At 34.8% G+C, this 124184-nt stretch overlaps 10 protein-coding genes across 14 annotated transcripts; 4 read left to right on the top strand and 6 right to left on the bottom strand.

Moving 5' to 3' along the window:
- Positions 1–14552: 14552 nt before the first annotated feature.
- LOC131930871 (uncharacterized) lies at positions 14553–16383 on the top strand. 2 transcript variants are annotated; one of them, XM_059287535.1, is made up of 3 exons: positions 14553–14654; positions 14761–15277; positions 15693–16383. In XM_059287535.1, the coding sequence occupies exons 1-3, from the start codon at positions 14581–14583 to the stop codon at positions 15900–15902; spliced, it is 801 nt and encodes a 266-aa protein (XP_059143518.1). In that variant the 5' UTR covers positions 14553–14580; the 3' UTR covers positions 15903–16383. The 2 variants fall into 2 exon arrangements, with proteins under 2 accessions (XP_059143518.1, XP_059143517.1); XM_059287534.1 differs by having other exon boundaries at positions 14573–15277.
- Positions 16384–16648: 265 nt separating this feature from the next.
- LOC131930870 (uncharacterized) lies at positions 16649–25694 on the bottom strand. Its single transcript, XM_059287533.1, has 14 exons — positions 25584–25694; positions 24801–24949; positions 23343–23583; positions 22622–22794; positions 22049–22199; positions 21806–21936; positions 21169–21337; positions 20772–20978; positions 20312–20429; positions 19735–19859; positions 19202–19309; positions 18440–18658; positions 17840–18004; positions 16649–17308 (listed from the first exon to the last, which is right to left on the bottom strand). Exons 2-14 carry the CDS (start codon positions 24929–24931, stop codon positions 17003–17005), a joined length of 2244 nt encoding a protein of 747 aa, XP_059143516.1. The 5' UTR covers positions 24932–24949; positions 25584–25694; the 3' UTR covers positions 16649–17002.
- Positions 25695–25738: 44 nt separating this feature from the next.
- Positions 25739–28816, top strand: LOC131930877 (N-glycosylase/DNA lyase). Its single transcript, XM_059287542.1, has 6 exons — positions 25739–25842; positions 26274–26862; positions 27250–27477; positions 27942–28086; positions 28490–28539; positions 28658–28816. Exons 1-6 carry the CDS (start codon positions 25757–25759, stop codon positions 28808–28810), a joined length of 1251 nt encoding a protein of 416 aa, XP_059143525.1. The 5' UTR covers positions 25739–25756; the 3' UTR covers positions 28811–28816.
- LOC131930876 (tubulin alpha-1 chain) lies at positions 28816–34047 on the bottom strand. The gene is made up of 7 exons (XM_059287541.1): positions 33862–34047; positions 33373–33592; positions 32562–32710; positions 31689–31841; positions 31264–31434; positions 30650–31006; positions 28816–29650 (listed from the first exon to the last, which is right to left on the bottom strand). The coding sequence occupies exons 1-7, from the start codon at positions 33862–33864 to the stop codon at positions 29384–29386; spliced, it is 1320 nt and encodes a 439-aa protein (XP_059143524.1). The 5' UTR covers positions 33865–34047; the 3' UTR covers positions 28816–29383.
- A 63-nt stretch (positions 34048–34110) lies between these two features.
- On the top strand, positions 34111–58810 carry LOC131930874 (rab GTPase-activating protein 1). 2 transcript variants are annotated; one of them, XM_059287539.1, is made up of 25 exons: positions 34111–34231; positions 35662–35733; positions 35934–36273; positions 36749–36953; positions 38963–38980; positions 40532–40715; positions 40957–41213; positions 42646–42712; positions 43713–43815; positions 45392–45558; positions 46560–46716; positions 47034–47281; positions 47456–47569; positions 48022–48096; positions 48520–48645; positions 48786–48929; positions 49159–49200; positions 49539–49667; positions 49979–50071; positions 50961–51071; positions 51698–51802; positions 53385–53468; positions 53708–53779; positions 54179–54295; positions 54620–58810. In XM_059287539.1, the coding sequence occupies exons 3-25, from the start codon at positions 35982–35984 to the stop codon at positions 54809–54811; spliced, it is 3102 nt and encodes a 1033-aa protein (XP_059143522.1). In that variant the 5' UTR covers positions 34111–34231; positions 35662–35733; positions 35934–35981; the 3' UTR covers positions 54812–58810. The 2 variants fall into 2 exon arrangements, with proteins under 2 accessions (XP_059143522.1, XP_059143523.1); XM_059287540.1 differs by lacking the exon at positions 38963–38980 and having other exon boundaries at positions 34120–34231.
- Positions 58811–59833: 1023 nt separating this feature from the next.
- On the bottom strand, positions 59834–74217 carry LOC131930873 (DNA (cytosine-5)-methyltransferase PliMCI). 2 transcript variants are annotated; one of them, XM_059287537.1, is made up of 25 exons: positions 74048–74217; positions 73368–73596; positions 73129–73210; positions 72544–72678; positions 72241–72361; positions 71935–72044; positions 71096–71214; positions 70451–70695; positions 69747–69928; positions 69408–69579; positions 69000–69097; positions 68626–68827; positions 67676–67903; positions 66975–67226; positions 65966–66121; positions 65383–65561; positions 64644–64908; positions 64337–64460; positions 63774–63968; positions 63166–63569; positions 62640–62760; positions 61995–62190; positions 61373–61613; positions 61038–61154; positions 59834–60505 (listed from the first exon to the last, which is right to left on the bottom strand). In XM_059287537.1, exons 2-25 carry the CDS (start codon positions 73585–73587, stop codon positions 60296–60298), a joined length of 4374 nt encoding a protein of 1457 aa, XP_059143520.1. In that variant the 5' UTR covers positions 73588–73596; positions 74048–74217; the 3' UTR covers positions 59834–60295. The 2 variants fall into 2 exon arrangements, with proteins under 2 accessions (XP_059143520.1, XP_059143521.1); XM_059287538.1 differs by having other exon boundaries at positions 72241–72358.
- Positions 74033–80818, bottom strand: LOC131930869 (secreted protein C-like). Its single transcript, XM_059287531.1, has 4 exons — positions 80678–80818; positions 75130–75178; positions 74704–74811; positions 74033–74467 (listed from the first exon to the last, which is right to left on the bottom strand). Exons 1-4 carry the CDS (start codon positions 80740–80742, stop codon positions 74033–74035), a joined length of 657 nt encoding a protein of 218 aa, XP_059143514.1. The 5' UTR covers positions 80743–80818.
- Positions 80819–83072: 2254 nt separating this feature from the next.
- Positions 83073–92099, bottom strand: LOC131930880 (glycosyltransferase 25 family member). The gene is made up of 14 exons (XM_059287545.1): positions 91824–92099; positions 90486–90598; positions 90271–90386; positions 90087–90151; positions 89860–89935; positions 89355–89559; positions 88671–88790; positions 88050–88129; positions 87592–87698; positions 87220–87294; positions 87073–87130; positions 86333–86460; positions 85459–85662; positions 83073–84517 (listed from the first exon to the last, which is right to left on the bottom strand). The coding sequence occupies exons 1-14, from the start codon at positions 92087–92089 to the stop codon at positions 84268–84270; spliced, it is 1863 nt and encodes a 620-aa protein (XP_059143528.1). The 5' UTR covers positions 92090–92099; the 3' UTR covers positions 83073–84267.
- Positions 92100–92163: 64 nt separating this feature from the next.
- On the top strand, positions 92164–112559 carry LOC131930865 (hamartin). 2 transcript variants are annotated; one of them, XM_059287525.1, is made up of 25 exons: positions 92164–92275; positions 93478–93592; positions 93694–93797; positions 94211–94363; positions 94845–95007; positions 96584–96738; positions 96938–97011; positions 100328–100497; positions 101300–101491; positions 101720–101796; positions 102021–102199; positions 102978–103071; positions 103170–103284; positions 103652–103779; positions 103988–104228; positions 104806–105027; positions 105303–105446; positions 106255–106421; positions 106631–106761; positions 107020–107116; positions 107359–107454; positions 107714–107855; positions 108392–108480; positions 108843–108911; positions 109168–112559. In XM_059287525.1, the coding sequence occupies exons 2-25, from the start codon at positions 93487–93489 to the stop codon at positions 109675–109677; spliced, it is 3618 nt and encodes a 1205-aa protein (XP_059143508.1). In that variant the 5' UTR covers positions 92164–92275; positions 93478–93486; the 3' UTR covers positions 109678–112559. The 2 variants fall into 2 exon arrangements, with proteins under 2 accessions (XP_059143508.1, XP_059143507.1); XM_059287524.1 differs by having other exon boundaries at positions 92164–92321.
- An 823-nt stretch (positions 112560–113382) lies between these two features.
- Positions 113383–117814, bottom strand: LOC131930868 (small ribosomal subunit protein mS40). The gene is made up of 6 exons (XM_059287530.1): positions 117702–117814; positions 115067–115232; positions 114675–114769; positions 114320–114391; positions 114055–114181; positions 113383–113642 (listed from the first exon to the last, which is right to left on the bottom strand). The coding sequence occupies exons 1-6, from the start codon at positions 117789–117791 to the stop codon at positions 113584–113586; spliced, it is 609 nt and encodes a 202-aa protein (XP_059143513.1). The 5' UTR covers positions 117792–117814; the 3' UTR covers positions 113383–113583.
- Positions 117815–124184: the final 6370 nt, after the last annotated feature.

Raw genomic sequence — 124184 nt, 5'->3', positions numbered from 1 at the left:
CAAGTTTTTCAACCTTTCTCTATGGATCCACCGGGCGCCCCACGACACATGCACGGCCGACCAGGAGAGTCCTACCCCACCCTTGCGGGAGATGATCGACCTACACTCAAGGTTTGTTTTGTTTCTCGTGCAACGGGCACCTGTTGAACCCCACCCCACCCCACCGGCTCCCCATCAATGAGTCTATTTTTATTTTCTGACGCAACGCGCATCCGGATCGACATCCTTTCTTCTGAGATCGTAGCAAGGTCAGCTAGTGCTATAAATAACCTGCACGTGCCCTTGGAAATAAATACAATCCATAAGTCCAACCGACCCCTTTGTACTATATATTATATACACGATCCCTTGGAGAAAATATATGACTACGGTCTAACATTTACACTAGGTCCCCCAAAAAAACACATATGTATATACTACACATGTGATCTATTAGATAAGAGAGCAGTGCTGTACCTTGGCTTAGTGCTTTTTTGGTAACCTTTTAGCATACCTAATCATAGGGACCACACGTTTTATTTCAAAGAGCTACTGGTGGCTCATGGGCCGCAGGTCTCAGAACACTGGTCTATGACATGTAGGCCTACATTTTAAACTTTCTTATCATCTTGACCTGATGTTTTAACTGTAGGATCGCGGGTTTGTATGGTTGTTAAAATGGGATAAAATGTGTATGGATAAAATATGTGTGGATAAAAATGTATGGATAAAAATGTATGGATAAAATGTATGGAAAAAAATGTATGGAAAAAAATGTATGGGTAAAATATGTTTGGATACAAAATGTGTGGATAAAAATGTATCGATACAAATGTATAGAAAAAAATATATGGATAAAAATGTATAGAAATGTATGGATAAAAATGTATGGATACAAAATGTATGGAAATAAATGTATGGATAAAATATGTATTGAAAAAAATGTATGGATAAAAATGTATGCATATAAAATGTACGGAAAAAAAATGTATGCATTAGAGCTCTGGATGTTGAACTATGTAATTGATGTTAATCTGTATTGGTTTATGTAAACAGGAGCAGCTATTTCTGTGCGCATATTAAAAAGTTGGAACTGGAGCCAATTGATGTGAAACTAGTTATAATTCAGTGGTTTAGGAGATGTGGAGGTTTGATAAGAAATGGTTAAGTTGATGGTTAAGGTCAACGTGGGTCAACTGATGCACGGCTGAGGCTGAAACTGAAGTGCATGCAAAGACTTTAGCCTAGTATAAGGTGTGTTGGTCGTGAGAAAGAAAATTATCTTTCATTGTAGGATAGAAGGGGAAAAAATATTATATTGTAGATGAGAGGAAAACAAGTATCTTACATTGTAGATGAGTGATCGGTCGTTGTTTAGCTAAACACTCACTATTCTACGCGAACATCGTTAGGAAACTTCAGGTTTACAAAGCATCCGAGTTTCATAGCAGTATAAAAAAAATATTTTCTTCAAGTTGTTGTACCAGCGTTATTCCAAGATCGATAACTCCGCTTTTACGTAACCAGATGAAGCAATCAATATTAAGTGCTGCAGGAACGGTAACCGCTAAACTTTATGAGTGACCGCCCCTTATATTATGCCAAGATATATGGATATCATTTTTTAAAATAAATTACACGAGCCGGCCCGCGGCATAACATACGCCGCTATTTAGTTGTTTCTAATTTTCAATAATTCATAATTTGTGAATTCGACAGTACCAACGCTGACACTGAAAATATTTCTTTAAAACACTATAAGTAGCTCGTTAAGGACCATAACCCCCCCCCCCTTCCTTCCCTCCCCCCTCCTCCTCCCCCCCCTTCCTTCCCTCCCCCCTCCCCCCCCCCCCTCCTCCCCCCCCTCCTCCCCCCCCCCCTACGTTTAAAATCGTTGGCTCTGCTTGTAAACATTTAGAGTGAACACAGCTCACTAAAACCATGTAGGGGTGGGGAGGTAGGGAGAGCGTTTGCAGCTTGTTTTCTAACGGCTCGAAGAAGAGAATTATATATATAGATAGATAGATAGATAATATCCTGATATTCTGATTCGCGGTATTAAGATCGTTAACACCTACAGTCAAAGTTCAGCCAATCAAAAGAAGCGCTTTTAACTAAACGGGGTTATGGCATTGTATAAATAGTTAAAAAAAAAAAAAACAGCACCGTCACTGATTATGTAAAGCCCGTTAACTGTGTCAGGTGGAGGGGAGGGCTGCGACTTGGTTACAGATCAATGCCAAGACCAAAGATTCAGACACGTGACTGTAACACATGCGACACACGCTAGTGACTTCTAAAAAAAAGAACAAAGTGGCAGAGCGGGGCTGGGGTGGCCGGGAGAAATTCTTTAGTGCAGAGGTACGAGAAACGGTAGGGAGAATTGAGGTCAAGCTACAGGAGGCTGTTGGAATGATTTGGTAGCTGGGGAGTGACTTGACTTTGGTGTCTTTATTCTTTGTTACTAACTTTTAACATAGACACTAATTTCGATGTAAAATCTAATTGTAACAAAATTAATTTTAAAAATTTGATTTTTTTTAATTTAAAGGTAAATAAAAGATGAACCCAAAATGTTGGTTATAATAAGAATTACTCAAAACGAAGAATGCAAGATGATTATTTTGCAGGTTTCCCCCCACTCCCCCCACCCCCCAATCAGAGTTTAAACTGTCGTCTTAGTTTAAGGGCACTCTGAAACGAGCTGTAATGGTTGATAAGAATGCTCAGGCATGCTTTAGGCATGCACAATTATGCAGTTGATTGCTTTTTTAACGATGATTTTTTTAGGACTTTTAAATTTAAAATTATAAATACAGTGAAGTAAGGATAAGTGCTGGGCCTAAAGGCATACGCATTTAACGTGAGAATTAACCCTTTCAAACCGGAGTTTATGATGTTTTACATCTTGAGACATGCTTTAAATTACAGACGCCTAGAGATCTGTGGTCCATCCTGTTACAGCTGCTGACTTTAGTTATAGGCCTAACTGTAGATCCCAAGTTTTAATTTTGTGGGGGTTTTAATTGAGAAAGTGCTCTATTATTTTAAAACAGTCTATTATTTAAAAGAGGCGAGTTTACGCTTTGAGCATATTTTCAATACAAACAATAAAACCTGGTTTTATCCCATTTTAAACAGATAATTGTACTAATTTAAGACTCTGCACATACTGTAGGCTATTGCAGAACATAAAATAAATATGTTACCCTCCCCTAAAACCCCCATACAGGTATGTAACTAACATATTACCTCTCCCCTAAAATCCCCATACAGGCATGAAGCTTATTACCTCACCCCTAGTGTTACTACATGATTTGATTCCAACACTGTCCACAACAATCATCTCTACAATCATTTTATTTAAACAATCCCATTAAACAATTGATATGCTTTACTAAATTATAAGGCCTAAAAACGCGTGGGTCTGCTAACAAAATAGCAGGTTTATCTCATTCAATTCACGATGGGTCACTTACAAGGACTTCTGTCGCATGTTACATCAGAAACAATTCAATAGGCTGATATTGTATTGTAAGATAAAACACTTGAGCTAGGTAGATGTATTAACTTAATCGTTATGAACCCATCATAAAAAGCAGTTTTAAAAAAATAGAAAACAAGATTTTTATTTTAACAATAAGGCCTTGTTGTTGGTCCCCACATAAAAACAAAAAGATAAAAACTATCATTAGGCCTACTTTAGTGTTATTTAATATACGAACAGTCAATGTATTTTTATTGTTTTGAATTGAAAGTAACTATCAGATCAAAATAATATATCATAAGCCAACTGTCTTTCTTAATTAGGGCCTAACTATAATTTAATTTTTTAAAACAGGTCCCAATATTATATAACTGTACAACATATCGCCCAAAGTCATTGTTATGTAACCAAATTTTAATTTAATCGATTTAATTACTTTTTTTTACGTTTTCTGCTCAACGTCACTTTTTTTTTTAGAAAAGGCTTACTAATAAAATTTGAAAACACAGTGTTACAGATCTATCCTGTCACAGGCTATGATAGTTACAGGTTACTTACAAAATGCGTGCAGCTGCCGCCAGATGAACCTGTGTTATGAACACACAGACCTACAAAGCCTCAATAAGGTATCTGTAACAATCCCAAGATAGCCAAGTTTTTGCTGTTTCATAAGATCGTCTTTTATGGCCGCTGATTGTTACCCATGTTCACCTCCCTTCTCTGGCGACGTCATTGATCAAATAGGTCAGGACTTGGCTGAGAACGGGGTGAGGGGAGGGCGGGGCTTTGGTCGTTGACGGGTGGCGACGTGGGGTAGTGTACTAGTGGTTGGTACATTCCATTGGCTGCCGGCGGGTGTGCCGTAGTCCAACAGTCTGACTCGCAATGACACGTGACTTCTGTGCTCAGATATTCTAATCATTGTGTGTTGTTTTTTTTTCTCATTTTTATTTTATTTGGGAAGGAAAAGGAGATAATTAAGTATGAAGTAGAATGCAATCTTAAAGGTGAAGGTCAGGGCGTCGGATTACCGGAAGCTCAGCGTCTGTTGTGAACATATGCCTTTAATATTGGGGGAGGGGGGCGGGAAGCTGAGATGGAGACCACTCTGCTGAAGAATAAAGGGGAAGAGAGGGGGGGGGGGTACGTTTTGAAGACAATCTTTAGATTTTTTTCTCGGGGGGGGGGGGGTCATTTGAAATTTCCATGGGGGGGGGGGGGCTCTGATGGCTACCTGACTCACGTTAATAAAAGTAAATGTAGCTGGGTATAGTGCTGACCATGCTATCTCTTCATATACAGAGGTCACTGAAACAGGTTAACTCTACTTCACCTGCCTCATGGCTTAACAGGGTTCGAAAGCGTGTACTTTACTTACTTAAGCATAATAGGCCTATCTAAATAATATGTACCTATAATTAACTATTTTGAAGACACCAGAATTCGAATGGGTAAGACTGTATACGTTTTCTAAAAAGTTGGTTAACATTACATGTCCATCTTTGAGAGCTGCCTATTGCATCTAAGAGGGAAAAAAAGTAACTCGGTACATATGGACTTAGCCTGAGATTCTAGGGAAAGAAAATCTGACCTTAAATTAAATCAAGTAAGATTAAAGAAAAAAAATCTAAATTTAGTACTCTGATAGCGGGACAGTGTGTCAAGAACGACAACTCAGTCTTGATTCATGCAACTAAAATTACAGATTTTGTTTGCATTCGTTTGACGTCACTGCATGACAATCCTGTAACCTGAAATAAATCAATAGAACTCAGACAATTAGTCCAGTGTTCAAACTTACAATTGAAAGAGTAGATGAATTACAAAGTTGTTACACAAATTGACCAAATAGAAGAGACAGTAATAGATCTGTATTGCTGTTTTGTATTCGGCCTGTTTGTTATATTTGTTTACTCCGCGAAGAGTATAGGTCTGCGGAATGTAGACATATTTCATACTACCATGTAACCGAATCCCACGATATGTGTGTGGGGGGGGGGGGGGGGCGAGTGAGGGAGCAGATTGATTAGGGGTCCAAAATCGTCGCCAATTTTTTTTCTTGTTTAAATGTATTGATACTTTTTTTTTTAATCGTGGTGGGGGTCGAATGTCTTTCCATCCAAAAAAAAACAACAAAAAACAACTCTGTCATCGGCGAAATTTAAAAAAAAAAATATATTTTAATCCTAGATTGTTCGAGATGCCACAAGCAGAGAGTCTTTCCAGTGTTTCTTCCAGACTTTTTTCTCAGGGGAAGGGGAGGGGGGGCAATTGATATTTTCGGAGGGGGGATGGACTACATTTTCCGGGGGACGACGACGACTGGTAAAAGTATTTGTTTTCTGAATAAATTCCATCTCGTTCGGAGGGGGGGGGGGGGGGGGGGGGGGGAATGGGCGGTTGACTTTCTTCGGGAATGGGGGGGGGGGTCCTGGAGAGGATCACTAATGCGATTGCTCCCTTTGAGAGTTTACTGAGTTTACTGAGCACTGTTAAAACAAGAAAATTGAGTAGGGCATGTCACATGATAAAACGACCTATACAAAACAATATTGCAAGGCACTGTGCTAGGAGGGAGAAGACAAAGATGCCACTGGGTGGATGTCATCAATGATTGGACGGGGCTGGCCGTCTCAGAACTAATGTTTAATTAAGCTTTTATTTTTAGTCATACCAGCATTACCCCAAATACAGTTAAAAATGTACTTCTTAGTGCATTTTTCATGTGATTTTGTTTTTTATTTTATTTATTGTTTTTTTTCTTTGTGTGTGTGATTTGACACTGATTTGTAGATATGATAAAAGAAAATTGTGTGCGATTTATTTTCTACTTTTTAGTCATTCGTTCGAAATAAAGTTGATACGTCCAGTTGCTTGTGACCACTAAAATTTAGTTAACTGCCCCTAATTAGTTCGTAGTCCTCAAATTAGACAACCATGAACTGCATAGAATTCATCCTCAACGGCTCTCTGATCAAGCTATATCACTAATAAAAAAAAATTAATCTTGTTGTCTCCCCTTTCGTTGTTGAACTTAATAATTTTAAATTAAATTTTAATGAGTAATTGTCTATTTAATTATATTCTTTTTAAAAACTCGATATTTTTGCATTGTCATACAAAATCTACCACTGTGCCAAATTTCAGCTCAATCGAACAATGGGAAGTGGGTTAAATTTAATATTCCAAGATTTGCAGAGTCACACACATACTGAGCAAGCTAAATGAAAACTTTAAAAACCTTTAAAATGCCATTTTGGCGTCCATACTTTTCAAACGGTTCCCTCATAATTTCATAAATGAGAAAACTAAAAAATGCGCAACCGAAAACTGCACGAATAGAAACCCACCCCAACGCATTTGCTAAACTAAAATAGTAATAAAACAGATAGTATTAGTTACCTCACAAGTTAAAGATGAGGTAACTAATACTATCTGTTTTATTACTAATTACATTAACCTCACTGCAGCTACCATTTGTTTTTTTATTACAAGCTTTTATTTAACTCACTTCCTCGTCAGTCTGTCTGTCTAGACGGAAACGCAGGAGTGAAAATTCGGACAGTTCTACTTGACCGATACGATTCACAGTTGGCACGTGGGTCAAGACATGAAGACAATGCAATCTGAAACTAAATTTGACTTAATTGGATGCCTAATTAATTTTTTATGAATTAATTAAAATTTGGACCGAATTAGTAGGCATGTCTAGCCAACCACACCACACGCGTCATCACCTTCAATAGCTGCGCCATCACGTAATGGCTCCGTTCAAAAACCATTGCGCGCCTACTGAACGTGTTGTTCAGTAGGCGCGCAATGGTTTTTAGTCATGTAACTCTATTGTAAATAAAACATGTAAAGTACTGAAAAAAAATTCATAAAAAACGTTTTAATAACAAGCTTTTATGTAATGATGCACTAAAAAGTAGAAAATAAATTATAGACTACTATTTAAATAACTATAAAGAAAAGCGTGGGTGTCTTCCTTAACATTAGTAAAGGTATCCAATAGATACTAAAGTGACCCACGCTTTTCTTTATAGTTATTTAAATAGTAGTCTATAATTTATTTTCTACTTTTTAGTGCATCATTACATAAAAGCTTGTTATTAAAACTGTAATAGATTGAAATAATTGTGAGGTCAAGGGAACTCACTCTTCTGTATTAGTTATATTTATAATATTGTTATCTTGAGTGATGTCCCTGGTGTGCTTCCTCTCGTCCTCTCTGTGTGTTACCATCGTGATGTAGTTAGACCCATTAAATGTGTTATATACAACCACAGGCTTCTGTCGTCAATCTATTATAACTGGCGACGAAGGATAAACATCTACTAGAAAGAGCACCTACTTACGCAAAAAAAGAGGTTTGCTAGAGCTTATTAGCTAATTATTTCTAGAATTATGGCGCTGTATGGCCAAATAAAAGAATTTGATGCGAATGATGAAATCATTCAAGATTACCTAGAGAGGTTAAGCTTTTACCTAGAAGCTAACGACGTGACGATAGAAGCCAAAAAGAGAGCTGTTTTGTTAACAGTCATAGGGCCTCAACAATTTAGGCTACTAAAAGACTTATGCACACCAGCTAGTCTAACTACCAAGAGCTTTAACGAGCTGAGCAAATTGCTAACAGACCACCATGCGCCTACCCCATCAAAGTTTTTATGTAGAGCTAGATTTGACAGTAGGACTCGTCAACCAAACGAGTCAATATCAGAATATGTTGCTGCTTTACGTCATTTAAGTGAATTTTGTGAATTCGGAGACACGCTGTCTGACAGATTATGTGAAAAGTTTGTGACAGGTGTAAACAGCCCTGATATTCAAAGAAAGTTGCTGCTCGAGTCAGATCTAAAATTGGAAAAAGCAATACAACTTGCAAATTCATACCAGCAGTCATCAGATGCGGCGAAATCTCTTACGCCTTCAGGGATCCATGCAGTAAACAGCAGGTTAGTCAATAAACATCAACCCCAACAGAGCATTCCAACTTATGCTAAACACCCTGCTCGTTCAAATCCTAGATCTAAATCTAGTAATAATTATCAAAAATGTCATCGATGCAAAGGTCCCCATGCATCTCATCGGTGCAAGTTCAAGTCTGCAACTTGTTATAAGTGCGGTAAGCAAGGTCACATTGCCAAGGCCTGCTTTGCAAAGTCTTCGTCTGTTGCTAAATCTAGCCAGTCAAGACAGTACCGCAACCAAAAGCAGCACTATGTTAACTCTCACCAAGACTACCTAACCCAACCAATGAACCACTCTACCTGTGAAAATTCTCAAACTGATTCGCAGCCGGATTTCAGCCTGTTCTCTGTGAAATCAATGAGTCATGCTCCCATCAATGTACAAGTTAATATCAACGGTAAGAGCATCAGCTTCCAACTTGACACTGGAGCATCTCTAACAGTCATAACAAAGAAAGAGTTTGACGCTGTCACAGGAGGATCAGTGCCTCTACAGCCATGTCACCAGGGGCGTAGCGAGGGGGGGGCGGGGGGTGCGGATCGCACCGGGTGACACCATTTAGGGGGGTGACACCAAGGCAAAAAATAGCAAAATATATAGAGAAAAACTCGAGGGGGGGGTGCAAATCGAAAGTTTGAGGGGGTGGGTGGAAATCGAAAACTCGAGGGGGGGGGGTGCAAATCGAAAGTTTGAGGGGGGGGGGTGGAAATCGAAAGTTTGAGGGGGTGGGGGTGGAAATCGAAAGTTTGAGGGGGGGGTGCAAATCGAAAACTCGAGGGGGGTGTGCAAATCGAAAGTTTGGGGGGGGGGGGGGTGCAAATCGAAAATTTGAAAGTTTGTCCCTGGGAAGGGTCTCTATGCCTCTGGGGGGGTGACACCATTAAGTGCCGCACCGGGTGACACCCGACCTCGCTACGCCACTGCATGTCACAAGTGTCTAACAACATACACTGGTGACAATGTTCCGGTAATAGGAGAGTGTATGGTTCATGTAAGTTATAATGGTCAAAGTGTTAAACTTCCTCTTCTTGTGGTTGAAGGAAATGGACCGCCATTACTAGGTAGGAACTGGTTAAGTGATCTTAAGTTAAATTGGGAGAGTATTTGTTTATTGAAGAATGTAAAAGAATCTAGTCTTACTTCACTAGATAAAGTTATATCTGAAAATAAATGTGTTTTTGGTAACTCAGGTTTACTAAATGATAGAACAGTGAAGTTAAGCATTAAAGATACAAATCCAAGATACTGCAAAGCTAGAGTTCCACCTTATGCAATGAGGAATAAAATTGAAAATGAGCTAAGTAGATTGGAATCTAATGGCATTATAAAGAAGCTAGACTATTCCGATTGGGCGACACCCATTGTGCCAGTGTTAAAGAAGGATGGTTCTATAAGAATTTGTGGAGACTACAAAACTACACTGAATAAGCAAATAGAGCTAAATAGGTACCTTATACCTAACATTGAGGAAATTTCTTTGAATTTGGCAGGAGGAGACAAATTCACTGAATTAGACTTTAGTCATGCTTACACTCAACTAGAACTGCATCCAGATTCAAAAGTCTATACGACAATAAACACACATAAAGGACTCTACCAATATGAAAGACTATGTTTTGGCATATCATCTAGCCCTGGAATTTTCCAAGCTGTCATGGACAGTATTTTTAAGGACATTCCAAATGTTTGTGTGTACTTTGACAATGTGTACATAACTGGTAAGAATGACACTGAACATCTTAAAACACTTGATAAAGTATTGAAAATTGTTGGTGAAAAAGGTTTAAAGATAAACAAAGATAAATGTCAATTCATGCTGACAGAAATTAGTTTTCTTGGTTATATATTGAGCAAACAAGGCATCAGGCCTCAACCTGAGAAAACAAAAGCAATTAAAGAAGCACCCAAACCTGAAAATACCCAACAACTAAGAGCTTTTTTGGGCTTGATAAATTACTATGCAAAGTTCATAGGGAATCTGTCTGGTAAACTATCACCACTGTACAAGCTGCTACAGAAAAATGCAACTTGGCACTGGAGTAAACAACAAGAAGCTGCTTTTAACACAGCAAAAGAGGCTTTGTCTGCTGACACCTTACTAACTCACTATGACCCAGGGAAAAGACTTATATTAACATGTGATGCTTCACCAGATGGTGTAGGAGCAGTCTTGTCCCACATGGATAAGAAGGGTGACAGACCCATTGCTTTTGCCAGTAGATCTTTGAACCAGGCTGAGAAAAATTATTCTCAGTCAGATAGGGAAGGCTTAGGCATCATTTTTGGTGTTAAGAAATTTCATAAGTTTCTGTTTGGTAGGAAGTTCACCATCTTTACAGATCATAAACCATTGCTAGGTTTATTTGGAGAAAACAAAACCCTACCTGAGCATGCCTCACCAAGAATTCAAAGATGGGCTATCACACTAACTGCATACAATTATGAATTGAAATACAAACCTGGATCTGAGAATAGTGCAGATAGTCTTAGTAGATTACCTTTAAAAAACCAAAGCCTGAGCTATGTACCAGAAGATGTATTTGTTCTCTTCACTATCATGGATAACTCCAATATAAATGTGAATGATATTAAAAGAGAAACACAAAAAGATGAGTGCTTAATAAAAGTATATGAGTACTGTAAGAATGGTTGGCCTGAAGAGTCAGTGAATGAGGACTTAAAGCCATATAAAATAAGAAAAACAGAGTTAAGTCTAGAAGATGGATGTATACTATGGGGGTCAAGAGTAATTATCCCCAAAATGTTACAAAAAGAAGTTTTAAGAACTTTACATGATACTCATCTTGGTTCTTCCAAAATGAAGAGTCTAGCAAGATCATGGTTCTGGTGGCCACATATGGATGCTGATATTGAAAAATATGTAAAACTTTGTTCAAGCTGTGCACAACATTCAAATCAACCAGCTACAGCACCTTTGCAAAACTGGGACTGGCCAATCGAACCATGGAAACGTATACATATAGATTTCGCAGGACCTTTCATGAACAAAATGTTCTTAATTGTTATTGATTCACATTCTAAATGGTTAGAAGTTAAAATCATGAACACAATCACTGCAAATGATACCATTATAGAACTTAAGGAAATATTTTCAACTCATGGATTACCAGATCAAATTGTTTCAGATAATGGGCCTAGTTTCACAGCTCATGAGTTTAAACTGTTTTGTGTGGCAAATGGTATTGAGCATATAACCACATCCCCCTATCATCCTGCTGGGAATGGTTTGGCTGAAAGAGCGGTAGGCATATTCAAAACCGCTATGGTAAAAATGAATACCGGTAACAAGTTTTCTCTTAGAGAAAGAGTAAACAGGTTCTTAACCAAATACCGCACAACTCCTCATATAACAACAGGTGTTGCACCATGTGAATTGCTATGTGGTAGGAAAATTAAAACTCATCTTGACCTACTACATCCAACTGTTCAAAGGTCTGTTTCCCAACATCAACATACACAAAAAGTAAATCATGACAAATCATCCATTGAAAGAGAATTTGCAGTTAATGATAATGTGTATCTAAGAAATTATGGGAGAAGGGAAAAATGGATACCAGGTCAAATTGTTCAATGTACAGGACCTGTGTCTTATAAAGTAAAAACAAATGATGGACTTATTGTCCGTAGACATGCAGACCAGTTAAAAATAACTTGTGCAGATAATAAGTGTGAATCTATCAATCCCACCAAGTCTGATCAGTTCACACCAACTCAGTTTGTTCCACAACCAAGTTCTGTTGATATGAGTGAACCAAGTTGTCTGGAGTCAGAAAATGTAAATTCTGGAGTTAATGATTTAAATCCTAGACCTCCTGAGATAGAGAATCCAGATGGTCAGAATCTTGAGTCACCAAATCAGAAGCCACTGAGAAGGTCAAGCAGGACAATCAAAGTCCCAAATAAGTTAGACCTATGATTCTAAAGGTCAAAAGGACTTTGACATTATTGTTTTGTATTTTGATTATGTTGTAGCATATTGTGCATTGTTTGTAAGGATGTAATCTACCATAGTGTTCATGTTACAATATAATTAGTGATTTTAGGATACTATCAATTGTTCTATTGAGAGATGTGTTATTGTGTTCTAAGGGTAAAGGGATGTAATAGATTGAAATAATTGTGAGGTCAAGGGAACTCACTCTTCTGTATTAGTTATATTTATAATATTGTTATCTTGAGTGATGTCCCTGGTGTGCTTCCTCTCGTCCTCTCTGTGTGTTACCATCGTGATGTAGTTAGACCCATTAAATGTGTTATATACAACCACAGGCTTCTGTCGTCAATCTATTATAAAAACGTTTTTTATGAATTTTTTTACAAGCTTTTATTTAACTCACTTCCTCTGTCGTCAGTCGTCAGTCTAGATAGAAACGCAGGAGTGAAAATTCGGACAGTTCTACTTGACCGATACGATTCACAGTTGGCACGTGGGTCAAGACATGAAGACAATGCAATCTGAAACTAAATTTGACTTAATTGGATGCCTAATTAATTTTTTATTAATTAATTAAAATTTGGACCGAATTAGTAGGCATGTCTAGCCAACCACACCACACGCGTCATCACCTTCAATAGCTGCGCCATCACGTAATGGCTGCGTTCAAAAACATTGCGCGCCTACTGAACGTGATGTTCAGTAGGCGCGCAATGGTTTTTAGTCATGTAACTCTATTGTAAATAAAACATGTAAAGTACTGAAAAAAATAAACCGGGAGTGATCTCCCCAAAACTTTCTCGAATATTCTTATATAAAATAACAGGGGATGGGAACTCGGGCTATAGACATGATTTTTAATCCATTTTAAATACTTAAAGTTTTAAAAATAGAATAAAATCTCGTAGACAAATTAATTGCTCACCAAGTGAACGCGAAATAAAAAAGCGCATAATAGTGCGCAATATTATTATTACTTTTAAAATTTACATTAGTTTTTTGAGAAATCGGAAGTAGCGTAAAGTACTACTTCCAGTCAACGGAAATGACTCAAAATTTAATAGAAGGTAGAGAATTAGATCTTTTACTTACGTATGAAATTTCTTTTATCTATCTGAAATAGTACTCAAGTTATAGGCTTTTGAAAAATTCAAAGTAGGAAAAGTACCACTTCCGGTTATCGGAAATCGCTCAAAAGTTGATACGGATCTACGATTTTGATTAAATACTTATATATGAAATTTCATCAACCTAGCTGTAACGGTACTCAAGTTATCGTGTTTACACACGGACACACACACACACAGACACACACACAGACACACAGACATACGGACAAGATTGCAAAATTATGTTTTTCCGTATCAGTGAGATGTAAAACGTCGAGATTTGCAAAAATCTCGATTTTTTTTTTTTGCACGATTACAAGACTTTCTCTATACTTCGTATATACGAGAAAGTAAAAATTCATAAAAAACGTTTTAATAACAAGCTTTTATGTAACAATGCACTAAAAAGTAGAAAATAAATTATAGACTACTATTTAAATAACTATAAAGAAAAGCATGGGTGTCTTCCTTAACATTAGTAAAGGTATCCAATAGATACTAAAGTGACCCACGCTTTTCTTTATAGTTATTTAAATAGTAGTCTATAATTTATTTTCTACTTTTTAGTGCATTGTTACATAAAAGCTTGTTATTAAAACGTTTTTTATGAAATTTTTTTTATCTATTTGCTAAACTAACAGCTCTCTTTTGTTGAAGGAATGTAACTAGTGACGCTTTTAAAATAACTAGTATTGCCAGTAAGGCATATACAAAAATTATTTTAATTGTTGTGGTAAAGACATTATAACCTTCTTGGTTATGCTGCTATAATAGTATAATCAAGGAAGGCCCAAGGACCGGACTGTGCAATGAGGCGGTCGTATCAGCTGGCATCATAAATAGTAGTAGTTACGGCATAAACGTCCAAATTAAATATAACGAATGTTATTTTTTTATATTAAAAAAACGTTTTGTTTCTTTTCATCTAACACAGATTCGCATTAAGAAAATTTCAACACTGAATCAAATAATGCTTTTACAAAGCAAACATTTGAGAGCTGTAAAAACCTGGATATTTGACAAGTTTTATAAATATTTATCTGGCATTTTTTTAATACCAAAGTAAACAATAACAAATGGCTCAAGCAGACTTTGATAGCGGAACTGTGACTCTGCAAAATTGTATTTTTATGACGTTGGTCTTATCCTGGTATGATGAAATATTTTTTTGAAATAAAGATAGCTGGTCTACCCTTCATTCCAAGTCAAGGAACGATTTTGGTATCCATTTTACGCTTTATTAATATATTTTCCAGGCATTTTTCATGTGTGAGAAATCTGAACGTTTTCGCCTTTGCTAAGGAAACTGATGGTAAAAGTTCTGCTGAATGTTTTAGAAGATTGTCCAACTTAAACAAACAACACATAGGTTTAAAATGCTGTAAGTCTACCAACGTTCTCCCTTGCCATACTGATGTAGAATTTGTAGAACCGTACTGTTTAAATAATATTGACTGCTTGATTCCCTGGCAATTTTACTGGTATTCAACATCACCACGGGAGCACTTTGTGTCAGCAAAAAACTATTTCACGCATATTCACCATTCTCGTGATACAAATAATAAAGATATCGGTTCTACCCATACCTTGAAAACTCACACATCAACAAAAATGGATTTATCAGATTCTTCTTGTAAAAGTCTACCTGATCATTTGACCGTACATGCAGCCCATATAACTGAAGTTCATAATGTTCCAATGCAAGTTCTGATACGTCCAATCCCATCAATACTGGATGAGGAAAAAGTTGTCTCTTTAATGAAAACTATTGAGGTAATACTTTAATATAGTATATTAAATATATAAAAATCTTTTTATCCTATGCTCAACGATTATAAGAGTTTTAATTAATTTTTTAAAATACTTTTTTTTTTAGAATTTTTATTGTAATGATATCAATATAAACTAAACAGTTTAGCATATGCACTCATATTTGCTATGCCTATTACACCTAATGATTGTAACTTTTACTAGGCAAATGTTTTTTAGTGGCATAGGTAGGAGTGTGTTGGGGGCTGGGGGGGTGTTATGACCCCCACTAAGACAACAGTCTCATGTCAAGTTACAGCAATTTCTGATGGTGCACTAGTTTTGATAATTTTTTAAACACCCACCAAAGACAAAACACCACCTATGTCACTGCACAGCAATATCATGATGGTGTAAATTGCGAAATTGTTTTCTCTAGGACCCAGATACAAGAGACAATGTTCCACCAATTGACATCTTGTGGATCACTGGCAGAGAAGGGGGCGACTATTACTATTCTTTTGGTGGCTGTCACAGATATGAAGCATACAGAAGGTTAAAAAAAGAAACTGTTCCGTGTAAACTGTTTAGATCTACAGTGGACGATCTGCGTACCTACCTGGGTGCTTCAACACCTGATTTGTTATAGACTGAGTGATCCAGTGCATAATTTTTTTCACATGTTTTCTTACTCGGCATATTTCCATTATATTAAATTATCATGTCTATGACATAGCCTATTTATATTATTGTGATACATTTTCTTGTATTTGTTTTTTTTTAAAATTGTTTTTGAAGGATCCATTTACTTTTTATCTCACAGTTTGCAGAAAAGTTTTTTTTGGGTTAGGATTTGGTTAGAAAAATGATAGGCTTCTAGGACTATGAGATAGAGAGAATAATCCAGTCTTATGTTAATTTTCCTGAATTGCAGTTTCATTACTAAATGTAAACTTAACTCACCTATACATTTTCTTCTCCACATAAATTTGTTATATTAACTTATAGTTGCTCAAATATTTCATTAAAGTGTTAAACCAGAATCATTACAATGTTTTAGTTGTCAATTTTTTTTATTAATTTTAAAAATAAAATGAGTCTCTAGTGTGAATTACTTTCCATATACACAGTCTGTTTGTAAATGGGAAAATCTACATTTATTGTTTAGGAAAAAAAAACCTTTTTATACACTATTTAGTTTAATACATTCAGAGGTCCTTCACAATGTACAGAATAACAGAATATGAATTAAAGATTTCTTAAAAACTTGATATTACACAATGGAGAACAATAACGTAAGCACATGATGATAAATTCTCATTTCTGTGTATACGCTGTTGCTATTCCTGTTTGTTTTTGTCAACTATAGACTGTGTGGTGCCTCCCCACTCTCATGGGAAACTTGTTATTCCTGCTGGTATATGTCAACTATAGACTGTGTGGTGCCTCCCCACTCTCATGGGAAACTTGCTATTCCTGTTTGTTTTTGTCAACTATAGACTGTATGGTGTCTTCCCACTCTCATGGGAAACTTGCTATTCCTGTTTGTTTTTGTCAACTATAGACTGTGTGGTGCCTCCCCACTCTCATGGGAAACTTGCTATTCCTGTTTGTTTTTGTCAACTATAGACTGTATGGTGTCTTCCCACTCTCATGGGAAACTTGCTATTCCTGTTTGTTTTTGTCAACTATAGACTGTATGGTGTCTTCCCACTCTCATGGGAAACTTGCTATTCCTGTTTGTTTTTGTCAACTATAGACTGTGTGGTGCCTCCCCACTCTCATGGGAAACGACTCGTTCCACTCTGATATCCCAGCAGGGGCCGTGCTAGCCAGTGGGACGGTGTTGGGTGGGATTGGATAGTAGGCTTGGATGCTGGCCTGACAGGCCTTTTGGTGGGCCACTCTGTTACGAGCATCCATAATCCGTTCATTGGCCTCCGTCAGCATTTTAGTGTCAAGCGCAGCTTTGGCTACAGCTGTCTCTGTCTGGCGCATCAGTAGTCGATACTCCATAAAGTTTTTCACTGCGTCCCTCTGCTCTATTTCATTCATCTGAAATTGAATATTATCTTAAATTTGTATATCTCTTGTTTGAAATTTTAAAAATTCTATTAATTGTAAAACTATAACTTAGCACTTTAGCCTAAAATATTTTATTTAATGTGTTGGGTAAACCCTTCCCTTGCCATCAGCGGTTTTTAAAAACATAGTCATTTTATAAATTTTAATTACTACTTTTAAGTAAGAGTGATCTATAATTTAAGTTTTGTTTTGTTACTGAAATTTTAAACTAGGGTTGGTTTTTTAAAAAGCTATATTTTCCCCACTGTTTTCTCAGCATCAACTTGCACACCTAAACACAGAAGACACTTTTTCATACAACAATGTGACCTAGATTATACCCTCAATTCTCAACAAAAAATTTTTTTTTTAAAGAATAAAAAATCTGCATGGATTTTTTAGGACAGGAAAGAACAACCTACAGACGAATTTTAAATTATATCAACTTGCTCAAATTATTTAAATCATTTGCCTAGAACAAAAGCATTTAACATTGACATATGAGAGACCACCACAACCCACCTTAGCAGTCGTCACTTTGTTCCGTCTGTGTGTCCTTGTGTCTTCCCATTTTGCTTGCCTGTCATGTCTCAACAAAGCTTTAGACACAGAGGTGTGCTGGGAGTTAAAATCTAACATAAAAGAGTGGTTGGCCCTGAACAGCTTGTTGATGTCTGAACTCCTCACCTGAATACAATTAGAAAATGTTGAAATGAAAATAAAGAACAGTTTTTATCAAATTTGATGAATCTAATATCTTACAAAGTTACAAGACCACTTTGTTGACAATAACTTTGTAAAAAACTAAAATGATTACAGTAGTAAGAAATACTTCATTGAATAATGCAATATCAAAATCATGTTTTTGCTTGAATCAAATATCTTACAATGTTACAAGACCACTTTGACAATAACTTTGTAAAAAACTAAAATGATTACAGTAGTAAGAAATACTTCATTGAATAATGCAATATCAAAATCATGTTTTTGCATGATATTTTACCATTACATGGAAATTAAAAAAGTACACATACACTTCTTAGATTGTAAGCAATTGAGACAAAAACTATGGCTGTGTATTAAAATACCTGTATAACTTATCTCAGAGTCAATGCTTTTTACCTTGCGCTCCTGCTGCTTGTCCATAAAGTTCAGCCTCTGAAGCTCTTTCTTCTCCAACAGCTCTAGCAGCTGGGACTTCTCCAGCTCCCTGGCCTTTAGTATCTGAGCTCTCCTTTGGTCGTGGTACATGCTGATTCTGTCCTTGGCTCGTAGTCTTTCTTCTCGCAAGCCCAAAATATTTTCCATCCTTGCAGCAGCTCTTTCAGATTTTTCTCGCTCCTGTTTGGGAATAGCATGGATATTAAGAATATAAAATGTTCATTTAAAGAGTAAACAGTTTGAGTGTGGTCTTTGAGTAACCTTTGACCTTAAACCTATGTGTTGCTGTTTTAAAAAAGAAAATGTGCCCCAATTATCTTTCTATGTGATTTATTTAATTAATTTATTGTTTACTAAAAGTTGTTAAAATTTTTTATATGCCTGTTACAAAATAATTCATAAAAAGGTTCATTTAAAAAAAACTAAAACTTGAGCTAATCTGTAATCAATTTAAAAGTCATCCATTTATGACTACACAAGGGAAGGGGTGCAGTCTTAGGAAAGTGTACTCATCAACTGGGGAGAGGGAGTTCGGGTCTTTGCTGATGTCCACATGTTAAATTTAACATTAATAAATTTTTTGTGCTTGATAAAAAATGAAGTCACAATATTACATATTTGCAGACATCAAGAACAGTTGGGGAAAGGAGGTTAAGCTGGGGAGCAATTTAAGTTTTTAGTGGATGTCATAAGTGTATAGCTTTTTAAAACAATATTTCAAACCTTGTATGCTTTATGTACAGCTAGAAGATTGGAGAATCCCATAGTTCCTTGTGCTCTGTTGAAAAACCTTTGCTCATTGTTGGTGAAGGTATATGGGTCTGCTTTAGGCTAGGAAAAAAAATGTCCCAGTTTTTAAATAACATGTTTAAAACTAATTCATAATCTATTTAAAATTTGCTAGCTTGACAAATTATTGATGGCATTAAATATAAATTTTTGAACATGATTCTAGTAAGTGATTACAAAAAAACTAATAAATTGAAATGTTCAACTAGATTAACTCAAAGCTGTGTTTTTGCATTTTTATCTCCACTTGGTGCACTTGAAATAAATAAATAAATTTGGGGGGGGGGGGGGGACTAAATTTTTCAGGGGGGGGGGGCAGATACTGGTAAAAGTGTATAAATTATTAAGTTTCCATTTTCTATTTTTATATAAATTCCATTCAGTTTGGGGAATGGTAGATGTTCTTCAGGTGGAGGGGGGGGGAATGAAAGAGATTCAAAGCACTAAATTAACAAGTGAATAACAACCTTAGGTTTGAAGAGTTCTTTTGTCAACCTGTTTGTCTCTGCTTCTCTAACCATCTGCCCAGCTTCTTTCTTACTTAGGATCATCTCTGTGGTGGCATCCCCCACATACAACTTGGGTTTTTCACCTGAACATATAGTAAACATTATCATCCAAAGTTTTTGAATGAGAAATACACATTCAAATAATTTTTTTCATTGTGGTGGAAAATGTAACTTGCAAACCTGACTCATATTAGGGAAAGTAAAGTCAGTTGGGCAAAGAACTGACCACTCAATTAATCTACAAGTCGAGGTCACTGTAACTGGTTTACTCTACTTCATTTGCACTACACAACGAAAAGTATACAACACTTTTTATACTTGTCAATTAAAGAAGTAGAGCTTTAGACTTGATGATCAGTAAGATTTACTTTGCTCCAAGCCAGATGTTCTAGTGACCATGGGGTGAGCTGAGGCTGTCCAGGGTTTTGTCTTAACATTTTTAGAGTTATGACCCACATAATGAAAGTTCTATGGAGTAGCACAGAGGTTATACAGCAGTTTAAAAAGTGAATAAAATAAAGTGAAGGATCTTCACCTCTCAGTCTGAAGCCAGTTCTAGAGACCTCCATCTCTTCGTCATCTTCATCAGGTTCTGTAGACAGAATGGGGCCAAAAAATTGTTTGACGTCCTTGATTCTGGTTTTCTTTTGCTTCTGTTTGATCAAATTAATAACAAGAACAATTATTTTTTTCAAAACCAAATGCATAACAAAAATTGTTTTTATTTATTAGTACTGCAGATTTGTTTTATAAATAAATAATTGGCATTGTGTAATTTAAATTTACTAAATGTGTTAAAGTGGTTTAGATTAAAGGATTGTGAGACCAGCAAACATTTTCTTTACACTTTAGATACATGTTAGCTACGGAGAGGTTAAGTCAACTAGATAGTTCAGCAGCATTCATATAAGCCCCCCCCCCCCTTCATGATTCATTTTAATTTAACAAATTCATTAAAGAAAAACATTTTCTTTTTTAAATGAATTAAATTTTACCTCTTCTTTATCTTTTTCTCTTTTCATTTTTTTCTCTTTACGATGTGAGTAGTTAAGCCCCATGTCACCATGTTCAGCCATCATTGTCTCCATAGCACTGCTGTCTGCAAGAAGGTTTGACATGGTTCCATGCTCCAGCTTTGTCATGTTGATTTGGAAGTTACCATCCTCACACAGAGATGGCAATGATACCAACTGAGTTAATGCCTATAGGATATTTAATTATTTTGGCTGAGAAAACTATTAGGCTTTTACTTTAGTAAGTCAAACAGCATTAAATTAATAAGGTTTACTTCAGTTTTAAAAACTTAGTTAATGACTAGAGGCAGTGGCGTCACGAGGTCAGGTGGCACCCCCCCCCCCCGCGACACCTCTGACTAGAGGATAAAGCAATCACCTCAACAGGTACTATAGAGCCAGGCCTACGGTTCCTCATGTAAGTGTCATAATCCACAGCTTCACCAGCCAGAGTTGTCCTCACAGAGTCAATCAAAAATACTGGAGTACCAGGAGGTGGGATTACCTCCCTTGGCCTAACACCTTTTGGTTTATTTCTGATTGCTAGCCTGATTCACACAAATAATTGAAATATTTTTCAAATAAGCAAATCAATAAAATCATACATTATTCTGTCCCTTTAAAAAATCTCAAGAAAAATAGTAGATCTTATATTTATCTTCTAGTTTGAAAATAAGATTGTTCAGCTTATTTTTTCACAAAAAGATTATCTACTTTTTAAAAATTTTAAATACTACAATAAATACTGTTAGTAAAAAAAATAGGACATTACACAACTGTTGTTTATTTTTTTAAATTTAAATGAGGTCATATTGTGGTCAGATTATCTGGACCCTATTTGTAATCACATGAATAAATGTGCATGTTATTGTGATATAGACTAAACCTGATGGCAGATTTTTTTAAAAACTTTACCTGAGTTATACAGCACTCACATAAACATTATGCTCCCATGTGTTCTGAGAACTGATGGGAAAAGATGTTAAAGCCATGTACAATAAATGTGTGAGAGTTACCTTTTCTTCCTGATTAGAAATCCTCTAACAACTCTCTGGACAATGAGAACAGGGGAGTGTTTGGCCAGGATTGAGTTCACTTTAGCATTGACAGAGTGAAACAATGCCATCTCTTGAGAGTAGGTTGTTTTCTGATCACAAGGATTGTCAACATTGTTTCAAAATTATATAAACATGCATCAAATAGGTGTGAAGATAAACATTGAAAAATGGTGGCTATTTTTAATTTTTAGAAATTCTTACATGGCTGGATTGATGAGACACATTTATTCTGAATGGAGGACTGAGCATCTTGAACCTGCTACTGAACACAGCATCTTCAATGATTTCCTCGTCAGAGATGACATGTTTGTCCAGAGCTTTCAGTGTCAAGATGCTGTTGACAACATGATGTCTGGGGAGAAAAAAACATCATTATAGATATAAATTAATGGAGTTTTAAAAAAAAAAAAACATTATAAATTAATGGAATTTATACCTGTATTTAAAAACATCATTTTAAATTATGGGAATTTTACAATGTATTTAAAAAGATTCATTATAAAATAATGGAGTTTTTAAACTGTGGTGTTTGTTGATGTTTGAATGCAATTTAAGATTTTAATAATTAAAAAAAATGTTTAACTAAATTTAAGATCTATTATTCCTTTTATTTTGAAAATATATGCCAAAATTACAGCATAATGTAAGATTATTTCACTTAATGCATGCTAGATCAAACAATACTAATAACATTAAAACATTAAACTGGTACTTTTATTGGTTATTTAAAAACAATTAAAGACATTTTTTATTGAATGAATAATCATTGCATACCTGTAGTTCTTTTTTAGAGAAAGTGGAGTGTCATAGAGTGTCAAAATGGAGAGACAAGGAGAGGAGCTTAATATCTGGAGTGTCTCAAACTTTCCAATAGGGTTGTCATGGAGATATAGTGTATGTAACTTGAGTAGACGTCCCCAAAAATTAGGTCCAGGTATAGCATTGAGCTGGTTATTTGGTGAAATAATTAATATTTAATGAACAGACTAAACATTGTGCTTGTCAAAGCAATAAAATTTGGTGAAATAATTAATATTAATTTTATTATTTTAATTTTTTAAATTTTATTTCTTTTATTGTTTTAAAAGCCACAAAATAATCCACATTTTGTATAGGACTGTTAAGTAAAATTAATGATGTGAGGAATGACAAATTCCAAAATTTTACTTAGGTACTTTTTGTACTTAAAACTTAGGCAGTCTAGCAGACCTACTAACAACACACGGACTGTTAAACACATTGCTTAATTATCAGTTGAGATCAATTGTTTGATTAAATAATTTCAGGTAAATTTGCTTCAGCAAAAATATTGAATTATTTTGATTTAGAAAACACTAACCAGACACAGTTTACAGAAAAAACAAAAATCAATATAAATTTATTTAAGATTCATGCATAATGAGGACTCAAATATTTTATACAGTCCACAATAACTGTGAAAATAAAATAGTCAATAAATTGAACAATATATTTTCTAATTTTTGTACATGTTTACCTGATTTGAATGAAGATCTAGCTTGATAAGTTGTGTACAAGTCACTAGGGAGTCAAACTTGGTGAGATAGTTGTTAGCAAGCAAGCAAATGGTAAGGTTGTTACATGCTTGTATATCACCCAGGGTTCTAAGGTGTAGCCCATTTAAACAAACAATTCGGAATTTCCTGATATCTTTTTCATCACTATTCTGCTCAGAACAGTATGATACTAACACATTTTCTGTAGGATTTAGAAAAAACCTGGAGAAGGGAAATGAAATAAGTATTGTGTTCTTTACAAATTAGCTTATACAAACATGGAATCTTTTATTTTTAATGGAAAAAGGATGCATTTAAAAATTAAAACTTGTTTTTTTTTAAACAGTATACATGCTCACAATACATGTTTTATCAACATGCTGGCATGACTTAGCGTTTCTTTCTGGCATCTCCTCAGATATAAAGGACATTTCTTTTAAATAAACAGCACAAACTTAACCCACCCCTTTACGCTGAAGCAAAATGGCTGAAAGAAACCCTGCTTATATTTTAAAATCAGTATATCAAGCTCTATTTGGATGTAGAAATTATCTCCCTTGCAAGAAGTAGTTGTAATTACTTTTTAGTTAATTAAAAGTACTTTACAGAAATCACTAATATAAGAAAATATAGAAGTATACTATGATGTGACACAGTAGCGTAGCGAGGGGGGGCGGGGGGGGGGGGACACATATGTCCCCGGGCATAGAAAAGTTCGAGGGGGGGGGGTGCAAATCGAAAGTTTGAGGGGGGGGGGTGCAAATGAAAAGTTCGAGGGGGGGGGTGCAAATCGAAAATTTTCTCCCAAGGGGGCGCCAAATTGAAAGTATGTCCCCGGGCGCCGGGAAGGGTCGCTACGCCTCTGATGTGACATGTTGTGCATTCTGAAAAATATACAAATGTTTTATTTTAATTATAGCTCTTTGAGGTTGGTGTTTTCTGTTTATTTTTGGGGTGAATTGGTCATTGTTATGCCACTTTAAGGACAAGGAGTGATTTGATTTTTGTGACAAGATGCGACAGTTAACTCTTATTAAAAAGTTGAGGTAGGGACTAATATATAATAGTAATAAATACTTTAAATAGCTAATTGTTATATTATAGAAAAATCCCTCTAACATCATTAAGAATTGTGTATCAACATTTTATGCTCTATTTGGCCATTTGACTCTGATTTCAACCAGCTTTCCTTTTTGGATTTGCGTTCATAGTAACGTGTTTGTCCACCCAAGAACAATCTGCAAGGAAGCAATTGTTTTATTTTGGAGTTTACTCCCCTAGAAGGGTTGCGGTCCCTACATAACAGGCAATATCTGCCTGGGGGTCTCAATTAGGGACTTTTGGAGATAAAAATTGTAAACTCTGCTCTCTCTGATCAAATCTTTCATATTCTGTTCAAAACTTTATGAAAATAATGTTACTTCATTTATCATTCTTACCCTGATTCTTCAGCTTGTTTAATCACTTCTGCTTCTTTCTGCTTGTAAAACTTATTTAAAAGTTTATGATTATCTTGTGGCTTGATCTCTGCTAGTGGAGCTATTCTTGCCCATTCAGGAATACTTACCATTTTTTTATTTCTTAGATGCTAAATATTGTAAATAATAAACATTTTAAATATGGCATGACATAATAATTTATAAGGAAGCGGGTTCAGAAAAAAGAAATCTAAGTTTATAACTTACGATGTAATTATATGATCAAATATCATGTGAATGTGCTGAATAGGAGTTATGAGAATAGTACTACTTTCTCTCTAGACTAGATATACTCTATATATTATATATATATATATATATATATATATATATATATATATATATATATATATATATACTCTATATTTACTCTATATTCTAATTTCTATAATTTTAAAATGATTTACTATTTACTTTACCATAAGTGTTTATCTATCTATTTAAAATAATTTAGATATGTAATTATTGTAGTTAGACTATTTTAAAATTTTAATTTATTTAACTGATGCTAAATGTATTAATTAGTCCTAGAATATTTAATTATTTATTAATTTATATTAATTATTAATTAAATAATAGAATCAATGATATAATTATAAATTATAATAATAAATTATTAATATTTAGGGCCTATTATTTTATAGAACAGATGTAGTATCGGCATTGATATTTTGTTTACTGTCCAATTATTAAGACCTTAGCTGGAAATTGAAAGGAATACGATAATTTTAAAATTGTACATACTGGTTAAAGAATAAAACATTTTATATAGGCCTAGATTCTAGCTTTAGATTCTTGATCTAGCAGCTGGGACAGAAGCCATTTTAATAAACGTTCTCATAGCGACAAGGGGACATGAATCTTAATTTATTTACAATTATATTAAAGTTTACCTTCTTTTGGTGAGAGCTGACAAAATGGCAGCTTACGTTTGGAAACATTTTAACTGCAATAAGAATCAACTATGCTTGGATACAGTATTAAATTGTGGTCAATCCTTTAGGTATAAAATCAATGATACAGAATGCCATATTCATTTCTGACCAATAAGCATAATGTATATTGTATAATGAATAATGTAGGCCTAATGAAATTGCTAGAAATTATCTAAAAAATAAAAAAAAAAAGAAGTGAAATTGAAATAGGCCTACTTAGTACTACTTTTTAATTATTTTTTTTTGGCTTTTTAAAATTTAAAGTAAAGGCTTAAATAATAATAATCATGCAAAATAGGCAAAACTAAAGATTTATTTTGTTTTAAATCCATTGCCATAAAAGGTGTTTGAATCATGCATACAGTGATTATGTATTTGTATTGCTAGTATCGTATGAGTATTTCTTGGTTCTACTAGTTCTAGTAATTCAATACCAAACTAAATCTTGACCCTAATGTACTAATCCTAACCTGAGTTTATTTCAACTTGCATTTTACAGGTGGAAAAAGAATGATCAAGGTGAATGGTTAGGTGTAATGGCTGGCATGGTTTGGAGACTGAAGCAGGCAAATGATCAGATCTTATATCAAGTTTATGGACCATCAAATTCAAAACATAGTACAAGATCTGCACCTGTATCAAAACTAAACGACAATGCTGATAAAGATGAAATTAAACAAGAACATTTAGACTTTAAAAATGTTGATTCTTTGGTTTCAAAAGACACAAAAGTAACAGGTAAAAGAAGAAAAACACCATTAGTTGCTACTTCAACAAAAACATTTAAAAAGTTCAAGATTGAAGATGTGGTGAAAGTTGAAAATGAAGTAAAGTGTGATGAACATGAAGTACAGCTGTTGCAGGATTATTTCCAACTGGATGTGGATTTAGAAGAATTGTACCAGCACTGGTCTTTAAAAGATCCAAATTTCCAAAAGGTGGCTGCAGCATTCACTGGCATTCGTATACTTCGTCAAGACCCCACAGAAAACCTTCTTAGTTTTGTATGTTCCTCTAACAATCATATCTCTCGGATATCCAGTATGGTTGAAAAGCTCTGTCTACACTATGGAAACTTTATCTCTAAGGTATTCACTAGAAGAAAAAAATTGAGTAACTAAGTTACTGAAACCAATTTTGTTTTTACTATTCAAACACATTTCACATCCCAAATTATAATGGCCACAATGTAAAAATTACAAAAGTTAAGTTACTCTTTTTGGACCTGATGGTCATTAGTGAAGATGATTGAAATAGTCTACTTGTATCTGTGACCTCAGCATATCATGGGGAAGTGTAGTCAGTTTAATACCCAGCCACCTTTCCCCAACAAGTGTCAGTATTGTCAGGTGCCTCTTCGATAACTCAGGGATGTCTTATGCTACTTGAGTTCAGGATCCATTCACTACATGTTTGAGTTAGAAGTTGTGTTCTATATTGCCCCTTTCAATTTTTGCACCTAATTTTTGTTTAAGGTAGACAACATAGATTACTACACATTTCCAGAGTTTTCTTGTTTGTGTGGGGACGATGTAGAGGCAAAGCTCAGACAGTTAGGTTTTGGCTACAGAGCCAAATTTATAGCAAGCATCGCCAGGAACATCACACAAGAGAAACCTGCGCAGTGGTTGGAGTCACTCAGATGGAAAAGTTACAGTGAGGCTAAAGCAGAGCTCATGACATTGTTAGGGGTGGGAGCAAAGGTAAAAAAATGTAATGAATCTTATATTACATTTAAATTTAATATAACTAACAGAGACTTTTTAATTAATTAAGAAAAATATGAAACACTTATTTTCCATAAGCCTTTTTAAAACTTTAACTAAATATATTTCTTTTTTCTTAAACAAATTACAATCTCAATTGTATTTAAAATGTTTTTTGAAATTTTTTAATACAGGAATATTAATGTACCTGTAAATTCACAATGAAACATAACAGTACCATAACCTTTCTGAAAACCTAGAAAATCTGAAGGGGAAATTCAGAAGTGTAAAAACTAATTTCCAATGTAAAAAAAAAGCATCCCCCTCGGAAGGCATAGAAATTTAAAATTGTTTGAGGAAGTTTTTACCATACTTTGTAAAACTAGGAAAATTATTTCAGAATATTTGCCGTTGGTTTGCTTAAGTAAGTAAGAAATATAGAAATATTTCATCTCTTGCAGGTAGCTGACTGCGTCTGTCTGATGTCACTAGACAAGCCTGGGGCACTGCCTGTTGACACTCACGTATGGCAAATTACCAGGAAGAACTACATGGCTAAACTGCAGACAGCTAAATCTTTGACTGACAAATTGTATCGAGAAATAGGTAAAAAAAAAATCAATTTTTCTTGTATTATAAAGAGAAACTTCATTTAGTGAAGAAGACTCCTTTTACGGCCTGACTATAATCCATAACATGCATATTTGTGGTCAGTAGAGTATTTCAGCTGAACACCCTCAGCTAACCATTGAGATCACTAGAGCAGTGTGATGCCTTGAGTGTCTATTTTTAAATCCTGTTTCCCGAGGGCTTATGCTATTGTGAAAGTAACTCTCCTTGAGTTCTTATAACAGCCACATCAGTGAAGAGTTGTGTATCCACCTTATTTATTTTCCTAGAGAGACTTAAAAAAATGAATATCAGGTTGTGAGATACAATACTTCCAGAGATGCCTGCCCATTTTGTACATGTAACAATGACTACATGTTTCTACATAATTAACTTGCAGGTGACTTTTACAGAAGTTTATGGGGACCCTATGCTGGTTGGGCTCACTCTGTAAGTTATTTTTCCATCTTTCCTCTATTAGTTAGTTGAATGAAGCCTATTTGTTTGACAAGCAATATATTTGCTATGCACATGTACATAAACAAACTTTTTACCCTTTCAATTTTAGGTGCTCTTCACCGCTGATCTCAGGCACAATAAAGAAAAGAACACAGAAGAGCTACACACTTCGACAGAGCACTGCTTGAAACCAAACTCAAGGGGGAAAAATCGGTCGCCCAATCACTTTGTCAAACACACAAAAAATAAAAAAGTCTGTTAAAATTTACTGGCGCATAAAGTTTATTTGGTCTCTGGCTGAATGCAATTTGCTGTTACTTGGCTATGGGTACTGGCTAGAGGTAAATGGTTTGTACATGTTTACATACATTGCAAAGTGTGGTTGTGACAAAATTTAACTACTACAAGTTTGTGACAAATTTTAACTTCAAGTGGATCTTAACGTTAAACAGTAACTTGCTGTAAGTGTGGTCAAAAACTTTAACTAATTTTCTTTAAGTGAGCTTTTAAAAAAGACAAATACTGTTGGAAAAAGTTATAACAGGAGTTAATTACAAAAATAATTTGATACTGGATTAGATAACATACGTAGACTGTCACAGAAAGGTATTGTACATCAAAATTCAAACTGTTACAATCAAAAGCAACATAAGTTAATGATAGCACAAGGATGTAACTCATTCATCAGTTTTGGTTGTATCAGAAAGTAGCTACTTGCATCCAGTGGATAAATTCCAACTGAATGTATCAGCTTGAGGATGGCTGATGAAATATTAATGTCAGTATAACTTAATAATTTTGTTTGGTGGGCTGTATATAAATTCCAGGATTAGTTTTAACGTGTAGGCATTCCAACTTCATAATAATCCTTCTCCAAGGCAGCCAAATCAATACGGGCATCCATGAACTCTGACTCATCCATGCCCTCCCCTACATACCAGTGTACAAAAGCTCTCTTAGCGTACATGAGGTCAAACTTGTGATCTAGTATAGCCCAGGCCTCAGCTATGGCAGTTGAGTTGCTGAGCATTACGGCAGCTCTTAAAACAGCGGCGAGGTCCCCTCCAGGTACTGTTGTGGGTGGTTGGAAATTTATGGCAACCTGTGGAATACACAAACAATTATTTTTAGCTTTAATTGGATGGTGTGGTCAGGTAGTGTGGGTGGTTGGAAATTTATGGCAACCTGTGGAATAGTTTTTTGACAATTATTTTTAGTTTTAATTGGATGGTGTGGTCAGGTAGTGTGGGTGGTTGGAAATTTATGGCAACCTGTGGAATAGTTTTTTGACAATTATTTTTAGTTTTAATTGGATGGTGTGGTCAGGTAGTGTGGGTGGTTGGAAATTTATGGCAACCTGTGGAATAGTTTTTTAACAATTATTTTTAGTTTTAATTGGATGGTGTGGTCAGGTAGTGTGGGTGGTTGGAAATTTATAGCAACCTGTGGAATCGTTTTTTAACAATTAGTTTTAGCTTTAATTGGATGGTGTGGTCAGGTAGTGTGGGTGGTTGGAAATTTATGGCAACCTGTGGAATCGTTTTTTAACAATTATTTTTAGCTTTAATTGGATGGCATGGTCAGGTAGTGGGGCGCTCCAATGCTAACCCAAAAGTCTTGAGTTTGGATCTCAGACTCTTGTCTATACTAATCTGAATCTACCCAGCTGTGATGGGTATCTGACACACATTAGAGAAAGTGAAGGTAGTTGGGCATAGTGCTGACCACACCATCCCTTCATATGCAGAGGTCACAAAAAGTTGAACTCTTATGGCAAATACTTTTTTCGAGCAATCTTTTTTTTTTTTAAAAACAAATATACAAGGCTAAGGTGTGATGTCGTTTTAAGTGGCAGGGGTTCTGGCTTGTGAAGATGTGGGGTGATGGGGGGGGGGGGGGGCGAGAGTCGGCAGGTAAAAATCGGTTAATAAATGACACCTTAGCCAAAACTATTTGACAGAACAATATCTCAAATTGCAATGATTACCCTGCATTAAAATTTTAAACATTAAATATTGAAATATATTAACAACATTACAAACATGTTTTGCATTATGATGGTTTGCCTACATTAAGAAGTAGTAAACATTTCAAAACCTACCTTAAAACCTGTAGGGCACCAGTCCACAAACTTGATGGATCTTTTAGACTTAATGCTTGATATGGCAGTGTTGACATCCCCTGGTACAATATCTCCCCTGTACAGGATGGTACAGGCCATGTACAATCCATGAGTGGGATTGCACTTAACCATCTGATTGGCTGGCTCAAAGCACGCAGATGTCAATTGTCCAACGGTCAGTTGTTCGTGGTAAGCTTTTTCCGCAGAGATGAATGGAGCATAGGTGACTAGAGGAAAGTGAATTCTGGGATAGGGTACTAAATTTGTTTGCCATTCAGAGAGCGTCGTGTTTAGAGATCCTTCAAATCTTAGTGATGTTGTAATGCCACTAACAACCTACAAAGAAATTTAATGATTTAATTAAACTAAACATCTCTACCACAGTGTTAAGCTTTATTCATTAAAATATCCAGGTCTGATTAAATTTGTGTATTAAAAGCTATTTACATTATTTGACAGTAAACAGCACTAACATAATCAACTAGCACCGTAACAGATAACACAGAACCCTCTCCTGTAATTTCCCATTGATTATAAGCAGCATATAAAACTTGAACAGGTTTAAAAAAAAACAAGCACAATGATGTAAATACCTGAGCTATAAGTCTATTTAAATTTGTGTAGGTAGGTCTTTCAATGTCTAAACTACGTCTGCAAATGTCATAGCAAGCTTCGTTGTCAAATATAAAACAGCAGTCAGAAACTTCCAGCGAGGCGTGGGTGTTTAGGATAGCATTGTATGGTTCAACAACAGCAGTAGAGATCTATAAAACAGTACAAAGTTGTGAGGAACAAATTTAGTGCAATGAATATAGAATGACCTCTTTAACTGCCTGCATTATCCAGCTGGTGCAATACAATAAAGGATTAAACAATAGCCTGGTGGCAATTCTGAATATTAAGGACCAGTATGTTTTACTGGGAATTTTTTGAACTACCTCATTAATTATGTGTAAAATATATTTAATTAGTAGCTTTTATGGATACTTATAGATACAAAGATCAGACAACTACATACATTAGGAGCTGGGTAAATGGCAAACTCCATGATAGATTTTTTGTTGTAGTCACTTCTCATTCGAGACATGAGCAGGGAGCAGAATCCAGAGCCCGTCCCCCCACCAAAGCTGTGAAACAGGAAGAAGCCTTGGAGACCGGAACATTGTTCAGCCTGGAATAAAAGAAGTGACACAGAAGGTTAAAACCAGCAGGGATATGGGTTGGTGACATCTAGTAATGCTGGTGGTAACTATGGAGACCGGAACATTGTTCAGCCTGGAATAAAAGAAGTGACATACAAGGTTAAAAACCAGCAGGGATATGGGTTGGTGACATCTTGTAATGCTGGTGGTAACCATGGAGACCGGAACATTGTTCAGCCTGGAATAAAAGAAGTGTCACAGAAGGTTAACATTTCTACTGGTAGCCATTGTTTTTGTGAACAAAAGTAGCCAGAATGTCTATGTTATACAACCGTTACATTGAACAGAAAAAAACTATTTAAAGATAATAGCAGCTGACAATTAAGCTGTACATATCAGCACAATCATGTGCCATGTAGAAAAATAATTATTCCAAAACATTATTTTTGAATTATTAAACAATTGTACTTTTCATCAAACAGCACCTGTTTTAATACTTTTACAATTTTAATGAGCTTCTTTCCCCCCAAGTGCACTTTAATGGTTGGCGATTGGGAGGGGGGGGGTCATTTTCAGGCCTACCTATGGATAGCAGCATGTACTGAAATTTTCAATTATTATATTGCTTTTTACTAACAGGTAAGGGAATAAAACAATGCAGGGTAAAAAACGAGTGGGGAAAATGAGATGAGTAAAACAATAGATTATCATAATCTTATCCTATCAGATAAAAGAAAAGCAAATCATACATGTCTTCGTATTGTGTCAAGAGCAAGGTCCACCATCTCAGCACCTTTTGTGTAGAATCCCCTGGCGTAGTTGTTGGCAGCATCTTCTTTACCAGAGATCAGATTGCTGGGGTGAAACAATGTTCTATATACACCAGTCCTTATTTCATCTGTCCAAATGACAAGACAATAAAATACATAAGACAAGCATTTAACTTCAAATCAAAACAATAGCATCCACTCATTATAACAACTTGACTGTGTGGTTTTTTGCATGACTTTTCTAAAGACTGGACGGATTTGTTGTATTTTATATTATCTACAACTAAACATAATTTGGGAACAAAAGACAGAACAATTTAGTTGTTTTCTCTGTCCACTTAATAAAGAAAACAAACATGGCGTAGCAAGGTAATGCTCAACAAAAATGGTAGACACCATTTTAAACAATTTTCTTTACAACGTAAGCTCTTACTCCTCATAATGCCTCATTCACTCATGTTAACTCAATGACTGAGCTGTATGTTAGATAATGAGTTGAAGAACAGTGACTTACCTATACAGTATACACATTAGTTCAAAACTTTAAGAGTAACCTTTACACTACTACTTTACAGATATGGGACAGTGGGTTCAGATGGTACAGAGTATGCCTGCCAACTCCAAAGTCTCACATTTTAATCTGCTCTCGAGTTTCTAAGTCTGCCATACTATCCCTTCATATGCTGATGAACTCTACTTCATCTGCCAAATGGATTGTCAGGTCCAAAAGGGTAACTGTACTTACTTTAACCTTCAAAAATCAGCTCAAGAGTTTAAGGAGCAAACTGACCTATACAAGTTGGCTCCAAATCTACAAAAGTGGCCCTGGGTACATGCTTCCCTGCTCCTGTCTCCTCAAAGAATGTGCAGAAAGAGTCATCTGCATTTCTAGTGAGCTGATATGGCATGAAGCCAGAGGGGTCAATCCCATGCTCAAGACAGTACAGTTCCCAGCAGGCATTGCCTACCTGAACGCCAGCTTGTCCAATATGGACAGAAACTATTTCACGCTGAAAAGATACACAACACAGATCACTAAAGTGAAAAGTCAGCATGAATGATCCATTGGTTTAATTTTAAATCTCACAATAGACTTTATATGACAATAATCAATAATGTTGTGACAATAATATCAAATGTTTATTTATTGATTTTAAAATTTCAAGTAAAGAAGTTTTAAATTTATTTTAAAAATTTATTTTTATTCTAATCTTTATTCTTAAAATATTCTAGTAGATCTAGATCTAGTCTAGATTCTATGTTTTTTAAACAAACAAACCATTTTGTTAGCACCGACGGAAGAAACTTTGGTAATGGGTAATAAATAATTTGAAATGTTCCTTTTACCAACTATCTACCACGTCTTATGTCAACAAACTGCTAAGAAAAGTATTAAGATTTTAAACCATCATGCGCCATTTCACTTCCAGCTAAGTAGGTCGCTGGGGTTGCCCTACAAATTAGCATTTCCGCGAAGCGACTCGGAAATAACCTCGGTGACCTTACTCAAATATATTTTATATTGTGTTGACGTCACAATCGTAGACGCCACCTACTTCCATGTGAAATGAATGTTTTGGTCAGAGATACCGTTTCATGATTATCATTCATTATGATTAGAAAATATTTTTGGCACAAGTCGAATCAGTGTAACTATAATTTTAATCATTTTTGTAATTTTATACGTGTGCATTTAACTGATAGATCTACATTTTGCAGTTAGTTTCTTATGCATTCGTTTCACTGGCGAAGGGTTAAAAAAATAAAAATAAACCGGAATTAAAAATTGATTTTTAGTTTTAGGCCTTTTTTATTATTATTTTATTATTAAAAAAATATTAGTCTAGATCTAGTCTAGTCCTAGTCTAGATCTAGGCCTTAGTCATTTGTCGGACTTACATTTTTATTAGGCAATTTTTAAATATTTTTATATTAATTAGGCCTAGGCCTTGTATTAAGAAATTTAGTTAGATCTAGACATCTAGATTTAGATCTAGATTAGCCTTAGCAGCTTAGCTAGACTAGGCTTAAGAAGACAGCAGACAATCACAATTACATTACAGTCACGGATTACAGTTACTTCTCAAGATTTAGATACAGGACTTAGGGCCTAATTGTAGTAGTTGTTACACTAGCAGCACTAGCTAGACTATCACTCATTTTACAATTTTTAATTTAAATGAGGCTAAGTCTTAAGTGAAGTGAAAACAAATAGATCTTGTCTTACACTACAAGAAGACTACATGACGACAGACAACCATCAAGAGTACTACTAAAAAGCATAGACTTGAGTAGAGGTTTTAGGTCTAAGACAAACTTACAAAAAAAAAGGTGTCGGCCTAAATCATCTCAATTTTTTTCTAGCGTTTTAAATTATTTAATCATTTCATATTTCTTTTAGTTATGCACCTTGCATTTTACTATGATGATTATTTATTAATCATTTAAAGTGCATTGTAATCATGCTGAATAATTAACAGATATTTTGACAGTTTTTGCCTTTTTACACCTTCCTACTTTATTGTATGTTGTATATGGAATATGAAAGATGTATGCATTATATTGTAATGGTGAAAAAAATTTAGAGGTTTTAAAAATTTTGACACTTAACAGAGCCGGAAAATCTTGTCTGTCTGTGTGTTTGTATGTGTATGTAAACACGATCACCTGAGTACTGTTTCAGTTAGGTTGACACAATTTCATACAAGTATCTTAGTATTTTATTAAATAAAAATTAATTATAATTTGTAATCAGCATATTTAAATTTATCACAACAAAAAAGCTTAAGTTTCTGATCTCAGATATAGTTTGATAGACAAACAGGGTGAGAGATAGAAGTACGCACATGCACTTTTTTATATCAAAAAATTTAGGGGAGATCCCTTTTGCTTTATTTTGTTTTGCAACTTAATTTAGGATATCATATAGCTACCATTACTAGCCACACTATAATTCTTCTATATAATCATATAGATCTAATAAGTTTTTAAAGAAAGGATATCTTTGATGAGAAGTGATAGATGCAGAATGCCATTAGTAAAAATGTGTATTTTATTTATGGTATAATTTCATTTTCAGGATGTGATTGCACAAGAGTAGATAATAATGCCAAATGATTAATGTTAAACAATCGTATGAATTTGATTTGTGGTGAGTTGTTTTATTACTATCTTTTTAGCCAAACCACTAAACATACTTAACCTTAATATTCTCTACTTGCATAAGATAATATCCAAACTTCATCTCAATTTCCTAGTTTTTAATCAAATTTTAAACCTTTTCAATTGTTTATTGCCAGTTTGTTGCTGTGTTATTTTTGCTGTAATGTAGGTTATGTTGTTGGGTTTCAGATGTCTGCCTCATAAGAATTGGTGACCACCAAGAATGCCAAGGTCACCATGGATGATGCTGTAAGCCGTGATTCTGTGACCTCTTCTACCAGTGAAGAGTTTGTTGTGGTCAACGGGGAACCCAAACTGAAAGTTGCGGCAGATGTGAGCGACATCAGCGAAGAGATAGCCAGTGCCACAGCTACTGAAAGTAAAATGTATGATAGCTCGGACAATATTGACGAGCAGTGTGATCATGTGATTCCCAGCAGCCAGTCGGTCAATGTTTTGAATTCAGAATCCATCCTGGAGAATTATCCTGACACCCCTAATGAGGAGGATAAATCCGGTTCTGGCGCAGGTAAAGCTTGGCATTCTATTTTGTCTTTCAAATTTATGGAAATTTAAAATCCTGTTTGTTTTTAGTTAACACAGAAGTAGCTTAAATTATTATTGGATTACTTGCAGTAGAAAGAGGCTTGAGTAGACTTTGTAGTTGAAACTTTAGAAAAACTTTAACAGTTTTTTGCAATCTTAAGATTATCAAATTTTCTGCACACTGCAGAAAACTTTGAAGTTTTTAAATACATGTCTTTCTGATAAACTTTTTTTTTTTTTGCGATTTCAATCTTCTGTTACCTGATCTCCTTAATTATGAAATCAATTTACTTTTGACGACCATAAATCAAGTTGCCTATATAAATTTATTCACTTTATTATTGAGGTGGAATTAAATTTTTATTGTATTGTTTTGACCTTGAAGTAATTAAACTTCAAATGTATGGCTTTGACATTGAAGTCTAAAAGCAGATTGTTTTTGTTTTTGTCATGTACAGACCGGGCACGATCTACCTCCTTACCCACCATACCTATTGGTGACTGCACCATCTTCAATGGGGTCACCTACCTGGGGTGTGCAATGGTTAACGCCCCTCGGAGTGAGGGTGAAATATATCGCAACATGGCTGTCCTGAACCAGCACAGCCAGATGTCCATTCCTGTGGCGCTGTCAGTCCCCGCGACGTCAGAAGGCATAGTCAGGTGAGCTAGGACTAGCTTTTCCCCTTTTTAAGGTTGTCTGTTCAATTCTTCACAAACTTCACTTGACAAATCTGCCTTCACAAAATTCACTTGTGATTTGAAGAGGTTCACAATCTCCTTCAAAAAGTGCACATAACACAATTCCTTCAGAAATCTCACAGATCACTCATAAAATGCACTTCAGTGGCTTTATAAAATGCACTTCATATTTAGCCATTTACAGACGCAGTTCATACTTTTTAATATTTTAAAATGCACTTCCCCAACCCTTTACCTATTGATTCTATTCATAAGAAATCCTAAAACTTTGTAATTGTGCACTATACAAAATTGTTTAATTAATTAAATTTGACTCGACTGATTCTGCTGATTTAAGAAATGAGTGCTACAAGAACATAGTTGAAAGATAACGTAACTTAAGATTGTCTTAAGATTGATAGATTGTAGTATTATGGGAACCTAAAATAAAACTATATAGTGACATTGTAGCAGTTTTTGTTCTATATTAATTAAGTCAAACTTCAATTGGTTAGGAATTCAGTAAAAATGGATGGATTAGGAATTTTTTGGTAATCTTAAGTACCCTACCTAAAATGTTATAAAGCATGTGTTTGCATTAGTTTGCATGGGATGATTAGATGTTTGAAATGTTGGTATAAAATACTGTAGACCATAGAACTATATTTATCTGGTTTAAGTAACAACAAAATCTTTTGATATGTTGACATAAAACACTATAGAGCATAGACCTATTTGGTTTAAATAACAGCATTAGTTGTGTGTACCTGATCGCATTAATCTAGCTGTTGGTTAACACACCCTCCCACTCATAGCCTAGCTGTCACCCATCTACCTAGAGCATTTTATATATGTCATGTAATCCTCCTTCAACAAATGGATCATTTCATGGGGCCATTGTGTGTTTATTATAGTTCTAAATACCATTGTTTAAAACATTAATCTTCACTGTCATTGTTTAAATGTTGACAGAAATTTTTTCTTTAATCTGATGTAACCTGTCTTATATTGTTGGAATTTTTCTGAAACAGTTAAGAATTGTTGACTTGTTAGAAAAGTATTCCCTTTAACTTAAACTCATTCTGAGGAGATCTATATTCAACTTTGAGTTCTTACACCTTTTTTTGTTCAAGAAAACTATACATTACTTAGTACCACTGAGAGAATTGGTTGTGCTATCTACCAATGCTTAACTCATGAAACCCTGGATTTTGTTTGAATGTTACATGTGATGATTCTTTCTGGGTGTTTATTATGTGCAGTTGAATGTCATTGTTTTCATTATCTAGTTAAGTTAGACACATCTCGTACTCTTATCCTCACTATAATCATCGACTTTTTTTGCTTTATAGTTTTACAGTGATTATGATATGATGTTGTGTTCCTTAATTATATTAAAGAAATACAATTATTAGATACAAAATGTTCAATATAAACAACATATAATATAACTTAACAACAGTATGAATTTAATAAGTGGATAATATTCAGTGTGAAGAGGACTTAACTGGAGGCCTATGGCCTTATCACAGTTGTATTGGGCATCTACCTGAACCAATGTATTGGCTGTTTATTGCAGTACAAAACTGTTTAATAAAACTAGTATCAAGTCTTTAAAAACTTAATAACAGTGTGTTGTATATAAAAATTGAAATGGAAAAATGTACATCACTTAATAGCAAATAGGAACAAATGTGTGTCCTATGATGCTGCAGAAGTTAGAAACTAATATTTTGAAAATTGTGAATTCTATAAAATCAGTGAAAACAAACTTGCAAATAAAGGCCAAACAAACTGCTGAATGTCATAGTTTAAAAAAAATAAAATGAACACAATTGCTTTTGTGCATGTTATCAGTTTTTTAATATATCATTTATATTAATATCCAACTATATTCTATCCAATTCTTTAAAAACAGTAGCTAAAAGTCCATTCCCATTTTAATTCCATGTGTTTTTGTCTTTTTTTTCCTTTGATTTGTTCCGCAGCAGAAGTGGAGAGCTCGTGCGGTATGCATGACTTTTTTCTTTGTTTTTCTTCCCTTCACATGGTCCATTCTATTATGACAAACATTGATTCATTAGCTCCAATTTCTTATCTATTTAAATCCTGATCTAAAATGAATGAAAAATAAATAAATTTTTTTTAAAAACATTGATGTTGTCATGCATGATTGTAGGGCCATTTTTTGTTGTAGAGAATTTTGTTTAATAATTTGTTGTAGTGTTGAAGCTACAATCCTGTGTGATAATTACTTAATTTGCTTTGCCTCTAAAATTAACACCATGAGTTTGTGCTTGTTGATTCCATTGTTGTTTCCTGTTTATTGATTGAGTGAAATTTGCTTTATTTTAATAATTACTTTGCATTGATCAATTGAAATTTTTTTTTTTTAAACTAGTTTTTAACTCGTTTTCTATTAGTATCCTGTGTTGTGATTTAACATACAGAAAACTGAAGTTGAATTGCTGTGTTTATTCTTTGTTAACCATAAATTAAAAAGGCAGAATATTAAAGCTGTATTACCCCCCAGCTTTCTGTTGTTGTTTTTTTTATGAGATCCTTTCCAATCTCCTTCAAAAAAGGGAATCAGTTAGCCAATAATTTTGTGTTTAATGTAGCTGCCATACTAGCAACAGTCCTTGTTTTATTATTTGATTTTTTTATTTTGTGTTGTACAATTTGCATGTTACAGTTTCTGTAAAACACGATGTGGAAAAAAAAATTCAGGGTTTCATATATATAATTGGCGTTATTCCTATCATTAGGATAGATTTTTCCTAATTTAAATAATTTCCTAACCCACACAAAAAAAACTTAACAGCTTTGCATTGTCCCTTTCACAGATGACTGATTTTGGCTATTTGGATGTGCTTTACAGCTTCCATTATTCTTGTTGCTTTTCTGCTAGAAACTATTGTTTTTGATATTATGTGATCAAAGTGTGTATGTAACACATATTTTCTGGGGAAATTCTATTCTGCAGTGGTTATCAAAAAATGATTTGTGAACAAATAATTTTCCAGTTTGATTTGAAAATTAACTTTAAGAAGTGGGTAGATACCAGATCGCAAAATTTGACGCGTTTGTTTCAATGTTTATTTACTTCTTAGCTTAGTTAGACTAGTGGTAACTTAAACAGGAATTTTAAACATTCTATATTCTCATGTCAGTGCAGTTGAATGTATGGCATGTAAATAATTCAGTTAAGTGATTGTTTAGACCAGTATGTTATGTGTCTCAAGCTAGTGGCTTTTCAAACCTAAGGCTCATATTGCAACCAATTGATTACCACACAAGCATGTGGAGTCATCTTGTTTTTCTCATGCTCCAGACATTTTTCTATGAATGATATTTTTATGATTTTTTTTCTCAGGGTAGTTTAATCTTTAAGGCCAACATAATAATTGCATTAACCTTTTATTTAAAATGTCAATAAATGTACGGTGGATTTCAAGTGATTAGATATAACCAAACACATATGTTTTTAACATGCAAAGACTAAATAAACAACATTCACTGACATTTATCAATGGTTGCCATTTTTGTTTACATTCCAGACTATTAGAGCCAGCCACTAACTCTGAAATAGCAAATTTCCGCATCCACCGCATACTGTTTTGTGCCAGAGGACCAACAGAGACCCCTGAGCGCCAGTGCTTTGCTTTCACATGTAGTCATGGAGACAGTGCTGAAAATGCCATCTTCCAGTGTCATGTTTTTCGCTGTGATATTCCTGAAGCTGTGAGTGTATTGGGCTCATTTTATTTTATTTCTTAATCTTAATCCATTTGTGTGAATAAATACATAATGAATTATAACTAGCCTGAATAAGTTTTTACATTTATGTAGTAAAACAAACTTTAAATCAACTTTGGATTAATAATTGCTGGGTATCAAGACTACTCCGACAGATTAATGTAAAAACAAACCTTGTTTAGGCTACCCACGAGAGCTCAATGTAAAACAAACCTTCCATTTCCAGGTTCCCAAGATTCTTTACTGCTTTGCTAACACATTCAGACGTATACCAAGGAGCCAGAAATCTTCAGAGACAAGTTTTTCTAGCGCAGAGCTAACCTTCAGTTTTACAGTTAGTCTGGACTTCCGCGAGGATGATGGCAAGGGCGGCTACTCTGCTTGCCCTAAAGACAAAGATGTGTTTAAGTTTAGGGTCAACACTGCCAAACGTCTTCTGATATCAGTACAGCAGTCTGGGCCACATGAGCTCAGGATTGAAAGGTTTGTACATTTGTAAACATTTGAAGAGGGGGGTATCAAATATGGATATAATCATAGCACTTGAAATTTTTTGTTATGGGAAGGGGTTGTTGGACCGTAGAGAACACAGCTCTTAACCCTAAAGTCCCAAGTTCGGATCCCAGACTCAAGTCTGTAGGATGTCCCTGTATCCACTCAGCTCTGGAGGTTACCTGACTCATTGTATGGAAAGTAAAGGTGGCTGGGCATTGTGCTGACCAGACTATTCCTTCATATGCTGAGGTCACAAAACTAATGAACTAGTTTGTTTTTTATTTTATTTTTGTTAGATCTTTATCTAGTCACTTAAGAGGTGTGCCTGCAGCTTATCGTTTCACCAACACTGTTAACCCTCTTCTTTAATGCATACAGAATATATGAAAGCCTTTTCATATTTACCTGTTGGATAAGAAATAATGACAAGAGTTTGCGATGCTGGATATTTTACTTTAGGGAATTTTTACTGTACATAATTATTGCTATACATATATATCGGGCAGATGAGGCTCGTTAGCTGGGGACAGCCACTCTTCTAGGAGAGACAACTCCAAAATTAAACAACTGCTGCCTTGTAGTTTGTTCTTGGTTGGACTAAGGCTATGGAAGCAAATCCAAAAAGAAAAGCAGGCTGAAATCGGAGTCAATGGCCTTAATGGCGCAAAACCAGTTGACACGTAACGCTTAATTGTGTTGGAGGCGTGGTCGAGTCGGCAAAAAGCTCATGGTTGATACATTCGAACAGTCTCGAGTTCAAACCCACTAGCAGATAAATCTCGATCCCCTTCAACACTAATAATTAAGAACGAAGAAGAAGAAGAAGAAGCTATACATATTGACTTGTCCTTTTATAGAATAATAGTTGTAAAAATAAAAATGTGCAAAATTTTATTCAACTTAACATGTTAGTGTTATTCATGAAAGTAAATAATGGAATCTAAGAGGAACTGAATCCCATTGTCTCTGCCATTAACTAGAGAAAGTGGGTTCATGAAGTATAATGAAAACACTCATCCCATTATTACTTTCATGGTTTATCCAGTGTGATAAACAATGCTTTTGCACTTAACTTATAAAGTGCCTTTTTTTTTCAGATATCACTAACCACATTTTTAAGAAGATTATTATAATACATTGGAAAAAATAAATGTTTTTCAGAATATGCTTTATTAATTTGGATACTTAATGGAGTTTCAATGCTTGTCACTACTATTTATATTATAGGATGAAGACTAATAACGCTTGACAAATTGACACATTTTTGTAATGTTATTTTCTAAAGTTAAAAAAAAAACAACTGAAAACATTCAGACAGTAAAGAGATGGGGGTATGGATTACTTTTTAAAGTAGTTATTTTATTTTATAACAGTAGTTAAGTGACCTGATGGTGTTAGTAATAAGAATATTCTCTTGCAGATGTTTTGGTCTGCTTATCTCCCCTGGCAGAAATGTCCAGCACAGTGATATGCAGTTGATTGAGTTGGTGAGTCATTAATTGTTTTTGTGTGTGTTGTGTGTATTTGTTTACAAGTATGACAATTTTGTGTGCTGTGTATGTAGCCTTCCATTCTACTTTAGTAAATATTTGTGTGTAATATATTCTTTTACATTTTGGTTAGACAATTTTAGTGTGTTGTGCATTCTTGTTCTTGCACACCAGTGAGTCTTATTGTGCAATGAACATACACTAAAGGCTTTCATTTGTAGGGAAACCATACACTTGTACATAGTTAATCTGAAAAGTTTTTCCAATTGTAAGATCTTCTAGTGCATTAGTTATTGTTGAATCTACTTAATGCTTAACTTCAGAGCACCATTTCTGCATGTCATTGTATAAGTTAATTTATCTGCTATGTCTGTCATAATCGAGGGCCTATATTTTTTTTAAACTTATTTCTGTATAAAATATTTCCTTGCATCTTAGATGTTCTGTGATGCCTGTTCCTAATTACCGGCACCATTATGTGTGTTGGTTTAGTGAAGACATTTGATACAGGTTAAAGATAATTTTTTTATACAGAAGAGTAAGCCTCCTGCTTGTTTGTAGGTCATGAGCTATTTATAGCTGGTGTGTAGACAAGAAAAGGCTGAAATTTCCTAAACAGTATTGGGTTTCATTGTGGGTTTTTTCCCCCCACATATGACATTAACTAATGTTATACAGCATTGGTGTATGCATAACCTGGTGTAATCATGAGTGATTGTTTTTATCACTCATTTGTTTAGTGAAGTAGTCACTATATAATTGTAAGATGGTGTGAAATCAATTACTGTTGCCACTTAGCAACCAGGGTACGATAGTTGTAAACAGTGAAAAACACTCAAATACTCAAAATATTTCTTTACATTCTTTTATTTTCCTTAATACAATTTGAAAACAATTATTTTATGGACTTGTGTTGGACAACATGAGTGCAAATGAATTAAATCTGAAAAAAGGTGTGTATGTACCATATTTTTATGGCAGTTTTTTTCTGTGACAGGAATCTATGGGATATGTCTCAGAAACCAAGGTGTACAATGTAGCTGGTCACTGGGACCCTTCAGAAAAGTGTTTCACCATCCTCAACACAGAGACTGAAAAAGGTGAGCGAATGGCTACAATGTTGCCACGTAGTTCTTATTTGGACAAATGCTATGTAAGCAAATCCAAAACAAAAGCAGGTTGAAATCTGAGTCAATGGCCTATATGGCACATAACCAGTTGACACGAAATACTTATTGTGTTGAAGGGAATTATTTCCAAAACTGAAATTAAGAACGAATTAGAAGCTACTATGTTGCAACTCATGTTATGATTGTTACATTTCTCATTAACAAAGTTACTATTCAGGCAAATTATTTTCTAACTCATGTTATCATTATTACATCTCATGTGTGTTAAACACCAGTCTAACAATGTTTCACATTATGTTAACACCATAAACATTGTTATCTCACTAGAGATACTAAGCCTAACTACACAAATTAGACTGGGTGTGCCCTGTGTCTTAAGCTCAATCCAGGCTAGTCTTGAGCTTGAAGCTTAAGTTAAAAATCCATGGTTTTTTTTTTAAAATATAGCATTTTGAGTTTTCTAAAATCTGTTGATTAATCCCTCAAAAAATATATTGTAACATTTTTCTAGGGACAGGTTTTTGTTCAAGTCGTAACATTTCAGCAACAGTTCACGTGCTCCTTATTTCAAAGTTGTTATAAATTTTATTCATAAATAGTGCACACAAATAGAGAAAAGTTCTACTAAATAATACATTTGTGATTTACATATCCTGAATATGAGGAAGTCATTTTTTGCTAGTTTGTTTTAGGAAATGGTTAATCTGTTGTCAAAGTAGGTCAGTATCTAAAAATAACCTTCAAGTCTTAATGTGGGGGTGTCAAATTTTTTATGAAAATATTTCAAGTATGTTGCAGTGTGGTTTAGTCTTGAAATGGTTTGGTCCATGTGTATTCCTAATGGATGTTGTATATGAGGTTTTGTTTAAAGTTAGTTTTCTAGAAATTCTCATTTTAATTGGTTGGCTGTATGAGGGTTTGCTTGCATATCAGATTCAAATTTCACACTTAGGTGTACTGCACAAAAAGACAGGGTTTGTTGAAATAAGGACTTGAATGACAAATCTAGCAGGACCATATCAGTGTGTTTTTTTTATGAATTAGGCAAGTGTTAGGGCCAGACCTTAAATTTATTCTTCCTATCCATTAAATAGTCTCAAAAATAAGTAATTGAAATAAAATATTTGTATCAATTTAATTAATTTTTACTTCATTAAGATTTTTTTTTTAATTTACAGACGCATTTGTATTAAATTTATTCTTCCTATATATTAAATAGTCTCAAAAATAAGTAATTGAAATAAAATATTTGTATCAATTTAATTAATTTTTACTTCATTAAGATTTTTTTTTTAATTTACAGACGCATTTGTATTAAATTTATTCTTCCTATTTATTAAATAGTCTCAAAAATAAGTAATTGAAATAAAATATTTGTTATTCCAGTTATTAATTAATTTTACTTCATTAAGATTTTTTTTTTAATTTACAGACACATTTTACAAATGAGATGAGTTGTCCTAATCTCTATTCTCTCTCCCTCCCTCCCTATAGATACCTGAGAGTTGTTCTAATCTCTATTATATATCTCTCTCCCTCCCCAAAGATACCCGCGTGTTTCTCACTGTGGCCGTTGACCTGGTGTTGTTTGGCATCCAGGAGCCTGTCAGGTTTATCTTAGAGACCAAGGCCAAGATCTTCCCCGTGTCTGAGAGGTTTTGGTACCTGAGTCGCAAGGGTTACATGGAGCAGTTCAGTGTCAGGCTCAAACAGGTCAGTGACCTTAGATGACCATGACTTAGTTGACCATGACTTGGCTGACCATGACTTGGCTGACCATGACTTGGCTGACCATGACTTAGATGACCATGACTTAGATGACCATGACTTAGTTGACCATGACTTGGCTGACCATAACTTGGCTGACCATAACTTGGCTGACCATGACTTGGCTGACCATGACTTGGCTGACTATGACTTGGCAGACCATGACTTGGCTGACCATGACTTAGATGAGGCTTAGTTGACCATGACTTAGATGACCATGACTTGGCTGACCATGACTTGGCTGACCATGACTTGGCTGACCATGACTTGGCTGACCATGACTTGGCTGACTGACTTGGCAGACCATGACTTGGCAGACCATGACTTAGATGACCATGACTTAGATGAGACTTAGTTGACCATGACTTAGATGACCATGACTTAGATGACCATGACTTAGATGACCATGACTTAGATGACCATGACTTAGTTGACCATGACTTAGTTGACCATGACTTGGCTGACCATGACCATGACTTAGCTGACCTTGACTTGGCTGACCATGACTTGGCTGACCATGACTTAGTTGACCATGACCATGACTTGGCTGACCTTGACTTGGCTGACCATGACTTGGCTGACCATGACTTAGTTGACCATGACTTGGCTGACCATGACTTGGCTGACCATGACTTGGCTGACCATGACTTGGCTGACCATGACTTGGCTGACCATGACTTGGCTGACCATGACTTGGCTGACCATGACTTGGCTGACCATGACTTGGTTGACCATGACTTGGCTGACCATGACTTGGCTGACCATGACTTGGCTGACCATGACTTGGCTGACCATGACTTGGCTGACCATGACTTGGCTGACCATGACTTGGCTGACCATGACTTGGCTGACCATGACTTGGCTGACCATGACTTAGTTGACCATGACTTGGCTGACCATGACTTGGCTGACCATGACTTGGCTGACCATGGGTAAACTTTGAGCAGGTAGAGAGCAGTGGAGAGAACAAGTGCTACGAAGTGGTTAAAGTGGAGAGCCAGACAGAGGTTGACAGGCGGAACCATAACCTGACCTTGAACTTGAGTGGAACCACTAGAGCTCCCACAGAGTCCATCAAAACACCTCAGGAGGAGGAGGATTCTGGTAGGTTGGGAGGGGGTGGGTTCTGGTAGGTTGGGAGGGGGTGGGTTTTCTGCTACATGAGGGTGGGTTCTTGTAGGTTGGGTGTTAGGGTTAGGGGTTTTGGCATAGGGGGTGGGGTTTCTGGTAGGTTGAGGGGATGGGTTTAGGTAGGTTGGGAGTGGGTGGGTGTTCTGCTACATGAGGGTGGGTTTTGGTAGGGGGGGGGGGGTGGGGTGGGGTTTCTGGTAGGGTGAGGGGATGGGTTTAGGTAGGTTGGGAGTGGGTGGGTTTTGGGAGGTTGTATGAGATATAACTGCTGTATACTGTTGTTGTTATAGATATAGATGAGCCCCTGCTCAGTGGGTCTGGGATTGTGAGCAAAGAGGTGACAGATGAGAACCTTCTGGAAGCTTGGGCAGAAGTCTTGTCCCGCTGGCGTAAAAACCTGTCCTCCAGGCCGCGGCAGGTGACGCAGCTGGTCAGGAAATCCATCCCAGAAGCCCTGCGTGGCGAGGTCTGGCTTCTGCTCTCTGGTTGCCATGAGACACAGAACTTGCTGGAGTCCTACCGTGTGCTCATTACAAAGGTCAGGGGTCATGCTTCGATGTTGTAGCTAGGCTTGACTCTGTGAGGTGGCCAAAAGTTGTCTCCCCTTGTTTAAATGAGCTTGTCTGTGACTTTGTGAGGTGATCAAAAGTTGTTTCCCATCATTGAGATTTAAAGGAGTTTTATCAAAAGTTGTCTCCCTTTGTTGTCCCAGGATTCCCCCTCTGATGCTGTCATACAGAGAGACATCAATAGGACGTTTCCTGCACATGACTTCTTTAAGGATGCTGGTGGACAGGGACAAGATTCACTCTACAGGATCAGTAAGGTAGGTGAGGGGTGCAGTAGGTAGGGGGAGGTGCAATAGGTTTGGTGGGTCACGTAAGACAGGTAAAAAGCAAGGGGGGTAAGGTAGGGTTTTATCTTCATCATGTAGGTAAATGGGGGACTATACACACATTCTAAATTATTGCTGGGGCCAGCAATATTTTTAAGTATGTGGGGCAAAGGTTAGATTTACACAATCAGCATAGTATGTGGATAGAACAATCTTCACTAAAAACATTGTTTTAAGTTGGTGAACAAGTTGATGCAAATTATTAGGTTAGCTTTTTCTAAAAACTTTTAAAAAGCCTGATATAGTTTCTTTGTTGTCTGCATGTAAAACTTAGACTATAAAATCTGTTGCTCTGTTTTAGGACTAGCGTATGATGAGTGGGTTTGTTAATCTGATCCGACAATTACTTTGGTTAGATGTTAGAAAATTTGTTGTTTTTTCAGGCCTACTCAGTGTATGATGAAGAGATTGGCTATGTTCAAGGTCTTTCCTTCTTGGCTGCTGCTCTGTTGCTACATGTGAGTCATTGATTGATTTGAGATGCTGGCAGATGTATTGTATATCTAGTTTATTCTGATAGCTTATTGTTTCAAAAAGATATCAGATCCCCAATCCCAAATACTGGCTGTGAAAAATAAAGTAATTAATAGATTAGACTTTTCAAATTGTTCTTTCCTCAACTGGAATAAGGATGGTATTGAATGAGTAGTCTCCTGTTTCTGAACTATAATGATGTTTATATAGTGAGTTGCCTCCCCTAATGTCCTTACTAAAATGAGGATCATATCGGGAGTTGCCTCCCCTAATGTCCTTACTAAAATGCGGATGATATAGAGTAGTCTCCCCTTATGACCCTACTAAAATGAGGCTTATATCTGGAGTTGCCTCCCCTAGTGTCCTTACTATAATGAGGATAATATAGAGTGAGTTGTCTCCCCCAGATGCCTGAGGAGCAAGCCTTCTGTGTGCTGGTGAAGATCATGTATGAGTACCAGCTGAGGGACCTGTTCAAGCAAGGTTTCCAGGTGCTACACCTCAAGTTTTATCAGCTGGAGAGGCTTATGCAGGTCTGGTTGGTTTTTTGTAATCCTTACATAGCAAGATGTATACACAAGGTTTTTTTCTTTCACGTATTGAAAGGTTTGATTGGTTTTTAAAAACAACAAAAACTGTTTGGTATGTTGAACGTAAAGTTCTCTGTGTATAGGACCAGCTGCCTGACCTGTATGATCACTTTGCTGAGATGGGCCTGGAGATTCACATGTTTGCCTCCCAGTGGTTCCTCACCCTCTTCACGGCCAAGTTCCCCCTGCATGTTGTCTTTGGTATTCTCGACTTGTTCCTCAGTGAGGTATGGCTGACAGTTTACATTATAGGGGGTGAATGGTGGGCTGACATTTTAGACTTTTCTCTGATATTTTACACGTTTTAACTAAATGGGGGTTGTGGCGTGATAGTGTGAAATTCAAATCTGACAGAATTCAAACCTTGGTGATTAGTTCATCGACATATTGAGTCTGTTAAACAGCTTTGATGTACTTGTCTATTGGTATTGTTTCATTTCTCTTTTAATATTTCAGGGGCATCTCATCATTTTCTGTGTAGCTCTTGCATTATTAAAGGTTTGATATTTAATTTTTTTTTTTTTTTTTTTTTTACTGTTCAGAATTTTAAATGTTCTATGGCAATATTTTATTTTTTCTTTAACAGCAATTTTTTTTTATTTTACGTCAATTTTTTTTCTTTAACATCATTTATTTACCTTTCGAACAATTGTAAATCTGTAAATCTAAATTTTTTTAGCTAGGTTTTTAAACCATAATTCTAAAAAATTATTAGTTTACTAATAATAATTCTAATTAATGAACTCAATGACATCAAAATCAGTTGAAAAAATGAGTGTCCTATGAAGAGATGTTTATAATGATTGGCAACTGACATTTGCTCCTGTCTGTTGCAGTCATCACGTAAAGATTTGCTGGCCCACGACTTTGAAGGTGTGTTAAAATATTTTAGAGTTCACTTGCCTAAAAGGTACAGAGGGGAGGAGTCATCCAAGGAGTTGATGAAATTGGCCGTCAACATGAAGGTAAGCCCACCTGCTAATTAAACCCTAACTCCTCATTAAATTAACCTTTAAGGTTCTAGTTTTAAAACAGACTAGTTTTATCTTGCCGCCTTTTTGATCATTCAAATCAGATTATAAAAGGTACCGAATTTGTATTTTAATTTAAAAAATTTAATTTATTAATTACTATATAACTAAACTTAAGCACTTTTTAGAATGTAAATGTGATAAAATAAAGTCACAAATACTACATAATTTAATAGAATTATCCCCAATTTTGTCCATGTTTTTGTTTTGCTTTCTATAAATTCAACTGTAACCTAATGCTACAGGTTAGCAACCGCAAGTTGAAGAAGTACGAGAAGGAATATCAAGCTATTCAAGAACAAAGCATGCAACAGGAGGACCCGGTGGAGAGGTGTGAGGTAAGCTGTTTACATATAGATTTTGTTTTGTTAATATAGGGTTTGTTGTTGTTGTACTGTATGGTTTGGCTTTGATGAAGTTTAGCACTATTTGCTTTGGTGTATAGCAAAGGGCTAGGTTGGTTGCATTTTAGTTGTAGAAATACAGTAATAGAAATGTTGGCTAAAATTTTATTTAAGTAATGTTAACTTTGTGTAATGCATGAAATGTTAACCTTTTGTATTATAGAGAAATTAACTTTGTGTAATGCATGAAATGTTAACCTTTTGTATTACAGGAATGTTAACTTAGTTGTGTTTTATAAAATGTTAACTTTGTAGCATTGGAATGTTGACTTTTTTTTAGTTCTGTGGTGTTAATTTTGTTTCTTGTGGTACAAGATTGTTAACTTTGTTATATTACAGTTATGTTAACATAATTACAGGGATATTAATCTTAATGTAAAATCAGCTTGCTGCCTTATTCACTTTGAACCCATTAATTGTTGATTTTTGAAAGTGTTAGTTCAGCTGTTTTAATTGTAGAATGAAACCTTCAATAATCCATTGATGTTTTATTACATAAACCAGACATGCACATTAAAAACATTCAGATAATCCTCTCAGTATCAAATATATCCCACCTGTATGTTAACAATATGATCAACTCACCAGATTAGTTTAACAAAACCTAAGTTAAAACATAGGCTACCATGTCTTTTTAAGCTTGTAAAACTCAGCCATCTTCAACCCATGTATAAAAAAAATACCACTCATCACAGTAGCTATGGTTTGTTTACAATTCATGTTTTGTTTAATGTCTACATGTGTCAGTTGTAAACATTTGTTCAGCATAGATGTGGCTTATTGTCTTCAATTGGTGTGTACATGTTTTGTTTGGTCCCCACAGAGAGAAAACAAAAGGTTGATAGAGGCCAACATGAGACTAGAGCAAGAAAATGACGACCTGGCACACGAACTTGTGGAGAGCAAGCTGACCCTGAAGAGTAGAATTGATACTGTGAGTAGCAGCTTGGTAGAGTAGAATTGATACTGTGAGTAGCAGCTTGGTAGAGTAGAATAAATAATCTATCATCGTGGTAGAATAGAATTGATAAAGTATCAGCGTGGTAGAATAGAATAATATTTTATCTGCTAGTAGAATCAATACTCAGCTTGTTTTGTTGACGTTTATAAGGTGTGTAATTTGAATATATTGAATGAGTGGGGGGAAGTGTGGGGGTATATGCTTCAGCTTACTATTTATACTTGTCATGGCATGTTTGTGCTGCTGCTAATTTTTTTTTTCAATTTATTTTAGTAGATGTAATCGAAAAATGTATTTGTTATTGATGAATTCTCTTTGGAAATGTCAAATATTATCCTACACTAGCATATAGAACAGATTCAATCTATTTTTAAAGCCATATGACATGGTACAATTGTGTTGGTAGTGCTATAAACAGTTACTGCCCAGTGTGGGTTGCCAGCAATGTTTCCAGAAACTTCCCCAGCTGACAGCCACCCAGAGCCTTGCAAACCTAATGCCTTACCCACTGCCAACAATTTATCATAGAGTATCTGATAGAATTGTGTTGGTCATGTGGTAATGCTATGTTATTTCTAATCTGTTTTTTGTTATTGTAGCTGGAAGACAAATGTGCTGAGCTAGAGAGAGAATTTAACCACACGTCAAATCTACTTAAAGAAACAGAGGATGAGAAGAAAAGGCTTGATGCCGAATCCAAGTCTGTAAGTTTTGTTTGATGCTAGGGGGGAGGGGAAGGGAACACATTAGCCATGGTAGAGCTTTAAAAAACTTCTCTGTGAATTATATTTTCTACCAGCTGTCCGGTGTTTAGACTGCCCTAAAAACGCGATGCTTTCAAGATAACTTTCAAATGGAACAAAATAATTCAAATAATAGTGATCCTGATTTTAAAAAAGCCAATTTATTTATATAATTGAAGTTAAATGTCAAGGTAAAAATAGAATAAAAGTCTAAGCATAAAAAAATGTATCCAAGTTCAGTTTTCTAATTTTACAGCATACATTGTTTTTATTTTAAGCAACAATTTTGATATGTGCAAGTTACTGTAAGGCTACTAAGGAGACAAAATTGTCCTTAGCATAGTGCAGGGCTGCCTACTTGTACGGTTTTGCCCGTAACTTTACGATTTTGACACCCAGGTTACGGAATTACGATTATGCTGCAAAATTACGGTTTTGATTTCAGTAGAGATCAAAATCGACTTTAGTGTAAAAAAAAAAAAAAATTTCTGGTGGTAACTTAACTTTATGTTCCCGGTCTGAGTTTTATATTTTAATTTAGCTAGTTATATTTCAGTATTTCAGTGTGTTATCCGGTTCTAAGGTTCTCAGCCTCTTCCGTAACAATCCCCCCTCCCCCTTCCCGCTCATGTCATGGCTGGCGGCAGTGGTGTTTATATTGTGAACTATTGACCCCGCGAGTGGTCTGTGTTACCTCATGAGCCGGTGTTGTCCGGAGAGAAAAAAAAAGGGCGTGGCCTAAATCATTGAAAGTCTGGTCGCGCAGTCTGGCGAGACATATTTACTGAGGCGGTATTACAGCTAAATGCCTAAATAGCGAGATATCGAGGCATTTTGTTTGAGATGTGCGAGAAGACAAGATTTTACTAAACAACGAGATCTAGGCTCACCTAGATCAATTACGGATCATATTTTTAAAATTGTTCCTTTCTTCTAGATATTACATTGATAAAATGTAGATTTAAAAAAAAAATATTCAAGAAATATGCTAATTCTAAACATCGTCACTCGTCGGCCGCTTACGTTTTCTTGTTCGCGGGAAAAAAAATCCTGACACGCACAGTCGAGGGGTCACTGAGTTCACATTGGTTTATATATCGGTAGTGTTGGCCTATATCATACGTCATACTACTCATTGCAAGAACAATTCCTATTTGAAATTTTCCATTGTCGCCTTACATTCTGAATTTAACGGAGTTTTTAAAAAAAACTAATTATTAGTCCATAAAATAAAAAGTAGCACGAGTCGCCGACTGTCATCATTACGCTGATGAGCTTTACGATCATATAATATGGGTCTTATTTACATTGTATTTAAAAAATGTGTAAAAATACGGAAAGTTACGGAAAACCTATGCTCTTGTTACGGGGAAAATTTTTTTGGGGTAGGCAGCCCTGATAGTGTGGTCCAAAAGGATCTGGCCCCTCTTGGAAAATGCTATTGGTTGATGTAGTTTTAGGTGTTACATAATTTAACAACCAAGACACTCATCTAAACATGTCACTTTTAAAATGAGTTGTTTTTTTTTGTTTATGCCTGCAGCTGAAGGAAATGTGTCGCAGGGAATTGGAGCGAGCAGAAACCGAGTCAAAGAGGAACACTGCAATAATTACTGATTACAAACAGGTGGGTGAGGGGGGGATACTGCAGTAATTAAGTGTGGGGGGACACTGCAATAATTACTGATTACAAACAGGTGGGTGAGGGGGGAATACTGCAATAATTAAGTGTGGGGGGACACTAATAATTACTGATTACAAACATTAGGTTGGGGGTAATACAAAATATAAGTTTACACACAAAAAATGTCATGATTGCAATAATAATTTTACTGAGTTGATTAAATGGTAGGTGTTTTATTTCAGATTTGTACCCAGTTAAGTGAACGCTTGGAGAAACAACAGAACTCTTTTAAAGAAGAATTAGCCAATATTAAGGTCAGTTCTTATTAGAATAATTCACTTTTGTTTTATACCTGGTTGTTTTAAGACTTCAATTTCATCACTGGTTATCTCTGTTTTTTAACTGGTCGGTTTTATTTTATAACTGCATTCTTACTTATTTCAAATAAGAAAATCTAAAATTATAATTTATCTATAAAAAACATTGGTTTTAACTTTGTTCACTAGATATTTAACCAGCACCTGATGTTTTATTTTTAATTTTTTTTTTAACTAGTTTATTTTTGACAGAATATTTGTAACTGTTAATTTAGTTTTAACTGTTCTAATATTGTGACTGTTAATTTAGTTTTAACTGTTCCAATATTTGAGACTGTTAATTTAGTATTAACTGTTCCAATATTGTGACTGTTAATTTATTTGTGTAACTTTCAGACGCAGGTGAAGTCATGTGAAAAATGTTCCTCTCTGTTTGTGGGTGAAAACTTGCGGCTGACGGACAACTCACGGGAAACACCAGAGGACCCAGACATTACAGAGCTGCAGAAACAGGCAAGATGGTTTTCACTTGTCACAGTGGATGTTCAAGCTGATAGGCTTAATAAACTGCCATGTCATTGTCATTGTTCTCTTTCAAACTTGACGGTCTATAGGGGAAAGTGAAGTAGAGTTCACCTGTTTCCTTGACCACGGCATATAAAGCGATAGTGTGGTCAGCACTTGACCATTGTATCATTTGAATCATCACCTGTCGACCAATGTTTCATGTCATCATCACCTGTTGACCATTGTATCATGTGAATTATCACCTGTTGACCAATGTATCATGTGAATTATCACAGGTTGACCATTGTATCCCATGATTCTCCCCAACAGGTGAGAGAGCTAGAGCTGGAACTGGCCCAGACGAAGCTGGCACTGGTGGAGTCTGAGTGCAAGACCCAGGACTTGACCCACCAGCTGAACGCGGCCGTCACGGAGATCTCGGCCAACAAGAACACCTGGTTCCACAAGACCCTCAGCTCCATCAGGGACGTGACCACCACCAAGAAGGAACCCAAAGACTGACCTGCGTCCACTGCTGTCGTGGGACTTAAAATAGGCTGAGTTAGTTTAAATCTATCAGTTAAGACAATGACCCAGAGATTATTATGTTTCTAACACTTATAATATTTATTACGTGAGGAGTAGAGAGTGTAATATGTTGTATGGCTTCCTAGATTAGACTGACAGAAGCAAGTGTTGAGCTCTTGTTGCTACCAGCGTATACATACAATTAGTTCTGCTTTTTCAGACGTTCAGAAAAATGTCTTAAGGTTTTGCCACTGTAACATTTTTTGGGGTCTAGAATGTTGTCAGTTTAGCCTGTTAAATTTTTTTTTTCCCTTTGTTGTTCACACAAAGGGGGGTAACAATTCAGTAACAAACTTCTATCGCGTTCAGTTCATGCATGAAGTATGTGACTCGGCTGAAATTAGTTATTGTAATGGTCATCAAGTTGTGCTGTTGTTGTTTGATCAACACTTAATCATTCTACTTCAAATGATGCTGAAATTCCTAGCAATTGTGGCATTTTAGTTTGAACAACTAGGTTATACATATAATTTTTAAAGTGGTTTTTACCACATTCTACTTTTTGTACCAGCTGTAATCAGTTTGTACCAGTCACAATCAGTTTGTACCAGTCACATTCAGTTTGTACCAGTCACATTCAGTTTGTACCAGTCACATTCAGTTTGTACCAGTCACATTCAGTTTGTACCAGCTGTAATCAGTTTGTACCAGTCACATTCAGTTTGTACCAGTCACATTCAGTTTGTACCAGTCACATTCAGTTTGTACCAGTCACATTCAGTTTGTACCAGTAACATTCAGTTTTTACCAGTCACATTCAGTTTGTACCAGTCACATTCAGTTTGTACCAGCCGAAATCAGTTAGTACCAGTCACATTCAGTTTGTACCAGCTGTAATCAGTTTGTACCAGTCACATTCAGTTTGTACCAGCTGTAATCAGTTTGTACCAGTCACATTCAGTTTGTACCAGCTGTAATCAGTTTGTACCAGCCACATTCAGTTTGTACCAGCTGTAATCAGTTTGTACCAGCCACATTCAGTTTGTACCAGTCACATTCAGTTTGTACCAGTCACATTCAGTTTGTACCAGTCACATTCAGTTTGTACCAGCCGAAATCAGTTAGTACCAGTCACATTCAGTTTGTACCAGCTGTAATCAGTTTGTACCAGTCACATTCAGTTTGTACCAGTCACATTGAGTAAATTTTGTTCAGTTTGTGCTGATCTCACAGTTTAAATCGAGCTGTTTCCATCATGATCCATCATTCACTGCCTGACTTGATACAACACTTCCTTATGGTTTTGTTCAGTCTTTCTTCAGCTCTGCCTCTCTCCAGTCCATACGTTCTTCTTAAAGTTCAAAGATGACCCACTTGAAAGTGATCCCGATAACATTGACACTCCCTTCACCCCCACCCAATAAAAGTGGTTTTTTTTTTATGATTGTCCACAAACTACAATGTCTCTCCAGAACATTCCTTTGTTTTATTTCTTGCACCAGAGTCAAATTGTCCAACTTGGTTCATAATATATTGTGCTAATGTACATACTGAACATTTGTTGTGTTAGCAGTGTGGCTATTTGTACATTAAATTTTAATGTAATTAAAGATGTGTGATATTGTTTCATGCTATTGTGCATAGTTTTTCTTTTATTTGTTGTTTGATCCATGCTTTTATTTTGTCTTGAAATCAAAATATGAAATTTTTTTTTAAAAACAGTATTTTTTGAAGAAGTGTATAAAAAGTTTTCTTAATTCATGAACCACTTAGTGTTAGCTTTGAAAATTGTCACGTGACTTATTGTGAGTTTCTCATTGGTCCAAATTTTGTCCTTCACTAACAACTTGCGCAGCACTTGTGTATACTGAGGGGATCATGTTTTAAATGAAGCTGTGTCGGACTTTGCATGAATGAATGCTGTACACAAACATCAAAACACTCACTACAGTCATTTTTGTAGAGGAAACTTAAAAATACACTGAATAACAAAAGTATCATTTCTTTTACGTTATTCATGTGAACTATTTTTTAACGTAGGAGCTTTCAAATAATAACAAATATGCCATAATAAAAAAAATGTAAACATTTCAACTACTAACTCAAAACCAGCTAAGAATTGCTTGTGTGACTGATATGAGAGTTCAAATAGCTCTGTCCTGTTTCTTATCACAGCTCTTTCCCCTTACTATTATGTTCAGAGTTCCTTATATGCCCCCCCCCCCCTCCCCCACTGACACATACTGTGTTGATGCAAGTTGCCTGCCTGATTCAGTTACACAACTAGATAACTCAAAATTGTATTAGGTCTTTTAATTCTTCTGACAAGCCTATTTGAGATTCTGCCAACTTTTTTATACTTTTATGTAAATGAAATATTTTGTTTCACGTCATTCCTTTAAAGTTTTGTATCAATCTGCATAGATCATATAACACCCCAACTGTGCTTAGAGCGTTGGATTCATCATCTTAGTCACAACACTGGTTTTAATCTGAGGTGTTTCATTCCACCAATTGTCCTCATCATTCGTTGGTCCTGTGTACTCATCATTCATTGGTCCAATTATTACTTTCATGTCAGCTGGAAAAACTAGTCAGTTATCATTTTTATGATTGGATAAAAAGAATAAATATGACTTTTTTTTGTAGACAATGGTAGATGTTTCCTTTTATTTAGTTATTTCAGTTTGATTTGGGTATTATTTTTATAATGTCGATTTGAAATTTGTTGAATTTGATATAAACAGAAAATCTAGCAATCAACTTTTGTTAAACATTGAAAATCCAAATTCGTATTATGCTGATGATTTGTTTTTTAAACATGAGTTTCTTTTTTTTGTTCATTACCCACTATTGCTGTTAAATGCATTATTTTAAAACTTCAGTTAATTTTTAAGAAATATTTTTTCATTGCCCATTCTTACTTTTAAATTAAAAATTTTTTTTGTGTACTTTCATTCCCCCTTATACTTTTAATTAATAACAACTGTACTTAATGTGAACATTATTCTTATAAAATCTGCCAGGAAGGATCACTTCTATGTTTACCTGGACACATTCATATAAATGGACTGTAAGGAAACAGTTACCATGGAATATTTTTTAACACTAAACAAAGGGTTAATGTTAGTTCTGTTTGTACGCTGCATTATAACTTTTTACATGTTGGGTTTTATGTTTATATACACATACATGTAACCTAGAAGTAAAATAGTGGTGGTCATTTTTTATTAATAGCAGCAAATGTTCTGTATATAATAATTTGCTTGTAATAATACAGGTAAAAATCTAGTTAAACAACATCACCACAAAAATTTTAGATAAGGAAGCAGAAGTAAAACAGAAATTATTGTCCCAAGAGTTATTACCCTTCCAGCAATGTTGCCTGTACTATGATCAAGCTTTGCGATTCATCTTATTTAGAACCCATTTAAGAGAATTTAGAATGTTATCTTCTTTTTGACTGACATGTTTTTCTCTTTTTTAAAATTTCAAATTGTTTATGTTGGACCAAATGTTTTGGATGCATAATCTAACTATATCAAACATGATCAAGAACTAGACTTTGAGGCTATCCAGTTTTAGAAAATGTTTATTAAACTTTCCCATCATAGAGAACTAAAAAAAAAAAAAATATTTTTTAATAACTTTTGAATATTTATTTTGCTAATACATTCAGCATTGTTATATTGTTTTATAGACAGGTATTGTTTTTAAAATGCTTACACTTTGATTTTTTTTTATTCACTGACACAACTTTTTTGTTATTGCCACATTTTTTGTTTACATTGAGACATGCTCACCCAATGGGTCCAAGGGAATCATTCATCCTTTGCCAACAAGTCGAAGGATTTGACATTAGGGACAACTGCCACATAATCCATTCTTACACACATATAATTGGAATTCCAATACTTAACTTTTTTTTCATTTCATTTACTCTGTGCAATATTGTTTGGTTATTGATATATAAATATATATATATATATATATATATATATATATATATATATATATATATATATAAATATATATATATATATATATATATATATATATATATATATATATATATATATATATATATATATATATATATATATATATATATATATAAAATAGCCAAATGAACATGTGATTGGCTAATAATAGATGCGTTACTCTGCATTGTTTGGTTGCCTAAGTTGTTGATGAAGCTTATTAAAGTGAACATGTTAGTACTGTTATACTCCATACATTTATTGTAGTTAGCTTTTCTAATTCCAGAAAAAAAACTTCCACAAAATAAAGATTATTTTCCAGATGAAATTTTAACCTTAAGGGATGGTGCTCTCCTTTTCACTATTTGTAATATTTTTTTAGAGATATTTGTCACTTGTGTCAGTAGTGGTGAAAAAATTGCTGAACTGGTGTTGTAATTTATCAAACATTTGAGGTGCTGAACTTTGTGTTTGGATTTGCTAGGCTCAGCACTTAAAGTGTTAATAAAAATTTATTCATTGTGATATGACTTTTAGCATGGTACTCAGAGATTGAGAAAAAATGTATTCCCAACTATAGAATTGATTTATTTAACCTCTGTTAACAAAATTGTCATGTCAGATTTTGAATCACATTAGATTCTGGGATAGAGAACAGAAAAATAATTGGATTGTATTCACAACAAATCTGGTATTTCTATATTAATTTAGAGCCATTACCTTACAACTTTTTTATGTACCACACATAGTTTGCTTGTGTACCTACAGCTTGAATGTTGTTGAACATGAAGCGCAAATAAATTATGATTAATTTAAAAAGTGTGATTTTTCTTGAAATATTTAAATTTGCAAAGGTGCAACAGTGAGGTCAAAATGGTATTATAAAAATGTTAACGGTAGAGTTTGCATCACAAATAACTCGCTTTCCTGTAAAGATTGACACAAGTCCAGCAATTGAGACTTAAAAACAAATTTGCATGTCAATTTTTTTTTATTTATTAAAAATGCTTTCATGATAGCAGTTTGTATACACAAATACATAATCAATAAAAATGTTTATACATGAACATTGTATATTTACACATAAATTTTAATTTGCCATAAAAGATAAACTTTAACAAGAACATGTAAATAAGACATAAATGAGTGCTTAAAATGTACACAATTTTGATAAAAATTTCAGTTCAAAACATCTTTATTATTTACATTATAAACATCTTGAAAATAATTTTACTGAAGTTTTTTTTAAAACAAGCTAAATTTGCATTGCATTATTTTCCTCTCTAAACCACCTTCTCTAAGAGATAAAAACATGTAAAACTGTAAATAGATGTAAAGATTTTCAAATCAAATAAAAACATCACAGTTTGAAAAAAACTGGGAAAGTTTTCAGGCTATCAGTATCACCAGGTTGTGCGAATCTACCTAGATCAATTGAACTTAGATACAGCTTAACAATATAACTATCTTATAAACTTTAGATTAATACTAAACAATATTAGGAACTTGAGGATCCTCCTGGTTTAATTTCAGCTTCCATTTCTGTTTTTTTACTGCTGGTTTTATCATCTACCTCTGTCAAGTTCTCTGTGACATTTCCATTGGTTAACTTCCTTTTTCCACCATCTTGTTTCTGCTTCCAGACCAGACTTTTCTTTATTTCTAAGCCAATTGCTCTTCCCATTGGTGGAGGCACAGCATTGCCAATCTAGGGAGGTAACAAATTAAAATATATCAACTTGGATAAAGTTTTGAATATTGTAATTAATGCCAATAAAATAATTATGGTGGGTAAAATGACACTTATTTTAGTAAGGTTTATTTAATCAAATGCAATACATCCTAAGTATCAGTATTATTAAAATTCTAAAAAATAATGCATCAAAACAATTTATTTTCCCAAAAGGGATCACTGTTAGGGTATGAATTAGGGTTGGTCCAACTTAACTTTAATATATTCTATAGACTATTATTTCCCTACTTCTATGATCTCATGAGATGGTTACATTACTTGTCTTTACATTTTTGCCACTCATGTCTGACATTGTCCTGGCCAATGTTTCCTGCATTAATAATTTCAGTATTGATTCTCTCACCTCCACACTATGTTATATGTAAACAAAATATGACTTGACCAAAAGTGGCAAAAACTTAAAGCCAAGTAATGTAGCCTCATGAAGTAGAGAAATGGTTCGTAGAATGTATTAAACCTGGTCAGATTTTTATTAGTTTTACTGTACCTGTCTGTGTTTGTCCAAAATGTTGCCAAAGAATCTGTACGAGTCAGGGAACCCTTGAGACCTGGCACACTCTCTAACACTGACAACACGATGCTGCTCTGGGTGAAGAACTCGACCCTGAAAATATTTAAAAAACTAGCATCTTATTTTCTTTACAAAAAATATTTATTTACCATACAGAAAAAAAACTTAAATTATCATTTATTTATTTAACATAAACTAAAATATTTTATTTTCTTTCTCAAAAAAAATTTTTTTTTACAATTTTTTTAAGTTGTAATTTTTTTTAAAAATAATTAAAGACAGTTTATAAACGAGATGAAAAGAAAGCCAACCTGCTTCCCCATGGGTTCTGGGTTGGTCACTGTCGTACTGAAGAAGCCGTCCCAATCCAGCCGGCCATACAACCCAGCCCAGTGGTTGTGCCTGTTCCCTGTGTGGGGGAGACACCAGGGTATCAACGTGTTGAACTGGCGGTCAAGGGGGTCACATGCACCTCCTGCTGCACAGCTGCACACGCCTCTACGCTGACCATTTGATCCTTTGCCGTTGCGCTTGTCAGGGTGTGTGTAAAGTCTGCAAGTTATTAATTTTAAAATAAAATACTTGAAAAAACATGAACTATTTTAAAAATAACATTAGTTGTTAAATATTAAACATGCTATGATCGTGCGGAGGCATGATAGTTAACTCCAGAAGTCCAGAGTTTGGACCAACACAGTGTAGATGTGGCTCGTTAACTGGGGAAAACAACCCATCCAGGAGAGAAAACTCCAAAATCAAACAACTGCTGCCTTGCAGATTGTTCTTGGATGGATAAAAGGTATGAAAGCACATCCAGATACAAAAGCAGGTTGAAGTCAAAGTCAACAAGTTGGATATATAAGTTATACTTAAGTATGATGGTGGGAATTCCCTCGAGATTAAGAACAAAGTAGAAAATGATAGAATTCTTACAATTTTTTAGCCTTGTTGCCATCAGAAAGCCGAAGTTCAAGGTTAGGCAGATCCCTCCAGTCAGAGCCAGGGGTCAGGGGGATATTCATCATCCGAGCTGCCACCAGCGGGCTCATCTCCTTACAGATGTGATCTCTCAGCACAGTCTGGTGCTGGCTGCCTCGGATCAGACGCTGGAAGTGGGTTTGGGCATCACCTACGGCAGAATTTTTAAAAAAATTAATTCAACTTTTGATTTTCTTTTTTGAATAAAACATTGTAGACATCCTCACAAAATTATTTGCTTCCATTAATTTTAAGGAAATTCTGAAGTACTAAAAAACAATACATCCATCACATGTTTAAGCTCCACAAAAATTGAAACCAAGCCAAAGTAAAGAGAAAACAACAAAGTAAAATAACATAAAGAACTGGATTTGTATACGAGTGTCATTGTGCAACTATTTGCCATAGATTCAGCTCACTGCAAAGATGTAGAGAGTTCTTTATGTATATGAATTTATGGGTATATAAATTTAATGTGGTATAATCATTAAAAAAAAAACATGCAATCCAGTGTGCTAACTTTGTTATCAAAATCTTGAGAAAATTTGCTCCTGATGAACCCAAAATACACCAATTCACCCATAATTTAAGTCAGTTTACCTTTGTAAGAAATTTCTTCTGTTTTGGCACCGTTCTTAATTTCAGGTAAATCGGACATGGCGTCTCGTACTGTTATTGTTCTGTATGGTGTTGAGGTCATGTTCTTGATGTTTGAATAAAACTATAGGATAAAGAATTTCACACTTTAATTAAACATTTAGAAAAATCTTCCTGTCATACACATTCATATTGTTGTTTAAATTACTATGGCAGCAAATTAAACTAAAATCAACAAAAACTTCATCTTTGTGTTAAAAAAAGTGTATTGCTTCAACTGGATTTTAAGAATATGGGGGGGGGGGGGGGGTGTTTATGTAAGGAGGACATTAGCAACAGCAATACAATTTTAATACCAAATTCTTTCTTAGGCATCTGCTAAGATCCTTCATAAAATTTTTAGAAACATGATATAGAATATTTACTTTATTACTATAGAATTTCTCCTGTACAAAATTTAAATACATTTTAATAAGTTTGAGGAAAAAAAAAAAAATGTTTGTGTAACTTAAAAAAAAAAGTGATTTACTTTCTTGTCGTCCACCATAACTGACAGCTGCATAGCTCGAGGTGCGAAGATGTGCATAGGCTCTGGGTAGAGAGGTAGCTTTTCCCCAGGGGCGGCTGCTAAAATAATAGCCCTCCTCCTGGTCTGTGCCACGCCATAGCTCCCTGCCTGAAGGACTCCAAAAGTACACTGATAACCCATACGCAACAAGCTGCGCAGCGTCAGCTTCAGCACCATACTGCGCTTGTATGAAACAAAGTTGCGCACATTTTCCAGCAGGAAAAATCTGGGTCTGTAGTAGTCGCAGTAGCTGAGGTAGGAGGCAATCAGTGAGTTCTTGAACTTGGAATACTCCCTGGAGTTGAATCTGTTCATGCCACTAAAGCCCTGGCATGGTGGGCCTCCGCATAGCAACTCAACATCACCTACAAAATATTACAGCATTCATTGAATAGATGACTAAATAACGGAACATTAATTATAAACAAGCATAAACTTCAATGAATGAAATGTGTCTGATCCTCAATGCAGCAGTTTACTCGCTGATGAATGGATTTAAAATAAAAAAATAAAAGTAAAATAAAATATTTGAAATAAATTGTATTGACATTAGTGGTTGTTCAACTCACCCTTTTGAGGTAATTTTTGTCCCAGTTCATCAGTTTTGTCCCCTTGCATAACTCTCTGGAGTAGGAGGTTACAGTCGTCAGTGAACACTGTACATTTGGGGTTGTTGAGGCGGAAAGCTTGGGCAGCGGGCTGCTCTTTCTCTATAGCCCAAAGACTTTCTGCCATGCCGGCTTGGTGGAAGCCCTCAGACAACCCTAGTCAACAATGTCTAAAATTAGCACCAAAATGCACCAAAATTTAACTAATGCACTTTAGACAACAATAATCCTTGGCCTGTTTTGTTTGCCTATACCTAGGTACTAATCATCTTAAAACACTGGATTGATAAGTTTTCATAATTCTAATTACTTAAAACTTACATGGATAAAACATTTTAGTTCTCTTTCAAACTAAAAATGATCTCAATACAGTTATTAGTTAGTAATAAATAAATCAACTATAAGTTGATAGTCAACAATTTACTTAACATAAAATTCAGCCGTAAAAGTAATACATAAATCAACTTACAGTTGATAATCAACAATTTACTTTAAAATAAAATCAAGTCTAAAAGTAAGCTTACCTCCACAACCAGCAAAAACATCCAACGTACGGAGTCTGTACATGTCAAAAATTTCTTCTACATTATCAACCTGTGTTTCTTCCTTCATACTTGATTTCCCTTTCCCCTTTCCTTTCCCTTTTCCCTAATACATAAGACCAAGCATTAGAACAGCAAGCAATCATCACTTCCTATAAACATTAAAATTTGTATTAACAAAATAAAGTTATATTTTCTGATCAGCTTACTAAAATTAAAATTTCATATTTAGGCATTGAAAACATTCACTTCTTTATTTTACTGGTTTAAACAAGAACATTGAAGTTACCTTTCCTTTGCTTCCCATCAGTCTCACTTTTGCAGGCGGCTCCTCAAACTCCCGCGTATCTGCGTTGTAAGCCTCGTTAAAATAAAACCTGTCAGGCGCAGCCATAAAATAAGAGTCGACAGACTCCTGCAGGTTGTCTTGGTACATGACCGTACACTTGCCACAGACCACGGAGCTGTCTACACTAGCCTGCTCCTCACTCCAGTACAGTTTATTCAAGTCCATGTGGTACACCGCTTGCTGCCCTTTATGTGTGTTCTCTATTCTAATAAAAACAAATTTTTCCACAATAGCTTTACAGAACATCATCAACAGGAGTAACACATTAAATTTTACAGTCATCAGAAACTAAGAAAGAAGTTTTCAAAAAAATTGTTCCCAGTTTATTTTTTTTTTAAATATGAGTTAACAGCATTTTTTTTAAATTAATAAAAAATGTTTTTTAAACAAGCCTTTATATAATTAAGTACAAAAAAAAAATTAAATGTAATCACCAAGCTAGAAATGCACACATTAACCCTACTAGATCTACTTGTAATATAAATATCTCCCAAACAATGGGTCTACCTTACTAGCTACATAATATGAAAATTTTCCTATTTTAATACTTAAAATTATTTATAATGAATTAAATTGAAAAGATTATAGATAACTTTACTGGGAAAGCTTGAAATGGGATCATGTTCTTTAGAACAAGTTAAAAAAATTAGCAATGCACTGTGTGATTAGAAATGCTAACCTGTAAAATTTATTGACTTTCAACTTGATTTCCTTCAAGTTTGGTGTTTGTTTCCCTGCACTCTTCCGGGCTGAAATTTGAATGATTCTGGCAACACGGAATGGCTCTGGACATTGGTCATTGGAACCCTTGACATACTCAGATTTCCTGTAGGCCTCTGGGTATATATCCTCATCAATCTGTAGATCATTTAGGTAATGCAAAGGTCAAAGGTTGCATTTAAATATTTACATGTTAGGTAGCAACTTATGAAAACTAGTCACTACTAACAATTTAAAAAACACAGAATTTGTCAGTGGTTAAGCACTTGACCTCTAACTCAAAGGTTAAGTCAGAATAATAAACCATAGGATGTCACTGATAGTGTAAGTAATGTTAAATCACCACAGTAATTTCCCATAAATTTTTATATCTAACTTCTAAGTTATGGTATGTGTGGAACACTTCACTGAAATTTTTTATAGTACTAATGGCTTTTGAGTCCTGCGCTGATCTATGTAAAAAAACTAATACAATTTTGTATTCAGTCTCCACCTGTAATGGAGCACACCTCAAACCAGTGTAGCAAACTTGAGATATTTACATTTTTTGACTTGGGTTGCTTGGCTGCCATCTTGGGATGTTTGATCTGGAAGCCGTAAGCTTCAGGGTCCAGGTAGCAACAGTCTCCGACCTGATACACCTGACCATCTAGCCGCAGCTTGTTGTAGTATAAGTGACCTGTTGCTGCATTCTCCACCTGAGAAAATGTTCAACATTGAGAGAGCTGGAACATGTCGTAAGGGAAATGGAGCAGAGACCAAGGAGAAACATAAAGGAAAGATATTGGGAAAATGTGGGATGGCAAAGCCTAGCAGTAGAGTGCTAGACTGCTGACCCAAAACTCTCAAGTTCAAATCTGAGGTTCAAGTCACTAGAACATCTCTGAGTCCACCCAGCTCTGATGGGTACCCAACTCATGTTAGGGAAAGTAAAAGCGGCTGGTCATAGTGCTGACATTATCCCTTCATATAGGTCACAGAAACACAAAAACGCTGCTTCACTTGCCCCATGGACCATCAAGTTCAAAAAGGGAATTTTACTATTGAGAAAATGGAGCTAACAAAAAGACCAAGGAGAAACAAAGTATTTGCAAAGGTATTGGTTAACGTTTTCCCCAATAATATTACAGATCTTGTAAAACCTCAGATGGCCAATTCAAAACGTATCATGGAGGTTTCTTCTTGTTGGTATAGTTGTTGGGAGGAAGGGGGTCAAGGGTTAGGCTTGAGCCTATGGTCATGTTAGCCCAAAAATCATGAATGTGGTTTTTTTATGCCAGCTGTATAAAAATGTCAAGAGTCCACCAAATGTAGGTAACTAAGCAGACAGGGTAAAAACATGGCTGGGCATAGTACTGGCTACACATTCCCTTCATCTGATAAAGTCAAAATAAAAAATAAACTACTTCCTGATTTGCCTTCAGGTCTGAGAAGGTACTTCAGCTATGATTAGAGTTAGTGAAGTGATAAAAAAGCTTAAGATTAGTGGCAAGTTCGCTAAATGTTGACCAAAGTACCAGGAGCATAGAAAATATACAAGCACCAACTGACCTCAACCTGCTCAAGCAGACTTGTGTCCATCAGCGCCCTCTTCTCTTCTGCTCTGCGGCAGCTGACGCAGAAATTCTCAGTGCTACAGTTTTTCTCTACACTTGGAGGGTCTTCAAACCGACCCAGCTCTGGGTCATAAAACTTTTGATAGAAAAATGTCTTCCCATCATCCTCTTTGATAACATTATCTTCGTCAGGGTTTTCAATTCCACCTTTCATACTCCAGTCATCAGGGATCGTCTTGTAAATTACCTATAACGTAAAAAAAAAAAAAGAATAACTGTACTTAATGTGATGATTGGTAATGTGATATATAACCTCTCTAGTCTAATATTTTCACATTCAAGATTTTCAAATTCATTCAGATCTGAAAGATAATTTAGTAAAGAAGGCAGGACATTGTGATAACCAAACAAATATCAGGAGTGGCCCTAGGAACAAACTGCTTTACTCAAGACTACCAAGATATTAATAGTAAGGACTATTTTTAGCATTTAAAAAAGCCATTATACAAATTCATTATATTATATTATCATTTATTTCATTTTATCTTTCACTTTTTATTCAGGTTTAAAAGGTTTGAACTATTTCATTTAAATATCTATATTTAACTCTTAAAAGCAAGCTTAGTGATCTACCATAGAAAAAGATTTCAAAGAATTGTTATAAACACAATATTACAAAACAGATCAGTAACTTACCGTAACTTTATCATGTACAGTAATCAATTCATTATCATCGCATTCATCAACCATAAAGAGCTCGAGGGGGTCCGAGGCCTCCCCCAGCACAGTCTCACAGCCCCTGTAGTACCAGTGGACATGCGCCTGCTTGCCAGAGCTGTCCTCAAACAGATACTGTATCTTAGCGATGTAGTACGGCTGTGCTGGGTCAGCTGGTGATATGGACACAAAGTCACCTGCTGTGATCTGGAGATTAAAAAACAGATTCAGAAACATTGGTCTAGACAGAGAAATAAATGATAATATGCATCAAACATTTTTAGATCCAGAAACATTGGTCTAGGCAGAGAAATATATGACGATAATATGCATACATTTTTTAGATTCAGAAACATTGGTCTAGGCAGAGAAATAAATGATAATATGCATAAATTTTTTAGATCCAGAAAATAATGGTCTAGGCAGAGAAATAAATGATGACAAAATGCATAAAAATTTTTTAAATAATTTCTTAAGCTCTAAAGTGTCAAGACTAATTTCAGCAATGTTGCAGTTGAAATGTTTTATACATTCTATGTAACAGTTTTAGATTTGGCTATTCAATTATTTAAGAGAATATAAGTTGGCTTGGTATGGAATGATAAACTAAAATCTAGCCCTAATCTAACCCTTAATCCTGTGACTTTTGGATCTTACTTTCAGCAAATATTTTTATGATCCATAACACAATAGCTTCAACAGACACAAAAAAAAAGATATTCGTTTTACTCAAACTATTTTCCCATATGTTGCATGAATTCTTCTCTGTGTTCAACTGAATATAAAATAATAATTTGTATGCTACCATCAAACCTTATAAATGTCTCTTCTTCTCCCCCCCCCTCCCCCATATCCCATGATGAGAATATCTGGTCACAAGTTAATATGAAAAAGTGAAGAAAAAGTGAAAAAAAAGAAAAAAAACTCACTTCAAAATCATTTATTCTAGCCTTAGAGTAGAACTTCTTCCCTTCTTCACAGACAGCACTGCCCACCCATGAGACCTTGGTCTTGGAGTTTTTAGCTGCCTTGTGCTTGATAACTGCTGCTGCTTTTTCTTCTAGTGTCTCATTTTCAGCTTCTTCCTCAATGTCATCCTCTTCTGCTGACTTGATTGCCATATTTGGGCATCTGAGCACACACAAATACTGAGTCAAAGCCCAAGTCATTCTTTGTGACAGGTTATAAGATGTAACAATAGGAGCTAAACAGAGAGCTTGAGAATGAGAAAAAGGAAGGAAGAACTTTACTCTCATTGTGTTGATTAAGAGTTTTCACTTCTAGAAAAATAAAATCTTTTTACCTTCTCTCTTTACAAGCTTGTTTTGCTCGACCAGTTCCTCCAAATTTGGTCATGTCTTTACAGGCCACACATTTCCCACAGTCAGATTGTTGACAGACCTACAGACATTTCAAAATCAGTTTAACCTACAGACATTTCAATATCAGTTTAACCTACAGACATTTCAAAATTAGTTTAACCTACAGACATTTCAAAATCAGTTTAACCTACAGATGATTAGTTAAAACCACAAAGTCAGTTAAACCTAAATTAAAAAAAAAACAGAATACATACAATCATTGAAATATTAGATCAACTAACATTTGAAACAAAATCAGTTGAATATATAATCACTTAAAATTCACTTAAATCTTGAAACTCCAAATAAAAGCTTTAAAAAATGAAAAGGTTTTTCCCATAAAAACTTACTTCACAAATGCCACACCGCTGGCGCTTAGATTTGGCTGCTTCCTCATCTGTTATCTGCCCTTGGAATATAGAATCAAATATTCCTCGAACTAAAGGTGTCACTGTGGCTTTTGAATGTGTAGGTTTCTCTTTCTTAGCTTTTACTTTTCCAACATCTTTTCTTAGTTGTCTCCTGTGATAAGATATATTTTAATTGTACAAAAATCACATAAAGCTGTCTATTTAGCAACACTTACAAATTGTGTTAAATAAACTGGTAAGCAACCATATAATATTAGTTTCAATATTTAAGGCTATCAATCCATAAGTTTTCAATTTGAAACTGAACTTGAGGCTGACCTTTTGCCCAGGGTGACACCAGCAAGTTTTATAAGAGCCCTCATACAGGGTGTTGTAATCAAGAGGAAATCCTCTTCATCCGCAGCATCATCAAAACTCTGAACCTGGTCCACAACAAACTGGGCGTGGCGGAGCAGGGAATCTTCAGAGAAACTCTTCAAGCCTGCAGGGGGGACTGTGGTCTAAATACAGAGAAAAGTGAAAGTTTAATTGTATACAGAAAAAACCTTAAGTCTGCAGGGGGGGACTGTGGTCTAAATACAGAGAAAAGTGGAAAGTTTAATTTTAAACATTGCGAGATTCTTTTTTACATTGATGTAAGTTTATTAGTAAAGATGAAATAATTCCTGGAACACAGGTTGACTATTATACACTCTTCTGTTGACGTACTTAAAAGTAAAAAAAATAGATTTCAAAATCCTGGCCAGACCATTTTAATCCTTAACACTAGGCTAGTAATCACCTGAATGACTGCATGCTGATTATACATACATTCTAAATTTGAGCCTTGGAAAATTTGACTTAATGCACGTATAATGAAATATATTTAAGTTAAGTAATTAAATGGAACAGTTTTTTTTTAGTTCCAATACAATCAACCAATAGGGGATAATCATGTTCACACTACATAAAGGTTAAGGTTGAACAGAATGTCAAAATGTTCATGTTAAACAAATTGTCACAAAATGGATAGAACAGCTAACCTGAATTTTGTTAAGTAAATCCTCGTATGAAGCCTCTTGGTTGTTCATCAAAAACTCAATCACTGTTTTTGACATATGAACTTTGACCTTCATTTGTTCAATAAATGGGGCATACGCCTCGCTGGGCTGCATCAGGATGTACTCTCCAAATGCTGTAGAGAATCCAATCAGAGCGTTCTCTCCACCATCAAAGCCTGAGACAAACCACTCATTGATGGGACCCATGTTCCTACACGGCACACCACCTGAGGATCAAAGATAAAATAAAATATCAAAACGTACAGGATATAATTGGTCGATAAAAATCTATGTAGAAAAAGCTTGCGGTAACAACTACTAAATACTCAACATCTATTTCTCATTTACACAAAGATTTATCACCTTGAAAACTAATTTTTAAATATTAAGGCATATTTTATTGTTGCATTGTTTAGTTTTAACAAGTGTATTAAATCTTTTAGCTCTTACTCTACTAAATTTAATATAACATTTCAGCTGAATAATGAACAGATTTCACCAGGAATAACTTACTAGGACCTAAATATTAAAACATGTATACATTATAAGTTAATACTGGAGCTTAAATACATTATAAGTAGCCACAAATATACTGGAGCTAAAATACATTACATATAAGCATGTTACCTTCTGGGCTAGCATCCTCTTCAAAAATTGGCTTGAGTACTCCACTAAAAAACAGGTATTTATTCCTCTCAATCAAGCCGGTATCGAACGCACACAAGTGTGTGTTCTTGTCGTAGACGCTGAAAGCAAAAGTTTTTAAATTTGAAATGCTTTTAAAATCTAACATAAGATGAAACCGAAAGGCTGTAGGGTTAGAGGGAATACAATTATTTAGCGCAAAATGCAACTGTTGCATTTGAAACTTTATATAGCTAGAAAATCAATATTGACAAATATATATAATAAAACTTGTCTTGAACTGATTGAGATAAAGTTTTAAATTGTTAGCCTATAAGGGGTCGGCGTGGTCGAGTCGGTAAAGCTCATGGTTGCTAAACCGAAAAGTCTCGAGTTCGAACCCTCGGGCAGATGAGGCTCGTTAGCTGGGTACAGCCACTCTTCTAGGAGAGACAACTCCAAAATTAAACATCTGCTGCCTTGTAGTTTGTTCTTGGTTGGACAAAGGCTATGGAAGCAAATCCAAAAAGAAAAGCAGGCTGAAATCGGAGTCAATGGCCTCAATGGCGCATAACCAGTTGACACGTAACGCTTAATTGTGTTGGAGGCGTGGTCGAGTCGGCAAAAAGCTCATGGTTGATAAATTCGAACAAAGTCTCGAGTTCAAACCCACTGGCAGATAAATCTCGATCCCCTCCAACACTAATAATTAAGAACGAAGAAGAAGAAGAAGTTAGTCTATATTAATATTTTTAACTTTACTTTGTATAAAGCATGATTTAAAACCCCTAAAGTTACAAACTTTTAAAATTTGGTGAGCCAGTAGGACAAGTTAAAGCTACCTAAAGTTGGTGATCTTATGCTGAGGCCTGTCATCTGTCATCTTGTCGTAATCTTCATTTCCAGTATACAGTGACAACTTTGGATCAGTTAGTGCTATCAACTCTTCAACCTGAATTCAGAAGGAAAGAAATGTCAACAGAAAGTGTAAATGGAAAAAAAAAATCTGTGTTTATTTCACTTTCACAGTAAAAATGATGAATTTTTAAAAAATCTTACAATCAAAATTTTAGGCAAAATTATTTTTTCAATCAAAAAGTACTCATTTTTGTTTCAATCCAATTTTTCATTAACATACAAATACTTACCGCTTCGTCAGGGTCACCAGGAAAAAGCTTTAATTCAGGGTCATCCAGATATTTTAGACATTCATTACACTGCAGGGGAGCAGGTTTGAGAGGAACTATATCCACCTTTCTTACACTTCTGCTGAAATCATTTGGAGATCATTGTACAAATGATGTTTGCTATTATTATAATGATGACTTTTATCAAGTTTATGATTTAATTTTACATGGCGATGATAAACATTGAAAATTTATTTCATTTCATATCTAGAAACAAGACTAGTGGGAAGTAGTTTTTGTTGGTCAAATATCTTTAATTGTTACCTTTCTTTTTTGTTTTTGTCATTTTCCTCTAAAAGTTTTATTCTCTTAGGGCTATTTGCAGTGTCTCCATCCACTTCATCAACTTCCTCATCAGATTTATTTTGGTCATCATCAGCTTTCTTTTCAGGCTTTGACCTGCGGATGTAAAGTAAAAAATATAATCGCAGTTGAAAATTTCACAAATATTCTAAAAATGCTGTTTTACTTTTATTTCAACATATGCCTATTATTACATATATGTATTGACAATTAGTGATTATGGAGATGTCTGTACAAAAGTGTGTAGACACAGAGAGATTGTGTGTGTGAGTGGCCTCCCCTTGGAAGTGTGTGTGAGCATGGTAAACAAGTGTGTGAACGAGGGAGTGTAGGCAGTGTGGTGTAGGGTCAACTCAGTGTAGCTATTCAATGTCAATGTTTCTTCTTGTAGTTGAAAATTATACTTCAATATTACAAATTCACTTTGTGGATTGTGTTCTTTATTAATGTTACACCTGGCCTCAAACGAGCCAAAAATAATTAGAAAGCAGAGTGTAACAGTGATGTTTAACATAAAGCAGTTTTAAACAAAATTGTATTACATACTTGGAGCCGAACATTGCAAGAATGGATGGTTGATTTTCTGGAACTTTTTTGTTGCTAAGGCGCCTGGAGGATCTTGAAGGTGCTAAACAAGTTTAAATATGACAGGTTTGATTTACAAGACTTTCTGGGTAGCAAAAAAAAGTAATATAAAAATAATTTGTATTCTAAAACTATTTCTTTTAAATAAGGTGTAACTTTAACAATGTACTAATCTGCCATTACTCTTTATAACTACTCACGTTTCTCTTCTTTAACAGACACTGGTGATGTCCCCTCTTTTGAAGGTCTTCCCCTTCTAGTAGAGTTTCCATTTGAAAGCCTTGCACTCTTGGGTTTTTTAGACGGAGGTGAATCTTCATCGTCTTGACATGTAATACTTTCCTCTGCGTCCTTGACTAGTTTAGTTACTTCATTGTTATTTTCTTTCTCATTTGTTTCTTGCATTGGAGATTCATCCATTGGTTTTACCTGTGTAGAATAAAAGTTTGTTCAAGTTATGTTTGATGGCTCCATTATAGCTCTAGAGTCTAATATATAATTGGATGATTGTGTGTTGGAATTAGTTCCACTTCTGGTTATCAGAGATAGGTGAAAAGTTGATACAGAACTACAAATTTGATATAATACGTATATATGAAATTTCATCAACCTAGCTGTAACGGTACTCAAGTTACCCACACAAAATTGCTAAACTATGATTTTCCGACTCAGGGAGGTGTAAAACGACCAGATTTGTAAAAAAATTTTGAGCAATTACAATATTTCCTCATATGATATATATGAGAAAGTAAAAATTGGAGGTATAACTAGCCAACCAGTTAAGTGTTATCACTTTTAAATAGTTTACTATGTGTTTAGTAGTTTACTATGTGCTTAAACAGATTACTAAGTGTTAAAAAGTTCACTATTTTAACTGTACCTCTGTAGTCTCTTCAGCTGCTATTTTTTGTGCACTGTCTGTTTCAGGTTTTGGGTTAAATGCAAACTGAGACAGCGTCTTGCTGACAGATGACCCACTTTGTGAGGAGCTGTCAGATGACCTAGTTTTTGAGCAGCCACTAGATGACCCACTTGGTGACAGAGCCTTGCCGCCAGATGACCCACTTTGTGAGGAGCTGTCAGATGACCTAGTTTTTGAGCAGCCACTAGATGACCCACTTGGCGACAGAGCCTTGCTGCCAGATGACCCATTTAGTAAGGCGCTACCAGCTGTTCCAGCAGGCTTTAATGACGCAGTGTCGCTCAGCACATCACAGTGACCATTTGTGCCATTGCATTTGTTCAGTGTGTTCTTGAGAAATCCTTCAATAATTTCTTCCAGTTTTTTGTAGTAGCCTTTCTGTTGACAAAGTATAGTTTTGCTTTTTGTACTTAACTTTTTAAAGATTATGACAAATATAAAATTATTTAATTGTCTGACAACAAAATTCTACGAGGTTCTAGTTTATGTACTTTCTTATAGTTGTTAACAGGTATATAAAAAAAAATCTTAAACTAGGTTTACTAGAGGGTGCTAAAATACAGATATTTTCTAATCCGTAAAACCAATCAGAAGAAACAAACTATAAAAATTACTTCTGTAATATCAGCTTCTTTCAACTCCTTGGCAAGATCTTCCATTTGTCTTTTAATAGCATCTGGTAAAAAATTATCCAATAGGCTGCATTTTTTTTTCCAGTAACCCTGTTGAAAAATGTATGGACTTTATTAACTTTAACAAATCAATAGGAAGGTTTACAACAGCTTTAAAAACATAGCAGCAACACTCATCCAGATACAAATTATACTACAGATACAGCCATAAAAGGCAAAGTGGGTAAAATAGAGTAAGTACCAACCCTAGCTCCCGTAGCAAAGAACTAGTTTAAATATTGTCTTGTGTATCTAAGATACCCTGGAGCAATTACGAAAAACTTTAAGTTAAAAAATATTACATATTATTTTCTTTGTCATCTGGCTTAAAAGTTACTCATTTGAAGAAGTAAATTCTACAATATTCACCTTCAAAGTGATGTCTCCTTCCTTAAATTCTTGCTCTATTAAACTCAACCTGAGAGAAAAATTGTGTAAATTAGCAACAAAATAATCAGAACTAAAGTAAAAGTATAAAGTTGAAACATAACTGAAGGAGCAAAAATCTTGTCTGTTGGCATTCTAAGTTCTTTATTAAAAAAACTAAAGATGAATAAAGACTGTGAACTGTGCTGTTGTTATAAGCAACTACCAACTTAGCGACAGGACTAATTGATTATGACCTGACAAATTATCAGATTATCAATTATATTATCTTTAGAAATTATTAATAAGCTAATTACAAACACCCTGTATGATGCTATGGTAGTTTAAATTTTAAATGATACATTTTACTATTAAAGAAACAGCTTTACTGTTTAAACACCACCCTCCCCCCTTCTTGAATTGAGTAAACTTTTAATGGGAATTAGTAAATTTTAAAGAAATGTGGTTTGAAGAACAGGAAAAAAAATTCACCGTGGTATTGACCTAGAATGACGTGGCACGAGGGGATAGTTTTTCCCCTGAAAGAACAAGGCAATCAAATATTTATGAAGATCGAGCACTGTGTTGTCATGGTGCAGACTATAACGAGTGATATTTGGATCTATGGTATATGGCCTGACCTATTTAAATTAGATTGTTTATATCATTGTTATGAGTTTATATTTAACTCTATGTAACAAACCAGCTGGTTAATTGAGGGGCTTGTTCTACTAAGGATACAAAGGGTAAACTAAAAAAATATCGACAGAAAGAGCCTATTTAGTTCAGCAAAACGTATCAAAATCACTCCTCATGCATGACTGGGATCGTTGATCTATATGTACTCTCATGGTTTGACATGTGCTGCTTACGCATTTAAACATGTCAAAATGGTCTTTTTTTAAAAATAAATTCTTTTTCTGGCCCATTTTGAAAACATGTTAAAATTGCAAACTACAAAGAGAACAGAGGGGCTCTTTTGGCATATTTCAGCTCCAAAAGTGCTGTATATAGATCTAGATTAGGTGACGTGACATCAACCAAAATGAGGAAGATGCAGCATTTAATTGGGCATTTGGTTAGCAGCTGACACTATCTATGGAACAGTACACTCGACTGTAGGCATTTTGATGAAAATTTCATAATGATTTTTTAATTTAAAAATCTATCAATAATAGCTAGCACACTAGTAAACTAAGCCAATGTGGCATATTTTAACTTTCTGTCATTATTACTGAAAAAATTCCACAAAGTCAGGCCAGCCTGTGGCACCCTCCACTGAACTTGACTGAAGGAAAAAGTATTTGACCTGTGACCTTCAGTAAAACAAAATTTACTTTTTTTCTTCTTTTTTTTTATTAAACATGTGCTTAATCTTACCCAATAAGTAATAAAAATTTGACAATTAATTTTAATTACTGTTCTAAAGTGAGATAAACAGCTTAATAATCACGTGTTTTCTTGAGGGGGTGTGACCCGGGTGTGACACATCTGATTGACATCACATTGTAACTTTATATTTCTGTGTTTTATGACTATATTTGCTCACAATCAGCATGCTATGCTTTTAAAATTGATAAAGGGTAAGTATACCAAGTTACAAAACCTGAAACGCGTAAACATTCTATTTTTAGGTGTGACATAAAAAACAGTCATAAATCTAGCCAAATGATTGGATTCTTGCGCGGAACACATTTCCCACGCCTCGTGTTCACCAAAAAAGATTATAATAAAATCGCATTATTATTTGTACGGACCTTATCTCTTACCGCCCATAAATTATTACCAGTTAACTGTAGGCCCAATATGTGTTAAATTAGTACTTTAAAGTTTATGAGGAACATAAGCTGGTTTACAAGGACAAGTGATATTTCAGAGTTATTTGATTTAAAAGACAAGAATACATAGAGCTATTTTCACTTACGCGCCGCTTGCGAGACAAACAAAGAAATTAGGTCAAAAGTACATCTGGGAATTCTTAAATATTAAATAACAGACTGAAATAGAAACGGATAGTTCCGTTTTCTAAAATTAACGATGGCATCATAATCAATAGTTTCATCCCTCCACCGTTTAGTGAAAGCGAAACTGGTCGCCAATTTAATAAGCGCCTGAGCCGTGAGATGCCACAAAAATGACAAACCCAGAAGCGTTGAATCGAACGGCCTACTCAACTGTGACTCTAGGGATGCAGGCCTATACCAACTACTTAAGTAGAGTCTTCAGGTAAAACTCCATTTTAGCGTATTTTATTTCTCCGCTGCTTGTTTACCTCCAGTTGAGCGTATTTTATTATAACAACCGAAACACACCAAACATCAAGAAAACACTATTTATTTATTTGTATTGTATTTTTGTTTTAACAAATGAATAAAAAAAACAAAGAGACTGACTTTGAAATTTTGATAATTACTTTTGTTAAAACTTGAGAAAAATCCAAATTTAGAATATTGAGTGTGCAATGTTCGTGTGTCAGAATTTTCATGGCAATGGGTGAAGTACGTAAACGTAACTCACAATTGCAAGGCGGTTAAGTTTGTATTGTTACAAGTATCTCCCAGCCATGATACTATAGGCCTAAATAAACATGAATGAACTTCTAATGACCCCAAAACTGAGGCCAACACAATTTCAAACAGCTATTGCCCGAGCTATGACGTATGCTGATAATTAAAGTCAATGTGAACTCACGGTGAACCTGCGCCTGTGTAAGGATTTTTCTCCCGCTGACGATCACACGATATTTAATTGGAACAGTTCTGATGCTTTTTTATGTTTTTTTACCTTTTCTAATAAAAAAATCGCATTCATAAAAAAAAATAAGTAGATCTGTGTTTTCCTAACGTTTTTGTGTGTTTCGGTGGTAATCTATCGTTTTGGGTACGTAAAATCGCCCGCGACTTGTAATGTGAAAACCAGGTGAATCCTTAAATTTTAATAATTATTTCACATTTTGAGGAGGATTTATGTTTTTTAAAATACAAAAATGTTTCCTTGCTTCATTTATGTACCTGTTTTTAAACAATTGAATTAAAACTTTTCCGTAATAAATGAAGACTAGCGATGTTTCCAACAGATGCAACCATGCTCATTTACTATAGCAGCCATCTTGTTTAAGTTTTATTTTTATAAGCTTTTAGCGCCAGATTCAGGGGGAAGCCACTCTATTTTACAAATGGCTGCTGCTTATATAGCAAATCTTGCTCTCAGACACTGCTGTTTAAAGTTAATTTCTGGCCTATATCGTCACATTTAGCCATTGATTTAGGTTTATTATTCATTTATCTATAATATTTGACACAAACATATGACAATATACTTTAGGTTGAATTATGGATTTTTTTAAATAAAATATTCTGTTATTTTAAATACACCATTAACTTCCTTACCCCTTAAGAGAACATTTGACACCACATTTAAATATCTAGCTTACTCGGTTGACGAGAAAAGAGAGAATTTGAAAATTAATCAAAAATGGAAAATGAATGACAAAACAGCGTTCCTGGTCCTCGACCGGCATAACATGACGTCGTCGACCTGTGTACACGAGCTTTTAATTCCCGCCATGGTAATTGCGTCAGCTTAGGTAATTTACTCACCGGAAAATAACAAAAAGTAACTGGTTGATTTGATAATAAAACTAGATCTAGTTATTTTATTATTTATTAAATTCTAATCTACATGTTATTCATACCATTTTATGCAATAATGAACACCTGCATAAATCAAATGACCATAATAAATATTTTTATTTCAAATTCTAATTTTAAATAATAAATATGCTTAAAATGATATTATAGTTTATAAATACAAATACATTTTATTTTACACTCAATTCACATTATATTGAGTCAACAGTGTGGCAGCTGAGGTTCATACATGGTATTAGTGTCTTTTTTTTTTTTTACATTACATTTTTTTTTCATCTTGAAAACATGACGTATGTGATTTTTTTTTAAAATAAAATCTCCAAACATCGTCACTCGCGTGATTGCTTGCTTGCGTTTACTATCCTATTGATGAAAAATCCCACCACGGTCGCGGGGTCACCGTGACTTCAGCAGGCCTATAGTACACGTCATAGAATGAACACGTGTACACGAGATGGTCGGTGTCTTCACTTCTCTCCCCCCCCTTCTTCAAGCAAATTGAAAAACAGACCTACTTTCCTACTTCTGATCATTTTTTTAAAAGTTCGGTAATTTTTTTTTTTTTTTAAAGTTCTCATATCAGGCATGCTAGATTATTTTTTTAACTAGATCTACATCTAGCTTAAAAAATAAAATAAATAAACGCTTAAAATGCCCATAAACAGATTATTTAGCGCCAAAAAAAAAAGGCCGCTGAACGAGCATTTTTTAAAATACGCAGCAATGAAAATTGAAAAAGGCTAACGGCCGATCAATAAGTCTAAAAATCGCCCGTAATTAGGCCTAGCTCTGAAAAAGGCCACTGAACGAGCTTCACTAATTATATAAACGAATAGGCCACGCAGCGCTGACGAGGTTAACCACCGGTCACGAATGCAGCAACTGTCTGCCCACAGTGAAAAAAAAATCAATATACTAATAAAATTACTAATACAATAATAATGTCCATAATTTTACTTTTTCCGCACATGCTACAATTGAATTATAATTAAAATACTAGACTTAACAGTTCATTCCGCAAAAAACTAGATCTAGTTGTTTCTGTCTGGCAACTAGCGTAACAATGATGCAACGTTACTAAAAATAGCAGAGAGAAATTGTCGCATGGTTACTTACGGGGTAATTGGATTTTTGGTAAAAATCATCCATAATACTGTAAATATACATGGTAAATATCTCAATTATATATTAATCTACTGTTATACGGGCCGTTTTCCCCGTTATACGGTCGTTTTTGGCCGCGGTTCAGTTTATACGGAGAGTGCTCCACTAGAAATCCTCTCATTATTTACAACTACAATTCTAGCGATTTTTTCTGGCATTCTAAGGCATATTATCCATTTTATTAGCATCTTGTGTTAAAATAATGATAAGAATTTGCGAGATTAACAGTTTTTTCATATGTCGTGGATTGGACCCTAAAATAAACGTAAAAACCGTCAGAAAACGACGCGTGACGTTTCAGGGTCAGAGGTCAATCCAGCCGCTATCTAAGCAATGAGGCGGCCTAATATACTTCTATTAAAGCCTTGACAATGTGGTAACATTTTCGTACATTAATAGCCGCGGGCGATTTTACGTACCCAAAACGATAGATTACCGTTTCGGTTGTGTTTATTTATAATAAAATACGCTCAACTGGAGGTGAACGTCAAGCGGTGAATAAAATACGCTAAAACGAGTTTTACCGAGTCTTCATTAGTCTAGAAGTCTAGATCAAGAACTCAAGAAGAATCTATTCTAGATCTAGCTGTTGTAGATCTAAAGATCTAGATTTTAGACCTAGATCTAGATCTTATTCTAGACTAGACTAGATCTGGACTGGAGGAAAGTTTAAAAAAAAAAACGATCTAGGCGCCCAGTTGTTATTGTTATTTAATTTAATAATAAGACAAACTCACTTTTCAGCACAGTCGGCATCTATGACAGGATTCAATACAGGGTTAAGGTCCTCAGTTTTAAGCATTTTAATAAATATACCACCTTTTAGAAAACGAAAACTCCAACTCAAAGCTTAGATTGTGACAGCAAATTGAATGAAAGAATTAATCAACAAAACTTCCCGCGATTTTAGCGGAAGTAATCCCTTTAACCTTTTAGACTAGTAAAAAAGTGGCAATAAAGTGTGTGACGCATTATAAATTCGGTTAAATGTTTTATAATTATGTCTGTATAGTAGTAATAATACGGATATTCTGGTGTTAAAATTATGAAAATACGTAGGCCATTAATTAAACTTAAATTATATTTTAAAATGTGTGAATTCACTATGAATTTAATTGCATTCCCCCATTCAGTGACTCTCCCTAGGTGGGGGAGGGAGGGGAAGGGGAGGAAATACATGTAATTATCTCTATTAGTCTATGCTCCTATAACTTTTGGTAAATTACTTTCATTTAATTAAATTAAGTTAAATTAAATAGTTATTGGGTTAAAAACTGCATTAACATCTGGTAAATTTACAAAATCTTGGAACAAATGTGCCCTACCTATAAAGTAGCTTACATATAAATCAACAATGGGTAATGAAATGAGATGCCATATTCCTTATTAATATTATAGGCCTAGTTTATTTTCTGTACTGTGCCCAAGCGATTGCCAATTTTGAAAACTTGCATTGAATGTTTCTGACTGGTTTAACCTACAGATATAGGCCAAGTGTTTCTTATTCTATAGCTACAGGGCATCTAAATCCAAACCCTATCACTCAAGTGTCTGTAAAAACAAATGTGTTTCCCACAAAAATGATAAGGCTTTTAAACACTGGTTTTGTCTTAAAAAAACATAAGTTACATATAAGCTTCCCTGTTCCTCCATTTCACTCTTTAGTCTTTGTCACCCAAGTTTGGTACCTAACTCAAGTTAAGGAAAGTAAAGGCAGCTGGGCATAATGCTGACTTATTAATCATGGATCACAGAAACAGGTGAACTCTACGTCATTTGTCCCATGGACCGTCTTGTATAAAAAGGGCACTATATTTTAAAATCTTGTATAAGGTTATGCCTGTATTATTAGAGATCCATAAACTTAACAAATTATAGTTCATTTTAAACCATCCATCCCACCTATCAATGTAGTCCTATCAAAGCTTATTCTGTAATCAAGTCTAAGATGTTTCCATAATAAATACTTCAATAAATCCACTTGTAAAAAGTTGTGTCTGTAACTTGTAAACATAGCAGATCATTCCAAACAACATTCTGTGCTTCCATCTTGCTCATGTGGTAACCAAGCAACCATTAAAATAAACAAACAAACCATCTTTTCTGAATCATAGATATTTTTTATTAAAGGGATAACAATAAATGAATGAATATATATGTATCCTGTAACTCAAGCAAACACAATAGTAAATGCAAGAAGTTGTATTGCTGAGATAGTTATAGAAGCATTAAAATAGCATCATATAGGAAACCAGTCTCGTTGCTTGAACTAAAATATGGTGAGACACTGGAGGAATGAGATTCTTGATTTAAAATTGCAGACATTGTTTCTGGTTTGTTCTCAGGCTTCCATCTTTTAACCATGTGTTAAGTTTGTTCAATAGGTGATTTTCTTTTGTTAGATCAATTATTACTATAAAAATATAAAATGTTTTTTCCTATTTCTCATATGATAAAAAACATGGAATTTATAGTTTCATAGGCTACCAATGCCAAACAATGTATGTTTGTAAAACAAATACACAAAAAAATACTTAACTATCAAAAGTGTATCTATGACAATCTCATTCCCTCTCTTTATAAAAAACAGATGGATAAAAAAATATTATGCCTTTTCATGATTATAAAAAGACGCCATTTATAAGGATAAAGCTGTTTGTATCACATGGTGTTCAATACAAGTAAAAGTAGAATTGGTATAAAAATTATATGATTTGTTTGATTCAAAGACAATCATTTTAAATAAAGTGACTAGAGATTCGGTTATAACTGTTTACCAGAATGATTAATATAGTTCAACATTTTTTAATACAGCAACTGCATTATTTTACTTGACAAGCATAAGGATGCACTGATTCTGTTTACACTATCTTCAACATCCAGACTTATATGTATAGTAGTTACAATTTGAAGAAATAAGAATCAAAATGTATGTGGTGACCAAGAAGCTTGGCTGAACTGTGGTACTCACATGAATCTAAATGATACATAAACAACATCATCAAATATACATACATCAGGGGTACTAGGTTGGACACTTCTATATTTTAAAAATGGCAACCAGGCTGAAAAAACCTGGCCAGTGTCTGAGTTGAATATTGTCTCAGGCTTAGTGCATACAAGAGAAAGATTATGAATACAGCAAGCAAGGCATGTGGATAGTTACCATTTTGTTTAAAATATTTGTATTTCTGGATTTTATATGAACATCTTTGGTGAAATGGATTTACTCTTGATTGTGTAAAAAATAAACCATTAAAAATAAAATAGATGGTTAGTGTAAAAATGTTAAAATATAGTAATTCGAATAACCACCATTTACACAATATCAAACAAATTATCCATACTATACAAAAATATGTATGGGGAGTGTATAATACTTATTAGAAAAACTAGACTTGGCACTTTGAGAATTGAACATGCACACTATACTGATACAAAAATGATTTTTGTGACATGCATTGATTTTGTGAGCTCAAGTGATTATGTTGATTTTATAGTATATAAATTACACAATCTAATTTTTGTACATAGCTTTGATTCAGTGATTTATAATGCTTTGTGGTTAAGTACAGCAAAAACAAGACTATTTACATTTGCTTTGATATGAGAACATTAAAACAACCAACTACAATAATAAACAATCTGAACACCATCACAAAAATAGCACCAAAATCTGAGACTGAAATGCTGCGAGGAATGGATGCTCAGATTATACCTTCAGTTTTAAAATATACATTACTCATACAAATATTCAGTTAGTTTAAATATGCTGGCAGGACTATATAGTATACTTTCAAGTTTTTTTTTTGTTAAATTAAGGATTAGAATTCATATTCTTGCTGGTACTGCTGTTAGAATAAGGGTTAGGATTATAGCCTGGGTTAGAGGAGAATTAATAGACAAAAAAAAGCCCCTTAACACGTCCTGCCAACCAACTTAATACTAAGTACAGAATATGTAAATAACTAAAGTGAAAAAAAACCATCCAGTACAAACATGCAGGTAAATTTGATCTTTTGTTAAATTATTCAGTAGAATAACATGGCAGGCTCAAGCAGTTAAAAACTCAGCACTATATACATGACATGTATATATTTGAGTATACAAGTGAAAGCAAAAATTGTATAGGCCTACAGAAAAGTAGAATATTGTTTTGGATTCAGTAGATCGGACGGGACAGTTTTGCATTGAGAGAAGCATGCTTGACCTAAGGATAAAAGACATTATGTTCAACATTTGGATTTAGTTAGTAGGTGACATGCAAATGGAGGTTCAAACCAGACTCATAGTGACAGATTAATTAATAATTTCTACTTGACATAAATCATAATTCTTCTTTAAAAGGAGGTGCTTCTAGTATTGATCCCTCATCCATTTTAATGAGTTCTTCATTTGGGTCAGGTAGTTTCTCATCGGAACCGTCTCCATCTACAATGCCTTTCTCTATAACAACAGAATCCTCTGTGTCAGAGATGTAATTGGGTTCCCCTGTGTAGTGAGTTGGGTAGACTAAGTAGGGTTCTGCAGACAGAGCTATCAGGTTACGAGGTGAAAACTGCACCTTCCATTTTTCTCTGACAAAGAAGAAAAAAAAAAGCCACCTTAAGGTAGGGAACAACAAACAACAAAACAAATGAACAACTAAATAAAAGGTCTGTAAGGAATGTATATGATAACTGACCATCAATAAAATAATTGTTTTTAGTTTTTCAATAAGTTGGTTAATCTGCCCAACTCTGTCAGGCAAAACAAGTGTATGTCAATCAATGTATGACTGTCTAACAAATGTAATGTATGACTGTCTAACAAATGTAATGTATGACTGTCTAACAAATGCAATGTATGACTGTCTAACAAATGTAATGTATGACTGCCTAACAAATGTAATGTATGACTGTCTAACAAATGTAATGTATGACTGTCTAACAAATGTAATTTATGACTGTCTAACAAATGTAATGTATGACTGTCTTAACAAATGTAATGTATGACTGTCTAACAAATGTAGTGTATGACTGTCTAACAAATGTAGTGTATGTATAATAAATGTAGTATGCACTGTCAAACAAATATAGCATTAGACTACCAAACTTAGTCTATGTCTGTGTTAGGATGAGAGTTTATGATGGGGGTCGATACTTGAAGGACAACATGCACAGAAGCCAATGATCCAATATGAACCACGAACAGGGCAGCATTGGTTCATTTAATCGTTTATTGAACTGTTAAACAACTATATCCACGATGACAGACGAATACATCTAGCTACTAACACAACAGGACGATGACTGATCTAAATTATTTTCCCTAACAACAAAATCCTACTCTCCCACGTCACATCCTTTTGTACCTCGTCACACATTCAGAATTTTTTTTTTTAGTATAAATCATTCCACATCACACATAACTTTTATACCCATGCAGTACACTGAAATACCATTCACAACAGTCTGTCTATCAAGTAGTTTACACCATACAAATGTCAAACTAATATAGTTATGTACAACAAACTTACTCAGTGTGCCTGTCAAACATGATAGGCAGGTACTCATCCACAGGTACCATCTTGGCAAGAGGTTTTTGAGCCAGCAGTTTGCGCGCTCCATGAATGGACAGAGCATAACTCACTGTCCAGTAGGAATAGTGGGGCCAGGCTAAAATTTCACTGCCCTGCACCATTTTCTCCAAGTCTTTACGTAAACGTTTTCTACCTAGATACCTGCAAATTGAAATTTGTAAAACATTTATAAATCACTTTTAGCCTCTATGCTTCTAAATTTGGTTTAATTAAACTACATTAACATTTAAGATAAGTTTCACCCAATATTTAATATGGGAAAACTTGCTTGGACATCTAAAGGTTGACTGAGGTAACAAAAAATCTATATAAATGTGTTGTACAAATATTTCCAGTCATTAAAAGTAATTAGTTAACACATGTCTGCAATCAGATGTTCCATTCAGGTTTATCCCTAATTGTTCACAGTAGAGTATTAATCTGCTGGACAGTAACTAGTACATACTAAGTACATGTTATTGCATGGTTAAACTAGTTTGCAGAATGACCCAACCATTTTTCAGCTGGGCGTAGTGCTGCCCACACTATCAATTCATAATCCAAGGTCACAGAAACAGGTGAACTCTACTTCATTTGCCCCATGGACTGTCAGTTTCAAAAACTTTACTTTTTTTACTCTCCATCCATTCCAACAGAATTTCAATTGCCCAATAGACCATTAGGTACAAAAGGTTAACACATTGCATGTACAGTGTTGTTCCTATGAAACAACAGTTGTCTAGAATTGAATCTTTTTCAATTCACTATAAACTATTAAATATATAAATGGTTGTGCATGGGATAGATATGTTATGTTTAAATAAATACGTACAGAAGATCCCAAACAGGAAATAAACTTTCAAGCTCGTGCATCAAATACTTCAATTTCCTCCGAAAATATGGCTCAAACCTAACATCGTCTTCAAAGATTAATATCCTGCTGTAATTTCTGGCAGCTGCCTGTAATGAAATTTCAGACTCTGAAATTAACCTGGTATTTTCTGTTGTCATTTGTTACATAGGTTCTCTGTTAATATTCACATACAGACATACCAATGCATTAATTCAAGGAATGAATTCTGGAAAAACATTACTTCAGATTAATTGATTTTTTTGTCATTTTATTACTAAAAAACAGCATTGCATAAATACTAATACTCTGCAATCATAATTTACTATAACTATGTTTTAAATGGATTCAAGCCTGAGTTCTGTCATAACAAAATTTTTACTGCTGTAAATATTAGATGTGTGCATGTTTGGAAAATAAACTGTTCCAATTGACTCAAAATGGCTGTAGAATTTACTTTCGAGATTTTTAAAATTATCCATTTTCTAAGTGTAACTCCGGTGTGTAAAGTTGTTTGTATACACCATTCTGTTTAGAAGGTTATACAGGTTTTGCCCTGACAAAGTTACAGTATTCTGTATGGTTGTTCAATACTTATCATTGCATAGCTTTATTATACCAAATTGTGTATTGTTAATTGCAAGAAACAAATAAACTAGTAGTTAGGCATCGTATTTTATCCTTCCTAATGATATATTTTAAGCTTGCCAAAACTTTAATACCTCTTCCCAAATTTGGTAATGGCTAAGAAAGCATCCAATTTCTCCCATTGTCATTGCTCTGTAGATGAAAAATATTTCATTCAAAACACTTTTATACAACACTTTAATCGCTTGACTAAAACCTGTAGAAAACATCATACTAAATACCTTCCATGATAAGGATCAGCAAACCCTGGCAGCTGTTTAATTCCTCTCTGATCCAGATATGTGTCATTGAGTTCTCTAATTAAAGAAAAGTATCAAGAAAGGGGTCATTTAGGTTTCTGGCTAAACAGAACTACTATGACAAATTATTCATTAAAAAATTTCTAATTATAATTCACTCGTATTGTGTCATATAAGAATTTTTTTTTAAGTTGTTTTTTTTTTTAGAAAAAAAGGATCACATGATCCTGTTACATAAAACTTTATCACATGTTCCTAGATAAAAATAAGGGTTGTTAATTTTAAGAAAATGATTATGCTAAAAATATTTTTCAGTGCAGCTTAACTTAAATCTTTAAAGTTTATGTCACTTACTTTCCATCAAAAGCATCTATAATTTTAACATCAAGGTCTAAATACTCAAAAGCTTTTAACATTCTAAATCTTCTGGCTGGACGTCTTTTTAAATTGATCATATAGATCTGCATAAAGAAAGAATATATTAGTTAGCATACTACTAACTAATCTTATAGATCTGGATATCATACAGATTTTGCACTAGTCAAGATTATATAGATGAGGAATAGCCTATAAGTTTTCTTTTTTTTTAAATCTTTTAACTTTGAGATTTAGAATGGACATGAAGGAAAAGAGAATAAAAGTTTTACTAATTTGCTTCCCATTTAACCAATAGGTCACTGGATTAGCTGCCTAAGTATTTTCTACAACTTGAATTGACAATTTTTACTGATTTGCTTCCCATTTAACCAATAGGATTAGCTGGCTAAGTATTTTCTTGAAGTGACAAGCAGTTATCACCTGGCATATTTTACCTCATCAAATCCAAGTTTATCTTTTGGTTGCAGGGGTATGCTGACATAAGGTGAGCTGTACAGGGGAGGGACTTCTTCAACTGTGGCCAGAACATTTTGGTTTTTATCAGTCAGAATAACAATAACATTTAACAGCTAATCATTACTCAAACAAACCAGAAAAACTGCAGTATATTTAATTTCATTAACTTTGAGTCATTTCATGATCTAAACCAGGGGTCTCCAAACTTTTCAGTCCGAGGGCCGCATTAACTATCAAATTTTAGTTAGTGGGCCAGTTTGTTCCAGGCATGTCTTTGATTTATCTGAGCAAAGTTCCTCAGCCATCACCAACAAACGTTTTTTCCTTGGACAAAAACATCTCCGCGGGCCGGACGCGAGGATCTCGCGGGCCGCATCCGGCCCGCGGGCCGTAGTTTGGAGACCCCTGATCTAAACTATTGTTTTGACATAATTAGGATATTAAAAAGAATTTTGCATTGTATTCTCATTTTTTTTAAACAATACAAAACATTTTAAAAACAATTAAGAAATATATTTGCACAGCAAAAGTAACATTTTAGTTATGACCACTTAGAAACACACACACAATATACATGAACATATTCCAGTCAGACTCACCCATGGCCTCTAGCTTGACATGATCAAACTGTTCCTTCTCCTCTTTAAGAGAGTAGTGTTTGTCTAATGGGATCATCACTTTACCAAAATACTCAGTGTTGATGACATGCATAGTCTCCCCTATGTGATAGAAAAGTCAAAACTTATTTTAAAATCATCATAAAAGTTGTTAATTGTGAGTAAATGATGAGCAAGCCTCTATTTTTAGAATACTATTATTTTATATTAAGAATGATAACCAAAAGTTAAACAGTTTAGTAAATTTTGATAAATAGGATTGCATTTAAGCAATTTATCATGCAACAACATCCATTAAGCTGAGTAGTTTAGAACATAACTTCAATTATTTATTATTTTTCCTGTTCTGCTTCAAGTGATAGAAAAATCATAGTTCTAATTTTTGTTACATTCCATGCCAATAATTTCACTAAAGCTTAACTGACTTCAATTAGGGGAAATTAATCACCTACATCCAACTTATAAAATGTTAAAATTAAATTATTTCACTAGCTTTAAATTTATATTGTATATCTCAATGTCAAGAACAAAATTTAGAATGGTTGGTGGAGTTGCAACTATTACAAATATAATTAATGTCCAACACTAACTTCAAATAAAATGGAAAGTTTCCATTTTACCAAATTAAAAACAAAACCCTACACAAAGAATATGATAGGGACTTACCCAAAGCTTTGACAGTTTTAGCGAAAATGATGATGTCATCAGCCGGCCCCTTGTAGCCCTCAGGAAGATTGCTGTAGGAGATGTTGCGGGAGAGAGGATGTCTCAGGTCAATCAGTACAGCTGTATGGACCATTGGTACTGGGAAAACACCCATGATCTCCCTATCTACGATTGGTGTGTAGAACTTTGTCCTTGTGTAGTAGCCCTGGAGTTCCATTGGACAAACTTTTCAATCAACATTTATTTACTGATTAGTACTTCACACAATTTAATATTATAATACTGTGATAACATTCTTCTAAATCTTGGTAATCCAAGCTCATACACATCACCATTTAAGATAAGTGAAATCTGGGTGTGGAGGTGCTTTTGATACATGGGCAGCAAAATTACCACATTGTACTGAAAAGAGAAGCTTAAGCACTGCATAGCACTTCTAAACAAAAGAGTTATACATGAAAAGGATTACTGAAATATAGCTAAGTAACAAATCAGATCAAATTACCATGTCTGTCATTCCTCCCCAGAAGTTGGAGTACAGTCCTGCCACTGAAGCATTAAGCATGGGCCCAATGACAAATCTGAAGAGTAATTTTTTTTTTATTTACAGTAATATTATAATATCTAAAACATTCTCAATCTGCTCTTTCTAAGTAATGTAACAATTAGAAAATGAGAGTCTACTTATGCTATATCCTTAAAAACAATCAAAAATGTAAAAATATTACTTACTTCTTTTGCTCAATAAGAATTTTTAAAGTCCTTTCATTTTCTAAAGTCACATCAGCATCTACCATCTGTTAGGCACAATAATTAACAAAATATTAATTTTCCACCGAAAACAAACATTTTAAGAAAACAACAGACTAGTACTTTGTGGTAAATAATTATGTTTGTACGGTTGAAAAAAACATACAAACAAATAGTCAGCCCAACTACTGCGAGCAAAGTTTAAAGCCTCCTCTCGTAATGCAATCACGTGGGTAAAACGTTGTGGTGACCAATCTGTAGAAGCATTCTCATCAGGGAAACCTGTTGGACATAATTCTAATTTTATATTTGCCTACAATGAATTCATAATGTTCATGTATTTATTTTTACATTTTTTTTACAAATTCTGAATTGGTTTACCTTTTTTGATCTGATCCAATTTAACATCCACTCTATGGTACATGGGAGTAACAGCGGCCAGCCATTCTTTCAACATTTCTGTTGAGTTGTCAATATTGTGGTCACTTCGTATCCTAACAGTAATAAATGTAAAATGGTTATTGAAAATCTGAACACAGTTGACAAAAAATAAAAACCTGCTTTGAATAACTTTAAGTAACTGAATTTCGACTATGTGTGATATTAATATGTCTCCTGTATAATCATTCACATTCATTAGAGCTAATTAAATATTAAGGAGAACTAAAGAAATAAATTGCAAGTACTGGACTTTTTTACTATTCTCTATTCATTTGGGAACTTTATTATCAATTCATCATCATCTTTTCAGTTAGTGCCCAAGACACATGAGGCAGATGAAGAAAAGTTCATGTTTCAATGACTTCGGCGTGCAGGGGAGGGAATGGTGTGATCAGCACTATGCCAGTTCGCCTTAGTTTCCCTATCGTGACTTAGATACCCATCAGAGCTGGGTGGACTCGGGAATGCCAGAAAGTCTCATGTTAGCAGTCATAAACTCTACCATCCAACCACGCTATTCACATAATTAATTAATAAGTAATAGGCTTAGGCCTATTATTATTATAACTTCAATATAAGCCTATTATACTATTATTATAATTAAAAATGCATAAATTGATTGACTATTATTAAGTGTTACACAACTATCTTTAGCCCAACTCTTTTTCTTAATGTTTGACTTGGCCTATTATCTAGTATCTATTTACTATTTATTAAATTATTTAGGCCTAGGCTAAGTAGTTCTTCTAATCTGGGGGTGGGGTGGAGATCGTATGAACCCTAACTTAACCTGCTAGCTTTCCTTTAATATACTATTTTTAATACTTATAAATAATCTATATATAATTCTCTTCATGGAGACCATAGAAAACACCAAGCTGTAAGCGCGCCTAGCAGCCCTCTCTCTTCCTCTCTAGGCATATCCCTACCACCCCCACATGGTCTGTTAAGCTGTGGTTCATGCTAAATGTTTACAATCGTAGACCCGGGTTTAGTGACGACTATTAGGGGCAGATAATTTAGTTTGAAACTATTTTAAATTTAGGGGAGGTAACTAAGAGGAGGCTGCTTTCACAGGGGGGGCTGTAGGGTAGGGGGAAAGGAGGGTTGGGTGTTTAATGTTTATAGTTTATAGTCCTTAAAGCAAATATTTTCAGTGGCAGCATTGGTACTGTCGAATTCACAAATTATGAATTACTGAAAAGTAGAAAATAAAACAACTAAATAGCGGCATATGATACGCCGCGGGTCGGCTCGTAAGTATTATTAGTCAAGTACCATAGTGCAATTCTTGATTTTGGATAGTCCAACTTTTCTACAAGTCCCAAGAACCAGGGTAAGGAGTGTTCTTTGTTGCGGACTAAAGTAGCAATAACGACAGTTGGAAGAAGATTTTGGCTCCCAGTGAGTGATTCTGATTGCACACAATTAGACCTTTTATTGCAGGAATGATCGATACTATAAATAAGTAAAAAGGTACAAAAATATAGGGTTATATCTGTTATACGAATTCGACACGTCAGTGCGTCTATGCAGCTCGCCATCTTACTATGGTCGCACTATCAAATTTGTTACAGATAACTCTTAGTAACAGTTTCTCTTTTATTACAGTAGTCTCCCTTAGGTCAGACGAGATGTCGAAGTCACTGCAGTGGATTTCTTAAATCGTTCAAGAATATTAAAGATCAAATTCAGTTGAAGCAATGAAATAAAGAAAAGTTAGACCTAAGGTTCATAGTCTCAGAGCAAATAGCGGTTTAATATTTAAAAAACCATGTAGATCTCTATGTTTTCTTTTTTTTTAATTATTTAAATCTAGATCAAAAATAGTACACTAAAAATAAAAAATAAACAATCTCAAGAGTCAATCTTTCTCATGACAATCAAGATCTAGATCTAGATCTAGTAGATCTAGAGAAAATAAGAAATCTAGATCTAGATCCAACTCGTACTCTAGATTCTAGAACACAGATCTAGATCTAGAGTAGAATCAATCTTATTCTAGATCTAGATCTATAATTTTAAAATAGATCTTATAGGCCTATAATTTATAATATATAGATTCTATCTAGATCTAGTCTAGGTCCAGAATTTAGTTCCTAGAAAATGGCTAGATCTACAATACATCATCTAGATCTAGAATTCAAGGCTAGTTTGAGTAGTTTCCAGGACCAGGTGACTGATGTCGATGAGTCTCTTACTTGGTGCCAGTTACTGAGTTAACAGTCTAGAATTTAGGTCTAGCTAATCAGCTAATGCCACTCTTGACTCTAGCTACTACTAGCTTGAGTTAGCAGTTAGAGTAGAGGGAGAATCTAGACCCCAGCAAGTGTCATTCTTGACTACTCTGTCTAGACTTCTAGAGTCTAGAGAACTATCAGTACTAGTCCTAGATCTAGTGACTCTTGATGTCTAGCTGACTCTAGCTACACCAGCTAGACTGGCTAGAGCAATACTTCAACATCTATAATCCAGCTAGTGTATACTAGTATAGACTCTGTAGTATGTAACAGGTTTTCGTACTACCCCTACCCCATTAGAATATTGATTAAAGCTATCTTTAAGTGTGCAGACATTTTTAAAAGCTTTCAACTTCATAAGTACTGGTTTTAAATACATTTTAGACATCAAGTGTAATATGGAGTGTACTGGTTATTGTAGCTTTGAGTTAGTTTTAGTGTAGTGGTCATCTGACAGAAAAAAATGGACTTTAAACATGGAGCTAAGATCTTTGGAAGTTAAAGTGCTGCTATTCATTGAATATAAATCATAGCAGAATTTTGTTTCTATAATTTAAAATTCTTTAAATCTTAAGAATTAAAGACTTTGGGAAGAAAATGGTTAGAGTAAATTAAACCAAAGAAAAAATGTCTGAGTAAAGTTAATATATTACACTACTGAATGGATGCAAATAATTTCCTTCCTTTCCTAGACATACAACATGGCAAGTGGAGGATCTCTTCATATGGAAGACCTGCTCCAGTTCCTGGAATCAGCTGATACCATAACAGACATCAAAGAAATTATACTTGAAAATTTGAAATCCAGTAAGCCAATGCTCATTTATTTTTTATATTTTAAAACTATTCTTTTTTTTAAGGATTTTTGTAATTTTTAATGTTAAATTTTATCAATCCAAAAATTTTAGCCAAAGAAACCTGGCTTATTCCTGCGCTGGTGGATTATTATTATCAAACACAGTCCTCTGATGTCCAAGAAATTCTGGCAGAGCTGCGGGATGCTCAAGCTAAGGCAAGTCTTGAACTGACTTTAAATAAATCTATAAAGACCTTGGGTTGAAACCATCTGTGTAGTTTTTCTTCTTGCTCTATATTGCTGCTGTAATAGTCCTTAAATTAATGAGAATAACTTTTCCTAGTGTGAGTCAGGTATCCATCAGAGCTGGGTGGCCACCTTTACTTTTCCCAACAGGTACCTTTCAGACGTGGGTGGACTCAGGGACATCCTGCATTCCCCAGTGCAGACTGAGATCTGAACTCAAAACGTTTGGGCTAGCAGTTTATCACTCTACCATTGGCCATGCTGTCCCACAAAACCTTGATATAATCTTCTGTTTATTCCTTCTCTCTTCTTGTTTGATTACTGCTGCCTCTCAAACCAATTCAGTGTTGGATTACTTCATGACTTGTTTTTTAACCTTCCAGGTTCTTCTGGACAAGTTATCAGATGGGCTTAAGTCAACAGAGAACAGGATACACGCCCTGCAGCTTATTCTGTTCCTTGTGTACAAGGAGCTGCCGTGGTGCCATCTGATAATGGAGACACAGCTGTTTGCATCAGTCATTAAAGGCCTGAAGGTTTGTCTTGGTCCCTGTACCCCTGTCTGCTTGATAGTTTAGAACTTTTACTTAATGAGATAAAGGAAGACAGATTTAACAGGGTGCGGTGTTGTGGGAGAGAGGAGTTATAACTATGTAGAAGAGTTGGAGAAAATGATAAAAGAAGTGGGGACTCAAAAGTATTGTTACCTCAGAAGTGACCTATTGGTAGAGTGTATGGTTGCTTACATGATAGTCTCAGGTTCAGATCTCGTTGCCAAGTCTATGGGACAGCTCTGCATCCACCTGGCTCTGATTGGTACCTGACTCACAAGAGAAAAGTAAAAAGTGTCTGGGTAGAGAACTGACCTTTATGTGCCCAAATCATGGAAAAAATTCGATTCACCTATACTATTGACAGTTTTGTTTTTTGATTTCTCTGTAAAATGTTTTTATTATGTAATTATAGCTAAATCTGTCACTAAGCTAAAACTACTGTATTTTTAACCTTCTGTTCCAGCAAAAGCATGTGTTAAAAGGTGACCTTGAGGTGCCCGCCATGATGACCTCCCTGATGATTGTGATCATCCTTTTGCCATCAGTTCCTGTCAGCATGGGCCCACACCTTTCCACGCTCTTTGAAATCTTTGGACGCCTTGCAATATTATGTGTTAAAAAACCTGGTGAGTTTCTCTATTAATTTTTGGACGCCTTGCAATATTATGTGTTAAAAAACCTGGTGAGTTTCTTTTTTATTTTTGGACGCCTTGCAATATTATGTGTTAAAAAACCTGGTGAGTTTCTCTTTTCATTTTTGGATGCCTTGCAATATTATGTGTTAAAAAACCTGGTGAGTTTCTCTTTTCATTTTTGGATGCCTTGCAATATTATGTGTTAAAAAACCTGGTGAGTTTCTCTTTTCATTTTTGGACGCCTTGCAATATTATGTGTTAAAAAACCTGGTGAGTTTCTCTTTTCATTTTTGGATGCCTTGCAATATTATGTGTTAAAAAACCTGGTGAGTTTCTCTTTTCATTTTTGGACGCCTTGCAATATTATGTGTTAAAAAAACCTGGTGAGTTTCTCTATTAATTTTTGGACGCCTTGCAATATTATGTGTTAAAAAACCCGGTGAGTTTCTCTATTAATTTTTGGACGCCTTGCAATATTATGTGTTAAAAAACCTGGTGAGTTTCTCTTTTCATTTTTGGACGCCTTGCAATATTATGTGTTAAAAAACCTGGTGAGTTTCTCTTTTCATTTTTGGACGCCTTGCAATATTATGTGTTAAAAAACCCGGTGAGTTTCTCTATTAATTTTTGGACGCCTTGCAATATTATGTGTTAAAAAAATTGATACGTTTCTCTATTAATTTTTGGACGCCTTGCAATATTATGTGTTTAAAAACCCGGTAAGTTTCTCTATTAATTTTTGGATGCCTTGCAATATTATGTGTTAAAAAACCTGGTTAGTTTCTCTTTTCATTTTTGGACGCCTTGCAATATTATGTGTTAAAAAACCCGGTAAGTTTCTCTATTAATTTTTGGACGCCTTGCAATATTATGTGTTAAAAAACCTGGTGAGTTTCTCTTTTGATTTTTGGACGCCTTGCAATATTATGTGTTAAAAAAAACCTGGTGAGTTTCTTTTTTCATATTTGGACGCCTTGCAATATTATGTGTTAAAAAACCTGGTGAGTTTCTCTATTAATTTTTAGACGCCTTGCAATATAATGTGTTAAAAAAATTGGTACGTTTCTCTATAAATTTTTGGACGCCATGCAATATTATGCGTTAAAAAACCTGGTGAGTTTCTCTATACATTTTTTGACACCTTGCAATATTATGTGTTGCAACCTGGGTTATTTTAATGAAATCATCTAAGAGTAGCTCAACACATCCTGTCAAGCTGCTGTGTGTTTTGAAATTCCTACCATGAATAATTTTTGTGAAACCATGTTGCTTGATACGTTTACTTAAGTTGGCATATTTGATAAACTAATCTAGATTTTTTGTAAACCAGATGGACCATAATATTGTTGGTTAAAAAAATTATTGAACACGAAATTTATAGTTAGCAGGATGTCCACCTTATAACTGTTATTGTTAATAGATCAGACCACAATTTTATCATCAATGGACCTTTCACCAAATGGGTTGTATACTGACTGACCTTTTGAACTAATTCAGGATCAACTTGTACATAATTATTTGCCTATTGTTTTCCTAATCATCACAGTCAACAATGTGTATGTTTCAGCATCCATTGATGAAGTGTATTTTCTGCACATTCAAGTTGCCTTGTACAGTTTATTTAACCGCCTGTATGGCATGTACCCCTGCACTTTTATTGCTTACTTGAATAAGTTTTACAGTCAGAAAGAAAATATTCATGTTTATGAAGAGGTGATTGTGGTAAGCCTCTTTTGTTTTCTGTCCTTTTATTTTTATTTTTCTAACCAGTTAATAGAATATATTATTTATCTGACTTTAAAAAGAAACCAACAACATTTCAAAATCCAAAGTGTTGCAAAAACATATAATGTTTGGATTTCTGATTGGTGTTATATTTGTAGATGTATGATGTTATCTATTTGACATTGTCTTTCCCTAGCCTATGTTAGAGAGAGTCCGTCTCCATCCGCAACTTGTTATTGGTCAAAAAGAATCAGAAACATCTTCCAGCAGGTGGGTTCACTAGTTTCAAGTACCAACACAAGATCCAACAATAGTAGATCCAATACAATATCCAACAATAGTAGAGCCAACAACACTAGATCCAACACAATACCCAATAGTTGTAGATCCAACAACACTAGATCTAACAACATTTGATTCAACAACACTAAATCCAACAACACAAGATCTAATAATTGTATATCCAACAACACTAGATCTAACAACATTTGATTCAACAATAGTAGAGCCAACAACACTAGATCCAACACAATACCCAATAATTGTAGTAGGTAGTCCAAACTGGCGAAAAAGTGCGTTTTATGGTCAGTTTTTGCGGTTTTCAAAAAAAAATTTCACTACTTCTAGTTGTCCTATAAGAATAAAAATTATATGTCAATAAAGTTTAAGTCTTTATCTGTCGTAATCTGGTATCTTTATATCTGTAACACATGTTTGAATGTGTTTTATATTTGTTTAAAAAGTATCAGTTACGTCAACAAATTTCACCGTTTTGCGCGTACCGATCGACCCCACACTGTTTCATTTGGTTGCGGCTTCGCGACGAAGCATCGTAGAAGCATAATCTTAATGTGCTTTTAAAGAGCGAATTCTAGTCTATCGTTTAATGTATAAATTGAAAAAATAACTTGCTTATTTCATTTAAAAAAATCAGTTTTTAAAATTTAAATGCCAATATATACACGAAAACAAACTAATTCTGTTTCAATTTTTACACCGATGTAAAGCTCACTTTTATAACTACTTTGTGTTGTAAATTCAAGTATTTCTGATTTACGTGCCCTCAATAAGCATGTAACCCTCGAGTCAACTTTTAGCCCGGGGTGAGTTGCTCGCCGAAAGGTTTTAAAGCTTGACGACCGATGATGCTAAACGGATTTTACCCTTGCTAGAGCCTTCAAACAAGTTGTAAGTATCATTTTTAAAGTTTCATTTCCATTTTAATAAATGAATTTTAAGTTTGAATGTCAGTTTGGTTTAATTAGTACACGTTATTAATGTAAATTTGAACGATACTAGTCCACGGTTTTGGCGTGTGAACTACGCTTGTACACAGGGTGTGTTTAGACGTGAAGCTATTTAATTCAGGACATTCTAGGGACTTGAAATATGGATGCACTTAACTATTAGATGCTAGTGTTTACTAATTCTTTAAAATCTATCGACTGGGATCAATGATAGGGTCGTATTACTACAGTTTATCTGGACTATCACGTCAAAATTATGAATCGACAAATTCAAAATGGCCACCAGACTATCCTGGTTACTATGTGGACGAACTCAATTATTTACAGGGAACGAAGGTTAAATACTTATAAAATATTAATGAAACACAAAAGAAATTTATAATTATAATAACTATACATTTTTATCAATTTATTTAAAACAAAAGACACTAAATTTTAAGGACTAATGTGATTATTTTTTTTATTTTCTGTTGTGCACTCTGATTCTGATTCCCCTGCTGAATAATGTGAAATGGTCTGCGCCAGTCTCCTTAATAAAATGTACCAGATCAATTTTTAGATGGTGGTGCAATTTATTAAGATTGTACATGTTGTGACTTAGTTTTAAATGTTATATTAGTTGTAAGTGTAAGTGTAAGCAGTACTAGTAGTATTTCTCATTATTTATTTATTTTATATGCATATAGTAACAATGAAGGACAGTTAAGTTGTCCTATAGGATGTTGAGAACCACAGTATGGCACCTTCGTCATTGGATATCTCAACCATTGTGGCACAAGCAACGAATATTTCATTCAATATAATTAATATTAAAAATATACTATCAAGTATAAATTACTTTTAACAAAAAGGTGTTTTCAGGCTTTTTCATGTTTCCAGCTACAGTCATAGGACAAATAGTAGGCCTACACAATAGGCTAGTAGTAAGTTTAATTATATTTTATTAATCACTAAATAAATTATTTATTCCATAGCTGGAGACATTTATGGTGGCTTATCCAGAACTTTCCTTACAAGGGAAGGGAAGGAGGCCAAGCCCCCCCCCCCCTACAGTTCCCAAAACATATCACTGACTCTTGATGCTCCACAAGATCAAGGTTGAGGGAAACAAGACATACAAAGATGTGGAGTTGTGGTTTTAAAAACTGTTCCCCCAAAGCAGTTATCAACCCGATAGGTTTGAATGTAGCATCAACTGCTACATCACTTGTAGGCATCACGTCTTTATTAGATTACATTACATTACTCCACTAAATTTTGATTCTGTTTCTCCTGCACTATATAACTGTGGCATTTTTTGAAAATAATATTTTAACTCATGTGATTTTTGAAAATAATGAACACATTCTTCCTGTTAATGTTACCAACACAATAGTTTTAGAGTTATTCTATGTCCAAAGCAAAAAAAAAAAAAAAAAAAATTAGAATTTTTTTTTTTTTTGAAAATAAAAGTGACCAAAACGCATTTTTGTCATTTTCAATTATTTTTTTACCTTAGAAAGACTCATTTTAGATGACTGAAAAAAATTGGGCATATATATTACAAACTTTGCAGTAACTTTACCAATTTCTACACTTCTATGTTATCTAGTTTAGAAAATATGGGTTCTCAAAAATGGCTCTTTTTGAAAATCAGTTTTTTACCAAATTTTACTTTTTTAAAAATCGCATAACTTTTTTATTTATTGAGATATTTTTATAAAATTTGTGGCATAGAGCTTACAATTAAAAGTTCTTTCATGACATATTCACTCCAGAAGTCTGCAATCAATAGTTAATTTCAGTTTGGACTACCTAATTGTAGATCCAACAACACTAGATCTAACAACATTTGATTCAACAACACTAAATCCAACAACACAAGATCCAACAATAGTAGATCCAACAATAGTAGATCCAACACAATACCCAATAATTGTAGACCCAACAACACTAGATCTAACAACATTTGATTCAACAACACTAAATCCAACAACACAAGATCCAACAATAGTAGATCCAACACAATACCCAATAATTGTAGATCCAACAACACTAGATCTAACAACATTTGATTCAACAACACTAAATCCAACAACACAAGATCCAACAATAGTAGATCCAACACAATACCCAATAATTGTAGATCCAACAACACTAGATTGATACTGGGTAGTAATATACACCTGAAGAGCAAGTAAAAACTACTGGGTTAACAGGCAATGTGTTAGAAAAATGCTTGAATCTACTTCTAAGTAAAAGCTGGAAAGAAAGAAAAAACATTTAAGTAATGTTAATATACTTCAATAAGTTTGGTGAATACTTTTTTATGCCGTAAAAAAACTGCTGTCTATGTGCAGATGGAAGAATCAAGAGACGCAAGACATTGTTGTGTCTTGTTCCAAGCTGTCCCTGGACCTGATAGAGGGGTCATGGGAGGACACTCACTGCCCAGTCTTTCACAGCATCCAGTCTGTAGACAAGTACCGCTACTACACCCAGAACATCCTGCGCTTAGAGAAGAATAAAGGTGAGCCTGTCAGAGCTAGGCACCATGAGTTCCATTTGTCCTCCATCTTGTTTTATTTTCCCACGTTTTCTTTAACTTGCAAAAACGTGGGGCGCCGTGATTTTCTTACAGTTTTTAATACTGTTGACTCTCTACAAGCTCCCTAATAAAAGTCAATAGTATTATCTAATCAATAGTAATATAACTTTTACTTCGGCGCCCCACGTTTTTCATCGCTTATAGTAGAGTGATCGCTTGCATTATTGTGATGTATAACATTTATTTTCTACTTTTTAGTTCAATCAAAAAACGTGGGTTTTTTAAAACTTTTTTAATGATTATTATTTGTAGTGAGTTCTGTCAGATCTAGGCACCATATTACTGCCAGTCTTATTCCTACCAGCCCTACCTGTCCCCTTTGCAACTAGTCTTATGGCTAAAAGTCTTATTTCTAACAGTCCTATTGCTACCTGTCTTATTTCTACCTGTCCTATTGCTAACTGTCCTACTAGTCCTATTGTTACTTGTCCTATTGCTAATAGTCCTATTGCTTACCAGTCCTATTGCTACATGTCCTATTGCTCCCAGTCTTAATTCTACGAGTCCTATTCCTTACCAGTCCTATTCCTTACCAGTCCTATTCCTACCTGTCCTATTCCTACCAGTCCTATTACTTACCAGTCCTATTGCTACATGTCCTATTGCTCCCAGTCTTAATTCTACAAGTCCTATTCCTTACCAGTCCTATTCCTACCTGTCCTATTCCTACCAGTCCTATTACTTACCTGTCCTATTGCTTACCAGTCCTATTTATTTATTACAGCAGCCACTGAGCCTCTCAGTGTTCCCCAGAACAAAAAAATCAAAGACTTTGTGTCCATAAGTTCCCTGCGCATGCCACTGGATGCCAGCGCAGTTGGTGAGAGCCCCTCTGTGCTGATTGGCTTGTCTACACCACCATCTTCTCAACGTACAACACCAGCGGCGTGTCTGGTAGAGACAACCACTCCCACTGGTGGGTTTTCAATTTGTCAAGTCACTTTTGGTTATTTAGTCAACTTTTTCATGTTTAGGAACTTAATGAAATGCAGAAAAGTAACATCTGGTCAACTTTTTTATGTTTGACAACTTAATGATACTCAGTAAAGTAACATATGGTTGTTTAGTCAACTTTTTGATGTTTGGCAACGAAATAAAACAAACTCTATAAACTAGATAATATTGACCTGTTGTTGAATTTCAGCTGGTCAGACAGAAACCCCTGACCTGACCCCTACCCCTAGGCTGCAGACGCCTTGTCAAATTGATGATGGTGAAAAAGTAAACGTTAATTTTCACTTCAATATATCCCGTACAATAATATTAGTTCTCAGCAAACAATGTTAAAATAATTAGCTTTCTTCTACGAGTTTCAGAAAACTTAACCTAATTAGTAGTTTTCTGTTTAAAATTCCTAATGTTATTTTTAGTGAATAGTTGCATGTAAATTAAATTAACTTTTTTCTGATGAACTCTTCTGATTGGAATATTTCTTGTATTTCTAGACGCCGTCTAGTGGTACTAAAGGACTCTTCCAGCCATCATATGACAGCAGGAGGCCAACAGTTGTTGCCCCTAGGGTGTCGACCACCGTGCCCCACTCCACCCCAGTGACACCAGGGTCCTACAGCGTGTACTCCCCAGCCACGCCTACCATCGCAAACAACGACCCATCCCCAATCAGGTCTCTATCTCTCTTTGTTAATCTTCAGGGCTTATCGTGGTGCAGCTTGCCCAAGTTCAATATAATTTTTATTTTAAATAACCACCATGGCAAGTAAAGAAACAAAAGTACATTTTTGTAACACTGGTCCTTATGAAGTAGGGAGCATCTGTAAACAACCTCAACATCTCAAAGGTTTCTTTGGACAACAGAAACTATTTTTACTGTTTTATATTCAATGGTAAAGAGAAAGTTACCCTTTAAAATCTGGTGGCCCATGACATAGAGTTCACCTGTTTCTGTGACCTTGACATAGTAAAAGAAAAACATAAAGAATCCTCTTTAGACCTAGCAAACCATTGAGCACAGGATGTAGAGTTCATAGATTTCTTGACCTTGGCATATGAAGGGAAGATGTGGTCAGTACTTTACCCAGCAACCTCTACTTTCCCTAACATGAGTTAGGTACCCATCAGAGCTGGGTGGACTCAGGGACATTCTACTGACTTGGACCGGATTCAAACTCGAGACTTTCAGGTTAGCAGCCTAGCGCTCTACCGTTTAGACCAGGCTGTCCTTTGACATAGTGTGTTGAGTAATATTCCCTGCTACGATTACTTTAACTAATTTGAGTCAGGTACCCATCAGAGCTGGGTGTGCTCTACCATCTGACCACACCGTCCCATTGTTTTAAATTTGGCACTGTCTAAACTGAATGGACAACCCTGTACACTGGAGTAGGTAGACCTGAAATTTTTATTCAAACTTATACATTAACATTCTTATTTTTTTATTTTAGCTCTAAAATCAGTGCATTTTCTGCCCCTCAAAGTTCACCTAGTACAGCTATTAGAAGTATTCAGTTCATTCAACCTTTGGCTGAAAAGGATGAGGTAATAGAGCAGATTTAAACTTTAAGGAGAGAAAAGTGAGTGAAAAGTGGCCAGGAGTCCACAGTAGCTGATATTGTTTTATTTACTTACATACACAGCTGAAGACAGTTAGTAGCGTGCCTGAGGAGACAGCCCAGCAGGAAGAAAAAAGAGAGTGTGTATCAGTGGATGCTTTAAATCATGTGATCAGTAACATCTCAACTCCAGAGATAGGTAGTGTAACTCTTTTTTCTCAATGTTTATATTAGACTAGTTTTATACTACTAGCATAGTTTGTATTAAAAAGCAAATATATTTCTTCCTAAATCTTCCATGGGAGTATAAGACCTACAATATTGGCTCTAGTCTGAAGGCTGTTATATCACTCTAAGACTTCTGTTGAATGTATTTTCTTTTTTGTAAACACTGAGTGGGTATACGGTCATGACTAGGCTGACTAGGATCCTCTACTTGAGCCAGACAATGCTGTCCTGGCAATCTGTCACCTCATAACACACTTCTCACACCTGAGTCAGCGTGGGTCAAAAGTTTTCTTCCATACTGCAGCACACACTTATGTTAACCTTACTCATGTTTTCAGATACCTTGGATCAAGAGGTGGAGGAGATCAATGAAAGAGAAGACAAGTTTGATGAGAGAAACAGTCCAACATCTTCTATAACCACTTTAATCTCACAGCCAGATATGACTGCTGAATCAGTTAGACAGGTGATCTTAGTTTTTTTACTGCTGAAACTGTACTGAATCAGATTGGGGGTATTTCAGTATCACTAAACCTTTATCTTAGCTTTTTAAAGAATAACCCAAAGATTAAAGTTTAAATTGATTTAAGGAATTATTAAGTGTATTTTTTTAATTATTTTTTTTTTAGTTATTGCTGCTTATTCACACTAGGTAATATATGTTTTTTTAACAGTTTATGAAAAAAGTGAACAGAATTCGGTTCAACAGTTTGACCTCCAACTCTTCATCTGACTATGACACGGCTTCACTGACCCATGGTTCCCGCCACCAAAACACCAGACGCCCTAGATCATGCCCGCCATTCAAGCGCCGTGACAGGCAGGTGACATCAGAGAAGGTGCCATCTACAAGAGGCAGGAAACAAGGGGATGTAAACAATGCTGGACAACAGCCGTCAGATGAAACTTGCTCTAGTAAATTTTTATAATATTGATATGGTTCCCAAAAAAAAAACGCACAAAGGTATAAAGCGAAACTGAAAATCTGGCAAATAGAAAAAGCATAAGTTCAAACTCATTATGTTTAATCCAGTTTAATTTTGTCATATTTAATGGAAAATTTGGTTTATTATACTACATTTTCCTTGTGGTCATTCTTTACTAACATATGAGTTATAGATTTAAAATAAAACTTCCCAATTTTGTGCTTTTGTGCACAATTTTCTGTTTTGCTTTTACCTGAAGCTCTTCTTTCCGGGCACCGATTGATAGCCATCATATGAATTTTTGTCTAGTTCGTTTTTGAAATTCTAAATGTAGCACTTGTTTTATTTAAGTTAACCTAATAATACACAGGCTGGAATATTGATTCAAAAATATTTTCAATTTGGGTTTTAAATGAGTTTTTTATTTCTTTTTTTAAAAATGAAAATGACAAAAATTTTAGTGCTGGTTAGTTAAAGGTAATAGAATATTTCAGAATTCTGTTGACCAAAAAAGTAAATATTGTAATATTGCAAAATTCCTATGAATAGAAACCTTTTATTTTCAGATTGTGCCAATCATCACATTGAGACGTGTAAGACATGCAAGGCCCACCAGCTGGCCCATGAGTCATCGGTGGAGGTGCCGCCATTGCCTGCTCTCGTCAACCCAGTATTCCAGTACATTTTTGCCCCATCCAAATTAGCCATCTGCAGCAACTGCCATCAGCAGCTGCTTGTGACGTCCAACCAGGCACAACATGCTGGCACAACTTTAACTACTGTCAAAGGTGAGTGGCCAGATTTTTGTAATAGTGTTAAAACTAGACACTCTCTTTTTAATAAACAATAGCTGATAAACTTTAGTTTGAGGTGTTTCAGTTTTCAATCAATGGTAATCTGCTTTTAATAGTGTAACTAGCGTAAACTTTAACCTTTGGTTTGTATTTAAGCATTAGAGTATACTTAAAATGTATAGAGTTAATTAAAACCCCAAAAAATTAAGTTAGTGTAAATGACCGTTCCAATAACTGTGAAGATGACCTGTTACTCCCCACACTACCAGGCAATGAAGTGGCCCTGTTCAGCACAATGTCCCAGTCAGAGCTTCTGGACAGGCACATCAAGCTGGGCTCTGAGATCTATGCCAAGGAGCTGGTTAGGCTGCCCTTGACATGCAAGGACTCCACTAACTGGACACATTTTGGGGGTTAGTTTCTTGTTTTTGTTTTCTTGATGCTTGATTCATTACAAATCAAGTAAAAAAAAATGTTATCCTGGTCATTTTTAATGAAATGATGTACTTTATTTTTAAATATGGGTTATTAATTTTTACTTTTCTTGACTGAAAGAGCAAATTATTCTGATCCAAATCAGGCAAAGTAAAATCTGTTATATAAATAATATTTGACTCTTTGACCGAAAACATTTTCAAGTATTAAAAAAAAAATATGTACAGTAAATTAAAAAACAACACTTTTTGTTTTTACCTCTATTTGACTTTACAACCCTTTATGAGGGCTAAAAATGTTGTAAGATGGCTTGCGCCTCCTCTTCCAAAATCTACCTACTTGATTATTATTGGGTTCTCCAGAATTGGTCTATGGAAAATTTCTTTACACTATGTACACTGTGGCTGTGATAACTAACTGTTTAACACAACTACAGTAACTATCAGCAACATACAGCATATTTTTTTAACATCTACTTATCACTAGATTAACAGACTAAAAGTAAAACAAATTAGGTAGGCCTAATATATTCATATAGGTTCAATGCAAAAGAGAAACAAGACAATAACAATTGTGAATAGACCTCAGTCCATCATGTGCTGGATACTGATCACACTGCCAGCTCTACATTACCACCTTAAATGCCTCTGGTCACACACTATCCATCTTCTTAGCACATGTCAACTGTCACTCTCCATGTGATCATCTGTCATTTCACAAACTACACACTGCAATCAAGGGGGTTAACCATCATGTAGTAAGGGACACAACTCTTCTCTCTTACAGGCATCCCTCCTGTTGATGAGGTCAACATTGTCAGAGGTCAGGTCCTACTTCTGCACAACCAGCTCATGTACGAGCGCCACAAGCGAACCAATCACGCCAAACGAAACCGCCGTCTGCTGCGTAGGATAACTAACATGATAATGTTAGAAGAGCAGCAAAAAACTTTGGTAAGAAAATAACATTGTTTAGAAATTGTTCACATTAGTTACAATAACTGAATGGTAGGGAATTGTTTGTGATTCAGAATGATGGGATTAATGCTTTGGGTTATCAAGTGAGAGTAGTCTTTGTTCTGGTTGTGATTGTATTTGTATTGTGAAAGAATTTTGTGGGGAAAAATTGTTACAATTGAGAGGTATTTTAATGACTTCTACAGCTGGACCAGGTTCGTATGCACGAGCAAACCATTCAGCAGCTGAACATCAGCGTCAAGCTGTTGCAGGAAGAGAACAGAAAACTCAAACAGAGCCAGGAGTCTGACGAATATGAAAAACTGGTTCAGTTTCGGTAAACCAAAACAACTTTTAAGCATTTGTCTTAGGCTACAACAAGAAGTCATATATTAAAATGTTAATTATTGTGGCTTATGTTGATGACCAATAGGACAAGCCTGTTTAGGTTAGACCTACAGTTTATATTTTAAAACTTTATTTATTGTGGCCTACTTTGATGACCAACAGAACATGTTCATATTTTAACACATTATTTATGGTGACCAACAGAACATGTTCATATTTTAACACATTATTTATTGATGACCTACAGGACATGTCTGAAGGAAAACAAAGACTTGAAGGCTTCTAGTGTTGTGCTGAAGAACCTGCTGCTCACACAGAAAGAGGATTACGACAAGCAGCAAAAGGTCAATTTTCTTTTTGTTTTATGGCTTTTCAAAGTGAATAGTTAAATTGAATTTGTTTTTTAACTGTAAATTTTTTAATTTTTTATTTTTATTTTCATTTAACTATTAAAGAAATTGTCAAATTTTATTAAAAAATGTAGATTGTAACATTTTTTTAAACAAACAAGTCCAACAGTTTAAGTTATGGCTGTCTACATTTTTACCTAGTTAATTAAATTATGGTTTCCATTTTTCATCATCAGAAATTAGACAACGTTCAACACCAAAACTTGGAAAATGAGAAAGAATTAGAGATTTGTCGTGAGAGACTAGCCAATACAGAAAAACTAAAAGAAACAGTAAATATCATGATTTTTCTCATACTATGTCTCGGAAATTGCCATTTAGTGTTAGTTAATCGTTGATTTTTTTAAAATGAATTTTAAAAAATTATTTTATTGAATTTTATCATCTGTATGTTTACTTTTAAAAATCAATTTTTTTTTTGTTTAATTCCTGAAAAAATCAACTCCATTGATTCTAAACATATTTGTCTTTGATATATTTGTTCTTAATGCCACTAATTGATAATGAACCATGTTTTTGACGCCCCTCTAGGTATTCAGGCTGCGTAAAGAACTTCTACTTCTGCAAGAACTCTATCAGAAATGCCAGGAGAAGCTCCATCAGAGCAGGACTCCTTCATCTGTCAAAACAGAGGAGTCTTACTTGATCAACTCCCTCAAGATGCAGATTGACGGTTAGCTGTTTTTCTCTATATTTCACTTGTAGCTGATAGTTTTTCTTTTTGTAGAACACGGATATTATTGTTAGAGTAAAACAGTCAAAAATTTGTGTAATGGCCAAGATTGCTATATAGGCTATAATAATGCGGTTTGCTGTTTTTCTTTATATTTCATGTGTAGCTGGTAGTTTTTCTGTTGGTTGAACACTGTATCATTGTTAGAGTTTAAAACAGAGTAAAAAAATTATTTATGGCCAAGATTGCTATATAGGCAATAATATGACAGTTTGCTGTTTTTCTCAATACTTAACTTGTAGCTGGTAGTTTTTCTCTTGGTTGAACACAGATATCATTGTTAGAGTGTAAAACGGAGTCAAGATTAGTTTTCTTCTCGCACACTGCCTTATCAGCTATAATATTTTTGATATGACAGTGTTTCAGAAAAAAAAGAAGTATCATTTTTTAAAATAAAGTACGACACTCTTGATTTCACAAAATCTTGTATTAAACCCGGGTTAGTTTTATTTATTTATCTTGTTTGTTGAGTTTAGATCTGACAAAAGAAAACAAGAAGAAAACCCTATTGCTTGATGCCTATCAGACAAGAGCTTTTGAGTTGGAAGAACACCTGAAGACAAAAGTAGGCATTACAATAAACTTTCATTAGTGATGGAAATGTTTTTTTAGTTCATTTTTCTTGAGGCTTGATTTTAAAATTTATTTTTCTTGGCTTAAGGTACCATTGTATGAATGTTGTGTGGAGATATTTCTAGTATCTTGAAGCAAAAATTGTATTTTTACTGATTGTAGTGTTGACTGTTTGTATTCTTACAGGATCAAATTATACTAATGTCAGCTAACTTTAATTCCCTTAAAATAGCTTTTTTGTAATAAATTCTAATTTATGACTTGTTACAGAGATGAAAAATGAAGTGATTGGAATGAATGTATTAGTATTAATGTTTTTATTTTTCATAAGTATGATTATTTATTATTCATCAGGACATAGCAATAAATGACAGCAAGAGGAACTTTGAAGTTTCTAAAAGCTCACATACTGAGCAACTTCAGGTATTGTATGCCTAACAGAATAAAGATTTATAATTAGCCAGTTGAGAAACTGGTTCCCAGAACAATGCGCAAGTGAAAACTGAATCTTCACAAACAGAAAAATACACAAATACAAATCAACTATATTAAAACAATAACTTTTAGCACATTTTTCTGATCACCAAAAACCATTGACAAATAATAAATTTTGCTTTATACAATATGAACCTCAATATTTTAGTTATAATTCAGTAGCAAGTTTTCTATTTATTTCTAGGCTGCTGAGGAACACTGCAAAAGTATGGTCCACATCATTCAGCAATTGGAGGTCAAGGTTATGGAGCTCACCTGTCAGTTGGACCAGGCAGCTCACAAAAAAATGATGGAGGCTCGTGCTGCTCAACTCAAGAGTAGCGCCAACAGTGGCAAAACACTGGAAGTTTCTAAACAAAGCCCAGCAGTAACCCAGTCCCAGGTGGAGCCAGATAAAACTGTGCAACCAGATGCCAAACAGGACACTCAGATTGCCAGCTTGGATATCAGTAAGGAAACAGCAAGTGTGGTTGTTGCAAGTAACACAGTCTCCATCTGCAGTTCAACTTTTGTTGACGACCCGCCCATGCAGGGCAGCCAGCCGTCTTTCATATCTGGTCATTTCCCATCCAGAGACATTGACTCTGGTGCTGCCAGCAGATCCTCCTTCAGGGGGGACAGTGATATCAGCTTTGCATCCATTTCAGAACAAAGCCACACAACGAAAGACAGTGGATGTTGGCCAAAGGAATAAAGATTCTTCCGTTTACGATGTGAAGAATTTTTCTTTTTAAAAAATTCATAAACCATTTTATGATTATTAGTTGGGGAAAAAAAGCAAGTTTTTTTTTTACTTCTGTGATTTTGAAACATAAATTATTGAAAATAATGAAAAGCTGTGGTGGATAAAACATGCTTACACTTAAATCACAGATTTTGTTTTGCTTGCTAGTCATTCTATGAATTCCAGTCCACGAATTTTAAATTTTTATTGATGTTACTTACCAGAAAGTCTAGTCAAAGTGTTATTTTTTAAAATTGATTTTGCGGCTTGTTCTAATTGTCCAAGAAAAAAGAAATTTCAAAATGGAGAATTCTTTTAGTTTGAAACTTGTATATGTGGAAGATGTCAGGCATGTTTGAATGAATAATTTTTTAGAGTAAAAATTGCAATTTAAATAATGCTAACCCATCTTTAGAACCGTGATCTATTGTTAGGGCTACCTGGCTAGCCAACCTTTAGAATCGTGATCTACTGATTTAAGCTACCTTCCTAGCCCACCTTTAGAACCATGATTTATTGGTAAGGGCTACCTTATATTGGTTGTAGTAACCAGAATCTCAGCAGTTTAAAATTTGTGTGTGATCTTTCCTGTTTGTGAGCATAAGTTAACTCCCCCTGCAACTAATTACAGTATTGTAAAGAATATTGTAAAATTATTTGCCTTTATTTCACTGTAGGTACTTTCACTTGCTGTACGCTTTGCATGGTTTTTTGTTTTTTTTTTACTTTTATATATACAGTTTATTTGAAAACTGTATTTCTTTTGAGAAAATATCTGAGTAAGTATTTGGTCAATCCAGGAATTGTTTTTTGTTTTGTTTTTTCTCTCATTATGCAGAAAATGTCTTAGATAATATTATGGAGGGTTGTGGCATGTAGAAATAGGATAGGAGGCTTGTGTCAAAATTGGCATGTTGTTGTTTATAATAGTACATAGTTTATAATATGTACATGATCACTAACAAGCAACCCACAATGTCAGATAAGTTAGGCAATTGCAAGTCAATTGCTGCTGAGGATTTCAGTCAAACAAACTTAAATTTATTAAAACACAAATTTCTAGAATCTTAAAAATGTGAATCTTATTCTACCCTAGAAAAAAAAATTTTAAATTATAATTAAAATATTATCAATAAAAAACCTAAAGTAAGAATTCGCTGACAGATCTAATATTCTAAAGCAGTGTTTCTTAAACTGATTTCGATGCGTCAGTCTCAGGGGTTTGGCAGATATCAAGACACACACCAGACTTATTTAATACGTGCTTCGGATGAACGATAGAACTATTAAGAAGGGTTCAGTGAATGTGCATATGAAATTGTGGAGGTGTTTGTACCTCCAAAAAGGTTAAGAACCACATTAGTAAAGCTAATGTATCTCTCTAACAATTATTTATTATATTTCTACAGATCATAATAGATTTTTTTAATTAAAGCACACCAAAGTTATAATTTGCTTATTGTTTTTGTATTATTAGAATACTATTTAAAACATTCCAGTTTTTAACTGATGCTCTTCATAATAACTTCAAATAATTTTTGCTTGCTTTGTCTGAACTGCATAACATTCTTTGAGACACAGGTGGAGAAAATAGTAAACTTCCAGTATTTTAAGTTTTCTTTGAAAAAATTAAACTGTGATTAAGTTAAAGCAGCTCAAGTTAATCAAGGTTGTGTAGTAATTATTGGAGAAGAAAATAGATATGTACTTACAAAGTTTGTGGGTCTATGTCCATTTTCTATTGTTTAAAATTTACGTTTTTAACATAATTTAACTTAACATTAAATAAGTTAAATATTATTGATAATCAGTTTTTTTATTTACAAACTGCTGTTTAATTATCATACATGTTAATCAATTGAGAACAGGAAACAAAAATGCCAGTACTAATTGCTAAGTGATCACTACAAATAGTACAAATATAACTTTCATTAAGTTTTTTTTTTTTTTATTGTATTAATTTAAACAAGTATTTTTATGTAAACATCTTTTGAGAGTTAATATAAGTATAAGGAGTCTTTAAAATTACTTTTCAACTGCAGTAACTGGAGTTGAACAAATACAATTTTAAGTTTTTGTGCCTCTTCAATTTTCAGTCATAGCTTTTAAAACTTTGAGTAAAAGTACATAATTTGTTGCTTTTTTTTATTTACTATAAACTAAACATTAAAGCATTATTGTCTTTATAATTAACTTAAAGTAATATTTTCAGTGTTATAAAAACTAGGAATAAAAATAAAACTTTTTAAATGCTCAGATTAATTGTATTTTTTCCAGTTATATGATTAACTGAAAAATGTCGAAATTAAATCCAGTATTTCATGTTAAAACACATGTTCTTAAATCAAATACAGTATTAACTTTGATATTCATTAATGTTCTAGCAGTGGTGAGTTTTTTGTGTTAGATTAGCAATTTCTATCTTGTTTTTGAGGAATATGGCTTTTAGTGAAAATTGTGTTAGCACTATGTTTCCCTTTATTAAAGAACAATACTAGTTTTAATATTAAATTTATTTCTTATAGTGCTTGTTACACCCATAACTAAGAGATTGTATTATCTCATTGTAAGTGCCTCGCCATTATTTCAGCTGAATTTTTTTAGGATCGTTGAAATTGTTTTTTAAACTTACAGTTACAAATTTTCATGTTTTGAACTAATCTGAAAGTGATTTATTTTTTAATAATCCAGCAAATAATTAACTAGTTTAATTGAAGATAATAGTACTTGAAACTGTTTTATCTATGTATTTCTATTGATTATACAAAAACATTGAATAATTTTGTCACTAAAGAACTTTTGACATTAATTCAGTTATTCTCATTAATATGAATTGAGAAAAGGTGATTTTTTTTTGTTTGTAAAATAAATAATTGTGAAGGTATAACAATGCATGATGTATATTATTTATATTTTCACCTAAGTACATTAAACACAGTTTAAATGCACCTAGACTGTAGCAGAAGTTTTTATTTGCTTAGTTAGTATCTAGTCGACTTTGTAAACAGATTTCAACTGTGGCAAGTCAACATTTGTTGTATTGTACAATATCCTTGGCAAACAACTTACATATGTTTAGTAAATTATCAATATTGTTGCACTGTAATCAATGCCAGTGTTTTAAATGTACTATTTTGATCCATTTAACCCTCTATTGTCGAAAGATATCCATAAATAAGGCTTTGACACATAAAAGGACATTATCTGGGCATTAAAAAGGCTGTTCAGACAACTAATATTTTTGTAACTTGTGTCATATGTACAGAAAATGTACTATGGTACAAAGTGGTTATCTTGTCATATGTATGTTTAGGAAATGTACTGACATAATCCAATGTACTGACGTAATCTATGGTTTTTAAAATAAGCCTGTATGCTGCTTCCAACACCAAGTTTTATAAGTTTTAAATAGTATTAACTCTACTTACAAAAAACTGAACTTACTAAACGCTGAGTGCCTCAGTAGCTGCCAGAGTTTTATTTTACATTGTTTTCTTGATGTAACTTATTTTAGAATTGATAAATTCAGCGTCTGATGGCTCGTTTTTTTTGTATATTCAATTGTCTAATGTATTAATTTGTAATTTTCAAGAAATAAAGCATTTCAGCGTTGGTGTATTTAAAACTTTTATTTCTTATGTTTATTTATGTCTTCATGGGGTGTTGTTGCCAGAATGTTGTGAGTTTGCACATGAAAAGTTAAAATTTATATGTAAAAATCATGGCAGTGTCAAATATCACAATATCATCACATTTTTAAATAGTTGATTAAAAACAAATGCAACTGTTAATCAATTTAGCTTTTGTTTTATATTTTATTAATTATTTGATTTATAGTACACAGATTTAATTGTAAATAAAATTTTAATAAATGTTTCAGCTCTTGTAATCATCATAGTTATATGTACGGAAGGGAATAGTTGCTTCAACTTCACCTGAAACAAGACAAATATAGATCTGTTTAAACAGGACTTAATTTAACATTTTGAGTTTATAGACTGTGTAAAAGTAAAGTTTCCCTTTTAAACCTGACGGTCTATGGGGCAAGTGAAGTAGAGTTCACTTGTTTCTGTGACCTCGGCATATGAAGAGATAGTGTGGTCAGCACTATGCCCAGCCGCCTTTACTTTCCCCAATGTGAGTTAGGTACCCATCAGAGTTGGGTGGACTCAGGGACGGGCTACTGATTTGAACCCGGATTCGAACTCGAGACATACAGGTTAGCAGTCCAGCTCTCTACCGCTAGACCACTCCGTCCCTTTATAGACCATGACCAACATGATAATGGGAATTTACACTCAGTACCATTGTGAGTGAAGGTTATGAATCCGAATTTGACCAACATACCTCGATCCCAAGCCTTCAATATTTCAACCAACAATTTTTTATGCTGTTTTTGACACAAGCCAGTTTGCCGGGAATCCAAAATTTCTCCTGTGTAAGGTGATATGAACTGCTCCAGCAGCTTAGAGTTCTGAGTTAAATCAAAAGGACAAATACTTTAAATGGTGTTTTTTTTTTATCTTAATTCGTTTATCAAAAAAATGTGATTTTAATAACAGCTATATGTCTCTTATGGGCTACTTAAACAGATTTGGAGGAATTCACTTACTTTGGAATCTAATACAAGATATTCATCTCGACAAATAGGACAGGGACTTGCTGTGTCTATGTGACCATTTCTCTTTAAAAATACAAGTAAAAAACTTAAAAATGACACAAAAATATACAAAACTACATGATTAAATGTAATCAGAAAATGGAAAACTAATGTAAAATTTGTTAAGGTGTCTCTCTGATAGAATTAAAACCTGAGTAAAGAAAATGTCCAGAATGTCATAGTTACATAAAGCATACTCAGCTAGCGAATACCACCCTAAGCCATTGCAAACTACTTTCAATAAGCCAAAAATAGTACTATTCCAGCTTATAAATAAATGTGTACATTGATGGTGGTGACAACTTACAATGCAATTCTTTCTGGTTCTTGGGGGAATTTGACCTTTATGATTTCTCCTGTAATGAAACCACACAGGCTTATCTCCATAACCTTTAACAAAAGCTGAAAAATAAATCAGTTTATGTTAAGCTGTTGTTTAAGTAACACTATATAGGCCTACTCAGAGTTGTTTTTTTTTTTTTTTTCAATTTAAAAAAAAACCCATCCTCAACTGGAATATAAATAATGGTTATGTCTGTTTCTATAGGCTAAACAGAAGAATACATAACTCCTACAAAAAAACAGTTTATTTTAAAAAATACTAATACAGTATTAATTTTTAAAATGATTATTTAAAAAGTACATGTTGATACTTTAAACAAAAAAAAAAAACCACCAAAAGTATGTCATTGTGGTTACCTTCACTGTTCACATATTTAATGCTAGTCTCCACATCAATGATGGGCCGGGCTATTTTAGTGGATTCTTTTTTTTTAGGTTCCTCATTGTCATTTACACTTTCTTCATTACAAAGTCTGTGAGTTGCTACAAAATGTCTGCTCCATGTTTGTGCATTTAAGGAGTACTGAAAAGAAAATAAGCATTAAATATTAACCTTTTCAGACATGTGTGGACTTTTAAAAGGGAATTAAGTGGACTTTTGTGGACAAGGGGGGGGGGGGGGGGTCCAAAATCCAAAAAAAAAATTGTGGACGTCATAAATGGATGACCCCTAAGGAGGAATTCAATAAGAAAGTACAAAAGAAGTCGACCAAGAATCACTTGTTAATGCAGCCTTAAGGCTATCATCACAAAGATGGGTTACACTTGGAGTCATATTGAGAAATTGGCACAGGACAAAGATTCTAGCAGGCTCAGTAGCAGGAGTTATGAGCAGTAAATATATGACCAAGTTTAATTAACTTTAAAATATAAATTAGGGATGGAGTGGCCTAGCTGTAGAAAGTCTGGAAGAAACACTGGCCTAACCCTTCTTTCCCCCCCCCCCTCCCCACCAAAACGAAATGTAATTTCTATAGAAAATATATATATAATATATTATATAATTTTAACAGTGTTTTTTGTGTGTGCTTTGGTTGTGTTTATAATAAAATATGCTCAACTGGAGGTAGACGTGAAGTGGGGAATAAAATACGCTAAAATCTAAATGTAAAATGGAGTTTTACTTAGGCCTAACTAACTAACTAGATCTAGTACTAACTAAGGCCTAACCCTAAGCCCTAAGGAGTTACTAAGGTAGTAAGACAAGTAAGTACTAGAATAGAATCTAGGTAAAACTCCATTTCAGCGTATTTTATTCTCCGTTGCTTGTTTACCTCCAGTTGAGCGTATTTTATTATAACAACCGAAACACACCAAAACATTAGGAAAACACGATTTATTTTTTGTATTGTATTTTTGTTTTAGCAAATAAATAAAAATGAATATTTAAAAAAACACGACTTGTTTATTTGTATTGTATTTTTTTAAAAAAAAGGCATTTGTCTCATGGTGAAACTGATACACTGTTAGTGTTAATCATTCTGTTTTATATTTTTGTATTTATGCAATAAATGTACAAACTCTGTGTTTTTTAATTTGACAGTTTTGCTAAAACTGAAAAAAATATTTTACTATAGAGTTGTAGGTTATTTAAATTCATAGTAAATCTACCATCCTTCCCTTTTTTGTATGAGTAAATTTCTGACTTTTAAAAAAAATTGATGTGGGGTCGTCCATAAATGACGTCACACTCGTAAGGGAGAGAAGGGTCAGCAATTTTGTGACGGTGTGTGATGAGGGGGAGGGGGTGGGGTTTCAGATGGTGTGACGTCCCTTTTTTGCATTATAAAAAAGCAATGTTAGAAAAACAAGTTTTAGCCGTTATTTCACGTTTTAGAAAACGGTTTTAATAAATTGTAATATTGAATTGATCAAAATACTCTATGTTGACAGAGTTCTGACAAGATTTTGGAAAAATTATCGATGTTTTATGAAAAATTCAACATAAATTTTGAGGGGGGGGGGGGGGGGTTGTAGGCTGAAGTGTGACGTCATTTTAGGGGGGGGGGGTCTGACTTTTTGTGACGACGTGTAACAGAGGGGAGGCGGGAGGTAAAAATCGTAAAAAAAGCGTGTCGTCACAAAAAGCAAGACCCCCCCCCCCCAAAAATGACGTAGCACCATCTGAACCCCCCCCCCCCCTCATCACACACCGTCACAAAATTCCCCCCCTCCCCCTACGAGTGTGACGTCATTTATGGACGACCTCTAACATTATTTTTTTTTAAAATGACAACGTGAGTTGTCACACTTTCTCTAACACTCCAAGCCATCCCTCACCAAATTCCACCCCCCCCCCCTCGGCCCACTTTCGGCAGCATCATTGTGCCTTTTAATACTTTTATTCAGTTTAGTTGAAATTGGAACACTTAATTGTACAAAGTGTGCATCTCTATTTTTGTAACCAACAAACAAAGCACTTCAATCAGTCTCTTTGTTGTTTTTTATTCATTTGTTAAAACAAAAATACAATACAAATAAATAAGTCGTGTTTTTTAAACATTCATTTTATTCATTTGTGAAAACAGAAATACAATACAAAAAATAAATCGTGTTTTCCTAATGTTTTGGTGTGTTTCGGTTGTTATAATAAAATACGCTCAACTGGAGGTAAACAAGCAACGGAGAATAAAATACGCTGAAATGGAGTTTTACCTAGAATCTAAGTAGTAACTTAAAAGTTAAAAAGTAAGTAACTTGTGTAGTAGATCTAGTTATAATAATAATATAAATCTAGTTCTAGATCTAGTAGTTAGTAGATCTATTAGTAACTTAACTAAAAAAAAATAACTAGGCCTATTATTCGCAGAACTATCTTAGTATCTTTTGCCGAAAAATCTTATTCCGAGTAGACACTTCGTATTATGTATTAAGCTAGATCTAGATCTAGTCAGTTGTAGACCATTCATTAGCACGATAAATATTTAACTCAAATTCTCATATTTAATTAATTAAATATTGCAATATTTTAACAATAAAATAGGTTGTTTACGTTTATTTTAAAAGCTAATGCTTGGGTTATTCGCTTCAAGGAGGCTGCCATTTTGTTTACTCGATTAATAGAAAGTTTCGCATTTAACATTAAAGTGGTTTAACATTTTTCACAAATGTTAATGTTAATGACGATCTGACTTAATGGCTGATGTGCTACGAGTGAGAATGGGAGGGGTTTGCTTCCTAGTGTAAAGCAGAATGCCCTTTGAAGGCTAGTTCTTAAAAACAAAAAGACGAGAAAAAATATATGCAAGCATTATGGTCAGTGTTTCGGTGTTTCTTTCAGACTTTTCCTCTTGAGGGGGTGGGGGCGGCTAACTTTTCGGGGGAAGGGGCGGACACTGGTAAAAGTATAAATTTTCTATATATTTCTATTTCAATAAGGAGGGGGTCGGTAGACGTGCTTCGGGTGGGGGAGAGGGTGGGGGCAACCCCGAAAAGATGCCTGAAAGAAACACTGAACATGGTTATTTATGTGGAGCTGATGTTGAATGAGTGGGATGGCAGAGGTGCCTTTCAAATATAAATATAAACACATTAATAACTATATTGCAATCTAATTAGATAATTCATTAGCCGTCAAACGTTAATTTTTAAGTAAGTCTCGGCCTAGACAATAGCAAAAGAGGAGAAAACTAGGCAGTATACTATATTGATCTAGGTATATTTTAACACTATTTAAATGATCGTCAATTAGTGAAAACGCACTTATGGAGTATGAGATTTTTGGTGTGATGAATGTGTGTGTGGGGGGGGGGGGGGGGGGGAGAAAGTTTCACATTCAACACTTTATTTATTTTTAAACTGAATTTTACCGACAAGGCTTATTTAGTGTCATTAAAACTCGCCCTTGCTAGGATCTACTAAAACTTCTAGTATTATATAATGGTTAATGATTTGTTACGCACATGCAACGCAGATTTAAGATCATAATCAGTGGCGTAGCTACCGTAAAGCTAGCGTAAGCAAGGCATAGGGGCCCTTTTTCAAAAGTTTGAGGGGGGGTGTGCAAATTGAAAGTCTGAGGGGGGGGGGGGTGCAAATCGAAATTCTGAGGGGGGGGGGGTGCAAATCGAAAGTTTGTCCCCGGTCGCCGGGAAGGGTCGCTACGCCTCTGAGGGGCCCAACTAACAACTTTTTGCATAGGGGCCAAAAAATCCTAGCTACGCCACTGATCATTATATGTTATATCACTGTTGGAGCGGGAAGCAACTCGAATAAGCCAAACGTTGGACTGGAGTGGAACCCACAGACCCCGAGAGAACATGAAAACATCGCGAGCCAAGCGTTGGACTGGGGTGGAACCCACAGACCCCGAGAGAACATGAAACATCGCGAGCCAAACGTTTTGACTTGAGGGGAACACACAGACCCCGAGAGAACATGAAAACATCGCGAGCTAAGTTGGACTGGGACGGGAACCCACAGGCCCCGAGAGAACATGAAAACATCGCGAGCCAAACGTTGGACTGGAGTGGAACCCACAGACCCTGAGAGAACATGAAAACATCGCGAGCCAAACGTTGGACTGGAGTGGAACCCCACAGGCCCCGAGAGAACATGAAAACATCGCGATCCAAACGTTGGACTGGACGGGAACCCACTCGCCCCGAGAGAACATGAAAACATCGCGAGCTAAACGTTGGACTTGAGGGGCACCCACTCGCCCCGAGAGAACATGAAAAACATCGCGAGCCAAACGTTGGACTGGACGGGGAACCCACAGGCCCTGAGAGAACATGAAAACATCGCGAGCCAAGCGTTGGACTGGACGGGAACCCACAGGCCCCGAGAGAACATGAAAACATCGCGAGCCAAACGTTGGACTGGAGGGGAACCCACTTTCTTCGGGGGGGGGGGCGGACACTGTTAAAAGTATATATTTTCTATATAAATTATATAAATTTTATTTCGCCTCCCCCCCCCCCCCCCCCCCCCCCCCCCCCCCCCCCCCCGAAGAGATGCCTGGAAGAAACTCTGAAGCTAGGGATTAGTGGTCCATTTAAAGCCACTCGCTGGATAGTAACAGATGCAGCACATAACGCTGCGGTGGTCCACTTGATCAAACTAATTCTGTAGAATAAGCATTCGATGCTGTATATTATTTTATTATGTCCTAACAGTCACGGAGCACGTTAGATTTTTTTTTTAATTGAATCGTCAGAAAATATTAAACCTATCTGAGTAATTTCGAGGGTAGTTTGTGACTGGTGCAAGTTAAATTAGTTTGGTCCATTTTTAAAAATTCGTACAATCTCGAACATAGTATGGGCCTGGGTGGATTATAAGAAGTCCCTAAAAAACATTAACAGTCACCGGACTATACCGTGGACTGGAGCAATACTTTATTTAGTAGTGGTTTCACAATAGTCTGATTTGTGAGTATTGGGGAACGGGGGGGGGGGGGGGGGGTAAGAAAGAAGCAATCAAATGTTCATCTCTTTCTTTGCTGCATGACTGTGTCATTAGTTTAGAATACACATCGAATCAGGGATGAACTGTTACAATAAAAACGGGTATTGGAAAATGATAATGGTGGGGGAAAAAAACGGTGACCAGAAAGATGCCCAACGGAAAAAAGCGCAAACAGAAATTTGCGCAGACAGAAAAATGCACACAGAAAAAAAAGCGCAAACAGAAAAATGCGCCAAACAATATATATATATATATATATATATATATATATATATATATATATATATATATATATATATATATATATATATATATATATATATATATATATATATATATATATATATATAATTCTCTACTTGGAGACGCTAGAAAACAAGCTGTAAGTGCGCTCCCTACCTCCCCACCCCTACATGTTCTGGTGAGCTGTGGTTCACGCTAAATGTTTACATTCGTAGAGCCGGGTTTAGTGACGGCTATTAGGGGCAGATAATTTAGTTTGAAACGATTTTAAACTTAGGGGAGGTAACTAAGAGGAGGCTGCTTTCACGAAGGGGGGGTGTAGGGTAGGGGTTGGGGGAAAGGAGGGTGGGGGTAGTATCGTCCTTAACGACCTACTGATAGTGTTTTGAAGTAAATATTTTCAGTGACAGCATTGGTACTGTCGAATTCACAAATTATGAATTACTGAAAAGTAGAAAATAAAACAACTAAATAGCGGCGTATGATATGCCGCGGGTCGGCTCGTATATATTATATATATTATATATATATTATATAATATATATATATATATATATATATATATATATATATATATATATATATATATATTATGATAGAGCAGGGTTTGTTTATATAACGACATAAATTTATTTTATAGTTGCCACTGTTTTTATTCTTTCGCATAACGTAAAGAAAATATTAAATACACGCAAATAGCTAACACAAGTTAAACGGATCAATGTCAAATATCATTTTCGTTTAGATTCCTTGAAAAAGTGGATACATTTTAATAACATAATAACATCTGTAATATAAGCGGCTAGATAGTGTATCAGTCCGTCATCGCTATAGATTTTGGAACCATAAAAGTAAACACCTTTCATGTCGTGCTTTTTACCTGCATCGCAGTGTCTTATTATAAGTGAAGGAGTAGGGTATGTTTACAGAGGCGTAGCGACCGGGGACAAACTTTTCGATTTGCACCCCCCCCCCCTCAAGATCTCGATTTGCACCCCCCCCCCTCAAACTTTCGATTTGCACCCAACCTTTCAATTTAATTTTTCCAACCCATTTTGGCGCCCCCTAAGGTCGGCGCCCGAGGACATATGTCATTGATTGATAAAAGGCTCTTTTATTTATTTTATTCACTGAACGTACTGTTTACTAATTATAATTTTTAATCAACTATTCCCCACTATTACTTAAAGTCATCACGTTCATTAGGTGCGCAATGGTTTTATTCATGAAACTTTATTGTAAATTTTAAAAAGTACTGATAAAAAATGCATGAATTTATAAAGTGCAATATGGTAGGTAAAACATGGATATTTTTAAATACTACCTTTTATTTATTTTATACACTGAACGTACTGTTTACTAATTATTATCTTATTTTTCGGTTTGCGGACAAGCTAGGGGTTTTATAGTCATTCACCGAGTCAGGCGCGTCCGCCGGCGCTCGGCGCCACGGACTAGACTGTGAGCACTATGCGTTTATGATTGCATTTAAATTGTGTTTATGTTATGAGTGTTGTGTTTGTTTTGTAGTTGTTTTTTTCCCTTCGTTTGTGTTGTGTTTAGTTTTGTTCTGTTCCCAAGTTGGTACATTTAAAAAAGATTTACCGTGGCGGAGCACGGGTATGCAGTTAGTGTGTGTGTGTGTATATATATATATATATATATATATATATATATATATATATATATATATATATATATATATATATATATATAATCTCTCTCACTCTCGCATATAGCCCCTCCACCCAACCAAATTAAAACAAATAAGAAAGGCAATATCCCACAGTAGCTAGCTATACTGCTTGCAAAGTGCGGGTTATAGGTTCTAATTGTGGTTTGTGCTATAGATAATTGTTTCTCTTCGACATCCTGTCCTAATTTAAAGTTTATAGAAAAAGAAACTATAAAACACAAAATATATAGGCCTACAGACCAGCTTTCAAAAATGTACAACCTTTGCTTTTTACTACTTTTAGGCCCAAAGGGGTCACCCATAAATGACGTCACGCTTTTTTGACGATTTTTACCTCCCCCCTCGTCCCCTCCGTCACAAAAACCCAGGACCCCCCCCCCCCCCCCCCCCCCCCCCAATGACGTCCGTCACACCTCAGCCTACAACCCCCTCAAAATTGCAGTTGAATTTTTCATAAAATACGATAATTTTCAAAAAATCAATTCATTTTACAATTTATTAAAACAGTTTTTAAAACGCGAAATAATAGTTAAAATTCGTTTTCTGACATCGCTTCATATAATGCCAAAGTGTGAAGTCACACCATCAGGAACCCTCCCCCCCCCCCCCCTCATCACACACCGTCACAAAATTACGGATCCCCCTACGAGCGTGACAAGTGTTTCTTCCAGACTTTTTTCCGGGGGGGGGGGCACTTGAAATTTTTGGGGGCGGGGGGGGGCGGTAGACTTTCTTCGAGGAGCGGACACTGTTAAAAGTATATATTTTCTATATAAATTATATAAATTTCATTTCGTTCGGGGGGGGGGGGGGGGGCAGTAAGATGCCTGGAAGAAACTCTGAGCGTGACGTCATTTATGGAGGACACATTACAAAATACGTTTTGAGGCTATAAGTATAAAACTTTCCAGAGCTCACATGCCACAATTTCCACAAACCATCTCCACCCACTCTCACCGCATGCATTGTACTACCCAAATTTAGTAGGTTTAATTAATAATAATTAGCATGCATATGTCGTTGGTCTAAATATTCATAAAGGTCAAAGATACAATGTGATAACTGTAGGACTAGACTAGATGTGGCGATTATATGCTGTAAATAATGATGGGGACCCAAACTTCAATGCGCTTAACCCTATCCCTACAAGGCGGGTCAAATTGACCCGACAATGCTACATTTTAGTTAATTACTGGTCAACCACTGGACCAATTGTTTTGAGCTTCTAGATATGCTACCTACACATACAATGCTTGATTTCAGAATAAAAATGAATGTTTAATTTTGCACGTGTGCATGAGGGTGAGCAGGTTTAGGTTCACTATTCCTCTCCCTACTAACATGGGTCAAATTGACCCGTATACCTTTATATAAAGAAAAACTCTACTAGTGCAGGGGAAAGTGGTATAAATCTATAGAAGTTTCAAACAACTTCCCTTGGAGCTAGACCTTTTGGGCTCATAAGTTTGTATCTCTTCCTGCCTTACTGAAGACAGCAATTAGAAACATTTTTTTCAGCGCCGAAGCACAACAATCCTTTGTTCAACATTGTTGATAGCATGTTTTTTAGACTCAACCTTCTTGTTACAAATGAAACTGTAGTGGATTGCTAGGTTTGGGACTACACATTGAGAAGTTGTAAGGAGATACAAAGACGTACCAACTGATGACTGCATGGGTTCATTGGCTACTGTACCAATTCGATAGCGATGAATCAGACCTGAACTTATTTTTGCTGCTGAATTTGGAAATTAGGGCCATACTGTCAATAAAGTATTTAGGAAGTTGTGTAACAGGCTTTGATATAATCAAGATACAGCAGGAAGCCAATATTGATTTGCATCTAGGCAGTCTTTTGTAGAAAAAAGCCATCTGATGAGGTCAGTTTTATGGTCCATAGATGTTAGACCATGTCACCTCAGACAGTCCAACCATACTTGGGTAAAATAGGACCAACTCCTTGACCAGCTTTCAAGTACATGGAAGCATATTTTGATAAATCAATGGATATTGATATAGAGATAACTAATGTATCAATCTCTGATAACTTTGTACTTTACATTGAACTAAGTTTTTGGCTACTAATCTGTGTCAAGCATGCATATTGATGCAAAAATGATGACATCA

Source organism: Physella acuta, unplaced genomic scaffold, assembly GCF_028476545.2.
Source record: "Physella acuta isolate Inbredline_101_S28 unplaced genomic scaffold, ASM2847654v3 ptg001863l, whole genome shotgun sequence".
Lineage (NCBI taxonomy): Eukaryota > Metazoa > Mollusca > Gastropoda > Physidae > Physella > Physella acuta.
This window is presented reverse-complemented; position numbering and strand designations above follow the sequence as displayed.

Excerpts from the sequence above, each read along its gene's own strand:
- LOC131930871 (XM_059287534.1), top strand. The coding sequence starts at position 14,657 with ATGATGAAATATTTTTTTGAAATAAAGATAGCTGGTCTACCCTTCATT. Across the intron at positions 15,278-15,692 it reads CTTTAATGAAAACTATTGAG|GACCCAGATACAAGAGACAA; the intron begins GTAATACTTTAA and ends TGTTTTCTCTAG.
- LOC131930870 (XM_059287533.1), bottom strand. The coding sequence starts at position 24,931 with ATGGTAAGTATTCCTGAATGGGCAAGAATAGCTCCACTAGCAGAGATC. Across the intron at positions 21,937-22,048 it reads TGTCTCATCAATCCAGCCAT|AAAACAACCTACTCTCAAGA; the intron begins GTAAGAATTTCT and ends CCTTGTGATCAG. Across the intron at positions 21,338-21,805 it reads TTTCTAATCAGGAAGAAAAG|GCTAGCAATCAGAAATAAAC; the intron begins GTAACTCTCACA and ends TGTGTGAATCAG.
- LOC131930877 (XM_059287542.1), top strand. The coding sequence starts at position 25,757 with ATGGCAGCTTACGTTTGGAAACATTTTAACTGCAATAAGAATCAACTA. Across the intron at positions 28,087-28,489 it reads CAAATTGTATCGAGAAATAG|GTGACTTTTACAGAAGTTTA; the intron begins GTAAAAAAAAAA and ends ATTAACTTGCAG. Across the intron at positions 28,540-28,657 it reads ATGCTGGTTGGGCTCACTCT|GTGCTCTTCACCGCTGATCT; the intron begins GTAAGTTATTTT and ends TTTCAATTTTAG.
- LOC131930876 (XM_059287541.1), bottom strand. Across the intron at positions 32,711-33,372 it reads TTTGGAGCCAACTTGTATAG|ATGAAATAAGGACTGGTGTA; the intron begins GTCAGTTTGCTC and ends TCATTTGGACAG. Across the intron at positions 31,435-31,688 it reads CCATTTACCCAGCTCCTAAT|ATCTCTACTGCTGTTGTTGA; the intron begins GTATGTAGTTGT and ends ACTGTTTTATAG.
- LOC131930874 (XM_059287539.1), top strand. The coding sequence starts at position 35,982 with ATGGATGATGCTGTAAGCCGTGATTCTGTGACCTCTTCTACCAGTGAA. Across the intron at positions 48,646-48,785 it reads AGCTGGAGAGGCTTATGCAG|GACCAGCTGCCTGACCTGTA; the intron begins GTCTGGTTGGTT and ends CTCTGTGTATAG. Across the intron at positions 50,072-50,960 it reads ACCCGGTGGAGAGGTGTGAG|AGAGAAAACAAAAGGTTGAT; the intron begins GTAAGCTGTTTA and ends TGGTCCCCACAG.
- LOC131930873 (XM_059287537.1), bottom strand. The coding sequence starts at position 73,587 with ATGGATGAATCTCCAATGCAAGAAACAAATGAGAAAGAAAATAACAAT. Across the intron at positions 67,904-68,625 it reads CTAGAATAAATGATTTTGAA|ATCACAGCAGGTGACTTTGT; the intron begins GTGAGTTTTTTT and ends TTTAATCTCCAG. Across the intron at positions 64,461-64,643 it reads TGATGGGAAGCAAAGGAAAG|GGAAAAGGGAAAGGAAAGGG; the intron begins GTAACTTCAATG and ends CTTATGTATTAG.
- LOC131930869 (XM_059287531.1), bottom strand. The coding sequence starts at position 80,742 with ATGCTTAAAACTGAGGACCTTAACCCTGTATTGAATCCTGTCATAGAT. Across the intron at positions 75,179-80,677 it reads GATGCCGACTGTGCTGAAAA|GTTGAGTTTAATAGAGCAAG; the intron begins GTGAGTTTGTCT and ends TTTTTCTCTCAG. Across the intron at positions 74,812-75,129 it reads AAGGAGACATCACTTTGAAG|GGTTACTGGAAAAAAAAATG; the intron begins GTGAATATTGTA and ends ATTTTTCAACAG.
- LOC131930880 (XM_059287545.1), bottom strand. The coding sequence starts at position 92,089 with ATGGCGAGCTGCATAGACGCACTGACGTGTCGAATTCGTATAACAGAT. Across the intron at positions 87,131-87,219 it reads GCTGATCCTTATCATGGAAG|AGCAATGACAATGGGAGAAA; the intron begins GTATTTAGTATG and ends TTTCATCTACAG. Across the intron at positions 85,663-86,332 it reads TTTCCTGTTTGGGATCTTCT|GTATCTAGGTAGAAAACGTT; the intron begins GTACGTATTTAT and ends TTCAATTTGCAG.
- LOC131930865 (XM_059287525.1), top strand. The coding sequence starts at position 93,487 with ATGGCAAGTGGAGGATCTCTTCATATGGAAGACCTGCTCCAGTTCCTG. Across the intron at positions 103,780-103,987 it reads CTGCTGAATCAGTTAGACAG|TTTATGAAAAAAGTGAACAG; the intron begins GTGATCTTAGTT and ends TTTTTTTAACAG. Across the intron at positions 105,447-106,254 it reads TAACTGGACACATTTTGGGG|GCATCCCTCCTGTTGATGAG; the intron begins GTTAGTTTCTTG and ends TCTCTCTTACAG.
- LOC131930868 (XM_059287530.1), bottom strand. The coding sequence starts at position 117,791 with ATGTTAAATGCGAAACTTTCTATTAATCGAGTAAACAAAATGGCAGCC. Across the intron at positions 115,233-117,701 it reads CATTAGCTTTTAAAATAAAC|TACTCCTTAAATGCACAAAC; the intron begins GTAAACAACCTA and ends TTTTCTTTTCAG. Across the intron at positions 113,643-114,054 it reads ATTGAAGGCTTGGGATCGAG|GTGAAGTTGAAGCAACTATT; the intron begins GTATGTTGGTCA and ends GTCTTGTTTCAG.